Below are 144,179 nucleotides of genomic sequence, written 5' to 3' on the forward strand. Positions count from 1 at the left end.
AGCATACCCTTAACATTCAGCCACCCCTATGCTTGAAAATATGGACAGTGGTACTCAGTAATGTGTTGCATTGGATTTGCCCAAAACTTAACTTTGTATTCAGGAATTGCTTTGCCAATTTTTTGCAGTATTACTTTAGTGCCTTGTTGCAAACAGGATGCATGTTTTGGAATATTTTTCATTCTGTACAGGCTTCCATCTTCTCACTCTGTCAATTAGGTTAATATTTTGGAGTAACTACAACATAATAGATACATCCTCAGTTTTCCCCCAAACTAAACCTGTATAACCCTGTAACTATTTTAAAGTTTCCATTAGCCTGATAATGAAATCCCTGAACAGTTTCCTTAATCTCCGGCAACTGAGTTAGGAAGGACACTTGTATCTTTGTAGTGACGGGGTGTATTGCTTTTTTAAATATTTTTTTTTATATATATTAAGAACAAATTCTTCTTTACAATGACGGCCTAGGAACAGTGGTTAACTGCCTTGTTCAGGGGCAGAACGACTGATGTTTACCTTGTCAGCTCAGGGAATTGATCTAGCAACCTTTCTAATCACTAGGCTACACCATCCAAAGTGTAATTAATAACTTCACCATATTCAATGTCTGCTTTTAAAATATTTACCCATCTACTAATAGGTGCCCTTCTTTGCAAGGCATTGGTCTTTGTGGTTGAATCTGTGTTTGAAATTCACTGCTCGACTGAGGAACCTTACAGATAATTGTATGTGTGGGGTACTGAGATGAGGTAGTCATTAAAAAATCACGTTAAACACTATTATTGCAACTTATTATGTGACTTGTTAGCATTTTTTTCTCCTTAGCTTATTTAGACAAACCATAACAAAGGGGTTTAATATTTATTGACTCAAAACATTTCAGCAGATTTTTTAATGAATTAGTAAAAATATGGAAAAATGTGATTCCCCTTTGACATTATGGGGTATTGTGTGTAAGCCAGTGACAAAAATCTAAATTGAATCCATTTTAAATTCAGGCTGTAACACAACAAAATGTGGAAAATGTCAAGAGGTGTGAATCCTTTCTGAGGGCACAGAAGAAATTACTTTGTTGAGCTTCACAATCAATTTGAGATACTTTCGATTTGGACATAATGCACGAATAATGCTAATACCGGTATCATGACATAATTTTGTAATTTGGGTGAACAATCCCTTTAATTGCATTAGCTTCAGTTATCAATATACATTCAAAAGGTAAACGTGCAATAAATCCATGTATTGTTTTCACAGGATAACGCGTTGGATTTTATGGAGTATACAGCCGCTCTTCATCTGATATTGCGGGGGAATCTTGAGGATAGATTGAAGTGGTCCTTTAAAATCTACGACAAGGACGGGAATGGCAAGTTAGACCGAGAAGAGGTGAAAAACCTAATTCGGGTAAGAAATTACACATAATCTTCCTCTGCATTATGCTATTGACTGGCTGCTTCGTTTGGGCCTGCAGTTGGCTACTAGTAGCTGTAGATCAGTTAGGCTAGGCTATGCACCTTCTTTTCTAAGGGTAAGAACAGCTGGACACATTTTGGTAGTATAATCTGCAATACTCAGTTTGAAGTTTTCTCAATTGTATAACTTGTATAATACTTATATAAAACTAATGTTATTAGAGCAGTGCCTTAATATGCTGCAGGTCAGGGATTAGGATCAGGTGAGGGATTAGGATCAGGTCAGGAGAAGCGACTACGTGGGATGACTGGGGTTTTCACAAATCTAATTCCGTTCGTACATGTTATTGGATGAAAGGATGGGAGGAGCAAGTGGCTTTAATACCAATTATTCTTGGGAACACCTAGCCCTGATCCTATAGCTTATCTGGTTCTGAACTGAACCCATAGGTCAGCTGAGTTCACGGCTCTGGTATTTACTGTATATATAGGACCTCAATCTTTTTCCTTTGTCAATTAAAAAGGCCTAATGTCACAGTATTGTTTCAATGTAAAAAAATGTTTTTCCATTTCTAAAGATGTGTTACCCCACTGATGATATGATATAGGATATATATATATATATATTATAATTTTGTTGCCCATCTGCCTTAAATGTTACCTTATGTGAACTCAGTAAATTAAGCTCAGATAAACAACACTAGACAAAATATTATTTCTGTCATATAAAAGTTTATACAACTTTAGATTTTTCGTCAATGGGATAAACCCATCTTTTTATGTTGAAACCCTTTTAAATGTATACCATTTGAGATAGGACAACTGTGTAAAAACACTTCTGTCAAATACCACACTGTATGTAATGAAATGTATCTCATACAATTGCAGATCATTTACAAAATCAAAATTCATACAACTGCCATAAACATGACACCTAATGAAGTCTGTGACAGGATCTTTGAGCTGGTCGACCAGAATCATGACGGTAAGTGCCCGGTTAAGATATATTCATATATACGGCAGAACATGCATTCAAATCTGTACCAAATATACAGTACTTTCATCAAACCACCACAATGAACAATCTGTTCTCTAAAGGCTTACATGTAATGCCATCTTCCATCAGCGAGAGACAATGTGCCTTTGTCACTGATTTTACACACTGGTCAGTCTGATGTAATGACCAGGATTAGGTAATGCTAGTGCTAATTGGTGGTCCATTTGACGGGGACTTTGCTCTTGCATCCTCATGGTCAGGTGCTACCTGGCCCATTATACAGAGGAAAGATGGAGGTTTTGCCATTTCTTTGTTGTTTTATTTTTAATAGGCATGAATGGCTTCCTACTTTTAATAAGCATGAATGGCTTCCTACTTTTAATAAGCATGAATGGCTTCCTACTTTTAATAAGTCTGAATGGCTTCCTACTTTTAATAAGCATGAATGATTTCCTATTTTTAATAAGCATGAATGGCTTCCTACTTTTAATAAGCATGAATGGCTTCCTACTTTTAATAAGCATGAATGGCTTCCTACTTTTAATAAGCATGAATGGCTTCCTACTTTTAATAAGCATGAATGATTTCCTACTTTTAATAAGCATGAATGGCTTCCTACTTTTAATAAGTCTGAATGTCTTCCTACTTTCTTACTAAGTTGGCACTACATCCGAGTTATGTCAGTAACCTTAACCTGAGAAAGATCTTGAATCATTGCCCACCAAAATGTATATATTTTTCCTTCTATTACAGGCCAGATTTCCTTTACTGAGTTCATGGAGGGGGCCCAGAAGGACGAGTGGGTCATGAATATGCTCAAGCTGGACGTCAACGCTAGTGGCTGGGTCATGCAGAACTGTGTAAAAATGACCTGAGCCCTCCAAACAGGCTCTCCCATCTACACAGAGAGTGGTTGTGTCCCTCAAATGGCATCTGAGTTTTGCCTTTTTCTCACAAGAAACCTGATGCCTTGGGCCTAAAGATCTGGCTCTGCCTCCATGTTTGCTTGTGGTGGTTCAGGCATAGACATGGAGCCCTTTCCTCCGTATCACTTCTTGTAGTTGTTCTTTTAACATGCTGTCCATGCACGTTGATGTGTCGGAACAACAGGCGTTCTCTTTTTGAGTTGGGACCAGCTGACAGGATGGAGTCTCATTCAGCACATGACTGTCATAGATCACTGAAACTCTGGTAGATTTCAAACAGAGTTCAAAGGTCATATTGTGTGATATGATATTACACAGGGTCACTATCCGCAGTTTGAGTATTTACATTGCATTCAAATGTAAAAAAATATGTAATTCTATACTCAGTATCATATTAATAATATAATATGATCAAAATAATTATTTCACAACCTTATACTTTCAAGTACGAAGTAATATTTCAAAACATTATATCAATGCAAATATCATACCGTTAGTAACCTAAATGTGATATATCATGTTATGTTACCCATATTTATTTGACCTATTATGTTTAAGGAATTTATATCACATCAGAGAACTGTCGTGGAAATTTCCTCTATTTACCAAATCATGGGAGCAAACCACACACAAGTCAGAGTTAGTTATCACAAAGTCCATTTTTAATTATATGAGCTCAATCCTCATACCCTGTGACTTCTCAGATCAATTCAGTGTCTATCAATGAATTCTCTGAGAGCCCCTTACACATTGCAGCTGAGATCCTTTAATAGCAAAAAGCACACATAGTCAGACAGCATAGACATAATACATTGTTCAGCTTTGTCTCCTTACTCAAACCCAGAACCATAAACCAATCCTCCATATCAACAGGCATATATCAAATCCATCCTATCTTGACAAGATCACAGAGACACACTGACTGGCACACAGACATTGTGGAGCCAAGAGATACACGCTTGACCTCTCCCCTCTCTCCGGCCCAAACAACTTAGTCTTGACATAGAACAGATACTGCAACCCTGCCACAGTATTATACAAAAATAACATTCTGATGAGAAGTAACTTACAAACATATGATGAATATAAAACATCTTACCTATGTTACCAACCAATTCTGATTATTCCCCAACATTCCCCTCTCAAGGGACTCAGTCCCTTCTGAAGAATCAGAATAGTAACATGGCACCTTACTAACAGTAGTTGCAGAGACTATAATACAATTAAAAAATACCTAATCAAAATGTAAAGATAATAAAGAATCAAATCCCTTCAATGTAATTATTCACCCTTCAGAAACTGAGTTTACAATGTTTATACCATAATACAGACTTGCACCTGTTTAAACATATAGAATAATACATTTGTTGAGTAAAAAATAAAAATAACAAAACATATAAATGCTCCCAAAATTACAAGAGAACCCAGTGTCTAAACACAGGCCTCCTCTCAACATATAGGACAGACATCCCTCTAAGTCCTCATGCTCAGAAATATACATAGGAATAGAGAATAGGTCATTGAAATCATTCATATTCCAAATCATAAGTAACAACCCAACTATTTATCCAACCAATATTTAGAATAGCATTCCTCAGTGATTCAAATTTGTCTTATCACTCAAAGTAAAAACCTCAATTTAACACACATCAATATTAGCAGATTTACATACATTCAGTATAATTATCCCATAATTCTACTATTAAACTTTTTTAATCATCTGTCAGGCACTACGATCTTCTGGCGTCTCTTTCGTTCTTCTTCAGATAGCTTTACAGTTCAAAGTGGACGGCCCATGATAATGTCCCAATTTCAATGTCTCATCTTTACCACTCATGTCTTGTCCATTCGTCAACCAATACACCAGCACCATAAGAAAATGTTAGAACAGATCTTTCTCCATGATCACTCCAAGTGGACTCATGAAAGAAAAGCAGTTGATAGCTTAGATCTGAGACTGTACACCAATTTCTGGCTTGGTTCTTTTCTCTCGGTAGAAGTGGTTTGGAAAGCCTCCTTCAATGCCTTTGTCACTCTTCTTCAGCCAGTTAGAGGGGGTTTTTGAGGTACACGCACCCTTCGGTCCAATTATCTCTTCCATGCATTAAGATACCGTCTGATGTCACTTTTCATGATAACCTCGAAAGAACAGATCAGAACAACAGTTTAGTTCAGTTCATAAGTTGATAAATGATTACTTTTACCAATTATTCTTAATACACATATCTAAACATATTTCACAGAGAATATCAAAACATTCTATTGAAACTATTCTTTCAAATTGGTTTATACTCCCCATCTCACTGTCAACTTCATCGTAGAGCCCAGGATCAAGAAATTAGACCTATCTCTCGGGAATAGAACAAAACAAACACAACAAATACAATACACTCAACAATACAATACACTCCTTCACATATCACTTAAGTTGTATAACTTCAATTCAAACGCTCAAAAAACTGAATCCTCCCCCATGTTTTACACACATCTCTCCGTATGAGAGTAATGTAAAACAAAATTTCAGCCAATCTAATCAAATTAAAATCACTAAACAGAAAAAAAACTCCACAAAGAAAAATGATTTAACCCCTATCATAGGAAAATAGACTTAAAGCAGCATACCCTTAGTTAAAAGCAATGCCCTCTTCATACTGGTCCAAATTACAAATACGGCTAAGAAACATATTTACCAATTACACAAATTATTTTGAAAGCAGTATTACAAATGACCATATATTCATTATCCAAATGGCTTTCCAATGCGGGTGATCAAGCCACAACGGAAAGTCATCAGAAGGTCATAGGTCATACAAAACCCTTCAAAGCAGTGTTTTTCACTATATAAAACAATTTGCAAACAATAGTCAACTAGTTCCAACATTTTTGTATTTCCATGTTCCCAGAACATTCATTTATCAAAATAATTTGCGTGTGTAATGAAAAGTCAGAAAATAACAACTCATTAAAATCCCATGTGGTGAGTGCCCCTTGAAAATACCTTTGATACCCTTGCACTAAAACAAAACACTTCCAGGCCCCCTCCAATGTGGTAGTTTATGGCCTCAATTTCACTCACTCTCCCCCAGAGTATAGTCCCTGGAAACATTCCAGAGAGAGAATATCCATTTTCCCGGAGAAAACACAAAACACTTAGTATTCATTACACTACATCGATTCAGAAACTCAAACGTGAAACTATAAACCAAACCTAATGATAATTCCACTGTTCCTCAAATCATTAATCATAAGTTTTAATCAAATCAATGTATATGTATGATACAATGTTTAATTAAGTTAAATCTTAAATTAAGTTAAAACTTTCAATCAGCAACCTAATAATTTCAACCTGTTGATATAAATTTATAAAAAAAATTCCCCCACTGATATCCACAAAGCTTTCATTCCCCAAAGGTCAATACTGTTCAGCACATCCATTAATGATCTTCCTTTAGTCTGTACAGGGTCTGAAGTTCCAATGTATGCAGATGATACAGTGATAAATTCATGCAAATAACAAACTACACAAGAACTCACTACTATAATGATTCAGATGACAAAATTGCTCAGAGACTCATGTTTACATCTCAATAAAATAAAACACAGTCTGCATGTTCCTCAAAAAACACCTACTGATGGAAAAAGCTCCGGGTGGTATCTGATTTTAAGTGTCAAGGCATCATACTTGATTCCAACCTTTATTTTAAAAAGCAAATAATAAAGGAACTCAAATACCAAATTCAACCTAGCTAATTTCCCAAAACATATGAAATTGTTTTGACTATTGTGGTAACAACACTATAATTAAAATCTATGATACTCCCCCACTTAACATATTAGTTTACTAGTTTGGCCCAAGCTTGCTTTTCAACATTCATACCCATTCAGTCTTCTGCCAAGACTACTCAATCCAGCAATCACCTTTAATGACCTGACATTGTTCCACATAATGGAAACATACTATAATGTTAGACTACGTTAACTTTCCTGCTCAAATTAACTGGTATTACTTAAACAATCAAACCAAGAATCAATAACCATCGGAATCTATTCTTACGATGTTTTATGATTCAGACATCCAATCTCCCAATTCTCATAGCCTAATAGAGTCCAAATAAACGCCAAAAATCTATGATGCCCACCTAGCGAATCAGCTGCTAGAAATACAGACAAACATGTACCTGAACAACGGTCAAAACAATTAGAGTAAGGTTATTGTATATTCAAACTAATAACGCAAATGTACGTTATTCTACAACAATCTACCTGCCTCCAGCAACTTACCCTGACAATTAGTAGCCAACATAGCACCTAACTCTCTTCCATACTTTCAGCTCAACTTTCCTATTTATTTTTCCCCCAGTGGGCAAAAATATAACCCCTCTCATTTCAACGTTTTTCCTTACCTCTATCGTAAGATTAAAACCCCAACTTTATAACTTCCTCTTCTCTTTGCTCTTCACACTTGAAATGTATACTATTTCTTTAAAAATAACACGCAGCGCCAAAATTATAACATGCGTCAGTCAATCTATAAGAATGAAAAACATTTCGGTAATCACTTTCTATCGCCATTCTCTCCCCGCTATCATTCAGAATGTCTTTAATTTAGGTAACTGTCTTCTCTATTGATACAGTAATTTAAATACGACTCAATTCTCAATACATTATTCCAGTAGATAATTTAGTGACCAGACATCGTCTTGCATCAGAATTCGCTTCGTTATTATTTTAAGTTGAATTAGTCTATCAATTTAACCTAAACAATCTATTGAAAACGTTCAATTTATCCCTTCTATCAATTTGAAACAGACAAGCTATTAAAACGTTCAGTTTATATCTTATACAAACACTAGCGACCATAACTTTCCAGGCAAAACATACGAATTGATTATTTTACAATCAAAAACTCAGAATTCAGTCAGCGCAATGACTGGGAATGGAACCCAGGCGAGAATTCTACCACTGAACCACTAATGCCATTGCGAAAAACTAAGATTCTCCGCAAATAAACCCAATTTCTAAGTAAAATCAAAACACGTCACTATCGGTAATTCCCAGAAGAATAATAGCCCAATTTTAATAGTACAAACGTTACTCCAGCTATGATTCTCAAATTCCAAATGAATATATTAGCAATCAAAGAATAAAATCAACAGTTAATGACTAGGAAACAGATATTGCGCCTTTTAATAAAAGTAGATTATGTTTACTTATGCAACGTATTTCAATTACTTTACTACATCACATTAATCACGCAAGGATACTTAGTTTGATGGAAAACCTTAGGCTTTGTACGACAATACAAATTACATCGAGATTCCCCCTTAATTCTCTCTAACTGTATTCCATAAATCCCGCAACTTCTCTCATACTGGGAAGAAAAAATAGAACCTTAATAACCTTAAGGGCAGTTAAATTTCAAATGTCTCACCCAGACGGAGATAATCCAATATGTGTTTTATAGTTACATCGTTAGGGTAAAATAACCAAAAGTGGACACACTCTAATCAGTTTCTAGAGCTCAATTTCCCAGATTTTGTAGATTATTTTAATAGTGTTTAAAAACTTAATCTTTATCAAATTATCCATTTAAGATACCAACTCAAAACCTACGTACGTCTACGAATGGGTGGTTTAAATTGTATCTAATCATTCTCAGCATTATTTTATCAAATCTCTAGTAATTGATTATACACACATACAATTTATCATAATTTCAAATAATTCACAGAATCCATATAAAACTTAAGAAAGGCATATATCAAATCCATCCTATCTTGACAAGATCACAGAGACACACTGACTGGCACACAGACATTGTGGAGCCAAGAGATACACGCTTGACCTCTCCCCTCTCTCCGGCCCAAACAACTTAGTCTTGACATAGAACAGCAACCCTGCCACAGTATTATACAAAAATAACATTCTGATGAGAAGCATGATGAATATAAAACATCTTACCTATGTTACCAACCAATTCTGATTATTCCCCAACAGAACTTAGAATGGGGATATGTTATTTTATTCAATGTCAAGTACTTCAAATCTTTTCAAAAACAATGAGGCATCACAAAAAAAGCTTTAATAACCTTTAAATATCAGCAGAGTTTAAACTGTGAACCAAACTGTTGGCTACAGTCGTAACCAAAAGTTTTGAAAATGACACAAATATTAATTTTCACAAAGTTTGCTGCTTCAGTGTCTAGATATTTTTGTTAGATGTTACTATGGAATACTGAAGTATAATTACAAGCATTTTATAAGTGTCAAAGGCTTTTATTGACAATTACATGAAGTTGATGCAAAGAGTCAATATTTGCAGTGTTGACCCTTCTTTTTCAAGACCTCTGCAATCCACCCTGGCATGCTTTCAATTAACCTCTGGGCCACATCCTGACTGATGGCAGCCCATTCTTGCATAATCAATGCTTGGAGTTTGTCAGAATTTGTGGGTTTTTGTTTGTCCACCCACCTCTTGAGGATTGACCACAAGTTCTCAATGGGATAAAGGTCTGGGGAGTTTCTTGGCCATGGACTCAAAATATCTATGTTTTGTTCCCGAGCCACTTAGTTATCACTTTTGCCTTATGACAAGGTGCTCCTTCATGCTGGAAAAGGCATAGTTCGTCACCAAACTGTTCCTGGATGGTTGGGAGAAGTTGCTCTCGGAGGATGTGTTGGTACCATTCTTTATTCATGGCTGTGTTCTTAGGCAAAATTGTGAGTGAGCCCACTCCCTTGGCTGAGAAGCAAGTGCTGTGATATTTGATCCAAGTAATGACTAAAGATAACACAACAGATCATTCTAGATAGAACAATCCTCATACAAAAAATGTAGAATTTTGTATAGAATTATGTGCATTCAACACATTTACACCAAATATCTATATTTCCATTTTGTTTAATCAAATGCAAGCATGTCCCATTAAGTGGTCTCACCATAGCAACCATTCTTTGTTCATTTATTTGACAATCGATGCACCCATCACGATAAACCACAGGCTTATTGTTGTCGCATAGCTGAGAGGTGTACCTGTAAGTAAGCATTTAATTGTACTGTGTATGTACACCAAGTGTATCCTGTGCACACGACAAATAAACTGGATTTGATTTGCAAAGCCACCCAGCCATGTAGGCATACCTCAGGGAGAAAGAAGCTTTCCACTAGTATTTTCTTGGGTGGGGTGTCCCAATGGAAAAACCTCCTTGCATCCATGACAAGGGTTCCCAGCATTGGTCTTCATGTAGCCTACCACTCTAGGGTATTATGCAGGTTATATGTCCAAATCAATAGTCAGAGTGCAGCTAGAAGATTGGCTCAGCTGAAAACCCACATTCAAGAGGACCATTGTTTTGAACTCTTGCTTCACTCTGTTACATGACATTTCTATGCACAAGGCATCGTTGTCTCAGAACAGAGGTTTGTTCAAACAGTAAGGCACAAGAGTCCATGCTATATCATGAATATAGTCACAGGTAAATGCCATTGTTCATCTTGATGTACTTGTTACACCCTGATCTGTTTCACCTGTCCTTGTTATTGTCTCCAACCACTCCAGGTGTCACTTGTTTTCCCCAGTGTATTTATCCCTGTGTTTCCTGTCTCTCTGGGCCAGTGTATTTATCCCTGTGTTTCCTGTCTCTCTGTGCCAGTGTATTTATCCCTGTGTTTCCTGTCTCTCTGTGCCAGTGTATTTATCCCTGTGTTTCCTGTCTCTCTGGGCAGTGTATTTATCCCTGTGTTTCCTGTCTCTCTGGGCCAGTGTATTTATCCCTGTGTTTCCTGTCTCTCTGGGCCAGTGTATTTATCCATGTGTTTCCTGTCTCTCTGGGCCAGTGTATTTATCCCTGTGTTTCCTGTCTCTCTGTGCCAGTGTATTTATGTCATGTACTGTCATGTTGTCTTGTCTCTGTCCTTTCCCTTCACCCTGTCTCCCTCTGCTGGTCGTGTTAGGTTACCTTTTCTCCCCCGCTTTCCCCCAGCTGTCCCTTGTCTCCTCTAACTACCCATTCACCCCGTTCCCCACCTGTTCCCTTTTTTCCCTCTGATTAGGTCCCTATATCTCTCTCTGTTTCTGCTCCTGTCCTTGTCGGATTCTTGTTTGTTTGTGTCATTCATGCCTGAACCAGACTGTCGTCATGTTTGCTGTAACCTTGTCCTGTCCTGTCGGAATCTGCCGGTCCATCTGAGCCTACCTATGTTTGGTAATTAAAGAAGCTCTGTTTAAGTTGATTCGCTTTTGGGTCCTCATTCACGCACCGTAACAGAAGAATCCGACCAAGAATGGACCCAGCGACTTCGGATCCTCTCCACTCAGCCGTCGAGATCCAGGGAGCGATGCTAGGCAGACACAAGCAGGAATTGTCTGCTGCTCGACATGCCGTTGAGACCCTGGCCACCCAAGTCTCCAACCTCACAGAACAGGTTCACCATCTCCGCCTCGATCCACCGGCCACTTCCAGGGCTTTCGAATCTCCGGAGCCCAGAATCAATAACCCGCCGTGTTACTCTGGGGAGCCCACTGAATGCCGCTCGTTCCTCACCCAGTGTGATATTGTGTTTTCTCTCCAGCCCAACACTTACTCCAGGAGCACTGCTCGTGTCGCCTACGTCATATCTCTCCTTATTGGACGGGCTCGTGAGTGGGGCACGGCAATCTGGGAGGCAAGGGCTGAGTGTACTAACCAGTATCAAGACTTTAAGGAGGAGATGATACGGGTTTTTGATCGATCTGTTTTTGGGGAGGAGGCTTCCAGGGCCCTGTCTTCCCTATGTCAAGGCAATCGATCCATAACAGACTACTCTATTGAGTTTCGCACTCTTGCTGTCTCCAGTGGCTGGAACGAGCCGGCCTTGCTCGCTCGTCTTCTGGAGGGTTTCCGCGCAGAGGTAAAGGATGAGATTCTCTCCCGGGAGGTTCCTTCCAGCGTGGATTCCTTGATTGAACTCGCTATTCGCATTGAGCGACGGGTTGATCTTCGTCACCGAGCTCGTGGAAAGGAGCTCGCGCTCTCCGTCGCCTCCCTCTCCGCATCACTACCATCTTCCTCTGCCGGCTCGGGTGCTGAGCCCATGCAGCTGGGAGGTATCCGCATCTCGACTGAGGAGAGGGAACGGAGAATCACCAACCGCCTCTGTCTCTATTGCGGTTCCGCTGGTCATTTTGTCACTTCATGTCCAGTAAAAGGCCAGAGCTCGTCAGTAAGCGGAGGGCTACTGGTGAGCGCTACTACTCCTGTCTCTCCTTCAAGATCCTGCACTACCTTGTCGGTCCATCTACGCTGGACTGGTTCGTCAGCTTCCTGCAGTGCCTTAATAGACTCTGGGGCGGAGGGCTGTTTTATGGACGAGACCTGGGCTCGGGAACATGACATTCCTCTCAGACAGTTAAAGGAGCCCACGGCCTTGTTCGCCCTGGATGGTAGTCCTCTCCCCAGGATTCAGCGTGAGACGCTACCTTTAACCCTCACTGTTTCTGGTAATCATAGTGAAACCATTTCTTTTTTAATTTTTCGTTCACCTTTTACACCTGTTGTTTTGGGCCATCCCTGGCTAGTTTGTCATAATCCTTCCATTAATTGGTCTAGTAATTCTATCCTCTCCTGGAACGTCTCTTGTCATGTGAAATGTTTAATGTCTGCTATCCCTCCTGTTTCCTCTGTCTCTTCTTCACAGGAGGAGCCTGGTGATTTGACAGGGGTGCCGGAGGAATATCACGATCTGCGCACGGTGTTCAGTCGGTCCAGGGCCACCTCTCTTCCTCCACACCGGTCGTATGATTGTAGTATTGATCTCCTTCCGGGAACCACCCCCCCCCGGGGTAGACTATACTCTCTGTCGGCTCCCGAACGTAAGGCTCTCGAAGATTATTTGTCTGTAGCTCTTGACGCCGGTACCATAGTCCCCTCCTCCTCTCCCGCCGGAGCGGGGTTTTTTTTTGTCAAGAAGAAGGACGGGTCTCTGCGCCCCTGCATAGATTATCGAGGGCTGAATGACATAACAGTGAAGAATCGTTATCCGCTTCCTCTTATGTCTTCAGCCTTCGAGATCCTGCAGGGAGCCAGGTTTTTCACTAAGTTGGACCTTCGTAACGCTTACCATCTCGTGCGCATCAGGGAGGGGGACGAGTGGAAGACGGCGTTTAACACTCCGTTAGGGCACTTTGAATACCGGGTTCTTCCTTTCGGCCTCGCTAACGCTCCAGCTGTCTTTCAGGCATTAGTCAATGATGTCCTGAGAGACATGCTGAACATCTTTGTTTTCGTTTACCTTGACGATATCCTGATTTTTTCACCGTCACTCCAGATTCATGTTCAGCACGTTCGACGTGTCCTCCAGCGCCTTTTAGAGAATTGTCTTTTTGTGAAGGCTGAGAAGTGCACTTTTCATGCCTCCTCCGTCACATTTCTCGGTTCTGTTATTTCCGCTGAAGGCATTAAGATGGATCCCGCTAAGGTCCAAGCTGTCATTGATTGGCCCGTCCCTAAGTCACGCGTCGAGCTGCAGCGCTTTCTCGGCTTCGCGAACTTCTATCGTCGTTTCATCCGTAATTTCGGTCAGGTGGCAGCTCCTCTCACAGCCCTTACTTCTGTCAAGACGTGCTTTAAGTGGTCCGTTTCCGCCCAGGGAGCTTTTGATCTCCTCAAGAATCGTTTTACATCCGCTCCTATCCTTGTTACACCTGACGTCTCTAGACAGTTCGTTGTCGAGGTTGACGCGTCAGAGGTGGGAGTGGGAGCCATCCTTTCTCAGCGCTCCCTCTCTGACGACAAGGTCCACCCATGCGCGTATTTTTCTCATCGCCTGTCGCCGTCGGAACGTAACTATGATGTGGGTAACCGCGAACTGCTCGCCATCCGGTTAGCCCTAGGCGAATGGCGACAGTGGTTGGAGGGGGCGACCGTTCCTTTTGTCGTTTGGACTGACCATAGGAACCTTGAGTACATCCGTTCTGCCAAACGACTTAATGCGCGTCAGGCGCGTTGGGCGCTGTTTTTCGCTCGTTTCGAGTTCGTGATTTCTTATCGTCCGGGCTCTAAGAACACCAAGCCTGATGCTTTGTCTCGTCTCTTCAGTTCTTCAGTAGCCTCCACTGACCCCGAGGGGATTCTCCCTGAGGGGCGTGTTGTCGGGTTGACTGTCTGGGGAATTGAGAGGCAGGTAAAGCAAGCACTCACTCAAACTCCGTCGCCGCGCGCTTGTCCTAGGAACCTTCTTTTCGTTCCCGTTCCTACTCGTCTGGCCGTTCTTCAGTGGGCTCACTCTGCCAAGTTAGCCGGCCACCCTGGCGTTCGGGGTACGCTTGCTTCCATTCGCCAGCGTTTCTGGTGGCCCACCCGGGAGCATGACACGCGTCGTTTCGTGGCTGCTTGTTCGGTCTGCGCGCAGACTAAGTCCGGTAACTCTCCTCCTGCCGGCCGTCTCAGGCCGCTTCCTATTCCCTCTCGACCGTGGTCTCACATCGCCTTAGATTTTGTCACCGGACTGCCTTCGTCAGCGGGGAAGACTGTTATTCTTACGGTTGTCGATAGGTTCTCTAAGGCGGCTCATTTCATTCCCCTTGCTAAGCTTCCTTCTGCTAAAGAGACGGCACAAATCATCATCGAGAATGTTTTCAGAATTCATGGCCTTCCGTCAGACGTCGTTTCGGACAGAGGTCCGCAATTCACGTCTCAATTTTGGAGGGAGTTTTGCCGTTTGATTGGGGCTTCCGTCAGTCTCTCTTCCGGCTTTCACCCCCAGTCTAACGGTCAAGCAGAACGGGCCAATCAGACTATTGGTCGCATCTTACGCAGTCTTTCTTTTCGCAACCCTGCGTCTTGGTCAGAACAGCTCCCCTGGGCAGAATACGCCCACAACTCGCTTCCTTCGTCTGCGACCGGGCTATCTCCTTTTCAGAGTAGCCTCGGGTACCAGCCTCCGTTGTTCTCATCTCAGTTCGCCGAGTCCAGCGTCCCCTCCGCTCAGGCTTTTGTCCAACGTTGCGAGCGCACCTGGAAGAGGGTCAGGTCTGCACTTTGCCGTTATAGGGCGCAGACTGTGAGAGCTGCTAATAAGCGTAGAACTAAGAGCCCTAGATATTGTCGCGGTCAGAGAGTTTGGCTCTCCACTCAGAACCTTCCCCTTAAGACGGCTTCTCGCAAGTTGACCCCGCGGTTCATTGGTCCATTCCGTATCTCTCAGGTCATTAATCCTGTCGCAGTGCGACTTCTTCTTCCGCGATTTCTTCGTCGCGTCCACCCGGTCTTCCATGTCTCCTGTGTTAAGCCCGTTCTTCGCGCCCCCGCTCGTCTTCCCCCCCCCCCCCCCATCCTTGTCGAGGGCGCACCTATCTACAGGGTCCGTAAAATCTTGGACATGCGTCCTCGGGGCCGTGGTCATCAGTACCTAGTTGACTGGGAGGGGTACGGTCCTGAGGAGAGGAGTTGGGTTCCCTCTCGGGACGTGCTGGACCGTGCGCTGATTGATGATTTCCTCCGTTGCCGCCAGGTTTCCTCCTCGAGTGCGCCAGGAGGCGCTCGGTGAGTGGGGGGGTACTGTCATGTACTGTCATGTTGTCTTGTCTCTGTCCTTTCCCTTCACCCTGTCTCCCTCTGCTGGTCGTGTTAGGTTACCTTTTCTCCCCCGCTTTCCCCCAGCTGTCCCTTGTCTCCTCTAACTACCCATTCACCCCGTTCCCCACCTGTTCCCTTTTTTCCCTCTGATTAGGTCCCTATATCTCTCTCTGTTTCTGCTCCTGTCCTTGTCGGATTCTTGTTTGTTTGTGTCATTCATGCCTGAACCAGACTGTCGTCATGTTTGCTGTAACCTTGTCCTGTCCTGTCGGAATCTGCCGGTCCATCTGAGCCTACCTATGTTTGGTAATTAAAGAAGCTCTGTTTAAGTTGATTCGCTTTTGGGTCCTCATTCACGCACCGTAACAATTTATCCCTGTGTTTCCTGTCTCTCTGGGCCAGTGTATTTATCCCTGTGTTTCCTGTCTCTCTGGGCCAGTGTATTTATCCCTGTGTTTCCTGTCTCTCTGGGCCAGTGTATTTATCCCTGTGTTTCCTGTCTTTCTGGGTCAGTGTATTTATCCCTGTGTTTCCTGTCTCTCTGTGCAAGTGTTTTTATCCCTGTGTTTCCTGTCTCTCTGGGCCAGTGTATTTATCCCTGTGTTTCCTATCTCTCTGTGCGAGTGTATTTATCCCTGTGTTTCCTGTCTCTCTGGGCCAGTGTATTTATCCCTGTGTTTCCTGTTTCTCTGTGACAGTTCGTCTTGTATGTTTCCAAGTCAACCAGCGGTTTTTCCTGTTCTCCTGTCTTTGCTAGTCTCCTTTTTCTAGTCCTCCTGGTGTTGGCCCTTGGCTGTTTCTGGACTCTGTACCGACCTGCATGACTATTCTACCTGCCTTGACCTCGAGCCTGTCTGCCACTCTGTACCTCCTGGACTCTGAACTGGTTTTGACCTTTGACCTGTCCACGACCATTCTCTTGCCGACTCCTTTTGGATTATTAAACATCTTAAACGCCAACCATCTTCCTCCTGTGTCTGCATCTTGTTCTTGCCTTGTGTCATGATAGTGCTAGTAGAAGGCCTTTCAAACCATTTACCTGGGACTATATTCTTTATAGTGTAGTATCACGTGCCTTACTGCTTTTAAAAAAAGGGTCACAACATGCATACAAATACCGAGCAATCAGCATCGAGGATCCAATCAGCATCCAGGATCCAATCAGCATCCAGGATCCAATCAGCATCCAGGATCCAAACTACCCATTTTATAACAAGAAATCACACCCAGCTGTCTGATTCTCTGTGAGGATGGAAGAGTGAGAAAGAGGGGAAGTGAGAGAGTGTCCAGGGTTCATGAGCGGTCTTCTCTATGCTCTCCAATGTGTGTACAGTACATTCACTGTGAGGATGGAAGAGTGAGAAAGAGGGGAAGTGAGAGTGTCCAGGGTTCAAGAGCGGTCTTCTCTATGCTCTCCAATGTGTGTACAGTACATTCACTGTGAGGATGGAAGAGTGAGAAAGAGGGGAAGTGAGAGTGTCCAGGGTTCATGAGCGGTCTTCTCTATGCTCTCCAATGTGTGTACAGTACATTCACTGTGAGGATGGAAGAGTGAGAAAGAGGGGAAGTGAGAGAGTGTCCAGGGTTCATGAGCGGTCTTCTCTATGCTCTCCAATGTGTGTACAGTACATTCACTGTGAGGAAGGAAGAGTGAGAAAGAGGGGAAGTGAGAGAGTGTCCAGGGTTCATGAGCGGTCTTCTCTATGCTCTCCAATGTGTGTACAGTACATTCACTGTGAGGATGGAAGAGTGAGAAAGAGGGGAAGTGAGAGAGTGTCCAGGGTTCATGAGCGGTCTTCTCTATGCTCTCCAATGTGTGTACAGTACATTCACTGTGAACCTTTTAGACGCTCCAGATGCACTGTATTGTGGACCTGTGATGACTTACTGTATTACAATGTCGTTTTATACGGATTCTCTCCAGTATGTCTCTTTATCCATATGTTATACGGATTCTCTCCAGTATGTCTCTCTTTATCCATATGTTATACGGATTCTCTGCTGTATGTCTCTCTTTATCCATATGTTATACGGATTCTCTGTCGTGTCTCTCTTTATCCATATGTTATACTGATTCTCTGCCGTATGTCTCTTTATCCATATGTTATACGGATTCTCTCCAGTATGTCTCTCTTTATCCATATGTTATACGGATTCTCTGCTGTATGTCTCTTTATCCATATGTTATACGGATTCTCTGCTGTATGTCTCTCTTTATCCATATGTTATACGGATTCTCTGTCGTATGTCTCTTTATCCATATGTTATACGGATTCTCTCCAGTATGTCTCTCTTTATCCATATGTTATAAGGATTCTCTGTTGTGTCTCTCTTTATCCATATGTTATACGGATTCTCTGCTGTATGTCTCTTTATCCATATGTTATACGGATTCTCTCCAGTATGTCTCTCTTTATCCATATGTTATAAGGATTCTCTGTTGTGTCTCTCTTTATCCATATGTTATACGGATTCTCTGCTGTATGTCTCTTTATCCATATGTTATACGGATTCTCTCCAGTATGTCTCTCTTTATCCATATGTTATAAGGATTCTCTGTTGTGTCTCTCTTTATCCATATGTTATACAGATTCTCTGCTGTATGTCTCTTTATCCATATGTTATATGGATTCTCTCCAGTATGTCTCTCTTTATCCATATGTTATAAGGATTCTCTGTCGTGTCTCTCTTTATCCATATGTTATACAGATTCTCTGCTGTATGTCTCTTTATCCATATGTTATACGGATTCTCTCCAGTATGTCTCTCTTTATCCATATGTTATACGGATTCTCTCCAGTATGTCTCTCTTTATCCATATGTTATACGGATTCTCTCCAGTATGTCTCTTTATCCATATGTTATACGGATTCTCTGCTGTATGTCTCTCTTTATCCATATGTTATACGGATTCTCTGCTGTATGTCTCTTTATCCATATGTTATACGGATTCTCTGCTGTATGTCTCTCTTTATCCATATGTTATACTGATTCTCTGCTGTATGTCTCTTTATCCATATGTTATACGGATTCTCTGCTGTATGTCTCTTTATCCATATGTTATACGGATTCTCTGCTGTATGTTACTTTATCCATATGTTATACGGATTCTCTGCTGTATGTCTCTCTTTATCCATATGTTATACGGATTCTCTGCTGTATGTCTCTTTATCCATATGTTATAAGGATTCTCTGTCGTGTCTCTCTTTATCCATATGTTATACTGATTCTCTGCCGTATGTCTCTCTTTATCCATATGTTATACGGATTCTCTCCAGTATGTCTCTCTTTATCCATATGTTATACGGATTCTCTGCTGTATGTCTCTCTTTATCCATATGTTATACGGATTCTCTGTCGTATGTCTCTTTATCCATATGTTATACTGATTCTCTGTCGTATGTCTCTTTATCCATATGTTATACGGATTCTCTCCAGTATGTCTCTCTTTATCCATATGTTATACGGATTCTCTGCTGTATGTCTCTCTTTATCCATATGTTATACGGATTCTCTCCAGTATGTCTCTCTTTATCCATATGTTATACTGATTCTCTGCCGTATGTCTCTCTTTATCCATATGTTATACGGATTCTCTCCAGTATGTCTCTCTTTATCCATATGTTATACGGATTCTCTCCAGTATATCTCTCTTTATCCATATGTTATACGGATTCTCTGCCGTATGTCTCTCTTTATCCATATGTTATACGGATTCTCTGCTGTATGTTACTTTATCCATATGTTATACGGATTCTCTGCTGTATGTCTCTCTTTATCCATATGTTATACGGATTCTCTGCTGTATGTCTCTTTATCCATATGTTATAAGGATTCTCTGTCGTGTCTCTCTTTATCCATATGTTATACTGATTCTCTGCCGTATGTCTCTCTTTATCCATATGTTATACGGATTCTCTCCAGTATGTCTCTCTTTATCCATATGTTATACGGATTCTCTGCTGTATGTCTCTCTTTATCCATATGTTATACGGATTCTCTGTCGTATGTCTCTTTATCCATATGTTATACTGATTCTCTGTCGTATGTCTCTTTATCCATATGTTATACGGATTCTCTCCAGTATGTCTCTCTTTATCCATATGTTATACGGATTCTCTGCTGTATGTCTCTCTTTATCCATATGTTATACGGATTCTCTCCAGTATGTCTCTCTTTATCCATATGTTATACTGATTCTCTGCCGTATGTCTCTCTTTATCCATATGTTATACGGATTCTCTCCAGTATGTCTCTCTTTATCCATATGTTATACGGATTCTCTCCAGTATATCTCTCTTTATCCATATGTTATACGGATTCTCTGCCGTATGTCTCTCTTTATCCATATGTTATACGGATTCTCTCCAGTATGTCTCTCTTTATCCATATGTTATACGGATTCTCTGTCGTGTCTCTCTTTATCCATATGTTATACGGATTCTCTGCCGTATGTCTCTCTTTATCCATATGTTATACGGATTCTCTCCAGTATGTCTCTCTTTATCCATATGTTATACGGATTCTCTGCTGTATGTCTCTCTTTATCCATATGTTATACGGATTCTCTCCAGTATGTCTCTCTTTATCCATATGTTATACGGATTCTCTGTCGTGTCTCTCTATCCATATGTTATACGGATTCTCTGTCGTGTCTCTCTATCCATATGTTATACGGATTCTCTGTCGTGTCTCTTTATCCATATGTTATACGGATTCTCTGTCGTATGTCTCTTTATCCATATGTTATACTGATTCTCTGTCGTATGTCTCTTTATCCATATGTTATACGGATTCTCTCCAGTATGTCTCTCTTTATCCATATGTTATACGGATTCTCTGCTGTATGTCTCTCTTTATCCATATGTTATACGGATTCTCTCCAGTATGTCTCTCTTTATCCATATGTTATACGGATTCTCTGTCGTGTCTCTTTATCCATGTGTTATACTGATTCTCTGTCGTATGTCTCTTTATCCATATGTTATACTGATTCTCTGTCGTATGTCTCTTTATCCATATGTTATACGGATTCTCTGTCGTATCGCTCTCTTTATCCATATGTTTAGGGCTGTATGTCCATATACAGAATATAAAGTGGATTTAGATCACCTGTAGGTTTTTGATGACCACATTCCACTTTATTCATATAATTCATCCCCTGTGCAATTAATGAAGGGATGTATCCTCCTAACACACACACACAGACACGCATGCACACACACTTCCTTATGCAACATGTGTTGTGAGACACCTCTGTATGCCTTTTCCATCCGTCCGTCCGTTCACCCCCAGTCTGTTTTTTTAGGTGATTGATTCCCCTGAGGTTAACTGTCCTCTTGGGGTCAGACTACAGTAGGTTGATAAGACGGTGAAAGGTGAGTGTTCAGCTAATACTTTAACTGGATTTCACAGCTAAGGCTAATTATTACACAACACACACACACACACACACACACCATTTTTGTTCAGTGTCGCTGCTAAATGTGAATGTGGGATCTAATGACTACTTCACATTTGTTTTTCTGGAATGTAAAGTTGCAGGCTTTGTCTTGTTCATGTATCAGTGAGCACAGGTATGAGTTACACCGTGACCTGGGACACACACCTGAAGTTAATTCAATCCACTAAGTCAATTAATATATTAACTACAGGCAAACACTCTGAAACACATATACAAAGTGCTTGTTTAGGCTATTCAGTCATCTCAAATTGTTTAATGAATGAATACACTCAATTAATCCTAGCTATTTACCCACATACCAGGTCATTGGCATGTGGTATTCAGTGTTTAATGAATATATCCATATGCTTCAACATGAATCTACTCAGGTCGCTCTTGCAAAATAGATGTATTCCAATGAGACTGTCCTGGATTTAAACTAAGGTTGAATAAATACCAAGCAAATGAAACTTCATGTTAGCTTTGGTGACTTGTCTGATAAAGAGCAGAGGAAAATGTGGAGTGGGCAACATGAGGCTAATTAAATGACTTTGTGGTCTGAGTAGCTATACCCTCTTAGAAAAGGGTTATTCGGCTGTCCCGATAAGACAACCCTTTGAAGAACCCTTTTTGGTTCCAGATAGAATCATTTTGGTTCTAGGTATAACCCTTTTCAGTGTGGAGGGTCATCGGGTGACTTCACCAGTCATTAATATTGGTGAATTGTTAAATAATCCCCTCAAATATCCAAAGAATGGAATAGTACCTTATCTTGCCAGCAGCATACCACCCTGCATACCACTGATGGCTTGCTTCTGAAGCTAAGCAGTGTTGGTCCTGGTCAGTTCCTGGATGGGAGACCAGATGCTGCTGGAAGTGGTGTTGGAGGGCCAGTAGGAGGCACTCTTTCCTCTGGTCTAAAAAAAAATCCCAATCCCCCGGGGCAGTGATTGGGGCCACTGCCCTGTGTAGGGTGTTGTCTTTTGGATGGGACGTTAAATGGGTGTCCTGACTCTCTGAGGTCATTAAAGATCCCATGGCACTTATCGTAAGAGTAGGGGTGTTAACCCTGGAGTCCTGACTAAATTCCCAATCTGGCCCTCCAACCATCACGGTCACCTAATAATCCCCAGTTTACAATTGGCTCATTAATCCCCCTCCTCTCCCCTGTAACTATTCCCCAGGTCGTTGCTGCAAATGAGAACATGTTCTCAGTCAACTTACCTGGTAAAATAACGGATAAATAAACACGGGTTTTGACGCTTGATGCATCTTGATTTGTTCCCGCCTGTCTTGATTGGATTGCTTTATAACGGATCTAAAATATCGCCAAATGTTGCAATGTTGGGTTAATCCTCAAACTCTTTGACGTGGGCGCAAACCTGGTGTGTGGTCTCTGAGCGTGTTGAATTAATGGCTGTGGTAGATGACTTTACCATCGATTGAAATCAATTCAAGTTATTAATTGAAACTTCATAGACTACCTTTGAAGGACTTGGATCTGCTCAACCATGGGTCAGTCGCACAGTGAGCTAGACGACGAGGTGGCCCTCACGCATATCCAGGAACTTTACCGAAAGTTCGCCAGCGAGTGTCCCAGTGGCAACCTGCATTTACACAAATTCAAGAAAATCTGGAATTAACAGCGATTCGATAGAGGATTCCGCATACATGGACAATGTGTTTCGATCGTTTGATGCAAACCATGTACGTTTTTAGGTACCTTTGTACTGATTTATTAAGCTAAGTATCTTCAGAGGAAGGGATCATGGACATCAGTAGGCTAGTAGACTTTGTCAGAAGCTGAGACAGTTGTATATTATAAAACGAGTCATTAATTGTGATAATATCTTGGTTATATAGCCTAGAGAAACACAACATTAAAGATATTAATTAAAGGTAAGCAGGTAGCCTAGCTGTTAATAGCTTTGGACCAGTAACCGAAAGGTCGCTAGCCTGGTTCAATCCCCGAGCCGGTGATATATATGTTGATGTGCCCTTGAGCAAGGCACTTAACCCTAATAGCAACTGCAAGTTGCTCTGGATAAGTGGCTCAAATATAAATGACTAAAATGTAAACGTCTGCCCTGGCTTCTACGCAGATTCTGTTTTGGATATCCCCGCGCGCTGTCCTTGGTGCTGAAACGCTCAACTATGTAACAACGTCACACAGAGATCCTCACCTACATCACATTCATTGGTGTTTAGTTTATTTAATTCCTTGTTTTTCCCTCTAAAATGATTTATTTATTTTGTCCATAGGACAACACACTAGACTTTATGGGGTATGTGGCAGCAGTGCACCTCGTTCTTAGAGGAAAGCTCGAGGACCGACTGAGGTCTTCTTTCAAATTTTATGACAGAGATGGAAACGGACACCTTGACAAAAAGGAGCTAAAACAAGTTGTCAAAGTAAGTGTATAGGGGTTTCATGTTTAGATGTGGTTTCTTTCTTATTATTTTAAAGTACCCTGAAGCTAAACAGCGTGTATGCTGCCAGAGATCCTTTCTGAACGTGATGTATGTAAACAATATACTGTGTATAATCCTCTCATAAATTGAGATGCCTCAACATTTTCCCATGCTAATTGTACTCCTTTTTAATGAACTGTGCATACCAAAACCACATAACCAGCAAGCCTAATTATATGTAGGGATATGACACTATACATTTGATATGATATGACATACAGCATATTGAGCCATTAAAAACACCTTTGTGTGTAGTGTACCATCATCTGCTTCAATCTAGACAAAATGTGTGTATGTACCCTGCTTCCACTCACCATAGTAAATACATGTTCTCATGTCTTCCTCTCTCTGCAGATCATCTACAATATCAAGAGGCCTGGGAACCCATCTGAAACGGAGAACCTGACCCCTGATCAAATCACTGACCGGATCTTTGACCTGGTGGATAAGAATAAAGATGGTAAGGTGGGAGGTGTCTGTCTATCAATAGAAATGTAGTATCTGGGTAGTATCTGTATTTGTGCAATCCACTCATTACATTGTGGGTGTAGTAAGGAAATACTAAAACATTTCGGCTCTGCAAATGATGGTATATGCGCAGAGCCAGCAATGTTGAGATGACGAGAGCGCAAACATTTGTGCCCACCATTGGTGTGCGTGGTCTAAGAGCTCTATTTTCATGGCATCTGACCATAGCACCACCAGAAGTTTGCTGAACGGCATTGGTGCTTGGATCGGAACCGGTGCTAATAGTCATATGACACGAAAATAGAGGTATTTGACCTCGCTCACCAGCGGAGGGTTTTGCCTTCGAAAGTACAATGCATCTGCAGAAAATACCTCATCCCTACTGGTCCTGGGGAACGTTAAGGTCTCCGGACTTGAACCCCATTGACATCCTGTGGTTTGAATTGAAGAGGGCAGTCCATAAGCACAGACAGAAGGATGTCAAGGATCTGAAAGGATTCTGTGTGGAGGAATGGTCTAAGATCCTTCCCAATATGTTCTCCAACTCATAGTTTTTGTTATTGAAAAAGACAATAGCGTTATCCTCTCAAAGATGAGGTATTGAAAGGTTTTGAAAACAGGGGTGTGAATAAGTAAGACCCCTACCTTGTTGAGAAAATAATATTGCTTGTTAAACAAAATTGCTTTCTCTGAGCAATTGTATTAAAATAATACAATTTACAAAATGTTCTCTAGCATACAATCTAGCTCAGTATTTGAAATATTTATTTTATACAGTAATTTTTGCTCACTTTTATCGAGGGTGTCAATCATTAAGGTACCGACTGTATATATAAACTGAGTGTACAAAACATTAAGAACACTTGCTCTTTTCATAACATAGCTTTCACCTGGTCAGTCTATGATTCCTTTTGGATGTCACTTGTTAAATCAACTTCAATCAATGTAGATGAAGGGAAGGAGACTGGTTAAAGAAAGATGGTTACGCCTTGAGATAATTGAGACATGGATTGTGTCAAAATCTGCAACCCTGCTGGGTTTTTCAAGCTCAGCGGTTTCCCGTGTATGAAGAATGGTCCACCACCCAAAGGACATCCAGCCAACTTGACACAACTGTGGGAAGCATTGGAGTATTAGGTACACCCATCTAGTACTGGGTCGGATCCCCCTTTGCCTCCAGAACAGCCTGAATTCTTCAGGGCATGGAAACATTGCTCAATCGGTACTAAGGGACCTAACATGTGCCAGGAAAACATTCCCCACACCATTACACCACTGCCACCAGCCTGTACCATTGACACCAGCGCAGGATGGGGCCATGGACTCATGCTGCTTACGCCAAATCCTTACGCCAAATCCTGATCCCTGTTCCTGTAGCATCAGCATGATGGATTCATCGGACTAGGCAAAGTTTTTCCACTCCTCAATTGTCCAGTGATGGCGTGTCCACTGGAGCTTCTTCTTGTTATTAGCTGATAGCAGTAGAACCCGGTGTGGTCATCTGCTGCAGTAGCCCATCCGTGACAAGGACCGTTCTGCACACCACTGTTGTACTGTGCCGTTATTTGCCTGTTTGTGGCCTGCCTTTTAGCTTGCACGATTCATGCCATTCTCCTTCGACTTCTCATCAACGAGCTGTTTTCGCCCACATGATTGCCACTAACTGGTTGTTTTTCGCACAATTCTTGGTAAACCTTAGACACTGTTGTGCGTGAAAAGCCCAGGAGGCTGTCCGTTTCTGAGATACTGGAACCGGCGTGCCTGGCGCCGACGATCATACCACGCTCAAAGTCGCTTAGGTCACTTGTTTTGCCCATTCTAATGTTCAATCAAACAATAACCTGATGCCTGTCTGCCTGCTTTATATAGCAAGCCATGACCACGTGACTCAAAGTCTGTAGGAGCGTACCATTTTTGTGACCTGGGTGGTGTACCTAATAAACTGGTACTGATAAACTGATTGTGTATACGGTATATATGTACACTATATATCTATACACACATATATACAGGTATTCCTTTCATTCTCTATCTCTCCCGTTTTCAGGCCAGATTTCCCTGGAGGAGTTCCTGGATGGGGCTCAGAAGGACCAGTGGGTGCTGGACCAGCTTCAGCTGGACATAAGGCCCTGTGGGTGGTTCCTAGAATAGCAGAGGAATAATGTGGAGGAAGAACTGCAGAGGAAGAACAACAAGTGACCTTCAAGGTATTGGATTCCTACAATGATATTTGTAAGATATATAGACAATATATTGATATGGACAAAGGACAGAGCTATTAACAAAACACATGGTGCCATATCGTCTCTTCTGAGCCCTTACGGGAGTTGTAGCGATGAGACAAGATAGTAACTACTAACAATTGGATACCACGAAATTGGGGAGAAAAGAGGGTAAAAATTCAAAAATAAAACAAAAATAAACCTTCAAAGTTGGACCCTAGAAACCTAGATAAGCTCCCAAGTGGCGCAGCGATCTAAGGAACTGCATTTCACTGGTTCGAATCCAGGCTGTATCACAACCGGCCGTGATTGGGATCCAAAAGAGCGGTGCACAATTGGCTCAACGTCGTCCGTGTTTGGCCGGTGTAGGCCGTCATTGTAAATTAGAATTTGTTCTTAACTGACTTGTTTTTGAGGGGGAATTGATCCAAGGGCCTTCAAAAGGCCTAGTCGACAGTTGCCCATCCCCGGTGTTAATTTTTTTAAAATAAAGGTTAAATAAAAAAAATTAACACCGGGGATGGGCAACTGACCCCCTTTTGAAGGCCCTTAGATCAATTCCCCCCCCAAAACAGAATACAGCTTTGTAGTGAATTACAATTAATAAAATAAAACAGATAACAGAACAGTCTCAACAGCCAATTGTTGCATGATGAGCTCAGATTTTTTTGTGCCCCCCCATCATCAAAGTTGCCCATCCCTGGACTACACCAATGACTCACTGTATATATGAAGGGCTACACATACTGTACTTATAAAGATGATATACCTCGTCCTCCCTGATTACGTACCTTATTCGTGGGAACGCGGACCTTGGGCACGCGCACGCAGCATCGCAGTAGGAGCGTCGTTGCGTCCCTTCGCTGTTTTTATTCACCTGACGAACATGGCCGCTGATGATTGAAGGATACCTCGGATCTCTTGTGATTTCTTAACTTGAGCAATAAACATGCGCCATTTGACGATTTCATTGTATAACATGTGAATGAACATCTTTATGAAGCGATAAATTGGGTAAGCGTTTGGGTTTTGCTGTCTGACAAGTGCAAGCAGCTGCTAATGCTAGCTAACGTTAGCAAAATTGTCAGCTGCCGACTGGCTTAGATAAGGTTCATAGCTGACATTAATTATATTATACTACTCATTAAGTAGCCTTTAGTTACATAGTGGAGGCAACGTTATAGAACATGTTTTGCATGCTGATGCATTTGGCATGCCAAGTCGAGCTGGCTAACGTAGCTAGCTAAAATGTAAATGGTCATGTTACATCAACGTTAGCTCCTGTGTCACAGGCTGAGTCGCGCTGGATAAGAGGGTCTGCTAAATGACAAATGTAAATGTAGTTAGCAAGTGTAAGCCAAATGAACAAGTACCTCCATTTCAGCTAGTTTACAATGGTTTGCGGACATGTACAAACACGTGAACAGTCAACCGGCTATCTTTCAAAGCCATTACTAACTACCATGCTATTAAGGATTTCCAAACCAGCAGCCAAAAGATGACTGTATATAACGTTACAATGGCGCAGTCAGCACCGACGTTACTAATAATGTCGTTGCTATCCAGCGGTGCCTGCGGCTGATAATGTAATAAACCTCGTAGGGCCAACCCTGCATTTTTCTGCTTGAGATTATTAACGTTGTTCTGTTACGGGCCAGTGGAACCGAGGAATGAGACAGGGAGGTTTGGGCAGCTGGGCACAGAGGGAGTGGCAGGACTTGCTGAATGCATGAGTGAACTGGTTTGGCCTGATTTTCTCCTGGCTGTATGTCATGTGACATGTGCGTCAAACAGCTAAGTGCTTTTGGCTGCCAGCATCTCAGGAGGGCACTCAGTTAAATGACTGGCTTCCAGCCCTTGTTGTGCAATATAACAACTCGCCTTACCTGTCTAGATTGCAGAATCATAAACAACCCACTGCTCATTGTCATTAGTAGCAGCCAGAATTGAGTGATTCCTAACTCCTCTCCACTAACATGATCTCAAATCAAATTGCATTAGTCACATGTGCTGAATACAACAGGTGTAGTAGACCTTACAGTGAAATGTTTACTTATGAGCTCCCAACCAACAATGCAGTTTAAAAAAATATTAATAATAATAAGAAATAAAAGTAACAAGTAATTCAAGTGCAGCAATAAAATAACAATAGCCAGACTATATACAGGGGGGTACCGGTACAGAGTCAATGTGCGTGGGCACCGGTTACAGACCTGGGCCTGTATTGACAACGAGTCTCAGAGTGCTGATCTTGGATCAGTTTTAGGGGGGGTCCTTGATCAGCACTCCTACTCTGAAACGCTTTATCCCTGGCATGAAACAAGCTGTTCATGGAATAGGCTAGTCTGTGAGTGGGAACCAATGTAGCCTCACTGTGTTGCACTCGAAGGTGCAGAAGCCTAACACATGGGTGTATTCATTAGTCGGCGTCTCGCAACAGGGGGTGAATGTCTTATCTTAGTCTTGCGTTATGTCAGTTAGGCTATGGATCGACATCCTTTCACAAACGGGCTATTTGACACCCTAGTGTAGTTGTGAAAATTTAAAAGCAAACGGATTTGCTGTCACAAGAAGAAAACAAATAAAAAATTTTTTTTAGAGTTAGCTTTAAAACATGTAAAAAAATCTACTATATGTAAGCTTGCATGCTTGTTTTCACTCATACATTCCACACTACTCACAATACCTAGGCTAGTATTGGGTCCTAGAGCCTGAGGAACCTCTTGGGGGACATTCCAACATTTCTGGGATATGTTTGGTGTTCACAAATTAATTATGTGGCACAGGCCTTCAAAAAGCCCCAGGATCTGAAACTGACATTGCTATGATTTTGTTGTTGTTGAAAACAGCCCTCAAGATAGCTCAGTGACGTAACTTCTGATGCAAGACCTTCAGAGTTTCACTGAAGCTTGAATTTGATAGGCCACTTAAGTTTTAGCCTAGCCGCAGTAGTGCTTCCAGCTAAGATGAATTTTAGTCATCGTTATCCCGAATTCCATTGAATGTCCTGTGTTAGTTGTCATGGTTATTTGTAGGGTAGCCTATTTGTTTAAATGCTTTGGTTGTGGACTAAATGTCCCTGTTGTTTATTTGACCCCAGGAAGTAGCACTCTAAACCATGCTGAAGTGGTTTTCCAATGAAGATGGCACTCCTGGCCAGGGAGTAAGTATTAAACCAGCATGTCTGTTTGTGAAGGAATGCACCTGTGCTATGTACATGTAGTATGCCCATTTGTGTATGTGTGTATACACGTGTGTGCAATGTCGTGTGTGTTCTTCCAAAGCCATCAGCCCATAACCCCATAGATGGGGGGGGGGGGGGGGGATTAGGGAGAGTGCTGAGCACACAGCTTTTTACTGTGTGAGGATCAGAAATCGTACTTCCTGTAGTGAAGCCACAGCTACCCCCCCCCCCCCCCCCCCCACACACACACACATCCGCCCCAATTCACGACAATCGACCCCTAACAACAACCCCATAGACTTTTCCTTTCAGTCCCTAGCCTAGCCCATTCTCCTTGTTCTTATCCCTTAGCTGTTTGTATAATACGTTTATTGGATTGGGGCTATGTTATTAGCTGAAACCTATCCAGTCCTCACACATCTAGAATCCCTCCATACATTACCATAGTGAAGACATGGAGCTGTCCCCCTGTGTATACCCCATCTCTTTCTCATCCATACCATGCCCTCCTCTGTTCCAGCGAAGGCTAGCTTTCTGTTTTCACTAACAGATTGTCTCTCTCTCCTTGTCTGTCTCTCGTGTCTCTCTCCTCGTTGCTTTCTCTCCTCGTCTCGGTCTCTCCTTGTCTCGGTCTCTCCTTGTCTCTCCTCGTCGCTCTCCCCGTCTCGCTCTCCTCGTCTCGCTCTCCCCGTCTCGCTCTCCCCGTCTCACTCTCCCCGTCTCGCTCTCCCCGTCTCGCCCTCCCCGTCTCGCCCTCCCCGTCTCGCCCTCCCCGTCTCGCCCTCCTCGTCTCGCTCTCCTCGTCTCGCTCTCCTCGTCTCGCTCTCCTCGTCTCGCTCTCCTCGTCTCGCTCTCCTCGTCTCGCTCTCCTCATCTCTCTGTCCTCGTCTCGTTCTCCCCGTCTCGCTCTACCCGTCTCGCTCTACCCGTCTCGCTCTCCCCGTCTCGCTCTCCCCGTCTCGCTCTCCCCGTCTCGCTCTCCTTGTCTCTCTTCTTTGCTCTCTCTCTCCTCGTCTCTCTCTCTCTTCTCGTCTCTCTCGCTCTCTCTCCTCGCCTCTCTCTCACCTTGTCTCGCTATCTGTGTCTTTCTCTTGTCTCTCTCTCTCTCCTCGTCTCTCTCTCTCCTCGTCTCTCTTGTCGTCTGTCTGTCTCCCTCTCCTGGCTCTCTACCATATCTCCCTCTCCCCCATCCTACCCTCGGTCCCCGGTCTCTCTCCAGGCGCTCGGCTCTCCCCAGGGTGGTGGTGGTGCTGGAGGAGGAGAAGGAGGCCAGGCAGCCCTGGTGGAGGTGGCGGAGCGGCTGGCCCAGACAGAGCAGCTGGTGGCCCAGCTGAAGGAGCTGATCCGTGAGAAGGATGGCTCGCTGCGCACCAAGGACGAGCAGCTCAAGGTACGTCCTGTGTGCTCCAGTTTGATGATGCTCCTAGACACTCTCCCGAAGGCCTAACCCTAACCATTAAGAGGTGAACATTTTTAAACTGACCGTAGATCAGGTCTTACCAACTGCAACATTGTGGCAGTTCAAGGCCCTCCTAAAGCCACCGGGATTGGTGATGGACAAAGTAGAGGCATTTATCAGAAAGCGCAATGCAAACACGGCCATGGCAGAGTGAGGCCCATATGCTGTCAGTTTGTTTTTAATTCAAGACAATAGAATCACTCATCCTGTTTCAATGGCAGGGAGTGGTTTAGTTACTTTTGTCTATTCATTTACAAGTCAAAGTCCACTTGTGCTGCACAGAGTGCTGACACCATTTCTGCATCCCAAATGTCACCCTATTCCCTGTATAGTTCACTACTGGGCCCTGGTCAAAAGATGTGCAATATATAGGGATTTGATGGGCCCTGGTTAAAAGATGTGCAATATATAGGGATTTGATGGACCCTGGTTAAAAGTAGTGCACTATATGGGGATTAGATGGGCCCTGGTCAAAAGTAGTGCACTACATAGGGAATAGAGTGCAATTTGGGATGCACCCCATGTCTACAAGAGGGCTGCTGAGGAATTTACAACCAATTAATTTTGTCCAATTGAAACATTGTGGTCTCTGCTGATACTACAGCCATAGCTTAGTCTACCTGAGAGGCTCCATAGATAGACTATATAGTAAAACAGGATTGGAGTCCACAGGGAATAGTATAGACTACTATCGCTAACTCACAGTCCAACCAAGGTGCATGAATGAAGAAACAGACTGGCTAATATGTGAGAGGTGTTCAGGCAGTCTGAGATCACAGCACAGTGCATCACATAAAAAACAACTCACAAACTCAGTGTCCATATGGCCTTTTAAAGGCACAGTTAGCCCAAATGAGCTTTTACAGTTATGCTTATTGAGACTTGATGCTGAAGACACGATAACTCCAAAGAGTAGGCTACCCCTCCATATCGGAGCAAGACATACATTGAATGTGTGACACCCCTAGCTTTAACTAAAGATACCATGTCTCCCCCCCCCCCCCCCCCTTCTTTTCTACACAGGCAGAGAAGGAGGCGTGCGAGGCCAAGCTGTCCAAGATGCGTCTCCAGAACAAAGCCAAGGTCACCTCCCTCAGCGCCCAGCTGGAGGAGCTGAAGAAAGGAGGTGCTGCCGGGGGTGGAGCTGGGGGCCAGGGGACTCCCACCCACAGTAAGAAGGTAACACGCTCACACACACGCATGGACATATGTTTTCACGTACACACGCAGACAGACGGACAGACACATCCATCCACCCATCCAAGTTCAGTGAGCAATAGCAACAGGAAACCACAGTAACCCTTCTGACCTTTGACCCTGTTTTTCCCTGAATATGACGCCTGTAGGGAGGTGCAGAGGGAAGCGAGCAGGCCAGCCGCGGGAAGATCCTCCTCCTTAGGAAGAAGGTGGAGGAGCTGGAGCATCAGCTGTCACAGAGAGATGAGGAACTGGAAGTCAAGGTACTACCTACACCCTCACCAAAATCTAATCTATTCCCTTTTAGAATGCATTTTGAGGCAGAAAAATGTGAAGGCACTGTACATGCATTCCTATGAGCATTCATACTAGCTTTATAATGCCTTATGAAACGTGGTTTGGTTTAGGGAATGTACACATTTGCAGTTTAAAGCTTAGTTGCTATATACGGTGCATTTGGAAAGTATCCAGACCCCTAGACTTTTTCCACAATTTCTTACGTTACAGCCTTATTCTAAAATTGATTACAAATTATTTTTCGCTCATCAATCTACACACAATACCACATAATGACAAAGCAAAAACAGGTTTTTAGACATTTCTGCACATTTATACAACATAAAAACAAAAATATCGCATTTAGATAAGTATTCAGACCCTTTACTCAGTACTTTGTTGAAGCACCTTTGGCAGTGATTACAGCCTTGAGTCTTCTTGGGTATGAGGCTACAAGCTTGGCACACCTGTATTTGGGGAGTTTCTCCCATTCTTCTCTGCAGATCCTCTCAAGCTCTGTCAAGTTAGGTGGGAAGCGTCACTGCACAGCTATTTCCAGGTCTCTCCAAAGATGTTCGATTGGGTTCAAGTCCGGGCTCTGGCTGGCCCACTCAAGGACATTGAAATACTTGTCCTGAAGCCACTCCTGCATTGCCTGTGTGCTTAGGGTTATTGACATGCTGGAGGTGAACCTTCGCCCCAGTCTGAGGTCCTGAGCGCTCTGGAGCAGGTTTTCATCAAGGATCTCTCTGTACTTTTCTCCGTTCATCTTTCCCTCGATCCTGACTAGTCTCCCAGTCCCTGCCGCTGAAATGATGCTGTCACCACCATGCTTCACTGTAGGGATGGTGCCTTGTTTGTTCCAAACGTGACGCTTGGCATTCAGGCTAAATAGTTCAATCTAGGTTTCATCAGACCAGAGAATCTTTTTTCTCATGGTCAGAGTCCTTTAGATGCCTCCTAGCAGGCTATCATGTTCCTTTTACTGAAGTGGCTTCCGTCTGGCCACTCAACCATAAAGGCCTGATTGGTGGAGTGCTGCAGAGATGGTTGTCCTTCTGGAAGGTTCTCCCGTCTCCACAGAGGAACTCTGGTGCACTGTCAGCGTGACCATCGGGTTCTTGGTCACCTCCCTGACCAAGGCCCATCTCCCGATTGCTCAGTTTGGCCGGGCGGCCAGCTCTAGGAAGAGTCTTGGTGGTTCCAAACTTCTTCTATTTTTAAGAATGATGGAGTCCACTGTGTTCTTAGGGACATTCAATGTTGCAGAAATGTTTGACCTCATGGTTTGATTTTTGCTTTGACATACACTGTCAACTGTGGGACCTTATATAGACAGGTGTGTGCCTTTTCAAATCATGCTCAATCAATTGAATTTCCCACAGGTGGACTCCATTCAAGTTGTAGAAACATCTCAAGGATGAACAATGGACATTTTGATTCAACATTTTAATTTTGAGTCTCATAGCAAAGGGTCTGAATACTTATGTAAATAAGGTATTTCAGTTTTTTTAGAATAAGGCTGTAACGTATCAAAATGTTGAAAAAGGGAAGGGGCCTGAATACTTTCCCAATGCAGTGTACATACACAAACAGTACACAAATACATAAATACTGTGTTACTAAGCTAAGGCCATGACAATACTGTTAGTGTTCCAGTGGACTTTAGTGTGTCACAACTAAAACATTCCACAGTAAAAATGCTTTAATACTCTGTGTATGAGTTGTATAGAACATGGCTTTCGTCAATCCAGTGTGATTGTGAACTAACTTTTTTAAAACAACCCTTTATTTTTTTGCCTACATAACTGTAGTAACAAGAGAATGTCACCACTCCAAATAGAAACATCACCTTGTTCCTGAGCAGAAAGCCCAGGTCCATGTTTCCTTAGCCAGCGGACAGATAAGGGAAGCCAATGTCCTCCAGCAAGGATGTGAGGAATGAGTTGGCATAGTGTTATTATCTCCTGCAAGGTGCCCTCAGGCCACAGCTAACATGGGTCCTGTTCATTAGGCACCAAGTGCAAGAAAACGGACTGGAACAGAGAAGTACTGCCTGGACTTGTTTTCTGTTGCAAACCGTTTTGTTACGTCATGCCCTAATGAATGTGACTGAGGTGTTTTCCTCCATCCTCTTATCTACGAAGTGATTTTTCCTACTAGGAGTAGGAGTTTATCATTTAGTGTCACTCCACAATGATAAAAAATACAGATTTTTCAAACCACAATGTGGACCACTCAGTTTTGAGACACTAAAAACAATCCTAGTCAAACATGGTAGAGGCATCATCTATAATGCATTACATCATCTATACACATGTATGCATAAACAGAAAACGATGTACAGTAGACAGTTGGGCCCTTATAAAGACATGTCTCCTTCGGAGGATAAGGTGGCGTGCTTTATTCATATTATTACCTGATAACATGTAATACAATTTATCATTTTCATCTAGACCCAGGTCAATCCATTTTAGGTCAATCCATTTTTAGGTCAATCCATTTTAGGTCAATCCATTTTAGGTCAATCCATCCCAGGTCAATCCATTTTTAGGTCAATCCATTTTTAGGTCAATCCATTTTTAGGTCAATCCATCCCAGGTCAATCCATCCAAGGTCAATCCATTTTTAGGTCAATCCATCCCAGGTCAATCCATCCAAGGTCAATCCATTTTTAGGTCAATCCATCCCAGGTCAATCCATTTTTAGGTCAATCCATCCCAGGTCAATCCATTTTTAGGTCAATCCATCCCAGGTCAATCCATTTTTAGGTCAATCCATCCCAGGTCAATCCATCCAAGGTCAATCCATTTTTAGGTCAATCCATCCCAGGTCAATCCATTTTTAGGTCAATCCATTTTTAGGTCAATCCATCCCAGGTCAATCCATTTTTAGGTCAATCCATCCCAGGTCAATCCATTTTTAGGTCAATCCATCCGAGGTCAATCCATTTTTAGGTCAATCCATTTTTAGGTCAATCCATTTTTAGGTCAATCCATCCCAGGTCAATCCATCCAAGGTCAATCCATTTTTAGGTCAATCCATCCCAGGTCAATCCATTTTTAGGTCAATCCATCCCAGGTCAATCCATTTTTAGGTCAATCCATCCCAGGTCAATCCATTTTTAGGTCAATCCATCCCAGGTCAATCCATTTTTAGGTCAATTCATCCCAGGTCAATCCATCTTAGGTCAAACCATCCCAGGTCAATCCATTTTTAGGTCAATCCATTTTTAGGTCAATCCATTTTTAGGTCAATCCATTTTTAGGTCAATCCATCCCAGGTCGATCCATCCCAGGTCGATCCATCCCAGGTCGATCCATCCCAGGTCGATCTTGTAACCAAGGCCTACACTGTTAAATAGAGAATAGGTGTTTAGTTATGTTTGTGGTTCAGGTTGCTTTGTCCATCAAGTGTGTATGTATAGTGTGTCTGTCTTTTCATACTTAGTTGTACCTGATCCAGTATCTTCAAGGTGTTTGGTGGAAAATTCTCAAAATTGTGTGTGAATGAGTATATATTTTTTGTGTTTGAATGTTGTTGTGTCTACTGTGTGTGTGTGAATGAGTATATATTTTTAGTGCTTGAGTGTTGTTGTGTGTGTGAGTGAGTATATTTTTTGTGTTTGAATGTTGTTGTGTGTGTGAATGAGTATATATTTTTTGTGTTTGAGTGTTTACGGTGTGTGTGCACCGATGTGCATCTGACCCGTGCCCACGTCTTTCCCTCTACCAGTCACGAGAGCTGGAGGCCCAGAGGCAGCGTGGTGCGGACATGGACGCCATGCTGGTGGAGCGAAACAGGAAGCTGTCAGAGAAGGAGGCCTACATAGTCCACCTGCAGACTGGCATGGCCACCGGAGAGCAGACGGCCACGCCTCCAGCCCAACCCGACACGGAGCTCATGGTAAATACAAATTCCAGAAGCTTTATTGTCTTTGAAATATACATCACATGGACAAATTGGCACGACCCAACAATGATGCTTCTGCTATTGGGACACTACGGATTTCAGAGAGATGTTGGGGGTACCAGAAACAGTAGTCACCAGCCCTGGTCCTGGAGATACATGGGGTGTGACCAGCACAGTCATATTATTCTTGACCTCATGCACACAATCTAACACGAGGTATCCCACCACACAATCTAATACGAGGTATCTCACCACACAATCTAATACGAGGTATCTCACCACACAATCTAATACGAGGTATCCCACCACACAATCTAATACGAGGTATCTCACCACACAATCTAACACGAGGTATCTCACCACACAATCTAATACGAGGTATCTCACCACACAATCTAATACGAGGTATCCCACCACACAATCTAATACGAGGTATCTCACCACACAATCTAATACGAGGTATCTCACCACACAATCTAACACGAGGTTTCTCACCACACAATCTAATATAAGGTATCCCACCACACAATCTAACACGAGGTATCCCACCACACAATCTAATACGAGGTATCCCACCACACAATCTAATATGAGGTATCCCACCACACAATCTAACACGAGGTATCCCACCACACAATCTAATACGAGGTATCTCACCACACAATCTAACACGAGGTATCCCACCACACAATCTAATACAAGGTTTCTCACCACACAATCTAACACGAGGTATCTCACCACACACCACACAATCTAATACGAGGTATCACACTACACAATCTAATACGAGGTTTCTCACCACACAATCTAATATGAGGTATCTCACCACACAATCTAATACAAGGTATCCCACCACACAATCTAATACAAGGTTTTTGGGTGGTTTTCCAGGCATTGCCGGAGGAGAGCGGAGCGGGCTCCCTGGCGGAGCTGCAGCTGCTGGTCCTAAGTCTGACCAGGAAGGTGGGCGAGGGTGATGAACGTTACAGCCTGCTGCAGGAGCAGACTGAGAGCCTCAAGGAGCTCCTAGTCACAGAAAAGGCCGCCTTCGAGGACAAGGAGAACATGTACAAGCAAAACGTAGGTTATGGTGAAAAATCACAGATTTCGCAGATGTGATTTTTTTTAACGTGATTTATCAGCAAATCTGTTTGACTTTAGATTACAAGAGATGTACTATTTTTTTAATCATCACATTTATCGTCACATTTATTAATGACAGATAAACATTAAAACAAAAACAAAACATCCAGTTACAACTCAACTCCTCCCCCGTCCCTGTAAAATCAGCTTTTTCATGTTTTCTGTGTCTTGGCCAATCACATCACTGTTCACCTCATCAGCTGAAGAAATCGCAAACGCTCTATTTCCCTGTCAGACCAGCCGTGACCAGCCGTGTATTCAAGCTTCCCTGTCAGACCAGCCGTGACCAGCCGTGTATTCAAGCTTCCCTGTCAGACCAGCCGTATATTCAAGCTTCCCTGTCAGACTAGCCGTGACCAGCCGTGTATTCAAGCTTCCCTGTCAGACCAGCTGTGTATTCAAGCTTCCCTGTCAGACCAGCCGTGACCAGCCGTGTATTCAAGCTTCCCTGTCAGACCAGCTGTGTATTCAAGCTTCCCTGTCAGACCAGCCGTGTATTCAAGCTTCCCTGTCAGACCAGCCGTGTATTCAAGCTTCCCTGTCAGACCAGCCGTGTATTCAAGCTTCCCTGTCAGACCAGCCGTGACCAGCCGTGTATTCAAGCTTCCCTGTCAGACCAGCTGTGTATTCAAGCTTCCCTGTCAGACCAGCCGTGTATTCAAGCTTCCCTGTCAGACCAGCCGTGTATTCAAGCTTCCCTGTCAGACCAGCCGTGTATTCAAGCTTCCCTGTCAGACCAGCCGTGTATTCAAGCTTCCGTCAGACCAGCTGTGACCAGCCATGTATTCAAGCTTCACAAATGTCTTCTGAATGAACTATCGTTTCAGATCCAGACGTTTAAAGACATTATTCTGCAGAAAGACAACAAGCTAATGGAGGTCAACCAGATGCATGAGCAGGAGCTCTTCAAGTTGGCCGCCAAGTCTGACGCCAGTGCTGATCTGGAACAGGTAAACTAGACTAGAGGATTTACCACTGTTACTTTTGTTTTACCATTAAAATGACCAGTAAAATCTACTATGAACCCACTTTAAATTGTCCTTATTCCGTCAAGTTACTCTATTCATTCTGAACTCTGTAACCCGGCTGCATGCTAGCTGTAGATACACTATAGATTATTCTATCTTAGGTCATTGGAAGGAACATTCTGTTTCAAAACAGTTATACATCCAGCGAATTGTACCAAAAGTGAAACATTTCCAGTTACAACATGCAATGTCCTAGTGTGACCACAAGATCAAGTTGTGATATACAGTATCACTGCTGTGCACCGTGGGTAGTGTAGTTGCTGACATGGCTGTCTGTCCTCCCCAGCTCCTGAAGGCTCTGAAACAGAAACTACATGAGAAGGAGGAGGTGCTGCAGGGTAAAAACCAGGTGATTGATGTCCTCCAGGGGGAGGTGGACTCCAGAGACCAGCAGATCAAGGTGAGGGGTTATTTAAGTAGGTCAAACATTATTTAAGGTGAACTATCCCTTTAAGGGGTCCTCTTTGTGTCTCAGGTGGAGCATGGCGCTTGCACCGCCTGGATCAGGGGGTTTGTTTCCCGCTGGGGCCACCCATATGAAGAATGTATGCACACATGACTGTATGTCACTTTGGATAAAAACTTCTGCTAAATGGCATATATTATGATATATTATAAGGAACCACATGGGTGTTAACAGCTATACCCATTGGAAGGGTGGGCCGAAACAATATGGGCTACGTTCCAATTCTCTTCCTTTCTCCCAAAGTGTGTGTCCACTTCCAAACCTTCCTGCATACATTTAACAATGACGAGAACTCTCTCCAGACTACTCTTACATCAATCCAATGCTATTAGATCCCTTACAGGGAGTGTGCAAGTGCACACTACTAGGAAGAGGGTGGAGAATCAAGGATACAGTCTTGGTGATGGCTACTACTATAATGAATAGTAATTTGGTGGGTGCTTTATATTTGTCCTATTTCATACACATACAAGTGTGTATTAATACGCCTGTGTGAATTCTAAATGTGTTTTTTGCGTATCCCATCTCTCCGGACACCCTCGGAGAGTGGCGTGACGGCCAGGGTCTGCCACTATCAACAGTGACTCTGGACTAATTAACTTCAGATGAGGGAGACCAATCCCCTTATGATGGAATCTCTCTCGCGACAACCCTAGCTTAGAACAGTGATCACCAATTGTCCCTCCTTCCCTCATCCCTCTTTTTCTCTCCCAGGACCTTGTGGAGCGGGCGCGGCGGCTGCAGGTGGAGCGCGAGAGCCTCGGGTCCAAGATGGAGGCTGAGAAGCACGTGATGCGGGCTCAGCTGCGTGACCTCTTGGAGAAGCATCAGGGCGAGCTGCGCCGTGCCGCCGAGTGCCACGAGGCCCAGCTGGCCGAGCGGGAGCAGGCACTTCGCGGGCAGCTACAGGAGGAGCTGGGAAGGACCCCTGTCGCCGAGCTTCAGACCCAAACGCAAGCAGGGAGCGGCGGGGATTCTCCAACCACGGCCCAGAGGATGAACGAGCTGGAAGGTAGGTAGTCGGTACAGGTGTGGACAGATACACACATTCAGACCATATGATGCTTAGATTATGTTGATGGGCTTCCTGGGATGTTAAGCTCTTCTTCAGGTATTGTGAAGATCTCATGATCTGCTTTTCTCCTGTCACTCTCCTTTCTCTCTCTGTCTCCCCCCCTTCTTTCTCTCTCTGTCTCCCCCCCTTCTTTCTCTCTCTGTCTCCCCCCCTTCTTTCTCTCTCTGTCTCCCCCCCTTCTTTCTCTCTCTGTCTCCCCCCCTTCTTTCTCTCTCTGTCTCCCCCCCTTCTTTCTCTCGCTGTCTCCCCCCCTTCTTTCTCTCTCTGTCTCCCCCCCTTCTTTCTCTCTCTGTCTCCCCCCCTTCTTTCTCTCTCTGTCTCCCCCCCTTCTTTCTCTCTCTGTCTCCCCCCCTTCTTTCTCTCTCTGTCTCCCCCCCTTCTTTCTCTCTCTGTCTCCCCCCTTCTTTCTCTCTCTGTCTCCCCCCCTTCTTTCTCTCTCTGTCTCCCTTCTTTCTCTCTCCCCCCCTTCTTTCTCTCTCTGTCTCCCCCCCCCCTTCTTTCTCTCTGTCTCCCCACCTTCTTTCTCTCTCTCCCCCCCCTTCTTTCTCGTCTCTCGCAGCACAAGCCAAGCTGAAATCTGAGGAGGCCAGTAAATCGGAAGCCAAGTTCCTGAAGATAAAAGCCTGGTCAAAGTCTCGTATTCGACAGCTGGAGGACGAGCTGAGGAAAAGCCAGGTAAGAGATCCAGTTATATCTAGCAAACTAATTGTAACATTTTAAATAGGCAGGATGAGTACATTTATAATCAGCAGCGTGATGATCAATGTTATAACTTTTCTGTAACAATGGTCTGTGAGAAGAGGGCAATTATTTTAGCAGAGTTGAATTCCGAGCTCCCATCTATTTAGACTTCTATGATTAGTATGCTCAGAGGGCACGTGTCTTTGGGAGAGGGAAAATGTTGCCCTGAATGTATGTCATACACGTTTAGTCTCATTCAAGAACCAGACATGTTGCGCTGAGCTTTCCTTGACCTGTGAAATTTGACCCTTCTCCAGTCTGGCAGAGTGGGCCCTGACGTGACGTCCCTGCGTAGCCGCGTCACGGATCTGGAGGAGGAGCGGGAGGAGACACTGTGGAAGCTGGAGCAGTACGACGAGATCAAGGCCAAGAACGGTGAGGAGAGTCTTCAACTATCATCAATCACCTGACTACACTTATCTGGACCATGGTGTAATGAACTTAACACTTACAAAACTAGCTAGCACGTTATCTTATTGTGGACTTCTCCTTGGTGTTATCATTTATAACTCTTTAAAAAATGATGTGTTAATTGGGTATTTAGCAAACACCCCACCCCTCTTTTGTCTAGCGTTTTTGGAGAATTTAGCAACGCTAGAAAAAAAAGCATTTCTTTAAATTCAAAGTGAAAAGGGTTTTCTACTGCAGATGTTCTCTAGATGATCTCTGTACTGAAACTAATCTCTGTGTCGTCTGGTGAGGATTTACAAGAGGTTTGAAGACCATCTAAATGAGCAACGGCTCCCCATGTTTACAAGTGATCTGTTTCAGCCTTGTACATCTGTATGTTATTTTGGTCGCTTGTTCTGTTTGATCTTTGTCAATGTACCTTCAGCGTGTTATTCAGAATCTGTTTACATTGTGTTCTGTCTCTAACATGTCCTCTGTCCTCCTGTAGATGTACTGGAGGAGGTTAACATGTCCTCTGTCCTCCTGTAGATGTACTGGAGGAGGTTAACATGTCCTCTGTCCTCCTGTAGATGTACTGGAGGAGGTTAACATGTCCTCTGTCCTCCTGTAGATGTACTGGAGGAGGTTAACATGTCCTCTGTCCTCCTGTAGATGTACTGGAGGTGGTTAACCTTTCTGATCTCCCCATCCCGGATCCGGGATCGTGAATACAGACTCAAGCTCATTACCATAACGCAACGTTAACTATTCATGAAAATCGCAAATGAAATGAAATAAATATGCTAGCTCTCAAGCTTAGCCTTTTGTTAACAACACTGTCATCTCAGATTTTCAAAATATGCTTCTCAACCATTGCAAAACAAGCATTTGTGTAACAGTATTGATGGCTAACGTAGCATTTAGCATTAGCATTCAGCTGGCAACATTTACACAAAAAAACAGAAAAGCATTCAAATAAAATCATTTACCTTTGAAGAACTTCAGATGTTTTCAATGAGGAGACTCTCAGATAGCAAATGTTCAGTTTTTCCTGAAAGATTATTTGTTTAGGACAAATCGCTCCGTTTTCTGCGTCACGTTTAGCTATGAAAAAACCCCTGTATCCAGGATTGTGTAAATCTATCAGCAAGCTCATTAGCATAACACAACGTTAACTATTTATGAAAATCGCAAATGAAATGAAATAAATATGCCATCTCTCAAGCTTAGCCTTTTGTAAACAACACTGTCATCTCAGATTTTCAAAATATGCTTCTCAACCATAGGAAAACAATCATTTGTGTAAAAGTAGCTAGCTAGCGTTAGCATTTCGCGTTAGCATTTAGCGTTAGCATTAGCGTTAGCATCCAGCACGCAACATTAACAAAAACATAAAAGCCTTCAAATAAAATCATTTACCTTTGAAGAACTTCTGATGTTTTCAATGAGGATACTCTCAGTTAGATAGCAGATGCTCAGTTTTTCCAAAAAGATTCCTTGTGTATTAGAAATAGCTCCGTTTTATACATCACATTTGAATACCAAAAAAAATCCGAAAATTCAGTCCTCAAAACGCGAACTTTTTTCCAAATTAACTCCATAATATCGACTGAAAACATGGCAAACGTTGTTTAGAATCAATCATCAAGGTGTTTTTCACATATCTCTTCATTGATACATCGTTCTTGGACACATGCTTTCTCCCCTGAATCAAATGGTAAAGTAGAAGCAGCTGGCAATTGCGCACCGAATTCGACGCAGGACACCAGGCGGACACTTGGAAAATGTAGTCTCTTATGGTCAATCTTCCAATGATATGCCTACAAATACGTCACAATGCTGCTAAGACCTTGGGCGAACGACAGAAAGTGTAGGCTCATTCGTTGCGCAATCACAGCCATATAAGGAGAGAATGGAAAACAGAGCTTCAGAAATTCTGCTAATTCCTGGGTGATGCATCATCTTGGTTTCGCCTGTAGAATGAGTTCTGGGGCATTTATAGACAAAATCTTTGCAGATTCTGAAACTTCAGAGTGTTTTCTTTCCAAAACTGTCAAGAATATGCATAGTCGAGCATCTTTTCGTGACAAAATATCGCGCTTAAAACGGGAACGTTTTTTATCCAAAAATGAAATAGCGCCCCTAGAGCTCTAACAGGTTAACATGTCCTCTGTCCTCCTGTAGATGTACTGGAGGAGGTTAACATGTCCTCTGTCCTCATGTAGATGTGCTGGAGGTGGTTAACATGTCTTTTGTCCTCATGTAGATGTTAACATGTCCTCTGTCCTCCTGTAGATGTACTGGAGGCCAAGCTGGTGGTGTACGAGGAGCAGCAGAGGAAGATGGCCTCCGACCTGGAGCAGGTCACCAAGAGAGCCGCCTCTCAGGTCAGAGTTCAAACCCCACCAGACGGTACCCCCAACATGCACTGCAACGAGGAAGTACCACCTACATCCCGGCATGCAGTGCAGTAGTGGTGTCGAGTCATGATACTTGATACTCAATGTTGGGGAAACCAGTGAGGGGTAGATGGGTTCATCTATGGATGCATACCTTGACTGTCACTCAAGGTTTCCATTAACCAGTAATCGCCGGCTTTACCCCCCCATCTGGTAATTGAAGCGCGTTTTACATTCACCAATCAAGTGCATAGGTAGGCAGGCTTCAGCATGTCCCACACCACTTTGCAATGAGCTGGAAGCAGTATGCATTTTGAAAACGTATACTTAATTGTTTGTGAGGCATGTCTTACCTTGCATCAAAGTAGCCTAAAGTATTTTAGAAAGACTTCCTTATGCCATTGAAACCAGCAGCCGGTTTCTCTCATCTTCTATTGGTTTTCAAATCAACTTTGTTTCGTTGACCAGTTGCCAAACTTCAACCCTCGTCATATTAGCAGCCCGTGCTAGTTGTTGCATCATTAGATCTCCCTGCTAAATGTTTTATCTCTGTCTCATGAACTTGCTGTCTGATGCGGTCCGTTAATTGCATTAGGGAACAAACATTCGCCTGTAGCCTACTGCCTTGTGCGCGTTGCTGCACTTCTAATGTGAAGAAATAATAGTTTATCAACATTTCAAGCTAAATGTTCTGATCTGTTGCATCATCCTCATTGCTTTTTAACGTTTTTTTGATGTATCCTAGTCCTACTTGTTGTAGGATTTTGGGATCTATCGTCCCACAACTGTCCCAGAGTCTGTTTGGAAAAGGCTATTTCTTTCTCACAAAGAAAGATAAGCTGAACAATAGAACAGGTTAACTTTTCTACTGTGGGGGATAGTAGATTGTCATAGACTAGTGATGTTGCTGTTGGTTTCTTCTTGTCGACTGAGGAACAGTAAACGTGGACAGTTATTCTAACATCTACAAAGTAAGAAGGAGGATTCATGGCGTTGTATCCTCCAGTTGTATGTTCTGTTCAGATGTATTACCGTAATCTATTACCGTAATGGGATTTCTCAGCACCTTGGGTGGAGGACGTAATCAGGTTACGCACCCAATACATATGGGTCCGGTACTCCACAGCGTCTCCTCCCGCTCCTCCTCCAGATCCGGTACATTCAAAATGATCTGGTAAATGCAAATTCTGCAGATGAAATGTCTGGCGCCTCATTTTCCTCACAGAAACCCTGCTGGCACCGTACACCAAACACATCTGACACGTCTATCCTATTGACCACTTCACTTCTCTGATGGAAAGACACTTGTTCTCAGATGAAATCAAACACCACATTCTCCCATGTTGAGTAATCCCTGGATGAGAATAAATACCTTATCTCTGGACCCAATACTTCCTCCACCCCCAAACCAATATCCTGCTTCTCATGTCTTTCTGATCCTACACACACTAGGCCAGCGAGTCAGGTAGCGCCGACGACGCCCAGAGCCAGGTGCTGGACTGGCAGGAGATGGTGTCGGAGGCGGTGACGGCCAGGGACCGTGCCCGTGAGGAAAAGGCCACCATGGCCCTGCGCATGAGCCACATGGAGGAGGAGAGAGAGGGTAAGGGCCCTGTCACCACTGGTGGGTGATCCACACACACACAGGGCGCACTGGCACTACCACACACCACAGACACTAAACCTCACCTCAGACCGAAATGCAACAGTCGTATCACCCAGAAGCCGCTAACCCGCCTCCCTCGATGACACAGAACACAGCTACCACTCCGTCCAAACCTTTTGTTATATACTGTCAAACAGCATACATCTTTTACCCAAGGAAACAGGGAGGAAGGAAGGTGGGAGGGAATTCTAGAGAAGTTATCTGTTAAAGTTCAATGTCTTCTGTTGTTGTTTGAGAGCCCCTCACTGTCCAACTGAGCATGTTTATTTTTTGTTTCATTTTTTTCCCTCCAACCATCCGTCCCCGGCGAGCTTTTCGTTCTGGCTCTGCGCCCCCCCCAACCCCTACCCCATGTCCTCCCCCCCTCCTCCTCCGCTCCCTGCTCCTGGGATGGGGGCAGCCAACAAGAACCTGTTTCCCATCAGTTTTGTGCATGCAGGCCCATCCCCCTCAGCAAAAGCCTGTGCCCACTGTACTGTCCTCAGTTTCCCAGGATCCTTTTCACCTCCTCCGGGGTAAACTGGAGGCAGTACAGTGGAGGCCTGTGCTTTTTATTTGTCCCTCTTCCTCCATGTAGTGTTTCTTTCAGTATCTTCCTCTCTTTTTAAGTTTCCTTCCCTCCCACTTTCCCCTCCCTCTCTCCTTCCTTCCCTCTCTCCTTCCTTCCCTCTCTCCTTCCTTCCGTCTCTCCCTCCCCCAACTTTCCCTGCCACTTTCGGACTCCGTTGACTTCATAATGACACTGTCCTTGAACTGATCTGCAAAACATATTAACACAACAAAATGACAAGGCTTCAATGGTGGTGGGAAGGCTAACGCTAACACTGGAATTAGGACTAACTGAGGGCGGAGCTTGTATGGAAAAAAGAAATAAACCAATGATCTTCTTTATAAAAAAGAAAGAAACCAATGATCTTGTTTATAAAGAATTAATAAACCAATCAAAAGAGCCCTAGAAGACTCTCCTCTAATAGAATTGTGAAATATCCTTATTGTTTAATTCATAGAAAAATGAGGCTATATCTAAACCACTAAACACTAAAGTGAAAATTCTAGGCCACAGTTGTGATGTCATTGTGAGCATAGTTACTTGACAGATGATGTGGAATTATATAATATACTGACATAATAGCTTGAGGGAGTTTTGTGTCTTCTAACACACACACGCGCACACTGCAAGTGGTGCTGTTTTTCAACACTTTTGTCCTCTCCAATCATCTACCCATCTTTACTAACGCTTGCTAACCTCATTGTTGTCATTTGCCTGTGTAATACCGCCACCCTTGCTGCTTTTAGTTGCTGAAGTAGCTAACTGTTGCAATATCTGATTGGTGCATTCCTACTCAAACTTGGTTTCTGGAGCTCATCTTAACATCTAAACAACAACTGGCTGTCAATGAAATATTGTCATGTCCATTCAATGATTGCTCATCACTTAATAAATGATATGGAGTCAATTCCATAAGTTCATTCTGTTAAAGGAGATTCCTTGGAATTCAAGAATCTAAAGAGTCCCTCATTGAAAATAAATGACAATTGTTTTTATTCGCTTGGCTACATTGACCACTTTGCACTACCACATCTGCAATCCTCACCCAATGAAACCCTTCTCTCTGTCACCCAATGAAACCCCTTTCTCTGTCACTCTTTGCTTTTAGCTACTCCTCCCCCACCCCTCCCACATCTACCTGATATCACAAAACAGATGGGAATGAGTTTTGTGCAAATTGTTGGCCCTGATTGATCAATTTGACATAAATGTGATTGCTACCCCCCCTTCCCCTTGATGGTCCAATCACTGACTAGTGACCACTGATAATTAAAAATGTAGTGACCACTGATCACAGTCCAATCACAATGTGGGCAGCTTTCAGTCGGAATGGCTGTGACCTCCCTGCTTTCCAGTATGCCAAATCACCATTGAAAATGTTGTTGCAGTACAGTCTCCTTGAGCCGTAAAGACATTGCAACCACTGCCCCAGCCCGCCCCCCTTCCATCCTCCTCGTGTTTGGTTGCTGCCTGTCTCCCTCCCTATTAGTTGTGCATGGCTTTGACCAGAAACTCTGCTTTTAGGAAAGTCTACACAGCCACGCAATCCACACACACACACACACACACACACACACACACACACACACACACACACACACACACACACACACACACACACACACACACACACACACACACACACACACGTATGTAAAGAACACACACTCATAGGAGTCTGGAGTGCTCTCTTTCTCTCCTCTCTGGAGTGAGTATGCACGTTTCCTTGTGTGCAATGCTGCTGTTGTGTGTTCATCCATTGGGTGAGCGTACCTTTTTGCAGTCTTTCCCTCTTGACTTTCACCCTCTGTCACTCTTCTCTCCTTATCCATTATCTCTGTCTCACTCCCTCCTTTCCCTGTATCATCTGTCTTTCTTAAACCATCCTCTATCTCTCCATCTGTCTCTCCATCTGTCTCTCCATCTGTCTCTCCATCTGTCTCTCCATCTGTCTCTCCATCTGTCTCTACATCTGTCTCTACATCTGTCTCTACATCTGTCTCTCCATCTGTCTCTCCATCTGTCTCTCCATCTGTCTCTCCATCTGTCTCTCCATCTCTGTCTCTCCATCTCTGTCTCTCCATCTCTGTCTCTACATCTCTCTCTACATCTCTGTCTCTCCATCTCTGTCTCTCCATCTGTCTCTCCATCTGTCTCTCCATCTCGGTCTCTCCATCTGTCTCTCCATCTCGGTCTCTCCATCTGTCTCTCCATCTGTCTCTCCATCTGTCTCTCCATCTCTGTCTCTCCATCTCTGTCTCTACATCTCTGTCTCTACATCTCTGTCTCTACATCTGTCTCTACATCTCTGTCTCTCCATCTCTGTCTCTCCATCTGTCTCTCCATCTCTGTCTCTCCATCTCTCTACCCCCCTCCTGTAATGCATCTCTGGGGTTCAACTCTGTAACCCAAAAACACCCCCCTCATCGCTCCCTCCCCTTCCCTGTGGCACAAAACTGATTGAGGATGACTGGTTCTTTCCCGGCTGCTCCGATCCAGTGCTGGCCAGCCGGCAGCAGGAGTTGGAGGAGGAGCTGGTGCAGGCCCGGGGTCTCACAGGGCTACATAGGGGCGGCAAGAAAATGGGAGGCACCGCCCACCAACACAGCCTGCAGGTACGGAGTAAAAAGGAGAGGGAGAATGAATGATGGAGGGGAGGTGGCAAGATGGGTGAGTGATTTGGCAGAAGGAGGGTGTGGGGAGTTCAGAGCTGGGAATGAATAAGACAGCAATAATAATAACTCGGAGAGTGTGGTCACATGGTCACGGCCAGCAAGGATACCTGTAGATGATCAGTATAACAAGGGAGATTAAATGTTACTGTAGTTCTGTCTGACATTAGATTTGTACGCTGTCCTCTGTAACATCCCAGACAAAATGTACTTCAGTCACTAGACTAAAATGAGTATTGTCACCCCACCCCCACGCAGGAGGACTTTGAGTTTGATGGCAAGCAAGCGTTCCACCAGGACCCACACAGTGGCGGATCTGAGAGCACCACCCCGATGGAGGAGGGGGAGAACATGGGAGGTTGGTGGCCTGAGTACACTTCCCCCAACACAGGTGTGAGACCCACTAGTCAGTCTACGCTGGCATGCACGTTGTCACTTTTTGTGCATTTGTCACCCAGCCACCACCATTTTGGGAGCTTGAGATGTTGTAGTCATTTGGGTTGTTTTTTTGTCATTCTAACACTCCTCTGCCGTTTTGGGGGTTTTACATGTGGGTGTTTGTTCTCCCTCCAGTCTAACACATTCAACCCCAGAGTGGATACATTCCCTAAGGTTGACTCATCTGTGGGCTTTTGTGTTATCTCATCACAAGTTGAGGTGGTTATTATTTGAACATGTGCATGCTGGTTGAACTGGCTAGTATTTGGCTCGCTACGATGTTGGTCCATGTGGAATGCATTGAACTCTTGTCAGTTCATATGAATTTAGGTGGAGAGTTTCCCCCCGTCCGTGGTGAGTGTTTGGCATGCCCTGTCTGTTCTTCTTTTTCCTCTTATCTCTCCTTGTGTTTGACACATTCACTGTGTTGAAAGGTTCATGGTTTTTAATGGGACAAAAAATATAAATAAATGTCCAAAAACCGGTGACCTTGCATGGGGCAAGTAGCAGGCCAACTATCATAAACATTGTAATCCATCACAACAATATGTTTGCATGGAAATGTTTCAGTTGTGACTGTATAAAGGGCTGTTTCTATGATTACAATTTGCATCCATTTTCGCTAACTATTGTTGATCATGATAGATAATTACCAGATTTCTCAACCATTGAGATGATTTTTCTCTTTCTTGTCTATGCGACTGCCCTTGCAGGTGGCCTGCGGTCGGTAGTGGAGGAGTTGGAGCTGGAGAGGAACCAGCTGCAGGAACAGATCCTAGGACTGGAGGACCGCTGTCAGGACCTTGAGGACCGGCTGCAGCTGCAGGCTCGCATCGAGTCCCTACAGGTAAACTCTCATGTCTCACAGACCTGGTTGGACACTGATATATCACGCCTTGTAGACGTTTCAGAACCACATGCACCTTGCAGAATGCCACACTGTACCAAGATAGCCTCCATAAAGACACTTAAAGCAGGGGTTCCTAAACTTTTTTACACAGGTCCCCGTTCCAGCATTGGGGGAACATCCCACGTCTGTTTCTATTGGCACAAGTACTGTTCATGACACAAACGGTTCATACATTTTGCAGGTTTAAAGCTTATTTCCTGAAATTCTACACATTTTGTCATGGGTTGTAGAGAAAATGTTGCGGTTTTAAAGCGAATTTGCTTGCTGTGGGCCAAAATACCAGCAACAGTGTGTGAAAACCTTGTGAAGACTTACAGAAAACGTTTGACCTCTGTCATTGCCAACAAAGGGTATATAACAAAGTATTGAGATAAACTTATGTTATTGACCAAATACTTATTTTCCATCATAATTTGCAAATAAATTCATAAAAAATCCTACAATGTGATTTTCTGGATTTCTTTTCTAATTTTGTCTGTCATAGTTGAAGTGTACCTATGATGAAAATTACAGGCCTCTCTCATCTTTTTAAGTGGGAGAACTGCACAATTGGTGGCTGACTAAATACTTTTTTGCCCCACTGCCATGTCTAATGTCATTTCATGTAATATTTGAGTGACTCGAACATTACTACAAAATCTGTGCTAAAACACCTAGCAAAAAAACATTAGCTGAGATTTGCTAGTTGATCTGGACATTTCTGACAGGTTATAAATAGATCTCTAAGGTATACAATGACCGACATGACAAGAGGAATACTGATCATTTACTACCCAATTCGAAATGTCCCCTTGTCCATTCTATAATTACAACTTTCAAGAGTAAGTTGATAGCCGGACTGAGTTCCCTAAAAATAATATATAAAAAAAAAATGTTGGGGGGGAACCCCACAGTTTACGAACCCCACTGTTTAGGAACCACTGACTTAAGGGATGTTTCTTTCTCCCCTCTCACACTTCCATACCACTCACCATATATTACCCTCTTATACCCTCCTATACCTCCTGGTCTGTTAATAAAAAGAGCACATAACTGACTGGGGTTTACTTACCTGTAAACTGGGGTTTACTTACCTGTGCCAGTTCCTGAGGTAGTGGAAATCTAACCCCTTTATATTGTAACTTTGTCAGCTGCTCCCATTATCAACATTTTGCATCTGATAAGTTCTCCTTTGTGTTTGGGAGTTTGTTTTGCTTTTGGATGGACTTTTTACTGAATTCATTTGTACTATTCAGTTCATTGCATGTTTCCTCCCGAGGACTAGGATTTTGTAACAGACCCCTCTAACACAGGTGACGTTTGATGTAGATGAAGAAAGGAGTCCATTTTGGGTTTCCCAGGTGTGTTAGTGTTTGTGTGCGCTAGAGAGAGCACCTCCGGCGGTGAAGGCTAATCCTTTGGCTTGTTTGTTCTGTGTTCACGGCTTGCGATCAGTCTTCTAATAAGTGAGTGCTATGTTGAGCATATTTTGGCCACAAATTCACTCGGTGTGGAGAACAAACTCACTTGGTTGGTTAATTGTTCAACCATCATACAAGGAGCATACAAAAGTATATAACAATTCCTATCAGGCCAAGTTCAAAGCATTTTTTTACCCTAAGAAAGGCAAAATAGATAATAGAAATGATACTAAGCCAAAATGTCCTGAAAGCTGAAATGTTCCTTTTATGCTGTGTTTGGACTAACCCTAACACTGCACATAGAAGAAAGAGAGTAGTATTTTGGGTCAATATGTGTGCAGTGAGATGGAGTGAGCTTCCTACCGGCTTTACTCTGATCTTTTCTCCAAACCATGTTAAACCTTCCCTCTCCTCCCCACAGAACGAGTCCGAGAGACTACAGGGTCAGCTGGCCAGCCTTCGGAGCCAGCAGAGCAGGGATGCAGAGAAACACCATCTCCTGGTCACCAGCCTCAACGAGCAGCTCAAAGGGTAACCCCACACAATTCAAAAAAGGTCACGGGTCACACACACAACTGGTAAACTGGTTCATTTCCCAAATTTGTATCCAGTGCCAGTTACTCATTTAAGGGTAAAAAGGAATGTAAGGTTTTTGTACTGAAAGGTTTGGCTCCATGCATCTAACTGCAGTCATATGCAAGTTACTAACAAACAAATACCATCAAGTATGGGTAAAGTTGTGCACTGATGATGATCATGTGTTTGTGCTATTTTGCATTGGAGAATGTAAGATTATCATCATGTCCTCATTTGTAACCTTTAAAACATCTCCTTTCTCTTTGATGCCTTTTAGACTGAGTGACACCCAAGAGTGTCTCGAAACCTCTCTTATAGAGAAGGAGAACACATTAGTCAAGACCTCTGAGAAACTGGAGCTCATCGACAGCCTCCGAGATTCTTTCATGGAAAAGGAGGCGCAGCACAAAGAGGTCGTCGACAAGCTGCTTCAATCTGAGAACAATGTAACTACAGTAGCCTGTTTTGGCGATCAATTAATAGTCAAATCTGTTTTATAGTAAGTCATGACATCTTCTTTTCTTCTTTCAGCTCACTGAAGTCTCCACAAAATGCAGTACCTTTGAAAAACAGTGTTCAGAACTGAAGACATCGGTTGCAGATCTCACACATAAGCTGAGTGTGCTTAAAGAGAAGGTAAGGTTTTCGGGATATGACTACCATGGCTTAATTACTGTGATGAAATATAAATATTAATTGGAATTCAGGTTAAGAGTTTTTGCATATAAGAAACCTGAAGACATGTTTATCTCAGATTTAATAGTTTATGCAAACTATTACCTTCACACTCATTAAATGGCAGTGATATTGACAGTACTTTAGGAGATTTCTTCCTCCAGTAACATATTTGTATTTTTTCCAAACCCATAGACACAGAAACAAGAGGCCACAATAAACACTCTTCAAAATGACCTGGATCAGACAAACGATGAACTGGACAAGTTGAACACCACCCATCTGGAAGAAAGGTCTCAGCTGATCCACAACCTTCAAAGCTGTGAACGGGAGATTGATAACCTCAGAGATGTCCTCTCAGACAAGGACAAGGAGATCTTAGCCCTCTCGGGCAACATGGCGGAGTACGCAGAGCAGATCATGGTGCTGAAGCAGGAGATTAAGCACAAGGAGGAGGACCTGGTTCGCATCGAGACCGCCCTCACTAAATCGGAGCGGGAGGCAGAGATCATCAAAGACTCTCAGAACTCGGACCAGCAGGCTCTGTACACCAGGACGGCAGAGCTGGTGGAACAGCTGAAGGATGCAGAGACTGAGCTGAGCAAGGCCAAAGAGGAGAAGGAGTCGAGGACAGTAGAGGTGGAGGAGCTGAGGAAGCAAGTGGAAGAGGACAAGCGGACCATCCTGGAACTTCGAGGGGAGATCCAGCAGCACAACGTGGGCCATCGTAATCATCTCTTAGAGTGCGAAACTCAGATCTCTTCACTGAAGGAGCATGTGACTGTTGCTTCCCAGAAACTACAGGAGTCCGAGGGTCTCATCTCTCAGTTGAGGGAAGCAAGTACATCCAGCAAGACACTGAAAGACCAGCTCCAGGACAAGGAGCAGACGTATGAGAAAGAACTAAAATCGGTCAAGGAGGAACGGAACAAGCTTAACGCAGAGGTGTCCAAACACATTGATGACCTTAAGACCCTGTCCAACCAGCTAGAGAAGCAGACAGAGTGTCAGGTACAGTTGAAAAAAGATATGCAAGAAAAACTGGAGACAATATCCTCTCTTGAGGAAAAACTCAGGGCCATCCAGGAAGAGGCCGAAGTAGAGCAACAGAAATTTAACACAGAACTGCAAGTCAGAGATTCTGAAAAGGAGAAGTTGGCGAAAGACCTGCAGGTTAAATTGGAAAATATCTCAAATATGAAGAAGCTCTTGAAAAACATGAAGACAGAAAAACAACAACTGCAAGCTGACCTGAAGGAGAAGGCAGATGAACTTAAGTCTCAAAAGCAGCTTGTAGATGAGCTTAATAAAACATCTACGGCAGCTCTTGAACTTAACAGCAGTTTGAACTCTCAAAAAAATGGCCTCAGAGAGGAGAATCAGAGGTTGCAACAGGATGTAGCTGGAAAGCAGAAATCAATTTCAGAGATGACAGATGAAAGGGATTCTCTGAGAAACAAAGTCTCTGACTTCGAAACACAGCATTCAGAAAACAGAAAAGTCATTGAAGGGCTTCTGAAAGACAAGGAGGAGCTGAGTGTTAGAGCCAATGAACTGAACAGGGTCCTGGAGCAAAATAAACAGTCAATTTCCGAGAGTCTATTTGAGAAAACAAATGAATGTATTCTTCTAACTAAAACACTCAGGGAAAGGGAGGAGACAGTTGCCCGTTTACAGGTGCAAATTGACAGTTTGAACACTCAAGTGGAGCAGTTCCATCACAAAATTGCTGAAAAAGAGAAGTTTGTCACTGATCAAAACTCACAAGTAGAGACACAGCAGAGCCAGCTTTCGCAACTCCAGGAAACAATGTATTTACTGCAGGAGCAGGAGACTGCCCTGAAAACTGGGCTCACGGAGAAAGACACCGTATTGCAGCAGAAATCAGATGAGTGTAGCTCTTTACAGAATAAACTTGGGCAGCAGAAAAAGCTTCTATCCAAGCTACAGGGTGAGACTAAATCACTTAAAGGACAATGCTCACAACTGACCCAGTGTCTGGAAGAAAAAGAAGAGACCTTCAGACAAATGACACAGGACTGTGAAAACCACAAAGCCGAGCTTAACAAGAGGAATGAGTCATTGAAGTCACTAAGCAGTCAGCTTGGTGTCATGAACGAGAGCAGTGCGAAGTTGGAGTCTGAAAATACAGAGCTGAAAACCACTCTGGAGAACCACGGAGCAGAAAACAACAAGCTGAGGCATGAGATGGAACAGAGGCAAGCTGAGGTGGTTGGCCTCCACAGTCACATCCAGGCACTGAGTGAGCAAAACCAACAACTCCGAGCTGCTTATGAGATCAGAGATCAGGAACTTGCCCAGCAAATGCACGTTGCATCTGAGCTTGATAGAAGGGTAAATGTGACTCTTGAGCAGAACACAAACCTGTGCTCACAACTGAACAGTCTGACAGAGGAGAAGCAGATACTGCAACAGGAATTAGCTTTACAGTCGGAGTCCATTTCTGAATTAAGCAAGGAGAAGAACTTACTGAAAGATAAACTTTCCAATTTTGAAATGCAACATTCAGAAAACTGCAAAATGATTGAAGGGCTACTGAGAGACAAAAAGGAGCTCAGTGTAGCAGTAGAGGAACTCAACAATGTCCTAGAGCAAAACAAACAGACTGTTTCAGAGAGTTTGCTGGACAAAACAAATAAATGTACTAATCTCACCAAATTGCTTAGAGGGAGTGAAGAGGCACTTGCACATTCACAAGACCAAGTTGACAGCTTGAACACCCAACTTGATCAACTGAACAACAACATAACCGAAAAAGAGAAGACTATCAGAAATCAAAACTCACAATTAGAGGCCCAGCAGAGAGAGTTGTCGCAACTCCAGGAGACATTGGCTTTATTACAGGAGCAGGGGACCGCACTGAAATCTGGGCTATCAGAGAAAGACACCATGTTGCAGCAGAAAGCAGAGGAGTGGAGCTCTTTACAGAATAAACTTAATCAACTGCAGGGCGAGACTAAATCACTTGAAGGGCAATGCTCACAACTGACTCAGCATCTGGAAGAAAAAGAAGAGACCTTCAGACAAATGACACAGGACTGTGAAAACCACAAAGATGAGCTGAACCAGAGGAACGAGTCATTGAAGTCACTAAGCAGTCAGCTTGGTGTCATAAACGAGAGCAGTGCGAAGTTGGAGTCTGAAAATACAGAGCTGAAGACCACTCTGGAGAACCACGCAGCAGAAAACAAGAAGCTAAGGGAAGAGATGGAACAGAGGCAAACTGAGATATTAGATCTTAGGGACAACATCCAAGCATTGAATGAACAGAATGTCAGACTAAAAACCGAACTCAAAAACTCTGTCACAGAGGCATCCAAGAAACTTGAAGAGATTTCAGTTCTCAAGGCAGAGATTTCTAACAGGGACAGTTATGTGTCTAATTTAACAAAGCAACTGACAGCAGCCTGCTCGGACAGGGATAGCTTAGGTTTGAATTTGCAGCAGAGAGGTGAGTCCCTAAAACAGCAGGAGATGTTTATTAAGCAGTTGCAAACTAAGTCAGTAGAGGGGGAGGGTCAGATGAGCCAGGCCATCACTGAGCTGCAGACACAAGCTCAGAGTCTTCAGAAAAGCCTTCAAGACAAAGATGTTTCGCTGCATGAGGCGGAGAAACAGCTGAGTCTGCTCAGAGAGAAGTTCACCTTAGAATCTGAGGATTTCAAAACCCAGCTGAATTCAAGTGCGGAAACAATGAAACAGCTTCAGGGTGATCTGCGTAATGCGGTGGAACAGAGTAATCAGCTCAGTGGGAGGCTTGAAGAACAAGAGGCACAGCTTAAGCAGAAAGTTGATGATTATGTGAGTTTAAGGACATATGTTTCAGAGCTGGAGGATTCCACCACACAGCTCAGAGGTCAAGTTGACAGCCTGACCTCTGAGTCATCTCTGTTAAAAGAGACCCTGAAAGAGAAAGTCAAGTTCATCCTTGAGGCACAAAGCACCTCCTCAGCTGTTAGTGAAAGCCTAAATTCAAAACTCAAAACCAAAGATACAGAATGTGAGAGCTTAAAAGAGCAGCTTTCACATCTCCAAGAGTCTGTTTCAAAGCTCAATACCAAAGATGCAGAATGTGAGTGCTTAAAAGAGCAGCTTTCACATCTCCAAGAGTCTGTTTCAAAGCTCAATAGTAGCCTCAGTGCCCAATCCTCTGAAGTGGCACGACTTCAACAAGCCTTAGAGGAAAGAGGGACTGCCGTTATGGACCAGTCAAAGGCCCTTCAGGAGCTGCAGAGAAGGGCAGATGAAGCAGCCCTCTTCAAAACCCAGTTCATGGAGAGCACAGAGTTGGTGTCACAACTGCAGGATCAGATACAGGAACTCTCCACTAAGTCTGCAAGCCTCAGCCAGTCGGCAGAGGAGAACCAAAGTGCCTTTGTAAATCTTCAGGAGAAGTATGCTACTCATTTAGAGGAGCTCCAGGAAGCTCGGACGATGCTTTCTCAAAGGGCCGAGGAGATGTCCAGTCTTAACAAGTCCCTCAGTGAAAGCAACAGCACAGTTCAGGCAGCAGAAAGCACCATAGAGGTGCTGAGGAATGAGTCTTCCTTGCTACGTCAAGACCTTCGGCAAATCCAAACACTGAATGTCGACCTTTCAAAACAAAAGGAAGACGCCCTTGCTACCCATCAAAGGAGCACCTCAACATTCACTGTCGAAATTGATAGACTAAAATCTCAGTATTTGCATGTGGCTGCTCAGGTAAATGCACTGACAGAAAATCTTGAGCAGAGAGAGATGTCTCTTCATGCCATTAACAGTCAGTACACAGCCCAGGTGAAACAGGCAGAGCACGTAGTGTCAGAAATGCAGAAACTAGAAGAGCAAAATAAGAAGCTAAGAGAGGAGATAGCTCTGTCAAAGCAAGAAAATCAACAGCGGCTGGATGCAGCAATCAGTGAAAAAGAACGTCTGCAGCAAGAAGTTCAGAAACTCATAATTGAGAGAGATGAACACGGCAAGAGCTACAGCAGCCAGATACAAACAATGCAGGAGCAGTTGCATCTCCAAAAGCAGCAGCAATCCAGCAGCATGAATGAAGTCATGGAGAAAATGGTGGCTGAGAAGGAAAGACTACAGGTTGAGGTTAGTGTCAAAGGTGAAGAAATCACCGGATTGAAATCAGACATTCAAAAGATAGGGCAAACTCTTCAGGACTCTGAGAAGGAGTGGCTATCGGTCCTGGATAGAGAGACGCAGGATAAATATCTCATTGCGGAGCAGTTGAAAAGTGTTGAAAATGAAATGAAGTCAAAAGATTTTAAAGTTCAAGCATTGAAACAAGACCTAGATAGTTTGCATGAAAAGTTGGCAGAGGCAGCAACAGCAATTAGACAGGGTTCAGATCTGCTTAAAGCGAAAGAGGTAGAGGCATCCACATCCAGGGTTCAGACTGAAAACATCTTAGTATCTGTTAAGGAAAAAGACAAGCATAATATTGAATTGAGGCAGGCTCTTCAAGATATGGAAAGTGAGTTAAGACAATTAGAGGTCAGCAAAGAGTGTTCTGACAAAGATTTGTCTGTATTGTCACTAACCATGTCTGATAGATTAGTTGCTTTAGAGGAGGAAAATGTCTCCCTACAGACTATGCTCAAACAGTTGAGAGAAAGACATCAGTGTGAGGTAGATTCTTTGAGGGGTGAATTAAATGAAGTTTCGGAATTGTTGAAACGGACAGAGTGTACCCTTAACGATAAAGAAATGGGCTATCAAGGTAAGAATCAACAGAATGTTTTATTCCAAGAAAATATACAGCACCTTCATGCACAGCTCCAAACTGAGACTGAAAATCTGAGAGAGGCAGGTATTAAACAGACAGCTCTACTTAGTGACATCCAAACGAAAGATGAGCAGGTCAGCTGCATGACCATCCAAATAAGTCACCAGAAGGAATTGCTAGCAGGTCTCAGTCAACAGTTGAGGGAGAAAGATGCTTCAGTAGCACAGGTAATTGAATCCGCCTCAAACGAAAGAATGAAATACGCAGAGGAAAATAGTAATTTCCTCTCGCAGCTGGAAAGCTTGGAAAATGCACAAAGTAGCTCTATGAAACAGCTTGAACATATGTTCTCGCAACTAGAAGAGAGCAAAGCTCATCTGTCACGCTCTCAAAGTGAACTTGAGACCAAGGATTTGGAGAATGGAGATTTGGTTAAAGAAAAGGATCATCTCAACACTCAGCTCACTAAGTTAACCAAAGAAAAAGAGGTCTTGAAAAAGAAGCTCCAAGCTGCTCTGGTTGTAAGGAAAGAACTATTGAAGAAAATAGAGGAGCATGAACATCAAATAGAGCAGAATGTGAATAAAGGAATTGAGATTTCAGGCTTACAGGATAGGTTGCAAGAACTCACTTTACAAGCTCAAGCTACTACAAAAGAGCATGAAGACATTGTTGCAGATATTAAATGGCAAGTTAATCAGAAAGAGGGTGAACTCCTAGAACTGGCCAAGGTCTTAACAGTGCGAGACAGTCTTTTAGAACATTTTGAAATAAATATGCAAACTTTGCAAGCGAAACTAGATGAACAAGAAGCAAGTTTGACAACAGCTCTGCATAATCTCAATGAAAAGAGCATCATCATTGATCAACTTAATTCCATCATCTCTGAGAAAGACGAGGCTTTTGAACAGGAGAAAAGTGGTATGATGCTGAGGTTAGAGAAGCTTCAGGAGGATATGAGAAAGAGCGAGGAGAGTTTGAAGGAGGACATGTCAAGCTCCAGTGCGACAGCTGTTGACATTGAAAACGAGTTAACGAAGGTGAAGCAAGAAAAGGCAATGATGCAGAAAAAGGCTCAAGCTGCTTTACTGGCACGAAAAGAGACTATAAAGAAGTCTCAAGAAAGTGAGAAAAAGTTCACCCAAGAGCTTTCAGAATTAAAAGATGATAATAAAGCACTCCTGGAACAACACTGTCAGCAGACCAATGACCTTAATGCTGTCCAGTTAAGTTACGACCAGAAGGTCAGGAAATTTGAAGAAATCAGTCAGGCCTCAGTCTCTCAGCTAGGTGAATTGGAGACCCTAAGACTGCTTGTACAGGAACGGGATAAAACTCTTCAAGACCTCAACATATCCCTATCAGAGAGGGAGAGTCAAGTCCATGCCTCATCATATCAAGCAGAGCTAGAAACCCTTCACTTCAAACTGGAAAGCATGTCCTCTGAGTTGGCAAATAAGGACAAGGTTCTCATAGCACTGGAACAGAAGTCCAAAGCATTATCTGAGCGAATGAGCTGCACAGAAAGTCAACTTGAAAAAGCCCATGCAGAGATAAAGGAGAAGATGGAAGAGCTCGCAAGACAGCAACAAGCAGTGGAGATGGCCGAGCAGCTGCACCAGCAGGAAAAACAAACTATGGTAGATGACCACCTGGTGCTGCATAACCAGTTGGGCCCATTACAAACCACAGTGGAGGAGCTAAAACACACCTTAGAAGCACTTGTTGGTGAGAAAGAATCCCAGTCGCACAAATTTATAAGTGAAAGCAAAGAACTAATAGAGGACAGGGATCAAATGAAAGGAGAGCTGGAGAATGCACTCACTACCATCGCCCAGCAATCGTCTGAACTTCAAATCCTCCAAAACACTTGGGCTGAAACTCAACAGCAACTCTGTGAAGAAAAGGAACAGCTAAAAGTGGAGCTTGAAAAAGCACAGTCCCATTCTGCAGAGTCCCAGGCTGAAATGGAAAGTCTTAAGCTGCACATGGAATCACTACAGCAGGAAAAAGAAAGCGCCTTCATGGTCATAGAACAATTAAACTGTGAAGTTGCCATGCTGGATGCTCAGCTAAAGGAAGCTGGAAAAGTACATGAGGAGCTTCTTCAAAAGATATCTGGTTTGCAGGATAAATCCTCTGAACAGATTGGGGTAATTGGGAAGGAGGTCCAGTATCTTAAGATATCCCCTGAAGAACATGAGATGAGTCTCAAGGAAAGAGATGATGCCCTGGTGATTTCTCAGTCTCTGGCCACGGAAAAGGAAGAGCTTATTGCTGCCTTGGAACAGCAACTGCAGCGGCAGATTCACCTTCACGAAGTTGCCATGGAAAAGATGAGGACTGAAGTTGATGAGCTTCAGCAGAGGTCTCAAGAAGATGCCATCAAAACAAAGGATCAGGGCAACCAAAGCAAAACAGCACTTCTCACCAGGAAGCTTCAAGCAGCCTTAGTTTCCAGGAAAGAAATCTTGAAAGATAATAGCTCTCTGAAGGAACAAATGCGTATACTCTCAGCTAAAAATGAAGAAATTGGGGCATCATCCACTGTACTGGAAATGTCTGTTGCCAAGTTGAAACAACAAAAAGAGGACCTGGAGAGTTCTGTATCATCCCTGAGCAGGGAGAAAGAGAAGCTCATTGCCGAGGTTGATCGCATCCTCAATGATAATCACAATTTATCTGCAGCCTGTGAAAGCCTCAAACTCACCATAGAAAATATCACCCAACAGAAACAGGCATTTTCGTGTCAGCTTGAGTCCCTGAAAGACTCGCAGACGGATGAGTTGTCAGATTGGAAATCTAAGCATACAGAGCTGAAACAGGAGTATGAGTCACTTTTACAAGCGTACGAGAATGTCAGTAGCGAAATGGACAAGATGAGACAACTATTGGAGGGGGCAAGAAGAGAGAGACAAGAAGCGCTCGTTAAAGCACACAAATCTGAAGCTGAGAGGGAGAATCTGGAGAAACAAGTTGGGGAGATGGAGGATGAAAATGAGAAAATTAAAGAGAAGATGAGAAAGTTTACTAAGGCGAAGCAGCTGAAAATGGAAGAGCTGGAGGAGGAGAATAAACAAATCAGAATAGACTTGCTAGAGTTTGATGATAAGCAGAAAGCCACAGTTGAAGAGTTGACTATTAAAAACAACCACTTGGAAGCAGAGATCCACAGCCTTGTAGAGTCCTCAGAAGCACTCAGAAGGAAGCTAACAGAGATTCAGCTCAACAATGGCAGTCTCGCAGAGGCACTCAAAGAAGCAACCTGTTCATTAGAAAAGTGGCCCACCGAATCAAAAGCATGTGAGCAAAACATGCAGCTTAAACTAGATGATGCACTCATTTTGAATAATTCACTGACTGCCCAGATTGAGTCACAGAAGACAGAACTTGCTTCCCAACAGGAAATCAATAAATTAACGCAAAAGGGGAAAGAAACTCTCTCTGAAAGAATTAAACAAATGCAGAATAAGCATGAAAAGGAATTGGGAGAAAAAGACGATGCAATCTCAGAGCTCCAAGAAATTATCAACAGACACAGCCAAGAGACCACCAGCCTAAATGAGAAGGTCAGGATCTTGGAGGACGACAAGTCTATATTACAAGAGGAGCTTGAAAATGTCCAAGAGATCTCGGACAAAGTAAAAAATGAGAATGAATATTTGGAGATAGTGATCCTCAAAAACGCTGAAAGAATTGATGAACTGACAGAGACAGTCAATGTTCTCCAAGCCCAGAACACACAGTTCTCCTCTCAATTGACTGAGAGCAAAGAGAAGGCTACTCAGGTTTGCCAGGAGAAGGAGGAACAGCAGCTGAAGTTGGTTAAGGAGTTTGAGGAGAAACTCAAAATGTTCCAGAGAGGCAATGAGGGCTCCAGAAATATAAAGAAGGAGCTACAGGAACTGCTGAAAGAAAAGCATCATGAAATCAATCATTTGCAACATGACTCCATCAAATACCAGGAGCTGATTTTAGACCTAGAAAGGTCTCTGAAGGCTTCAGAGTCAGCGCATGAACAGGTGGAGAAGGAGCTGAGGGAAATGACAGAGAGGATATCTTGTCTAGAAGAAGGGAGGAGGCATCTTGAAGCTGAGCTTACCACACACAAGAACCTTCTCAATGAGGCAAAGAAAGATTTGACAAACATTAGCTCTGAAAAAGACCAATTGGTTGAGGTAGTATCAGAAAAGAACAATCAATCAGAATGTCAGGTCATGGAGAGAACTAAAGCACTACAGCATGTAGCTGAGCAGCAAAATAGTATTTTTATGGAGAGGGAGGTAATTTTACAGCAACATATAGAGGAACTTCTGGGTTCCAAGGAGAAGGAGAGTCAGGTAGTTTTAGAATTGAAGAGGAAAATAGATTCTCAAGATTTACAGATGAATACTCTGAAGAGAGAGGCTGACACTAATTTGGCTAAGTTAGCAGCCCTGTCCTCTAGTCCTCAGGGTACCGATGCTGTGAAACAGTGGAATGATATGTTCCTAAATACCTTGCATGAGAAGGACAGCCAGCTTCTAGAACAGGGCTTTGTCATAACGAGATTCCTTGAAGACATTCGAGTGAAGGAGAAGGAGATAACTGAACTGCAGGTAACCAAGTCGAGGCTCGAAAGGACACTTGGTGATTACACAGTAGCTGCCACAGCTCAGCAGAGGCAGTTGTTTATAATGGGTGCCAGCAATAGAGAGCTTAACGAAACCGTGGAGCTCCTGAATCAACAGTTGCAGGAACTGAGTGACCAGGTTGAGAGATTAGAACAGGATAGGAGTGCACTCAACAGACATCTCACTGGCAGTGTAGATTCCACATCTAAAATGGAGTTTGATCTCCAGCAGCTGGAAAATACACTCTTAGACACAGAGTCTCAGCTACTCCTCTCGCAGTCTCACAGTGACATGCTTCAAGTTGATTTTGAGAAACAGGAGGCCATTTCACTGCACCTGAAGTCACTCCTGCGGAACAAAGATGCAGAAATCTCCTCTCTGCTGTCCTCCAGAGATGGACAGATGTCTGGGTATCTAGAACAGCTGCAAGCTAATCACCGTGCCCAGGTTGAAGGCTACGAGGACAGACTATCTGCCTTGTACTATGAAAGGGAGAAAGCTGACAAGGAGTTCAGAAGGCTGGAGAACAAAGTAAAATCTCTTCAAATGAAAGTTGACAAGTCCATTCAGGAAAAGGAAAAAATGGCTGCTCAGATGGAAACATTCAGGAACTCCATGGTCTCCTTGCAGACAGAGAGAGAGCGTTTGATGTCAGAATATAGGATGTCTGAGGCAAGGAATCAGACTGTAATGCAAGGCAAGGAGGGGTCGGCTGAAGGAGACCTCAGTGCAACCAAGGGCCTTAAACACGAGATTAGGACTCTCCTTCACCAGATGGATGATCTGAACTCTGAGAATGCCATGCTCAGGGCACAGCTGATCAGATATAGAGAAGACTTGAATCAGGTCCTGTCCTTGAAGGACAGCCAGTTGAAAGAGTTGCTCAGGAAGCAGCAAGATGCCATCAAAAACCTGGAAAACCAAAAAGCCACAGCTGAAAAGCAGAACCGGAAGACCCTTCTGGAACTCGAGAGGGAAGGAGAGGCAAGCGATGCCTTAAAAGCTGCGAATTCCAAACTTCAAACACAGGTCACTGATCTGGAAGCTAACATATTTGCCCTGAATAAGGGAATGCAAGAAACGAATAAAGGAAAAGTGATTGCCGACTTGCAGCATGCCGTGGCAGCCAAATCTGCGGAATGTAACGACCTCCAGCAAAAACTGTTTGCTCAGAAAGTGGCAGCGGATGACTGGAAAGGCAGCCTGCAGCTCCTGGAGTGTGAGACTGAGAAGAAACTGGGAGAGGCAGAGGACAAGTACAACAGCGAGCTCGATGCCTTTGAACAAGAAGTCGAACTGATGAGAAACGAGAAGGAGACCGCTGACCAGAGGGTTGCTGAGCTGGCCAGGGACCTGATGCAAACTGAGAAGCTGCTGTCCGATGCTAGAGTCCAAAGCACGGACCTGAAGTCTCAGAACGAGTCTCTGGGTAAAGCCATGGCCGCCTTGCAGAACGACCGCGACCAGCTCATCGAGGACTTCAAGATCCTCCGGAACCGATACGACGAGGAGCTCCGAGAGACCCAGGGGGCCATGACCAAGGTGGAGAGACATCTAGGCGACACGACCTCGGAGCTGGCCACCTTGGCCAAAGAGAGACACATACTGGTACAGAAACTCTCTGCTCTAGAGAGCAAAGATGCTCCCTCCCAGCTCACTTCACTGGTAGACGAGCTGTCTGTGGCCTTGTCAGAGAAGGAAGGGCAGCTCCAACGGGTCTCCCTGGAAAACGACACGTATAGCAGTAAGGTGTCGGCTTTCTCTAGGTCCATGGCCAGCCTCCAAGATGACCGAGACCGGCTGATGGAGGAGCTGGCTGGGGCAAAGAGGGCATTCGAGTCCAGGCAAGGATTAGGTCCAGAGGTAGTAGACATCGCCAACACAGGGGAGTCAAATAGCCATAGAAGCAGTGGTATTCAGGCCCTTCAGACTGGGAGAGATGGGCTGGTAAGTCACCAGTTGTGACTCAAAGCTTGTTGTTTGGTTGTCATTTGGTTGTGTTTTGGTTTAGGCTGTGAGTGTGAACTTGCTGACAGCATGCAGGGGACCAGTCAAAAGCTAATCTACCTGTCATGGCTTTGGTGTGTAAACTTGCTGACAGCATGCAGGGGGACCAGTCAAAAAGCTAATCTACCTGTAATGGCTTTGGTGTGTGAACTTCCTGACAGCATGCAGGGGGACCAGTCAAAAAGCTAATCTACCTGTCATGGCTTTGGTGTGTGAACTTCCTGACAGCATGCAGGGGGACCAGTCAAAAAGCTAATCTACCTGTCATGGCTTTGGTGTGTGAACTTCCTGACAGCATGCAGGGGGACCAGTCAAAAAGCTAATCTACCTGTCATGGCTTTGGTGTGTGCAAGCATGACAATTTGGTTGTGTTGCAGGAATGCAGTTTTTTTGTGAAGTGTTCAAATGAGTCTCCTCAATGTGCGTTGTTGTTGTGTCTCTAGTGGTATGTTTTGTCTATTGAAGGAGACGAGACAGAGGGTGGATGAGCTGCAGAGCGCCTTGCAGCAGGCACAGGCCTTCAAACTGCAGACTGAAGCAGAAGTCAGCGGGTACCAGGCAGAGCTGGCTGAACTGAGGTAAGATCCTAACTGCACCTACAAAGATTTGAGTTGGCCATTTAAATTGTTTTACTTCTGCCAATTGGGTTACTTTTGCACATTGGTCAGGTCAATGCTGTAAATCGAAAGCACTCAATGTGTTCTGAAAGATGAGACGTCGAGGATTATAATAAATATGTCTTTGATGTAATACAAGCAAACCACACACACACACACACTCCAAATGTGCACTTCACATTTCAAAATTCACAGTATGGAAATGTATGATCCCTGTTTGATGTAGAATTACAAGGATGACGTGCCATCATACCCTGGGTTGTTCTAAACAGAATGTTTGCTTTATTGTGAAGAAAATGTGCAGTGGAACACGCACCTGAATGCCCTCAAGACTCCATTCTTTGCTCATCAAAATGTGTTTCTCTGAAGTGCCTTGTGAAATCCTAACTCCGTATAATAGTTTTTTAGAACTTGGCTAGTCTTGTTGGCAATAGAATGAGCATGTCCACCTGACCTAGACTGAGACAGTACTTGTGTAATGGTGGGGATGTAGGGCTGTGTAATGGTGGGGATGCAGGGCTGTGTAATGGTGGGGATGCAGGGCTGTGTAATGGTGAGGATGCAGGGCTGTGTAAAGGTGGGGATGCAGGGCTGTGTAATGGTGAGGATGCAGGGCTGTGTAATGGTGGGGATGCAGGGCTGTGTAATGGTGGGGATGCAGGGCTGTGTAATGGTGAGGATGCAGGGCTGTGTAATGGTGGGGATGCAGGGCTGTGTAATGGTGGGGATGCAGGGCTGTGTAATGGTGGGGATGCAGGGCTGTGTAATGGTGGGGATGCAGGGCTGTGTAATGGTGGGGATGCAGGGCTGTGTAATGGTGGGGATGCAGGGCTGTGTAATGGTGGGGATGCAGGGCTGTGTAATGGTGGGGATGCAGAGCTGTGTAATGGTGGGGATGCAGGGCTGTGTAATGGTGGGGATGCAGGGCTGTGTAATGGTGAGGATGCAGGGCTGTGTAATGGTGAGGATGCAGGGCTGTGTAATGGTGGGGATGCAGGGCTGTGTAATGGTGGGGATGCAGGGCTGTGTAATGGTGGGGATGCAGGGCTGTGTAATGGTGGGGATGCAGGGCTGTGTAATGGTGGGGATGCAGAGCTGTGTAATGGTGGGGATGCAGGGCTGTGTAATGGTGGGGATGCAGGGCTGTGTAATGGTGAGGATGCAGGGCTGTGTAATGGTGAGGATGCAGGGCTGTGTAATGGTGGGGATGCAGGGCTGTGTAATGGTGGGGATGCAGGGCTGTGTAATGGTGGGGATGCAGGGCTGTGTAATGGTGGGGATGCAGGGCTGTGTAATGGTGGGGATGCAGGGCTGTGTAATGGTGGGGATGCAGGGCTGTGTAATGGTGGGGATGCAGGGCTGTGTAATGGTGGGGATGCAGGGCTGTGTAATGGTGGGGATGCAGGGCTGTGTAATGGTGGGGATGCAGGGCTGTGTAATGGTGGGGATGCAGGGCTGTGTAATGGTGGGGATGCAGGGCTGTGTAATGGTGGGGATGCAGGGCTGTGTAATGGTGGGGATGCAGGGCTGTGTAATGGTGGGGATGCAGGGCTGTGTAATGGTGGGGATGCAGGGCTGTGTAATGGTGGGGATGCAGGGCTGTGTAATGGTGGGGATGCAGGGCTGTGTAATGGTGGGGATGCAGGGCTGTGTAATGGTGGGGATGCAGGGCTGTGTAATGGTGGGGATGTAGGGCTGTGTAATGGTGGGGATGCAGGGCTGTGTAATGGTGGGGATGCAGGGCTGTGTAATGGTGAGGATGCAGGGCTGTGTAATGGTGAGGATGCAGGGCTGTGTAATGGTGGGGATGCAGGGCTGTGTAATGGTGGGGATGCAGGGCTGTGTAATGGTGGGGATGCAGGGCTGTGTAATGGTGGGGATGCAGGGCTGTGTAATGGTGGGGATGCAGGGCTGTGTTCCAAACTAAAAACTTCCACTGCGCTTGCTTCACTTTTATTTTATTTTAAATATATATTTTTTTATTTATTTAACCTTTATTTTATTATTATTATGTAACTTCCTCAATTGCACAGCTTGAAGGCTCTTTCTTTGATTGATACATGTATTGAAATGACTTAGGAACTGTGCACAGTTTGGAGAGGTGTGAGGCCTCATGTAGACACCAGTTAGACCTCTCACTCAAACCCACAGTTTGGAGAGGTGTGTGGCCTCATGGAGACACCAGTTAGACCTCTCACTCAAACCCACAGTTTGGAGAGGTGTGAGGCCTCATGTAGACACCAGTTAGACCTCTCACTCAAACCCACAGTTTGGAGAGGTGCGTGGCCTCATGTAGACACCAGTTAGACCTCTCACTCAAACCCACAGTTTGGAGAGGTGTGAGGCCTCATGGAGACACCAGTTAGACCTCTCACTCAAACCCACAGTTTGGAGAGGTGTGAGGCCTTATGTAGACACCAGTTAGACCTCTCACTCAAACCCACAGTTTGGAGAGGTGTGTGGCCTCATGTAGACACCAGTTAGACCTCTCACTCAAACCCACAGTTTGGAGAGGTGTGTGGCCTCATGTAGACACCAGTTAGACCTCTCACTCAAACCCACAGTTTGGAGAGGTGTGAGGCCTCATGGAGACACCAGTTAGACCTCTCACTCAAACCCACAGTTTGGAGAGGTGTGTGGCCTCATGTAGACACCAGTTAGACCTCTCACTCAAACCCACAGTTTGGAGAGGTGTGTGGCCTCATGGAGACACCAGTTAGACCTCTCACTCAAACCCACAGTTTGGAGAGGTGTGAGGCCTCATGTAGACACCAGTTAGACCTCTCACTCAAACCCACAGTTTGGAGAGGTGTGTGGCCTCATGGAGACACCAGTTAGACCTCTCACTCAAACCCACAGTTTGGAGAGGTGTGTGGCCTCATGTAGACACCAGTTAGACCTCTCACTCAAACCCACAGTTTGGAGAGGTGTGTGGCCTCATGTAGACACCAGTTAGACCTCTCACTCAAACCCACAGTTTGGAGAGGTGTGTGGCCTCATGTAGACACCAGTCAGACCTCTCACTCAAACCCACAGTTTGGAGAGGTGTGAGGCCTCATGGAGACACCAGTTAGACCTCTCACTCAAACCCACAGTTTGGAGAGGTGCGTGGCCTCATGGAGACACCAGTCAGACCTCTCACTCAAACCCACAGTTTGGAGAGGTGTGAGGCCTCATGGAGACATCAGTCAGACCTCTCACTCAAACCCACAGTTTGGAGAGATGCGTGGCCTCATGGAGACACCAGTCAGACCTCTCACTCAAACCCACAGTTTGGAGAGGTGTGTGGCCTCATGTAGACACCAGTCAGACCTCTCACTCAAACCCACAGTTTGGAGAGGTGTGAGGCCTCATGGAGACACCAGTTAGACCTCTCACTCAAACCCACAGTTTGGAGAGGTGCGTGGCCTCATGGAGACACCAGTCAGACCTCTCACTCAAACCCACAGTTTGGAGAGGTGTGAGGCCTCATGGAGACATCAGTCAGACCTCTCACTCAAACCCACAGTTTGGAGAGATGCGTGGCCTCATGGAGACACCAGTCAGACCTCTCACTTGTCATTTTATTGTCTTATGTTGCAATTACCCCAAATGTTGTGTGAATATTGTTATCATGTTACCAAATGTATACAGATGCTGCGAAAAGTAGAGTAAATGTAAAAATCACATAAAATGAACAAGTTTATTTTTGGATTCGGTCTTGTCAGATGAAATGTTGTCTCCTCACCTTTGTTCTGATCATTTCCCAATAATCTCCAAGGTGTTCCCTTTCAACTGCTACCATGATTGTACATAGCCCTATGCTTCTCATATTATTTTCTGTTAGAAAAATTACAATTTGGCCATGTTCATATATGCCAATTCCCCTGAGTGTAAATGGTGAACAAAGGCCCCGCTTCACATTTCACAAAAAAAATGCTAATTGTTTAATTGTTATGCAACAGATGGCATCTAGTTACCAGAGTGGAAACTGTGTTGATGCACCAGACAAAGTCTTTAGCTCACCAGCAGGTGACAGCCCATCTATCTGTCCTCATGGTGTCCCTTCAGGTTGTCTCCCCACCCACACAGAGTTCTCCCAACCCCCACTCGCTCACATGCCCTGGCAGGTCCCTATGGTCAAGCACTATATGAGTTGTCACGTGGTGACAATCCCCTTCAGCTGCTAGATCTCCTGCCAATCCCATCTCCAAGACAAACCAGGTCTCAATTCCATTAGTTAGAGAATTGAAAAAAAAAGGCACATCTATTTTCAATACACCTCTTATATTGACTGTGTTTGAAGTGGATTTGGAATCTCCCCTGACCCACGCCTCCATGTGTGTTCCTTGGTTTGCCCAGTAGTGGTTCACTGCTTACTACAGCCATACAAATAGATTGATTGTCCGCTACTAAACAGAGGCTACTGAAGAAACCACACTACTGACTGGGTCCACCAGTGGGTCACTCAAGTGTTGCTGCAATGACCTCTGACCTCTGTTCTTCCCCAGGTCTGAGAGTAGCAGGCTACAGGCTGAGTGCCAGCGTCTGGCTGGGGAGAGGAAGGAGACCATGGCCCTGGTGGGGAAGGATGTGTCTGATGACCCGTCACTGACCCAGCTCCAGGCAGAGAGAACTCAGCTGCAGAGTCACCTGCAGCGCTGCCTCTATGAGATCCAGCAGAGAGATCTGCACTGCCAGCAGCTCAACGCCAAGGTACTGAACACGCACGCACTCACAAAACAACCCAAATCAGCTCTGCAACCAAAGTGCTGAACACAGAAACCAACGCACAGGTATTGAATCAGTTTCCACTAAGTTCACCATACTCAACACATCTTCTCTCCTCCCAACCGCTCCTCTGTCCTCTCCTCATCTCCCTATCTCAGCTGCAGCAGGTGGTGGAGGAGAAAGGGGGTGTGTCGGCCCAGCTGAGGGCAGTGTCTCAGACGCTGAGAGACACCCAGAACCGCTGCTATTGGCTGGAGAACCAGGCCCTGCCTAACCAGCACCACCAGGGCCTTGCAAAGGTAGAAAGTCGTGTGTGTGTGTGTGTCTCAGGCTTGTCTGGTGTCTGAATGACTATAGTGTGTTTGTTTGTCTGGTATCTGTGTCTGACTGTGTGTGTATCCTTGTCCGTGTGTGTTTTAATGAATAGTAGCCTGGATGTACTCTGTGTCAGTAGGTTACTATATTTATGTTTGCATATAACGTTGGACACATGCTCATCCTACTGAAGTGAATCAGCTCAAATGTCTTGCTGTTTGCTCTCCCGTCCAGCAGGGGGCGGTGTCTGTAGAAGTGCCTCCGGGAGCTCCCCAGGAGAGGAGCAGTGCTGTGGTAGACATGGAAGCACTGGAGGCCGGCGAGCTCAGGACCAGGTGACTCTCTGTCCCTTCGTCTGTCTCTCTCTCAAACTCTCTCTCGCTCTCTCACTTTCTTGATATGCTTTGCTCTTTCTCTCTCTATTATGTTCTCTCTTTCTTTCTCTCCCTTGTTCTCTCGCTCTCTGTGTCCATGCATGGTTAGCCTGTTTCCAGATCTGTTTGTGCTCTTGCCAACCATTGCTGTCAGTGTCAAGCCAAACAGTCTGCCAGTCTTCATATATATCGACAACCAATCAGTGACCTCTCATAGATACGGTTTCATAGTGAACATTGAGAATACCGTGATGCCAGACTGTTTGGCATGAAGGAGTGTCAGAATGACTACATTGTGTGTGTGTGTTGCAGGCTGGTGGAGGTGGAGCAGAGCGTGGTTCAGCTAAGTGAGAGTCTGGCTGAAGAGAGGACCAGGAGGGAAGCAGCCGAGGAAGCTCTGGGACTGGCTGAGGACAGAGCCAAGAGGTGACACACACACACTAATGCAGGGTTGAGACATGCCTAGGGGAGGGTTCTGGTCTGAGGAGGAGGATACCATGTATTCTGTAGTACTGGGATAGGTAAAGATTTTGCCACAACTGGACACACACACACACAGCTATTCTCACACTATGTGTGGGTGCCTGTCTGTTTGAGTTACCATGCCAACTCATTGTCATGCCAAACAGCAGCCTGGCCTCACAGCATTCTCAACGTTCACTACAGCCTTCAATGTCAACACCATCACTGACATTAGGGGAGACGGCAGGAAATGTAGCTAATAAACTTTAATTTGACCATTGATAACATACACACTCTGTCTCTGTCTCTCACACTCTATCATGCTACCCAAACCGAACGCATGTGCGAGCGTTGCAAAATAATAATGTTATTCAATCATTGCACCCACACTGCTCGCGCGCGCCAAAGAGCGTCTGCGTTGCCAGGCACTAAAATAGAAGTTGCTTCTATTTGTGACACTGAACGCAATGCAAGTCCTGCCTCTCCCATCTCCTCATTGGCTTTTAGAAGCATATACCCACATGGGTGATTGAAATATGAACAGAGGTCGGTCGGTTGGTTGTGGTAATACATCTTATTATGAAAGTTAGTTGCCAATCGCCATATAAAGTCCAAAGAAGAAAAAGCCTGGAATGAGGATAGATGACTAGAAATGATTCGGTTGACCGTTTTATGTGTGGATTAATTGTCGGAGTAGAGGACCTTGTGCATTTCAGGTAAAATAACAACTCAATGTTTATATCCCAGGACAAATTAGCTAGCAACAGAAAGCTAGCTAAATAAGACAAATTATTTAGTAACTGCTAGCTAGATAAATTGCCATAAATGTTTAATGCTTTTCGACCTGTCCCCAAATTAATATAATTGGTTCAGAGTTTGTTTTGATATTTCAACCTGTGTATCGTGATCGTGTGGTGGGACAAAATCGATGGCGCATGTGCCCGGTTTGGGCATGGTGTCATACACACGCACAAATTCACTTAGAGGCTATTCTCATTGACAAATATTTAAGGAGAGGCAGCATGACAAGATTTCTATTTACATAATATGTACATCAACTTTTCAATTTACGTTACAAGCTTGCCTTACCTCTCGTTGAGACTGGCAACGTGACATTCTTGCTCTGCAGCTCCAAATTTACTGTAAATATCAGTATGGCAGTAGCCACTGACTAGCCAGTAAGCTTTGAAACTATTCAACAATGCGAGCAACTTTTCCTCTAAAATATATTAACTACGCTCTTGAATAATGCAACCAAACTGTATCACACTCTTGAATAATGCAACCAAACCGTATCACACTCTTGAATAATGCAACCAAACTGTATCACACTCTTGAATAATGCAACCAAACTGTATCACACTCTTGAATAATGCAACCAAACCGTATCACACTCTTGAATAATGCCACCAAACTGTATCACACTCTTGAATAATGCAACCAAACTATATCACACTCTTGAATAATGCAACCAAACCGTATCACACTCTTGAATAATGCAACCAAACTGTATTACACTCTTGAATAATGCCACCAAACTGTATCACACTCTTGAATAATGCAACCAAACTGTATTACGCTCTTGAATAATGCCACCAAACTGTATCACACTCTTGAATAATGCAACCAAACTGTATTACACTCTTGAATAATGCCACCAAACTGTATCACACTCTTGAATAATGCAACCAAACCGTATCACACTCTTGAATAATGCAACCAAACCGTATCACACTCTTGAATAATGCCACCAAACTGTATCACACTCTTGAATAATGCAACCAAACTGTATTACACTCTTGAATAATGCAACCAAACTGTATCACACTCTTGAATAATGCAACCAAACCTTATTACACTCTTGAATAATGCAACCAAACCTTATTACACTCTTGAATAATGCAACCAAACCGTATCACACTCTTGAATAATGCAACCAAACCGTATCACACTCTTGAATAATGCAACCAAACTGTATCACACTCTTGAATAATGCAACCAAACTGTATCACACTCTTGAATAATGCAACCAAACCGTATCACACTCTTGAATAATGCAACCAAACTGTATCACACTCTTGAATAATGCAACCAAACTGTATCACACTCTTGAATAATGCAACCAAACCGTATCACACTCTTGAATAATGCAACCAAACTGTATTACACTCTTGAATAATGCAACCAAACTGTATCACACTCTTGAATAATGCAACCAAACTGTATCACACTCTTGAATAATGCAACCAAACTGTATCACACTCTTGAATAATGCAACCAAACTGTATTACACTCTTGAATAATGCAACCAAACTGTATCACACTCTTGAATAATGCAACCAAACTGTATCACACTCTTGAATAATGCAACCAAACTGTATTACACTCTTGAATAATGCCACCAAACTGTATCACACTCTTGAATAATGCCACCAAACTGTATCACACTCTTGAATAATGCCACCAAACTGTATCACACTCTTGAATAATGCAACCAAACTGTATTACACTCTTGAATAATGCAACCAAACCGTATCACACTCTTGAATAATGCCACCAAACTGTATCACACTCTTGAATAATGCAACCAAACCGTATCACACTCTTGAATAATGCAACCAAACCTTATCACACTCTTGAATAATGCAACCAAACTGTATCACACTCTTGAATAATGCAACCAAACTGTATCACACTCTTGAATAATGCAACCAAACTGTATCACACTCTTGAATAATGCCACCAAACTGTATCACACTCTTGAATAATGCAACCAAACTGTATCATACTCTTGAATAATGCAACCAAACTGTATCACACTCTTGAATAATGCAACCAAACCGTATCACACTCTTGAATAATGCAACCAAACTGTATCACACTCTTGAATAATGCAACCAAACCGTATCACACTCTTGAATAATGCAACCAAACCGTATCACACTCTTGAATAATGCAACCAAACCGTATCACACTCTTGAATAATGCAACCAAACTGTATCACACTCTTGAATAATGCAACCAAACTGTATCACACTCTTGAATAATGCAACCAAACTGTATCACACTCTTGAATAATGCAACCAAACTGTATCACACTCTTGAATAATGCAACCAAACCGTATCACACTCTTGAATAATGCAACCAAACTGTATCACACTCTTGAATAATGCAACCAAACTGTATTACACTCTTGAATAATGCAACCAAACTGTATTACACTCTTGAATAATGCAACCAAACCGTATCACACTCTTGAATAATGCAACAATTCACAAGCATGTGCAGACAATTAAAGCTTTTTTTTCTCGTTCTTACGCGTATTAGCTAAACTTAGCTTGCAAGATGTAGCTTGCAATGGGCAGCAGGTAGCCCAGCGTTTAAGGGCGTTGTGCAGGTAACCAAGCGTTTGCTGGTTCGAATCCCAGAGCCGACTAGGTGAAAGAAATCTGCTAGTGTGCCCTTAACCCTAATTGCTCATGTAAGTCGTTCTGGATAAAAAAAAGTTGTCTAAAGTGTAAGACAATAATACAGCTAGTCAGCTATGCTAGCTAGTAACGTTAGCATATCAAACGTTAACGTTTACCCCTCTCATACGAAAAGTATAGTTTCAGCATATTAAAGTCACCTTTGAACAAACCAGGCTTCATTTTATCAATATCGTGGAAGTTATTATATGTGGTAAATGCAACATTTCGACTGAGTACTTTGATAAATCTCCTAGTGAGTTGATCAGCTCCTTGCCTGGATGTTGGCTCAGAGCAGCCAAGGGAGGAAAAACACTTTTGAGCATCACTTTCTTAAATATACAGCGATCATTTCAGAATGTAGCAGGCTGTTACTGCAGTTTCAGGTGAAAACTCAATAAACTATACATTGAAAATGCTGTTTACACTGTCCTGCTTAGAGGGGTGCAGCTGTGGGGTGAGTGCTGTGCGTGAACTCCGGAGGTATCGTTTGAGACGTGAGAAATACTTAACTTTACATTACAGTAATGTCTCTCGAGAATCAATACCTCTCGAGAATCAATACCTCTCGAGAATCTCTAGAAATTCTCCTTAATTCTGGTGAATAAGAATAGACCCTTAGCTCCTACTCTCGAGAATCTTTCAAAATGATTCTTAATTCTCATCAATGAGAATAGACCCTTTCTCTTTCACACATGTTCCTACTTTCTGACACAGGTGCTTTTTAAATAGACCGGTCAGTAGTTGTTATGCTGGTAACGGTTCATGATGATTTGATGATGATGTGAATGGTTGTCGCTGTGGTAGTTTTTCTTGTTGTTGCAGAAGCACATGAATAAAGTAATTTGATGCTGTATGTGGATACTATGAAAGTCAACTGTGTGATCGGGTGTTTTCATTCCGCCGATGAATTGAATTCACACACACACATAGTAGTAAAGGCGTCTCTTTCCTCTCCAGCGTTGACTCCAGTCCATCCAGGACGACCCAGAGAGACTTCAGCATCCAGCTGGATACAGAGGAGGAGTGGGAGGCCCTCATCCTCAACCCCAACGAACCCCTGGTCACACGCAAGGTCAGTGTTACTCACAAAACTTAAATTAGTCGATGTCCGCAATCCTGTGGAAAGTTATTGGGCATAATTTTAAAGTCCCCATTAAAATTGGTCTGATTAAGCCAGGGATGTCTGTTTCTTTGCATGGGCTGCATCTCAATCCAATTCATTTTTATTTTTTTTGCCACCGTGGCCCGTCGGTGTAACTGCTAAACTGCTTGCTGTACACTGTTTTGTGTGATTATACACATGGATTGGATTGTGGGTTTACTAACATGTTAGTTCTAGGTTGACGTTAACCTTAATATGGTGACAATAATGAAGGCTGAGTAGCGGTTTGGCTTGGAGACGTTTTTTTGTTGTTACACCTGGTCACAGACCACTGTTATGCACTGAAGTCCACAAGCGAAGGGAAAAGGTGAGAGGAGGAGAGCCTGTAGATGCCAGAAGGAAAGTGTTTGATGCTGTATGTGGATACTATGAAAGTGAACTGTGTGATCGGGTGTATTCATTCCGCCGATTCTGTTTCAAAACGTTTCTTAATAAATGGAAGCAAATATGGGCCTCCTGAGTGGTGCAGTGGTCTAAGGCTCTGCATCGCAGTGCTAGCTGTGCCACTAGAGATTCTGGGTTTGAGTCCAGGCTCTGTCTCAGTGGTCTAAGGTACTGCATCGCAGTGCTAGCTGTGCCACTAGAGATTCTGGGTTTGAGTCCAGGCTCTGTCTCAGTGGTCTAAGGTACTGCATCGCAGGGCTAGCTGTGCCACTAGAGATTCTGGGTTTGAGTCCAGGCTCTGTCTCAGTGGTCTAAGGTACTGCATCGCAGGGCTAGCTGTGCCACTAGAGATTCTGGGTTTGAGTCCAGGCTCTGTCTCAGTGGTCTAAGGTACTGCATCGCAGGGCTAGCTGTGCCACTAGAGATTCTTGGTTCGAGTCCAGGCTCTGTCACAGCCGACCGCGACCGGGAATCCCATGGGGCGGCACACAATTGGCCCAGCGTCGTCCGGGTTAGGGGAGGGTTTGGCCGGCAGGGATCGACCTTCGCCTCTCCCGAGTCCGTACGGGAGTTGCAGCGATGAGACAGGACTGTAACTACCAATTGGAAACCACGAAATTGGGGAGAAAACGGTAAAAAAAAAGAAAAGGAAAAAAAATGGAAGCAAATGAAATGGGGAGAGACTTTGTCCAAAGAAAATGTAGTTTTCCATTTTGCAACTGTTTGGACTAATGATTACAGCCCAGATCGGCTAAACGCAGGCAGGTGTGTTCAAGGCTGCATTGCTTGCTGTACACTGTTTTGTGTGATTATATGCAGCCTGTCTGTCACTTTGATTACCAAAATGTGTCTCTCGACCTGTGCAACTGCGTTATAAACTTTCATTTGTAGGCTAGGAGGGTGTAGCAACATCATGATACGTATACGGCAAAGTTGAGTATCTTGTAGGAGCCTAAACCTATGGATGTTACATTGAACTGGGTGAATAGAATATGAATGACATCATCCATTATGATGTAATAGAAATAAGGCCATGCACCAAAAAACAACATCCTCCCTAATCTTAAACGGCACCGGCCGCCACCGATGCAGAACTACCTGGTCCCAGATCTGTTTGTGCACCCCTGGAGAAAGGCAGAAATCATGTTGGGGCTGGTTTAGATATTGAATTCAACAAATGTAAAAAGAATCAAGCTGAAACGTGTGTTTTTTCACATGTGCATCCTCATTCTACTATGTGCTCTGGCCAACTCCATTACTGTCATTGCAAGGCAAATGTGTTTGGCATGACAAGGAGTTGACATGATGGCACAAGCAGACTCACTCTTCTTGACTCACCAATCATCAATCACATGATGATGATGACCAATGGTAACCAATATGATTACCAATGCCTGTTTGACGAATGACTCTCCTCCCCTCCCCACATCCAAACCCTCTCCTAACCAGGTGAAAGGCGGGATGCTGGCCTGCAGGCGCTGGCTTCGGGGGCGGAGCCTGTACTGCTCCAAGCTGCTGACATCACGGGCCCGCTCGCGCTACCTCTTCCTTGGCTACCTGCTGATTCTGCACGTGGCTGTCCTCATGTGCCTCACCGGCGCCCTCTAGTGCTGTGGGGTGAAAACAATCACAAATTGCAGATAGAAATATAATTTATAGAGCAGACTGAGGCACGTTTCCTCCATGACAAAGACGGTTTGTTCTGCGCAGTGTTTTTCTATGTAGTTCACTTGACGCTGGGGGTGTTAACATTGCAGATACAAATGTCATGTGTAGACAAGACACCATGGCCCGTTTCCTCCACGACAAAGAGGAATGTCTGTTCTACTCCATTTCGAGGTAGTTAACCATGTCTTTTTCCCCTGGAATGTTATTCCACCTTTCAGAATAAGCTGCAGGTTTTTGTCTAGTATCCAGAGTTTTCATAAGAGTGAGGGCTTTTGGGGTGTGTCTCAAGTCTTGTAGCTTCTTCGCCTCGCCTCCTTCCCTTGGTTCTCACTGGTCTGAAAAGAACATGGACAGCTGAAAGTGGGTCCTTTGGTTAGATCCTACCTTCTTGTTTTCACCCATTTTTTTGTCAGATCAGTGCAGACGGAGGCGAAAGGAAGAAGACTATTATTGACTATTAAGACTCAGCCTTTGGAGTGTCTCAGGAGAAAGTGCCGTTTCGATCCTGTCTGTTATGTGTTAAAGCCTGAGACGGAACAGAAAGCCATATCCATTCTACATGAACGCTAGCCTAAGACGTGCGTACGTACGTGTGTGTGTTTGAAAAACATGTGTGCGCAGGTGTGTGTGTTCATTTGTACGTGTGTACAATAAATAAACACTAGTCCACTGTAACCTCATTTAGATTCACCTTGGAGAACAAAGACTGGTGTAAGTCTAAGATGATTCATCAACAACATGATGGAACTGCCCCACTCAGACTGATGCTGATGTCTGGCAAGACACAGATACGGTATTTCAGGAGAGAAGGGTGGGAAAAGCCAATAGTACTATTTCTGTAAAGATACCTATGTTATTGCACTGCTGCTCAACCCTTCTCCCCAATACCAAACCCACTGTGTGCTCAACCTGGCACAACCAGGCCATGGCACAATGTTCCCTTTGGCACCCCCTGGTGTCTCCTGGGTAATAACTGTCTCGTGGTGGCCTTGGCACAATTCTAAGGTCTATTCTATAGCTGCTGCATTCAAAGCTATGCACTAAAACTCTCATCAGGGGGTATTTTTTTCCCTTCTCTCCTTCAGCAAAGATATTCAACATAATGTAGGGCCAGGAGTTTTATCTGACCACGTGTCCTGATAAGGAAATACTGATCTGGATCCTAGTAATAGGATCTAACTGGTCCCTAGTAATAGGATCTAACTGGACCCTAGTAATAGGATCTATCTGGAACCTAAAGGTTTTACCTTGTCAGATCACATGGTCTGAAGAATATCCTCCTACCCCGTTTGTGAGCATGTACCCTGGTAAGTGTGTAAGTAAGATGTTGTATTTAAGGGTGGAGTGTAAAAGGGTGTGAGTGTGCACCCTTGAAAGTCTACTGTGTGTATTTATGTATCTGTATTTGTTGCTCTGTGCCCCCCAATGCTCTGTTGTTCACTGTACATTTCTACTTCATCTGTCGATTGATTACATGCTGATTTAATCACTTGATTGACAGTGCAGGGTGGCAATTCACAAAGCAAGAGACAATATGTCAGCCATCTTGCTTTGAGACAATTTGGGATATCATTCGTATTTCTCTGGTTCGTATCTCATCTGTTTCAAGTTTAGCATGGGAAGTACTGAGAGAATGTCATACTTATAACAAGTGTGTTTTACCTCTTTGCGCTAGGAAATATGAAGCCTGAGTGACAAGCTGTTTGTTTGTGCCATCATGCCAACTCTTTCTCACTCATTGTTATACCAAACACGTTTGGCTTGACAATGAGCAATGGAGTTGGCCAGAACACAAACAGATTTGGGACCAGGATAGGAAATCTGGTGTTTCAGAATATTTACGGTAGTTAGCCAGCTGAGCTAAAAACATTGCTCCTGCTTTGTGGGATACCACCATAGAGAATGATAGAGGCCTCTAGTGGCCAAAAGGCTGTATTAGCATGGGCAATGCAATTGATGGCTTCCACTATTCTAATGCAGTCAACTGGGTTGGACTTCCAACTTCATTGGCTGATCCCTCCTGGTAACCCTGTTGGAGTCATGTCCAACCGAGTCATTAGGAGTGATCAGCCAATCGTGAAGAATAAAATTTACTACTTCAATGACAATGCCCATGCTGTCACAGACATCCTCTATCTCCCTGTTCTAACGTTGGTGTACCATGGTCCTGATGCTCTGTATGTATATGGTGTGATTGAAAGGATGACAAAATACATCTATTTATAAGAGGAAATGCTACTGAGTGAAACCGAAATGTCATATTTTCTAAATAGGGTCTATTTTTTAGAAGTCAAATTGTTTGGGACAACAATATTACACGTGTGCAATACCTTGCGAGAGAGGTTGACTTTTACGAAGAAAGGAATTTTAATAAAGCTGTTTGAAAAAGACGAGATGCAAGTTACTTGTTTTTGATGTGTGTGTGGACTTATTTAACTATACTTGTGGGGACCAGAAGTCCCGACAAAAATAGTTAACAAACAACATTTGACCAACTGGGGACATTTGGTTATTCCCCCAAAAATCAAATGCTATTTCTAAGGGGTTAAGGTTATTCGTCTTGGGATTAGTAAAATAGGATTTTGAATGGGACTGAATTCGGTGTCCCCACAAGGTTGGTTATACAAGACTGCTGCATTCAAAGCTATGCACTAAAACTCCCAATTGTATGCATCTCACATCAGGGGGTGGAGGTTTCCCTTCTCTCCTTCAGCAAAGATATTCAGACTAATGAAAGTCCAGGAGTTTTATCTGACCATATGTCCTGATAAGGAAATACAAATATAACTGGACCCTAGTAATAGGATCTATCTGGGCCATAGAGTTTATCCTGGTCAGGTCACATGGTCAGAAAAAACAACCACATACGTTTGAGTATTTACCCTTGAAAGAGGGAATGTAAGATGTTGATGTTGAACTGTTCATTTCTACTTCATCTATTGATTGTTTACATGCTGATTAAAACAATTGATAAGCAGGAGGCATCTTACTTAAGAGAACCCTTTGAGGTATAACTCATTCTCTGGTTTTATCTCACCTGTTTCAATTTTCAACACAGTCTCACATTCAGGTGCATATATGTACATAATGCATTTCAGCAAATTTCGTGCGTTTTTGTGTGGGTTAATTCGTGAGAAAAGACACATTCAACGTTATGAATACACAGAAATGTTGTCTTTGTTTAATCATGTTATAAAATGTTTCGTTGCCTATGTAACAGTTTAACTTTAGTCCGTCCCCTCGCCCCTACCTGGCCTGAACCAGGGAATCTGCACACAGACAACAGTCACCCACGAAGCATCGTTACCCATCGCTCCACAAAAGCCGCGGCCTTTGCAGAGCAAGGGGAACAACTACTTCAAGGTCTCAGAGCGAGTGACGTCGCCGATTGAAACGCTATTAGCGCCTACCACCGCTAACTAGCTAGTCATTTCACATCGGTTTCACCTATATGTACTGTTTTAGACTTGCTGAACAGAATTTGAGAAAAGACGCGCTCTTTGAAAGGAGGGAGTAGTGTAACGACCCTGGGTTTATAAGCGTAGATATCGAATCTGCCGCATGAGCATGCTTTTGCAGCACAGTCGATAGCGCGCTGGTGGACTTCGGGCTATATCTAGACCTGCTCCCTACTGTTTCATTCCAATACATTTCTTTCAATTTTCCACTCTTCCTATACATTTATTTGCTGAAGACAAGAGGATATTCAACAGGTAGGCATTTTGAACCCGTTCAAAGATTACTCCAAGTAATGGCAGTCTTTGGGTTCTTTGCCAGAGAACATTTAAATACGTTATCAATGGCAAATACTGTTTTCTATGCTTGATTTCAATTAATATTTGTGGGTGTTGTTGCGCTCATTGCAGTCAGAAAACATATGTTGGCCGATCAAAACCATTGGGTAGAGAAAGCAACATCCCCCGCAAGTCGTACGAGAAAATAAAGGAAAACTGACCCAAGATCAGTACTGTACATAGGCAACTTCAACCCAATGTAATGCAGAGCGCGTCTCAGTCGTCAACACAGTCGGCTGCAGAGGTTACTTTCTACGCTGTTCGGTTTATATAAGAATATCAAATTAAATGAATCTAGTAAACTCTTTTCCAGGCAGTTTGAATGTATATTCTTATTCTGTGCAGAATATATGTATGTTGACCTACAACACAAATGAGCATCATGACTTCAACAAAGAAGGCAAATTAGAACGTACCCGATCCTCCCATGCGAATCAGCGATCATCCTCTTTCCCGGTAAGTGAAGTATGCAATAAAACAACGTGGTTGTAATCGCTACTATGTCATCTCATGGAAATTGATTAATAGCTTTTTATAACATTTCTCAAACCACTATGCATTTTCACTGATCTGTGAAATTTTTGTACATCACCTGTAGTTTTTGTGATGTAATCCACTTACAAATTAAGCACATCTTAATGCTCAGTTAAAAATGTTTATCAAAATAAGTATCCTACATATACAGCTGTGAAATACAATTCTAAACTTGTTGTGTTCTGTTTACTTTACTTTACTCCAAATAAAGACCTTTCACACCCACCACCCATCTATTCAGACCTCTCTCTCGATACAGATCTCTTGATCCATCCCCTGGCTGCATTTTAAGTAAGTTAATTCAGCTTTCTTCCCATTTCTTGTGTTTTCAAAAACCAAACCAGGTTGTAGTTTAAAAATGCAAACCAACTGGAGGAGATTATTCAAAATTTGTATATTAAAATAAGTACCCAAATCTTACTGGCCCAGGTGGTGTTTCATCTGTCAACTAACGACACTCATTGCACTATGCTCCTGAGGCTATGGCAGGTTGCCTATTTCTAGGTTACAATAGTAGTCAACAGTTAGTATGACACATTACGCTACAGTGTGGCATGTGGGGTAATGTTAAAGCCTTAGGCTTAGTTTTAGTACCAGGCGAGGTCCATTATCAGATCTGACCCATATGATTGAGTCATTGAAACCCATGTCCCCTTCAAACACACACATAGCACTTCTTTAATGGGTTTGAGAAGGGTCAGGGCTTGATGTTTAATGTGAACTCAACGTCAGCTCCTTAGTTGGCCAAACTCTCTTTATTAATTTCTATTGTTTGTGAGATAAAAACTATACTATCTCTAGTTCTCCTTGTCAATTCAAGCCCCATGCCAGAGTGGACCTCCCTGGTGTATTCCATCAGTCAAAGTTATGTGTAGAGGGCTATTTTTGGGCCCTTTCGTATCCACCTTTCATGCAGAATGGCTCCTGGCTCCAGCCGTAAGCTGTGTCCTAGTTGTAAAACATCAATATGAGGAGCATCAAATAAGTGCAAGTTCTGTGGTGCAAAAATACAGCTAAAGGTCAAGTTAGAGGCCCAGAAAATACAGTTAAAGGTCAAGTTAGAGGCCCAGAAAATACAGCTAAAGGTCAAGTCAGAGGCCCAGAAAATACAGCTAAAGGTCAAGTTAGAGGCCCAGAAAATGAAGGCAACAGATGAATGGGCAAATAAGACAATGAAACATGGAAGATATGTAACCTTGCTTAATGCAGAAAACAAGCTGGTAAGCTTTTTAATGTTTTCCTCTGAAAAGATTTCTGCATTTCTAGCTTAGGGAAATGATAGGCCCTATGCACTTATTTGTTGTTGTCTCGTTGTTGTCTCATTTAATACTAAATCTAAATGTCATTATTTGACTGATATTTGTTGTGTTTCTGGAAGTTATTTTGTCATTAATGATTCCATGTACATAGGTTCCACAAGGTAGGGGTGTACCCCCTCAGCAAGAGGAAGAAGGATAACATTTTGTCGTCAACTGCACTGTCCTCAGTAGTATGATGAATCAGACCTCAATTGCAGCAATCCAAAGGTTGTATGAGGAAATTGTGAAAGGTATTTGGACAGAAATATGTATGTTTGGCTACCTTTAAGACCCTATCCCTCAACCACCACATCCGCCAGAATGTAAAAAACGAATTATTCCAATTATGCAAATTCACCAAAGTCAGCCCCTCCCTCTCCTGTCCTGTCGGTTGAAACTCTCATCCATGCTTTCATCTTCTCCAGAATAGACTATTGCAACTTACTACTCCCCGGCACTAACACAAACTCCCTCGATAAGCTCCAAATGGTTCAAAACTCAGCAGCCTGTCTTCTAACCCACTAAATCATCCTGGCAGCATATCACCCCCATCCTCTGTGAACTCCACTGGCTCCCTGTCTCCCACATTAATTACAAGATCCTCCTGACCTAAAAAGCTCTCCCCCACCTTGCTAGCCATTACCTCTCTGATCTTCTTCTCTCCTACCAGCCCTCATGCTCTCTCCCCTCAACCACATTTGGCCACCTTGTCATCCCCAGGTCCAAGCTCCAGAGTTTCAGTGACAGGGCCTCCTCCAGGGTTGCTCCTAGGCTCTGGAACTCCCTCCCTCAAGCCATCCGTGGCTCTTGAGTTCATCATCATCATTCAGTCCCGCCTAAAAACCCACCTCTTCACCATGGCCTACCCTTACCTCCCCCTCCACCATTCTCTCACACACCTCTTCTGTTTCACACACTCGCACACACACAACACCTGCTCGCTCAATTACCATCTGTCTCACTCACATACTTGTTTACCTGCTGCTGTGTGTTTTGTTGCTCACCTTACTTTGCTACCTGACAACTTTACGTTTTTTACTTTTTAATTACCTTTTATATTTTTTGTTTTTCCCTCGCTCTACTTTTTTTCATTCAACTTTTTCACTCCGTACACTTTATCTGGACGTGGTTCGTCAGGACCTCCACCAGCCGAAACTAAGTAGTGACATTAACATGATGCCTTCTAATTACAGTTGCTGTACTCATAATATACAAGAGAACGATCGCCTTACGGCGAGGATAGCTGTGCTACAAGCCCAGCTTCAGACGCAATCGTTAGGCAAGGTTCATTTCAGTGTAGGAAAGGATGAAACAGTGTCTGTGCCACCAGTAAGTACAGATAGTAGTATAAATCCCCTCGCACGGTCCCTGCAGCCGGACAACTTTCTCATGACTTCTGGGGGGAAATGCTGTAGGAATGCTCAACCAGTGTCGCGCATTCAGCCGACAGAAACTTTCAACCGGTTCTCCCCATTTAGCAACTGGTTAGAGTTAGAGGCCTGGTCTCTGGTCTCTACTCCTCCCGTTACGGGGTCTGAGACGCCGAAGCCTCCCACCATTATCTCGGACAAATTGAAAATCCTAGTCATTGGCGACTCCATTACCCGCAGTATTAGACTTAAAACGAATCATCCAGCGATCATACACTGCTTACCACAGGGGGCAGGGCTACCAACGTTAAGGCTAATCTGAAGATGGTGCTGGCTTAAACTAAAACTGACGGGTGTAGAGAGTGTAGGGATATTGTTATCCACGTTGGCACCAACGATGTTAGGATGAAACAGTCAGTGAGTGCAGCCTAATCTATGCAGCCAACTCAATCACTTTGTATAGCTACTGTTTACATGCCTTATGGGTCATATACAGCGTTCCTCATTGAGTTCCCTGAATTCCAATCGGACCTTGTAGTCATGACAGATAATTTTTGGTGAATTTAATATTCACATGGAAAAGTCCACAGACCCACTCCAAAAGGCTTTCGGAGCCATCATCGACTCAGTGAGTTTTGTCCAACATGTCTCCGGACCTACTCACTGCCACCGTCATACTCTGGACCTAGTTTTGTCCCATGGAATAAATGTTGTGGATCTTAATGTTTTTCCTCATAATCCTGGACTATTGGACCACCATTTTATTATGTTTGCAATCACAACAAATAATCTGCTCAGACCCCAACCAAGGACCATCAAAAGTCGTGCTATAAATACTCAAGACAACCCAAAGATTCCTAGATGCTCTTCCAGACTCCCTCCGCCTACCCAAGGACTTCAGAGTACAAAAATCAGTTAACCACCTAACTGAGGAACTCAATTTAACCTTGCACAATACTCTAGATGCAGTCGCACCTCTAAAAACAAAAATGGCACCACACCGAACTGGAAGTCTTCCGACTAGCTTGGAAAGATCGTACCGTGCAGTTTCGAAGAGCCCTCACTGCTGCTCGATCAACCTATTTTTCCAACTTATTTGAGGAAAATAAGAACAATCCAAAATGTATTTTTGATACTGTGGCAAAGCTAACTAAAAAGTAGCATTCCACAAGAGAGGATGGCTTTCACTTCAGCAGTGATAAATTCATGAACTTATTTGAGGAAAAGATCATGATCATGATCATTAGAAAGCAAATGACGAAACAACTCTTTAAATCTGTGTATTCCTCCAACGCTCAGTTGTCCTGAGTCTGCACAACTCTACCAGGATCAAGGGAGACACTCAAGTGTTTTAGTACTATATATCTTGACACAATGATGAAAATAATCATGGCCTCTAAACCTTCAAGCTGCATTCTGGACCCTATTCCAACTAAACTACTGAAAGATCTGCTTCCTGTGCTTGGCCCTCCTATGTTGAACATAAAAAAATGGTACACATCCGGTGGATAGAGACCCTACTCACTAAAAGTGGCAGTAATAAAGCCTCTCTTGAAAAAGCCAAACATTGACCCAGAAAATATAAAAAACTATCGGCCTATATCGAATCTCCCATTCCTCTCAAAAATGTTAGTTAAAGCTGTTGCACAGCAACTCACTGCCTTCCTGAAGACAAACAATGTATATGAAACTTACTTATGGTTATGGTAAATTACCTTTTAATGGTGTTGCTGCATTTGATACTATCGATCACCACATTCTTTTGGAGAGATTGGAAACCCAAATTGGTCTACACGAACAAGTTCTGGCCTGGTTTAGATCTTATCTGTCGGAAAGATATCAGTTTGTCTCTGTGGATGGTTTGTCCTCTGACAAATCAACTGTAAATTTCGGTGTTCCTCAAGGTTCCGTTTTAGGACCACTACTGTTTTCAGTATATATTTTACCCCTTGGGTGATGTCATTTGGAAACATAATGTTAACTTTCACTGCTATGCGGATGACACACAGCTGTACATTTCGATGAAACATGGTGAAGCCCCAAAATTGTCCTTCCTGGAAGCCTGTGTTTCAGACATAAGGAAGTGGATGGCTGCAAATGTTCTACTTTTAAACTCGGACAAAACAGAGATGCTTGATCTAGGTCCCAAGAAACAGAGATCTGTTAAATCTGACAATCTTGATTGTTGTACAGTTGTCTCAAATAAAACTGTGAAGGACCTCTGCGTTACTCTGGACCCTGATCTCTCTTTTGACAACCATATCAAGACTATTTCAAGGACAACTTTTTTTCCATCTACGTAACATTGCCAAAATCAGAAACTTTCTGTTCAAAAGTGATGCAGAAAAATTTATCCATGCTTTTGTCACTTCTAGTTTAGACTCCTGCAATGCTCTACTTTCCGGCTACCCGGATAAAGCACAAAATAAACTTCAGTCAGTGCTAAACACGGCTGCTGGAATCTTGACTAGAACCAAACAATTTGATCATATTACTCCAGTGCTAGCCTCTCTACACTGGCTTCCTGTTAAGGCAAGGGCTTATTTCAAGGTTTTACTGCTAACCTACAAAGCATTACATGGGCTTGCTCCTACCCATCTTTCTGATTTGGTCCTGCCGTGCATACCTACACGTACGTTACTGTCACAAGACGCAGGCCTCCTTACTGTCCCTAGAATTTCTAAACAAACAGCTGGAGGCAGGGCTTTCTCCTATAGAGCTCAATTTTTATGGAATGGTCTGCCTACCCATGTGAGAGACGCAGACTCGGTCTCAACCTTTAAGTCTTTATTGAAGACTCATCTCTTCAGTAGGTCCTATGATTGAGTGTAGTCTGGCCCAGGAGTGTGAATGTGAACGGAAAGGCACTGGAGCAACGAACCGCCCTTGCTGTCGCTGCCTGGCCGGTTCCCCTCTCTCCACTGGGATTCTCTTCCACTAACCCTATTACAGGGGCTGAGTCACTGGCTTACTGGTGCTCTTCCATGCCGTCCCTAGGAGGGGTGCGTCACTTGAGTGGGTTGAGTCACTGACGTGATCTTCCTGTCCGGGTTGGCGCGCCCCCTTGGGTTGTGCCGTGGCGGAGATCTTTGTGGGCCATACTCGGCCTTCTCTCAGGATGGTAAGTTGGTGGTTGAAGATAACCCTCTAGTGGTGTGGGGGCTATGCTGTGGCAAAGTGGGTGGGGTTATATCCTGCCTGTTTGGCCCTGTCCGGGGGTATCATCGGATGGGGCCACAGTGTCTCCCGACCCCTCCTGTCTCAGCCTCCAGTATTTATGCTGCAGTAGTTTTTGTCGGAGGGCTAAGGTCAGTCTGTTATATCTGGAGATTTTCTCCTGTCTTATCCGGTGTCCTATGTGAATTTAAGTATGCTCTCTCTAATTCTCTCTCTCTCTCTCTCTAATTCTCTCTCGCTCTCGGAGGACCTGAGCCCTAGGACCATGCCTCAGGACTACCTGGCCTGATGACTCCTTGCTGTCCCCAGTCCACCTGGCCGTGCTGCTGCTCCAGTTTATTATTATTTTACCATGCTGTTCATCTATGAACATTTGAAAATCTTGGCCATGTTCTGTTATAATCTCCACCCGGCACAGCCAGAAGAGGACTGGCTATCCCTCATAGCCTGGTTCCTCTCTGGTTTCTTCCTAGGTTCTGGCCTTTCTACAGAGTTTTTCCTAGCCACCTTGCTTCTACACCTGCATTGCTTGCTGTTTGGGGTTTTAGGCTGGGTTTCTGTACAGCACTTTGAGATATCAGCTGATGTAAGAAGGGCTTTAAGTAAATTTGATTTAATACTCACACATCACACCCTTTCCTTGAGCCCTTCTTACCTCTATTTAGCCCTGTTTATACCTGGTTCTAACATGAATTACATGTCCTGATCTTGTCCACAGTCTGATTGTACCCACATTTTCACACAGGTGTAGACGATTAAAAGAAGCATTGTGATCAGATCATCCTAACCACGTCTGGAGGTGACAGTGAAACCATTTTAATCATCCTGCCTTCTAAAATCATTGACAGGTGTCACCATTGACTTATGGAATATATACACTGGGGAGAACAAGTATTTGATACACTGCCGATTTAGCAGGTTTTCCTACTTACAAAGCATGTAGAGGTCTGTCATTTTTATCATACGTACACTTCAACTGTGAGAGACGGAATCTAAAATCCAGAAAATCACATTGTATGATTTTTAAATAATTAATTTGCATTTTATTGCATGACATAAGTATTTGATCACCTACCAACCAGTAAGAATTCTGGCTCTCACAGACCTGTTAGTTTTTCTTTAAGAAGCCCACCTGTTCTCCACTCATTACCTGTATTAACTGCACCTGTTTGAACTCGTTACCTGTATAAAAGACACCTGTCCACACACTCAATCAAACAGACTCCAACCTCTCCACAATGGCCAAGACCAGAGAGCTGTGTAAGGACATCAGGGGTAAAATTGTAGAGCTGCGGGATATCGGGGGTTCAACTTGGTTGATGATGGGGGTGTAGCTGGTCTCCTTGGGGTGTAGCTGGTCTCTTGAACCCCTGATATCCCCCACGGCCCAGGAGACCAGCTACACCCCCATCCTCAACCAAGTTGAACCCCCAATATCCCCCACGGCCCAGGAGACCAGCTACACCCAAACCGAACCAAAGAAGATGGGGGGAAAGTCCTGTCACCCTCAAAAAAAACCCTCCAACCTGCTGAGCATGACACAGTCAATCCCATCCAACCCCATCCTACCCCGACCAAGGAAGAGGAAATATAACTACATGCAAAAAGGTAAATTAGTATCTAACTTATATTGTTTATTCATGTATGTTAATGATGTCAATAACTTCAATAAAGTTTTTAATAAATGTATAAAACAATTCCAGTGATTGATGGTCCCCTACTTTTTAGGAGGCAGGCATACTGTACACTCTTAGAAAAAAGGGTTCCAAAAGGGTTCTTCAGCTGTCGCCAAAGGAGAACCATTTTTGGTTCTAGGTTGAAGCCTTTTTTGTTCCAGTTAGAACTCTATTGGGTTCCATGTAGAACCCTTTGTCTTAAGGAACCCAACAAAAATTATCCTATGGTGACAGCCAAATAACCATTTCTAAGAGTGTAGTCTAAGGCTAGGCAGAGATGTAAAATTAATAATGCAAATGACTGTCCTGCTAACTTTATTCATGTTCTGGTGCATTTATTGTTTCAGTGTCCAGTGCATCCGGGATAAACGATTTTCCCTATTCTCAAAATTCTTTCCAATAGATCTTCAGAGGAGGTAAATCTGCAGAACATTGACATTCCTGTGACTGTATTTACAGGCTAATCCTAGTGCTACACCCAATTGTAGTTAACTTGCAGTGCATAGACCTTGTAGTTAAAGTGGCAATATGGAACATTTTGGGTGGCACGACCAAATTCACATAGAAATGTTAGTTACAGATCATAATTTGATTTGAAAGCAAGTCTAAGAAGCTGTAGATCTGTTCTACAGTGTGCGTTATTTCTATGCTTCCCGTTTCTAAGTTTTGTTATTGAGTCTTTTACTTTGGTTTTGTACAACAGCTTCAAACAGTTGATATTAGCTACCATGACATTGCGGGGCGATTTCTGCATCGTGCAGCATTAAAATAAAACAGACATTTGTATTGGTTGCATAATAAAGGGTCAGGATCTCCTAGAATTAATTGAGGATATACTGTACACTCAACACCATATGTATTTGGACAGTGTAGATAAAATGTTGAATTTGTCTCTGTACTCCAGCATTTTGAATTGCATTGTCGAGAAGCAACCTGCAAGTAAGCATTTCGTTGGATGGTGTTACCATCCGTATCCTGTACATACGACTAATACAACTTGCAACTAGCCCTACCATTTGACAATGTCATAAGTATTTAGACACATTTCATGTATGTATTAAAGTTGTCAAATGTTTATTATTTGGGCCCATATTCCTAGAACACAATGACTACATTAAGCTTGTGAATCTACAAACGTGTACAGTTTGTTTTGGTTATTTGAGATTATATTGTGCCCAATAATAACTTAATGGTGAATAATGTGTCATGTTGTAGTCACTTCTATTGTAAGTAAGAATAGAACATCTTGATGTAGTCATTGTGTGCAAGGAATATGGGATCAAATATTACACTTTTGACAACTTTAACCCACTAAGTGATGTGTGTCCAAATACTTGGCATCTTTAAATGGGGGGGGGGGGGGGGGACTAGACATATAAAGGGCTTTCATTTCTAAATGGTAAATCAGGAAAGTCTGAAAATACCCTGAAATAAAAGGTACCATTCTGTACTGTAACCTCATATCAAACATTTGATCTGAAATTCTGGAGACTTGAGCCACATTTAAAAATGTTGCATCGCTGTCAAAATAAAGATGTAATGCAGTACTTTTTTTAAATATTTTTATTTATTTAACCAGGAACAAGTTCTCATTTGAAACTGCGACCTGGCTAAGATAAAGCATAGCAGTGTGAACAGACAACAACACAGAGTTACACATGGAGTAAACAATAAACAAGTCAATAACATCGTAGAAAAAAATAATCTATATACATTGTGTGCAAAAGGCATGAGGAGGTAGGCAATAAATAGGCCATAGGAGTGAATAATTACAATTTAGCAGATTAACACTGGAGTGATAAATGATTAGATGAACATGTGCAAGTAGAGATACTGGTGTGCAAAAGAGCAGAAAAGTAAATAAAATAAAAACAGTATGGGGATGAGGTAGGTTAATTGGGTGGGCTATATACCGATGGACTATGTACAGCTGCAGCGATCGGTTAGCTGCTCAGATAGCAGATGTTGGTGAGGGAGATAAAAGTCTCCAACTTCAGAGATTTTTGCAATTCGTTCCAGTCGCAGGCAGCAGAGAACTGGAAAGAAAGGCGGCCAAATTAGGTTTTGGCTTTAGGGATGATCAGTGAGATACACCTGCTGGAGCGCGTGCTACAGGTGGGTGTTGCCATCGTGACCAGTGAACTGAGATAAGGCGGAGCCTTACCTAGCATAGACTTGTAGATGACCTGGAGCCAGTGGGTCTGGCGACAAACATGTAGCGAGGGCCAGCCGACTAGAGCATACAGGTCGCAGTGGTGGGTTGCATAAGGTGCTTTAGTAACAAAACGGATGGCACTGTGATAAACTGCATCCAGTTTGCTGAGTAGAGTTTTGGAAGCTATTTTGTAGATGACATCGCCGAAGTCGAGGATCAGTAGGATAGTCAGTTTTACTAGGGTAAGTTTTGCGGCATGAGTGAAGGAGGAGTCTGGGAGGAGAGTTTGCAGTCTAGCCAGACACCGAGGTACTTATAGATGTCCACATATTCTAGGTCGGAACCATCCAGGGTGGTGATGGGCGTGCGGGTGCAGGCAGCGAACGGTTGAAAAGCATGCATTTGGTTTTACTAGCGTTTAAGAGCAGTTGGAGGCCACGGAAGGAGTATTGTATGGTATTGAAGCTCGTTTGGAGGTTAGATAGCACAGTGTCCAAGTAAGGGCCAGAGGTATACAGAATGGTGTCATCTGCGTAGAGGTGGATCAGGGAATCGCCCGCAGCAAGAGCAACATCATTGATTTATACACAGAAAAGAGTCGGCCCGAGAATTGAACCCTGTGGTACCGCCATAGACTGCCAGAGGACCGGACAACATGCCTTCCGATTTGACACACTGAACTCTGTCTGCAAAGTAGCTGGTGAACCAGGCAAGGCAGTCATTAGAAAAACCGAGGCTACTGAGTCTGCCGATAAGAATATGGTGATTGACAGAGTCGAAAGCCTTGGCCAGGTCGATGAAGACGGCTGCACAGTACTGTCTTTTATCGATTATTTTAATTTATTTGACCTTTATTTAACTAGGCAAGTCAGTTAAGAACAAATTCTTATTTTCAATGACAGCCTAGGAGCAGTGCGTTAACTGCCTGTTCAGGGGCAGAACGACAGATTTGTACCTTGTCAGCTTGGGGATTTGAAGGTTTTGCCGCTCTTTCAGAACATCTGCTGTCTGGATTTGGGTAAAGGAGAACCTGGGGAGGCGTGGGCGAGTATCTGCGGGGGGGGGGGGGGGGGGGGGGGGGTGGAGCTGTTGGCCGAGGTTGGAGTAGCCAGGAGGAAGGCATGGCCAGCCGTTGAGAAATGCTTCTTGAAGTTTTCGATTATCACGGATTTATCGGTGGTGACCGTGTTACCTAGCCTCAGTGCAGTGGGCAGCTGGGAGGAGGTGCTCTTGTTCTCCATGGACTTTACAGTTTCCCAGAACATTTTGGAGTTAGAGCTACAGGATGCAAATTTCTGCTTGAAAAAGCTGGCCTTTGCTTTCCTGACTGACTGCGTGTATTGGTTCCTGACTTCCCTGAACAGTTGCATATCGTGGGGACTATTCGATGCTATTGCAGTTCGCCACAGGATGTTTTTGTGCTGGTCGAGGGCAGTCAGGTCTGGAGTGAACCAAGGGCTATATCTGTTCTTAATTCTGCATTTTTTGAAAGGAGCATGCTTGTCTAAGATGGTGAGGAAGTTACTTTTAAAGAATGACCAGGCATCCTCAACTGATGGTATGAGGTCAATATCCTTCCAGGATACCCGGGCCAGGTCGATTAGAAAGGCCTGCTCGCAGAAGTGTTTTAGGGAGCGTTTGACAGTGATGAGGGGTGGTCATTTGACCGCGGACCTGTAGCGTATACAGGCAATGAGGCAGTGATCGCTGAGATCCTGATTGAAGACAGCAGAGGTGTATTTGGAGGGCAAGTTGGTCAGGATAATGTCAATTAGGGTGCCCATGTTTACGGATTTAGGGTTGTACCTGGTGGGTTCCTTGATGATTTGTGAGATTGAGGGCATCTAGCTTAGATTGTAGGACTGCCGGGGTGTTAAGCATATCCCAGTTTTGGTCACCTAACAGAACGAACTCTGAAGCTAGATGGGGGGCGATCAATTCACAGATGGTGTCCAGGGCATAGCTGGGAGCTGAGGGGGGTCAGTAGCAGGCGGCAACAGTGAGAGACTTATTTCTGGAGAGATCCATTTTTAAAATTAGAAGTTTGAACTGTTTGGGCATAGACCTGGAAAGTATGACAGAACTTTGCAGGCTATCTCTGCAGTAGATTGCAACTCCTCCCCCTTTGGCAGTTCTATCTTGACGGAAAGTGTTATAGTTGGGTATGGAAATCTCAGAATTTTTGGTGGCCTTCCTAAGCCAGGATTCAGACACGGCAAGGACATCAGGTTTGGCAGAGTGTGCTAAAGCAGTGAGTAAAACAAACTTGGGGAGGAGGCTTCTGATGTTGACATGCATGAAACCAAGGCTTTTTCGATCACAGAAATCAACAAATGAGAGTGCCTGGGGACATGCGGGGCCTGGATTTACCTTCACATCACCCGAGGAACAGAGGAGGAGTAGGTTGAGGGTGCGGCTGAAGGCTATCTAAACTGGTCGCCTAGAACATTGGGGACAAGGAATAAAAGGAGCAGATTTATGGGCGTGGTAGAATATATTCAGGGCATAATGTGCAGACGGGTATGGTGGGGTGCGGGTACAGCGGAGGTAAGTACAATTCAGTAACACCAAGATGATGACAATTTTGATAGTAGAACTATTTAAACATACCTATTTCTTCATCAATGTTTAAAACTGGAGTGGATTCCAATCCACTGGTCCTTGTCTCTAAAATAAGATATGAAAAAAAGGATTAGACTTAAAGGGGCATTCTTCAGTTGATAAAGCCATTTTTGGACTTATATTAACGATATGTACCCATTGATTCTTGAAGATTATAACTTATTAATGCCTCATGAGTTTAATTCAACCCCATCAGAATCCAAACTATAAGCTTTTTTTAGTAAATGTTTGCAAACAATGTAAATGTTTAAAAAAACACTAGCCTTAAAACATGGTTATAACTATTATTTCAATAACATTGATGCTAAGTTATTGAATCCATAGCTCTGTATATAAATTGAAAGTGGTTACATTTCCACAACCCCATCACTCAGCTTTTAACCAAAACGGGAGGGGAGTGTGTTTTGTTATTGTTTCAACTACCAATTACAGCTTTAATAAAAATACAATAAATGAATTACAAGGCCACTGAATAACAAGGAATTATATAGGTTAATGTATAGGTTAATATAGTCAATCGCTCATCAATACCTAATTCTTCCTCAGTGACTGGCCCAAAATGTTGCACTAGTCTGGCTCTTGATGTACTGGCCCTTGGAGCTAAAAAAAAAGTAATTAAAAGGTTTTTAATTCAGAAGATATGCTGGAGTTTTGACTCTCCTTTCATTAAATATGTATTTTCATCAGGGACAGACAACAGTTAGAGACAGGGAAAGGTGGGATCAGACCTGTATGTAATGTATTATGTGCTGTGGGTAGATGGTACTAGACCGGCCTATGGAATGACAACAAACGTTTGATATGCTATGATACAGTATGTTTGAAAGGAAAAGGTCAGATCAGGGACCAATAAAATGAAACACCTAGACAGGATGAAACTTACCAACAGAAGTGGATGCAGTTGCCTTCCTGGTTTGAGGAACAATCTGTCCTCTCTCATCCCTTTGTCTCCATCTGAACCTAATCCCTGGAGGCTTTGTCTTTTTCTTTTCCTAAAAAAGTACATTTCAATTATCTTGGCTGGTCCACTAATAAAAGTCTCCCACAAGCAAGACTTTTATTTTCACATAAGGTGAAGTGATTTGTCAGCTGAGGAAAGGCACCTGCAGTAGACCCACGTTCTGGTTCACTCACACAGCTAACATGTGTAGAAGTTCACAAGAATGCTAACAATTGCACCCTTGTGCCTCGTGCTCAATGGGCAATATCATTGATGCCAGTGTTCAGGTCATATCATTATTTCTATCTCTACTTTGCACATTCTTCCACTGCAAATCTACCATTCCAGTGTTGTACTTGCTATATTGTATTTACTTCGCCACCATGGCCTTTTTTTTTGCCTTTACTTCCCTTATCTCACCTCATTTGCTCACAGTGTATATAGACTTATTTTTCTACGGTATTATTGACTGTGTTTGTTTTACTCCATGTGTATCTCTGTTGCTGTGTGTCGAACTGCTTTGCTTTACCTTGGCCAGGTCGCAATTGTAAATGAGAACTTGTTCTCAACTTGCCTACCTGGTTAAATAAAGGTGTTCTCAACTTGCCTACCTGGTTAAATAAAGGTGAAATAAAATAAATAAATATCATGGAGACTACGTTTAAATTCACATTTGTGCCATGTGGGGTCTACTTTGACAAACAAAAAGCAATGACATATCATAACGCTGGGGTTGTGTTGGGAATATTTGTGCACGTATGGGAGCTATATGGGTTACATTATTAGTAATGTAAGACTTGTTACATTATTAGTAATGTAAGACTTGTTACATTACCCATTCTGGGTTGAGCTCCTCAGCCAGCCTTTTTGCCTCGTTAATGACCTTATCCAGTTGGGCTTGTGGGTCCTTCTCATGGTTGAGCTCCTCAGCCAGCCTTTTGACTCGTTAATGACCTTATCCAGTTGGGCTTGTGGGTCCTTCTCATGGTTGAGCTCCTCAGCCAGCCTTTTGACTCGTTAATGACCTTATCCAGTTGGGCTTGTGGGTCCTTCTCATGGTTGAGCTCCTCAGCCAGCCTTTTGACTCGTTAATGACCTTATCCAGTCGGGCTTGTGGGTCCTTCTCATGGTTGAGCTCCTCAGCCAGCCTTTTGACTCGTTAATGACCTTATCCAGTTGGGCTTGTGGGTCCTTCTCATGGTTGAGCTCCTCAGCCAGCCTTTTGACTCGTTAATGACCTTATCCAGTTGGGCTTGTGGGTCCTTCTCATGGTTGAGCTCCTCAGCCAGCCTTTTGCCTCGTTAATGACCTTATCCAGTTGGGCTTGTGGGTCCTTCTCATGGTTGAGCTCCTCAGCCAGCCTTTTTGCCTCGTTAATGACCTTATCCAGTTGGGCTTGTGGGTCCTTCTCATGGTTGAGCTCCTCAGCCAGCCTTTTTGCCTCGTTAATGACCTTATCCAGTTGGGCTTGTGGGTCCTTCTCATGGTTGAGCTCCTCAGCCAGCCTTTTTGCCTCGTTAATGACCTTATCCAGTTGGGCTTGTGGGTCCTTCTCATGGTTGAGCTCCTCAGCCAGCCTTTTTGCCTCGTTAATGACCTTATCCAGTTGGGCTTGTGGGTCCTTCTCATGGTTGAGCTCCTTAGCCAGCCTTTTTGCCTCGTTAATGACCTTATCCAGTTGGGCTTGTGGGTCCTTCTCATGGTTGAGCTCCTTAGCAAGGCGTTCTGCCTTTTTAAATCCAGTTGGTCTTGGGGGTCCTCAGAGGCCATACCATCTCAAAAGAAACATAAAGAGACAACTTCCAATCCATCCCTTCACACAGATGCAAAAAGGGGAACATATTGCCTATTGTATAGGTGGCTAAAATAATAAGTGAGAATGATATCCAAATATATGCAAGTAATGCAACAAAAATATCCACACATTCTCTGTTGTGTATGCAACTTGGTTTATGCACCTTAGTTACGTAACCTTCCTTACTGGTTTAACACGGTTTTTAAACTAAACACTTTAACAAACACAAAACAATTTGTATACATGCTGTATTTCTGACAACAAGTGAAGAACTGGCGACCTTCCTGTTATCTGCCCAGGATCTAGACATCTGATGTGGGGGCGAAAAATATATTAACAACAAAGGGCACATGACCGGATGAGGTAACCATTCTTGTTGTTCTTGTAACTTTCCGGTAGGCTAGAAGCTTTCCGGTGTTTTGCTGCTCGTCACAGGTCGACGCGGGTATTGCACTTGATTTATCGCTCACAACCTTAGGAGCAGCCAAGTGGAAATACAAAAGCTTTCTAGCTATTTCGCACTGACGGTAATTTTAACACAAGAACGTTTATAGTGAAAATGAGCTTACACTCAGAGCCATGTATTTACACGCAGCAAGCTCATAGTACATTTCCACCCTAGCCTTATTACGGGTTAACGTGTTGGTAGTTTTGGTTAGCCAACCAACTTTAAGACTACAATGACAACATACGTTTCCCAAAAGGTTATACGAAAAATAAAAAATGGTTTGGTATTGATGGACAATGGCAAGGCTGCTATTGTATTTTCAGTTACATTCTGGTCAATAACACGTTTGTTTTTTGTAAGAAATACATGGAACTTAAAATACTATTAGCCATCAGAACAATCAAAAACAGTACATATAGGCATACAACTACAATGTTTTAATAGGGATTAAATAAATACATATCTATATATTCATAACGTAAAAAATAAATAAAATACAGGCTATCGCGTCTATGGTTGTTGCAAAGGCTTGTGTGTCGGCTACTGGTTAAATTCGTGTCTTTTCGCACGAATTGAACCACACAAAAACGCACGAAATCTGCGTTTTAGTGTACATACAGTGCCTTGCGAAAGTATTCGGCCCCCTTGAACTTTGCGACCTTTTGCCACATTTCAGGCTTCAAACATAAAGATATAAAACTGTATTTTTTTGTGAAGAATCAACAACAAGTGGGACACAATCATGAAGTGGAACGACATTTATTGGATATTTTAAACTTTTTTTAACAAATCAAAAACTGAAAAATTGGGCGTGCAAAATTATTCAGCCCCTTTACTTTCAGTTCAGCAAACTCTCTCCAGAAGTTCAGTGAGGATCTCTGAATGATCCAATGTTGACCTAAATGACTAATGATGATAAATACAATCCACCTGTGTGTAATCAAGTCTCCGTATAAATGCACCTGCACTGTGATAGTCTCAGAGGTCCGTTAAAAGCGCAGAGAGCATCATGAAGAACAAGGAACACACCAGGCAGGTCCGAGATACTGTTGTGAAGAAGTTTAAAGCCGGATTTGGATACAAAAAGATTTCCCAAGCTTTAAACATCCCAAGGAGCACTGTGCAAGCGATAATATTGAAATGGAAGGAGTATCAGACCACTGCAAATCTACCAAGACCTGGCCGTCCCTCTAAACTTTCAGCTCATACAAGGAGAAGACTGATCAGAGATGCAGCCAAGAGGCCCATGATCACTCTGGATGAACTGCAGAGATCTACAGCTGAGGTGGGAGACTCTGTCCATAGGACAACAATCAGTCGTATATTGCACAAATCTGGCCTTTATGGAAGAGTGGCAAGAAGAAAGCCATTTCTTAAAGATATCCATAAAAAGTGTTGTTTAAAGTTTGCCACAAGCCACCTGGGAGACACACCAAACATGTGGAAGAAGGTGCTCTGGTCAGATGAAACCAAAATTGAACTTTTTGGCAACAATGCAAAACGTTATGTTTGGCGTAAAAGCAACACAGCTCATCACCCTGAACACACCATCCCCACTGTCAAACATGGTGGTGGCAGCATCATGGTTTGGGCCTGCTTTTCTTCAGCAGGGACAGGGAAGATGGTTAAAATTGATGGGAAGATGGATGGAGCCAAATACAGGACCATTCTGGAAGAAAACCTGATGGAGTCTGCAAAAGACCTGAGACTGGGACGGAGATTTGTCTTCCAACAAGACAATGATCCAAAACATAAAGCAAAATCTACAATGGAATGGTTCAAAAATAAACATATCCAGGTGTTAGAATGGCCAAGTCAAAGTCCAGACCTGAATCCAATCGAGAATCTGTGGAAAGAACTGAAAACTGCTGTTCACAAATGCTCTCTATCCAACCTCACTGAGCTCGAGCTGTTTTGCAAGGAGGAATGGGAAAAAATGTCAGTCTCTCGATGTGCAAACTGATAGAGACATACCCCAAGCGACTTACAGCTGTAATCGCAGCAAAAGGTGGCGCTACAAAGTATTAACTTAAGGGGGCTGAATACTTTCGCAAGGCACTGTATATGCGCGAATTTAATGTGAGTTTGGGCTGGTATGTGTGTGTGTGCATGCCTTCGTCACCAGTTGAGATATCGAACCGTCCATTCTTTAGTGTGTTTCCTGGAAGCGTCTGTTTGCTGACGAAATGCCCATCTCTTGTACTACAAATTCTTAACCCAGCCCTCAGAGTTTTCAATAGTTAAGAGACATTGATCCACACCACACTGAGGGCAGCGATTGCTAAATCATTGGTGAGATCTTTAATTAATCTTTGTATTCTAACCTATTCTAACATCTTTGATCTTGCAGCTTAAATCAATTATTGTCTTTCGATTATTTCTTCAGTAAAATTTGGACTCCGAAACGGTAAACTCCACTCATCAATCATGTCATCTGATACTGGTAAGACCTCACAGATTGTTAATCATATTGCACAAATAGTCCCCTTTGTCTGCAACTCTTGAATTTATATTTACCAGACCATTATGATAGAAAATGAGTATGATATAATCTGGAGATCTATGATATTCGTGACATTTGTCTACAAGATCGTGTAGTAGTGTGGGGTATGTCTGGCTGTCAAGGGTAGATTAATGTGTAATTAATTAAATGTGTTATATTTTTTTGAGTTTTCTAATTATTTGCTTAATATATCTCAATGTGTGACTGATGTCGCCCCTCGTGTGCGCAAGATCAAGTGCGCATGTAGCCTAATTTCAAATCATCAATAGCCTATACGCTGTATGAAGTGCTTTCTTGGTGAAACAGGGCAAAGTTAAATGTCTTAGAAAATGAACTTCCTAAATATGATATCATTTTTGCATAGACCTCAAATAAATATTAATAGGCTACATTAGAGCTAATAAATTGAAATAAATGTGCAAACAATTATTGAATGAATCCTTTCTGTAGGCGACAGAAATACATTAATCATTCAAATTAGACTACTATACCAGACAGCATTCTTTAGCTACATGGGATCAATAGATTGTTTTAAAGAATATTGAGCGAACAGGGTTGTTTATAAAGTATTTTGAGCGATATGCTATCGGCACAAGCGCATCTTCTATCACCGATCTTTTAGTCTGTAGTTATTTTTTTATTCGACTCTCTTATCCAGAGAGACTTACAGTAGTGAGTCCATACATTTTCGTACGAGTCGGTGCCACTAGAAATCTTTTTTTAGGACAATAACTAATTATTCATCATTTATAATCTGTCTCCACTATTTTCGCTGGCACAGGACTGCATTTAAATATGTTGTTTTTATTGATCCCAGTTTATAAGAGTGCCCTGTCATTTCGGTCATTGTACGGTAAGTATTACGGTATTAAAATATTCTGCTTGTCACGCCCTAACCATAGAGAGCCTTTGTTTTTCTATGGTATAGTAGGTCAGGGCGTGACAAGGGGGTTTTCGAGTTATTATTTTCTATATCGGTGTTTGGTATGATTCCCAATTAGAGGCAGCTGGCTATGATTGTCTCTAATTGGGGATCATATTTCAGTATAATTTCTACCACCTGTGTTTTATGGGATATTGTTTTGAGTTACTACACGTAGCACTTCTGTAGTCACGGTTCGTTGTTTGTTTCGTTCTTTCTTTGTTGTTTTGTGCGTTTTCAAATAAATATTATGTGGAAACCATATCGCGCTGCAGTTTGGTCCGATAATTATTCTAGTGAACGTGACACTGCTAATGTCTCCAGTCACGTAAAATTACGTATAGATTTGCATGTACTGCGTTGTTAAAATACAAAACATCGGGATTAAAACTGAATGTTTCTAAATGTGAAATCTTATGTTTATTTCACTCTGATGATAAAGAAATCGAAAATATTCCTGTTAAGGACTGTGTTAAATATTTAGGAATACATCTGTCAAAAAAAAAACTTATTCAGACAACATATGAATTTCTCTCCTAAAATTAAGAAAACCAAAAAGATATTTAATAATTGGCTACAAAGAGATTTTTCTATACATGAGAGAGTACTTCTGTCCAAGGCAGAGGGACTGTCTCGTTTTGTGTACCGCTCATTATCTTTATTTGTAAATCCTGCTACTTGTAAAGCTATCAACAAGACCTTTCTTGACTTCATCTGGAAAAATGAGTCTCAAACTAAAAAGTCAGTCCTTTCTAATAAAAGAGCTGAAGGCGGTCTGGAAGTGTTGGACTGTGTTGACAAACACTTTCAAGATCAACTGGTGGAAAAGATGTTTGATCAATATGGTATTTCATTCCAAATAATGTGTTTAATAAGTTGGGAGGTCTTCAATTTTTACTGAAATGTAATTATATTCCTGAAAGATTACCCGCTAAATTGGCTAAATTTCGCCAACAAGCTTTAATGGCCTGGAAAATGTTTTTACATATGAACAATTTATAACATTGAAAGAGTTTCCAATACCTTTCAGAGTTTATTTCTGTGGTCAAAGACGTTCCCAGTGGTCTAACTACACGAATGAAAACTCATCTTAGTTTTGGTAATGATCACAAAGTGTATCCAGAACTCAGATTGGAAGGCGTGGGTTTACTTGAGAAATCTTGTTGTAATAAATATATAAGACAAATTCTTCATTCACAAAACCAACTTACATTGTTCTGGAACATGCTTGTTTCTAACATTATCTGAAAAATGCATCGTTAAGGCCTTGTAAATATTGTATACCAAGCAAAGTTAAGGAAGTGAACTTTAAAGTTTTACGTAAGATATATCCATGTAATTCTATGATATCCAAATTTGTGGCTTTTGATGACATCTGCGTTTTCTGTGAAAAAGGTGAGAATCCGTCTTACTTGTTCTTTGAATGTAAATTTGTGTCAGAATTTTGGGGAAACCTTGCAAAGTACTTATTTACCATTATGAACACTACCTGTGTGTTTGACATGAAATATATAATATGTTACTATTGTAATGATAACAAGACCATTGAAATGATTGTGATTTTTTTTATTCTTGTTGTCAAATACTTTATATACAAACAAAAATTCCATACTAAAATTACGCATTTTTGGTTGAATTTAATTATCTTATTAAAACATTAACCCTAGTGAATAACAACAAAAATAAAATTTTCCTGAATCATTATAAGAAGATTTTTTTCAGAGTGATTACAACTGCACCAGAATTGTTTAATTTTTTTATTACTTCATTGATATTTTTTGTATGTTTTAGTATTTTCTCGTTAATACCTGCATGTTCTGTTTTGTATGATGTAACAATGTAAATTGTTGATCTGTATTTTGAATTGGTAGAAACAGTGTTACAATTTGAATAAGAAAAAAAGACTATGCTAAAAGCTAGCTGGCTATTGGCTACAAGCAGATTTGTGAGTAGCTAACATTACATTCTACAAATAAATCGCCGTGGAAAATGCACTGAAACCTCCGGGGAAAAATAGACTTTGATGATTGTGTTTAGCACTGGAAAGAGGAATTCAGTTTGTACATGGCTCTTACATTGAGTGAAACACCGGAGGATTACAAAGTGAAGCTACTGTATTGGGGGAAAAGGCAGAGAAATTTGTGAGACCCTATGTGTGGGCAGTACAAAAAAACATCTCTGTTGAGGAAGTAAATGCAGCACTGGATGCATTTTGTGATCCCATGAAAAATGAAAATTGTGAGATATAATTTGTTCATGCGAAGTCAGGGCCAAGACTATCTTATCAGCGAGCTAATTTAACAGGAGTACTCTGATGTATTCCAGGGAGATGGATGCTTACCTGGCAAACTGAAGCTGGAAGTGGATGGCCAGCTGCCAAAGAGAAGAGTGCCAGTAGCACTATATAAACCACTCAAAGAGGAGCTCAGTGGTCTAGAGAAAAGAAGGATAATAAAAGCAGTTGAAAAAAGCACAGATTGGATTAGCAGCCTGATTGTAGTGAAGAAACCGCCTGGAAAACTAAGAGTGTGTATTGATCCAAAACCTCTCAACAAGGTGCTCAAGAGGAACCAGATATAATTTTTTCATGCGAAGTCAGGGCCAAGATGAACATTTAGACAAATATCTCACTGAATTGCAACCTGCAACTTTGGCTTAATCACAGACTATCTTATCAGGGACAGGATTGTCTGTGGCACGTGTGACCCACACTTAAGAGAGCGCTTACTCAGAGAGACTGATCTCAGTTTAGAGAAATGCATACAGATTGGAAGAGAACTGTCTAGACAGAGAGCTAAAATCATAAATGTGCAGGGCCCTCTAGCAGTGCATGCAGAAACACAGAAAGAGAGACTGAGAGGGACAGGAGACCCTACAGAGGGGAGAGCGGTGAGGATGTTCTCTGCATCACACTAGGGCCAAAGTTGGAGAGCATCAACGTGGTGCAGGAGAACCACAGACCCCAATGCAGCTGTCTTTGCAACCATGCTGGTCAACAAAAAGTCAGTCAGATTTCAGCTAGATTGTGGTGCTAGTTGTAATGTTATTCCTTCAAACCTCCTAAAAGCCAGTCACCTAGAGCCCTGCAGTCAGGTATTGGTGATGTATAACAAGAGCACTCTGACACCACTGGGGAAGTGCACACTTAAAGTGATCAATCCACGCAATAAGGAAACCTACCGAGTTGAGTTCATCTTAGTCAACAAGAATGTGCACAGGCCCATTCTAGGCAGTAAGGCTATCCAGGCAATGGAGTTGATTACTGTGCAGAATCACAACATCCTGGCCATTGAGAAAAGAACAGGATCCTGGACTAAAGAGCAAATTTAACAGGAGTACTCTGATGTATTCCAGGGAGATGGATGCTTACCTGGCAAACTGAAGCTGGAAGTGGATGAGCGAGTGGAGCCTGTTCAGCTGCCAAAGAGAAGAGTGCCAGTAGCACTATATAAACCACTCAAAGAGGAGCTCAGTGGTCTAGAGAAAAGAAGGATAATAAAAGCAGTTGAAAAAAGCACAGATTGGATTAGCAGCCTGATTGTAGTGAAGAAACCGTCTGGAAAACTAATAGTGTGTATTGATCCAAAACCTCTCAACAAGGTGCTCAAGAGGAACCATTACCCACTTCCCACTGTTGAAGACATGCTGCCAGATCTGAACAGAGCACGCGTGATCTCTGTGATGTAAAATATGGATTTTGGCATGTGGAACTGGAGGAGGATACCAGCTATCCCACCACGTTCTCTACTCCCATGGGACGCTACAGGTCTCTGCGCATGCCAATGGGTGACAACATGCCTCGTAAAGTTTGCTTAACTATATATCTTTGTCTGTTGTGACTACAACACAAAGCATATTGAAACACAAACAACCCATTTTTTCCCACGTGTGCAAATCCTAAAAACACCTCTGCTTTTCACTTTGACACTATAGCCTACGCAAATGCAATGATAAAGCAGATGTGTTAGCAAACTAATAACCTTTCTTGTAGGACTATTTTATTTCAGTCCAACCATAGGCCTACTGTATAACCTGCTGTGTGCGCTATTGACTGTTGGCCGCATGAGAAGAAAAAGGTGTAGCCTAGCATATTATAGGCCAAATATAAGCCCTACTATTATATTCGGTTCTGTAATGTAAAATACTAATGAATCATTATGTGAACATGCAAGACAATGATTCAGCTTTGATCTAACTTCACTAAAAGAGCACCATTGTGAGAAATAATCATTTTATGTTTGTAATATTAATAATACGTGATTAGTAGGACTATTAGGCACAGGAAACAGATCTTGATCAGGATTATTTTAAGCGACCTTCGAATCATGGTGGTTAAAGGACAGCACCATAACCAAGTGGTCACATATCATTATGGATTCTATCGCGCAAGAGGGCTCCGTGGAATTTTATAAACATCAAGGCAGACATGCGGTTCATTTGGATCCTAGATCTCATTGGTGGGAGGCTGCCTGCTGCAGCCTGGTATCAAAGCATTTCACATTCTTCTGTATGTAAATCCAAGACACGCCATTTAATATGATATGTTACATTTTGTATGGTATGCATACATTTTTGGGGTGTCCAACTGTCATTTCATATGATATGTTATGAATTGCAATTCATATTATGTTACAAATTTGCCAAAGTTACTACATGTTATGAATTAGTAAAACATGATATGTTACGAATTCTTGCTAAGTGGTTCATGTTGGCTAGCTGGCTAATGTTAACTAGGCTAGGGGTTAGGGTTAAGTTAACTGCCCCTGAACAAGACAGTTAACCCACTATTCCTAGGCCGTCATTGAAAATAATAATTTGTTCATACTGACTTGCCTAGTTAAATAAAGGTCAAATAAAATAAAAAAGTTTACGAGTTAGGTTAAAGGGTTAAGGGAAGGGTTAGCTAACATGCTAAGTAGTTGCAAAGTAGCAAGTAGTTGAAAAGTTGCTAATTAGCTAAAGTTGTCCATGATGAGATTTGAACTTGCAAGCTTTGAGCTGCAAGACATTAGTCTAGCAGGCCCATCCATCCATCCATCCACCCACCTACCCACCCTGACCAACCACCCTATGTTCGTTCAAACATAACATGTCATGCTAATTTGAGTGTCACGGATTTACTTTTACTATGTTACATGTAGTCTATGACACCAGGTGGATCATTGTGTCTGCATACACAATAGAAGTGGTAACCTATGTTTCTGTAAGCTATAAGCCACGTGTCAAACATAAGGCACAAGCGTGACACATTTCTATCCAGCCTGCGCAATGATTTGCAATTGCTGTTAGACTTTTCTGTCTTTGCTCTTGTTATGTCTAATTTAAGATCAGCGCTGAAAAAGATCTGTTGTGATGGGGCAAAAGATCAATTAGTGGATAAAATATCAGAATTGGGCTGCCTTTGTAAACGTAGTAGCCATGATGGCACCAATAGCTCCACGGTCATTGAGAATCCATTGTAGGTGAAAAACAGGAGAGGGAGGGTCACTTGTTTCTTTTTCATGTGTTTAGGGAGGTCATGTCAAAATATACAGTATTTTGGTAAGTGAGGGTCAATTTAATTTCAGAGGTCAGATTATTTTACATTATAAATAACTTACAGTCCCTAACCACTCACCACAACTCACAACTTAATCCTCTGTGTATTGTATTCAATGTTGATGTTTTCTTCACTTTCACCTTAGCTGTAGTTCCATACAACCATCAAATGGACAGCCCAGATTTCATTAGAGACCTGCTCCCTGCTGCAGAGAAGACAGCCCTGCTGTACAACATCTCCTACCTGTGCCTGGCCAAATTCCCCTCTCTGGAGAGAATCATCAGAGCCAATGCTGTTGAGGCCCAAATGCTGTTCTCCTCCTCTGAGGCTCTGCTGCTGCTGGTATTTCAATCTTACTGTTTCTTACCTTGTAAACTGTGTTAATTTATCATTAGATAACCTATTTTAGACAATACTGGGGTGTGTCTAGCCTCGTAAACTGTGTTAATTTGTCATTAGATGGCCTAGCTTACACTATACTGGTAGACTAAGATACTATTTTACAGCAGTTTAGTTATGCTAATGGAGGAAGGTAGGACATCATTGACTTTGTACTATGTGACATGTTCTTATCAACAGTGTGTTAGCACCAGTGACAACATGGTCAAGACATTATTCCCTATGCTGAAGGCTGCTGTGGAGAAAGATAAGCCAGTAGTTGCCATCAAATTCCTGATGAAGGCCAATCAGTGGATCCATGATATCATCAAAGAAGTTGAAAAAATAGTAGAAGCGTAAGCCAATATATATGTTAGAGAGTGCATTCTGTTCAGCCCCGAGTTGGGATTAAACTAGCAGCATCAACACACGTAATTGAAAGCCAACCTTCTTAGCAAGCAGAGCAAGAGAGTTTTACATTCCCTACATAGACCTTAAACATTACACATAAACATTCAGATCATACCACATAGCAGGTAGTTATAGGAAAAATATTTAAATGTGTTGACAATGAAATATGTCAAAGATTTGATCATGTTCTCTCACTACTTTATTTAGCTACAAGAATCTCAACAATGGGGTGGCGACCATCACCAGCGATGTTATTTCCACCAAAGCCAAAACAGAGGACAAGAATAAACAGCTGACCAAGGAAGAGAAGATCCTGCAGAATGCTGTTGACGACTACAATAGGAAGCTAAGTGTCATCCAGTCAGATCTGACGGAGGTCAATAGAAAAATCAACGATGCTGATACGGAGCTGCGTGAGTTGGTTTACAGCATTACCAGTAGAAACACGAAGTTTGGCATAGTGGCTGCCGTGGTTCCCTTCATAGGATTAATCATCAATGCTATCCAGAAGAGAATCAATGACCCTACTGATAGTGCAGCCATTGAGTTGGCCAAGAACAAGATGAATCAGCTTTTGCAGGACAAGACCTGTTTGAGTAAGAACGAGTGGGAGGCCCAATCAAAGGTGATGAAATACCAGATGGAGCTGACCAGAGCCACATTTGACCTGGGTAAGGAAAGACATTAAGGACTCCACTGCTTTCTACATGGTGGTCATTCATTTCTTTCATGACATTGCCTCTGCTATTGGGGAACTGAATAAGACAAGAGGTAAATAAGAGGTATGTCAATGCTGTTGTTTGTATTTGTTTTTCCAGGTTCTGTTCCTGATCCTGTCCATCTGGCTGAGGTTCAAATCTGCCTGACCCGGATCCAGAAGATTCTGCTGCAACTCAAAAGCTTCTGGGAGAAGATCGGAGTGATTGTGACCAACCTGCAGCAGAAGACCTTTGCTGGGGAAGACCTGGTTGATGTTCTCTCAGAATTTAAGGAGGACTTGTTGGATTCCTTGCAAGTAGCTGAAGAGGTGAATTAATGCATTTTCTCTGCTGGCACTCTGCCAGAGTAGTGTATCATTGTTTGTACTTCATATCATTACTTATGTGAATTATCCTGCTAAAGGGTAATGTAACTCAAAAAGGGCTAAAATTTAAGGTAACAGCTTTAAAACCTAATAACGTCTAATCTAATCATCAAAATCACAAGGATATAGGGTAAATTAGGTCAGCATTTCTCAATGCATTGATGGAAGGCTTACATGGTGGGCAAGAACAAAAATGTGTCTCTCTGGAACGGATTGAGAAACTGAAGGGAATACAACCTTGCTTTGAGACCACAGCTAATTTCTCTCTCTTGGTTTACCCCATAGGCTTGGAAGACGTTTAGTGGGAGTTGCCAGAACGTCATGGGCATGTTTAGTGTCCAGTCGAAGGATGCCTACAAGTTCCTGGAGACCAGCCCATCATCTCTCACCCAGGAAGAGTGGCAGAAAATGTTTGATGCTGTGACAGCCAAACTGGATTCCTTCTACCCTGCCCTCGAGGCCAAGCAGGCCTTTGAGGATCAGCAGGCCATTGAGGACCAGCAGCCTGCAGAAAGTAACTAATGTTTGCATCCACTGTCACCAGGTTAAAATTAAAGGAGTTTTTTTTTTGGTCTTATATTGACATTGGTGACAAGCAGGATTTGTGGGCATAATTAGTAGTTCACATGCTGTTATGAGTAACTTTCCATTATTTGTTGATCATTGTTGATTATTGTGTTGTGCTTTTATTAGAGCTCATCATCTACTATGCTAACAGTATAATACCAAACTGGCTATTGTTCACCTTTCTTCTTGGAGTATACTAATGTTGTGGGTAGCAGGCAGGTTTTAAGGTTTCTGGTCTGTTCAAAGACTTCAATAGTTTAACTTTGTGCAGAGCTTTCGGGAATATGAACTGATCTATATACATATGTATACACTACAGTATTCATAAGTAATCATGTATAATCACAATGTGTGTTTTTGGTATATCAGTATGTCCGTTTCAGTATACTATCATGTATAATTAGTTTAGAGCCATAGAGGAGGAGTTTAGAGCCATAGAGGAGGAGTTTAGAGCCATAGAGGAGGATATTAGAGCCATAGAGGAGGGTCTTAATGGCTATATGTACTTGTATTTTCTTCTGTTCTCTGCTGCTTATCTCCTGAAATCTCTTATGAAACCTAAACTAAATATAATCACAATCAAATTAGACTACATTGTTCTTTAATGCATGTTTATTATGAAATAAATCTGAGTAAGAGCAACCATGGTGTCTTAATATGTTCTCAAAGATGACCTAGGACTGACCTTGGCCCATTGTGTAGACCAGGGATCAACTAAATCAGAGAAACTTCTAGAGAGAAATGTAGCTTGTGCTAAGGCTGACTGATTCTGCGTCTGACTGGCAGTCCTTCAGATGCTTGAGAAATAGATGTCTATCCCTGGCTAGAAAAGCAAAATCAACGTACTTCATGAACTGTGTGTTTGAGAATAGTGGGAATCCAGCTGCCTTCTGGAAGGTAGTAATATCTCTGAAACAAAACTCCACTCTCTCATTACCCCAGCAGGTTATGACAACTTCTGGTCCCATAACTGATAAGATGGACATTTGTGGTGTTTATAATAACCACTTTGCCTAAGAGGGCTACCGATTTGATAAAAATAGCTTCTAAAAACTTCTGATTCCCGTAGAGCAGGTATTCCCAGACTGGGGTACTGGGGGTATGCGCAATGCGTTGGGGGTACGCCAAATAAAAATGTGATTCACATAAAAATTACAAATAAAAATTTTCAAACAGTGCATTTATATTTTCCAACAGGGCCTTACATTTGGGCGAGGTTTTTTCTCATCTGAGTAGCCTCGTTTCACTGCCAAAAATAACATTAAACCATCTAGTGTTCAGCAAAATAACAACACAATGTCAAATTCAGGTAGCCTAGTCAAATAATTAACATCCAATCACATTAACTGTTACTCTCTTGCGGGAATTCCACTAACAGTCCGTATGTAACCAAATGTAGCTGCTGCTCATTCCATTTGCTCGAAAATTGATAAATGGTTAAAAATGTAAGGCACATACCAGCTCTACTAAACCTGCACCTGTCGACAACATAAATCATTCTGCTTTCATGAGCAATCGAATGCTAGCATCAGTAATTCTACATTTGTTGTTAGCCCAGCTAGCATGGACACTGACAGTTGTGAATCTGATGCAGCCGAAGAGCTACTGCCCTTTTACCCGGGAAAACACTGAACAACAGACAGGGACTTTGCACCTAAGTCCTCCACAATAGTATGGGGCTTGCCTATCCTAGCCACTCAGTAGCTCACCATATAAGATGCTTCTAGCCCCTTCTTATTAATGGTATCTGTTGCTTTTATACATGTCTTACTACTCGAAAGTCGTCTTAATTCTCTCTCCAAAAACTCCTGTGTCTTATTTTTCAGATTGGCATGTTTTGTTTCAACAATTACTGCTTCGCATACAAGTTAGTGAATTCTATGCCTTTCAGCTGGATGAGTCAACAGACGTGGCGGGCCTGGTACAGACGTGGCGGGCCTGGTATATGTCTGTTACGTTTATGGGGGGTCAGTTAAGGAAGACATCCTCTTCTGCAAACCACTGGAAACCAGGATATTTTTAAAGTACTGGACAGCTACACTATGTGACATCAAATGGACTTTGGTGGCCAAGATGTGTTGGTATCTGTACTGATGGTGCAAAAGCCATGACAGGGAGACATAGTGGAGTGGTAACGCGCGTGCAAGAAGTTGCTCCCGACGCCACTTGTGTCAGAGTCCTTTAACCTTTTGCGTGTATGGGGCAGTATTTTCATTTTTGGCTAAAAAAGTATCCATTTGAAACTGCCTATATCTCAGCCCCAGAAACTAGAATATGAATATAATTGTCAGATTAGGATAGAAAACACTCTAAAGTTTCCAAAACTGTAAAAATATTGTCTGTGAGTATAACAGAACTGATATTGCAGGCGAAAGCCTGAGGAAAATCTATTCAGGAAGTGCCTCTTATTTTGAAACCTCTCTGTTCCTATGTATGCCTATCTTCCATTTAAATGGATATCAACCAGATTCCTTTTTCTATGGCTTCCCTAAGGTGTCAACAGTCTTTAGACATAGTTTCAGGCTTTTATTTTGAAAAATGAGCGTGAAGGATCACATTGCGTAAGTGGATAGGTGGGGGCTCTCAGAGTGAGTTTTGCGCAACTGAGTAAAGCAGCCATTGTTTCTCCCGCTGTTATTGAAAAACCTACACACTCGGTTGATATATTATCGAATATCTATTTTAAAAACAACCTGAGGATTGATTCTAAAAAACGTTTGACATGTTTCTGTGGACATTATGGATATTATTTGGAATTTACATCTGCATTGTCGTGACTGCTCTTTCCTGTGGATTTCTAAACATAATGCGACAAAGAAACTGAGGTATTTTGGGTAAAAAACTTATCTTTATGGAACAAAAGGAACATTTGTTGTGTAACTGGGAGTCTCGTGAGTGAAAACATCCGAAGATCAATTAATTTGATTGTTCTGATTTTCGTGACCTAGCTACCTAATGCTTAGTGTACATAATGTTATGCTATGCTATCGATAAACTTACACAAACGCTTGGATTGCTTTCGCTGTAAAGCATAATTTCAAAATCTGAGACGACAGATGGATTAACAAAAGGCTAAGCTGTGTTTTCCTATATTGCACTTGTGATTCAATGAATATGAATATTTTTTAGTAATATTATTTGACTGTGGCGCTATGCTATTCAGCGTTGTTGATGACAATTCTCCCGCTACCAGGATGGGTAGCGTCAAGAAGTTCAGAACAGTGGGTTGGAGTCAGGCGCAGAGAGCAGAGGGTTCGAATAAATGTATAATTTATTATATTACCGGAGAAAACGGTCACAAACACAAGGCGCATCAACTGACCAGCCCATGCACAGGACCCAAAATGTCTGGAAATTGAACATCCACAAACTAACAGAATAACAATCCCGCACAAACCTAGGCAGGCCTAACAGGCTTAAATAGACAAAAATCAAGAAACACAATAAGGAGCAGGTGCAACTAATAAGACCAAACAAACAGAAAAGGAAAAAGGGATCGGTAGCGGCTGGTAGACCGTAGACCGAGCACCGCCCGAGCACCGCCCAAACAAGCAGGCAGGGGAGCCACCTTCAGCGCCGCCAACGGTCTCGAGGACGACCCGGGGGGGCGAGGCGCTGGGTGATCCGGGTGTAGGCGATGGAAGTCCCTCAGTAGTGAAGGGTCCAAAATGTCCCCCACCGGTACCCAGCACCTCTCCGCCGGACCGTACCCCTCCCAGTCCACGAGGTACTGTAGGCCCCTCACCCGGCGTCTCGAGTCCAGAATAGCACGTACTGTGTACGCCGGGGACCCCTCGATGTCCAAAGGGGGCGGAGGGAACTCCGGCACCTCACCTTCCTGCAGGGGACCAGACACCACCGGCCTGAGGAGAAACACATGAAAAGAGGGGTTAATACGATAGTAAGTAGGAAGATGTAACCTATAACACATCTTGTTTATCCTCCTCAGGAATTTAAATGTCCCCACACACTGCGGCCCCAGCTTCCGGCAGGCAAGGCGGAGGGGCAGGTTTCTGGTCGAGAGCCAGACCCGGTCCCCCAGTGTGAATACGGGGGCCTCACTGCGGTGCTGGTCAGCGCTCCTCTTCTGCCATCTACTTGCCTGTTTTAATGATTCCTGGATGGCTCACCAGGTGTCCTTCGAGTGCTGCACCCATTCCTCCACCGCAGGAGCCTCGGTCTGGCTCTGATGCCATGGAGCCAGGATCGGCTGGTAGCCCAACACGCACTGAAATGGAGACATGTTAGTAGAGGAGTGGCGGAGGGAGTTCTGGGCTAGCTCCACCCGTGGGACATACCTCGCCCACTCACCAGCCCGGTACCGGAAATACGACTGCAGAAACCTACCCAATTCCTGGTTTACTCTCTCCACCTGCCCATTACTCTCGGGATGGAAACCCGAGGTCAGGCTGACCGAGACCCCCAGCCGTTTCATGAACGCCCTCCAAACTCTGGACGTGAACTGGGGCCCCCGATCAGAAACAATGTACTCAGGCACCCCGTAGTGCCGGAAGACATGGGTAAATAGAGCCTCCGCAGTCTGTAGGGCCGTAGGGAGACCGGGCAATGGGATGAGAGGGCAGGACTTAGAAAACCGATCCACAACGACCAAGATCGTGGTGTTCCCCTGAGACGGGGGAAGGTCGGTGAGAAAGTCCACCGACAAGTGCGACCACGGCCGTTGTGGAACGGGGAGGGGCTGTAACTTCGCTCTGAGGGCACACCGAGCAGGAGGAGACATAAAACCTCACGTCCTTTACCAACGTGGGCCACCAGTACCTCCCCCTAAGACGCTGCACTGTCCTCTCGATCCCAGGATGACCCGAAGAGGGTAGTGTATGGGCCCATTGAATCAACTTATCACGGACACCAAGCGGCACGTACTGACACCTACTGGTCAACTACTGCACACTGAGCGGGGGCAGGTTCCAACCGTAACGCACGTTCAATCTCCGCGTCCACCTCCCATACCACCGGTGCCATCAGACATGAAGCTGGGAGGATGGTAGTCGGCTCGATGGGCCGCACCTCAGTGTCATAGAGGCGGGACAGCGCGTCGGCATTCGTATTTTGGGAGCCTGGCCGATATGAAATCATAAAACGAAAACGGGTAAAGAACATGGCCATCCTGGCCTGACGCTGATTCAATCTCCTTGCTGCCCGGATATACTCGAGATTACGATGGTCAGTTCAGATGAGGAAAGGGTGCTTGGCCCCCTCAAGCCAATGTCTCCACACCTTCAGAGCCTTGACTACAGCTAACAACTCCCGGTCCCCCACGTCATAGTTCCGCTCCGACGGACCGAGCTTCTTCGGAAAATAAGCTCCTATAAGAGCTCTTTGCCACTTCCCATGAGCCAGAATCATTCTTATGTTTAATAAATGTATCGTATGTGTGTGTGGCACAGCCAGAAGAGGATTCTCTCTTTCTTTCTCTCTCTCGGAGGACCTGAGCCTTAGGACCACGCCCCAGGAATACCTGACATGATGACTCCTTGCTGTCCCCAGTCCACCTGACTGTGCTGCTGCTCCAGTTTCAACTATTCTGCCTTATTATTATTCGACCATGCTGGTCATTTATGAACATTTGAACATCTTGACCATGTTTTGTTATAATCTCCACCCGGCACAGCCAGAAGAGGACTGGCCACCCCACATAGCCTGGTTCCTCTCTAGGTTTCTTCCTAGGTTTTGGCCTTTCTAGGGAGTTTTTCCTAGCCACCGTGCTTCTACACCTGCATTGCTTGCTGTTTGGGTTTTAGGCTGGGTTTCTGTACAGCACTTTGAGATATCAGCTGATGTACGAAGGGCTATATAAATACATTTGATTTGATTTGATTTGTGGCAGGATTACAATGATGGCAAAAAACAACATTTGAGAGTTGCCTGACCCTGGTGCTAGAGGGGGTACCTAGCTGGAGGTTGAATGTTTGAAGGGGTACGGGACTATAAAAAGTTTGGGAGCACCTGTTCTCCTCGTCCCGGGTTATATGGCACCAGCCGTACGCGTGGTGTCCCCGGTTTGCCAGCACAGCCCAGTGCGGTCTGTTCCACCCCGCCGCACTTACCGGGCTACGGGGAGTATCCAGCCAGGACAGGTTGTGCAGGCTCAGTGCTCGAGACCTCCAGTGCGCCTCCACGGTCCGGTCCATCCGGTGCCTCCTCCACGCACCAGGCCTCTGGTGGCAGCCCCACGCACCAGGCCTCCGGAGGCAGCCCCACGCACCAGGCTGTCTCTCCGTCTCCTCCCTCCAGGTGCTCCCGCCTGTCCAGCGCTTGCAGAGTCTCCCTCCGGTCCAGCGCTTCCAGGGTCTCCCTCCTGTCCAGCGCTTCCAGAGTCTCCCTCCTGTCCAGCGCTTCCAGGGTCTCCCTCCTGTCCAGCGCTTCCAGAGTCTCCCTCCTCTTCAGCGCTTCCAGAGTCTCCCTCCTGTCCGGAGCTACCAGAGCCGCCCGTCAGTCAGGAGCTGCCAGAGCCGCTCGTCAGTCAGGAGCTGCCAGAGCCGCCCGTCAGTCAGGAGCTGCCAGACCCGCCTGTCAGTCAGGAGCTGCCAGAGCCGCCCGTCAGTCAGGAGCTGCCAGAGTTGCCCTTCACTCCGGCGCTGCCAGAGTCGCCCTTCACGCCGGTGCTGCCAGAGTCGCCCTTCATGCCAGCGCTGCCGGAGTCGCCCCTCATGCCGGCGCTGCCGGAGTCTCCCGCGTGTCCGGTGCTGCCGGAATCTCCCGTCCATTGCAGGGTCCCCAGTCCGAGGTCGCTCCAAAGGCGCCACTTAAGTGGGCCAAGACTATGGTGGAGTGGGGTCGCACCAGAGCCGCCACCACGGACAAACGCCCACCCAGACTCTCCCCTATAGGTTCAGGTTTTGCGGTCGGAGTCCGCACCTTTGGGAGGGGGGGGGGGGGGGGGTACTGTCACGTTCTGACCTTAGTTCCTTTTTTGTGTCTGTGTTAGTTTGGTCAGGGCGTAAGTTGGGGTGGGTAGTCTATGTTCTTTTTTCTATGTTGTATTTCTGTGTTTGGCCTGGTGTGGTTCTCAATCAGAGGCAGCTGTCGATCGTTGTCTCTAATTGAGAATCATACATCGGTAGCCTGTTTTCCCCATTTTGGTTGTGGGTGATTGTTTTCTGTGTCTGTGTTTTCCATACAGAACTGTTTCGTTTTCATTTTGTGTAGTGTTCAGTTTTAATAAAAAATATGACGAACACTTAAAATGCTGCGTTTTGGTCCACTTCTCCTTCTCCAGACGAAAATCGTTACACACCTGCTGTAGAGGGAATCATTTACTCACCTTGAGCCAGGTTGCAGAGAACGATACATTCCCAAATACACATTCTTCATTTTCATGAAACCATTTGATGTCTATGATGTACGATGTGCCTTACGGGAAGATTGATGTAAAAAAAACTCCACTGGGGCTGATTCACTAGATCCCTTTTTGATGCAGCTTTCTGTCCCACTTATTTCAGAATCATGAACCTATATTTTTTACTTCACAATTTTGTCTGGGGTTATCCCTAAGATTTGTAAAATGGCAGAGATCTTTCTAACTCTGAAAAATATTTGTATTTTCTTATTTAATCTTTATTTAACCAGGTAGGCCAGTTGAGAACAAGTTCTCATTTACAAGTGCAACCTGGCCAAGATAAAGCAAAGCAGTGTGACAAAAAAAACAACAACACAGAGTTACACATGGGATAAACAAAAGTAAAGTCAAAAACACAATAAAAAAATCTGGAGAAAGGAGGTAAGGCAATAAATAGGCCATAGTAGCGGAGTAAGTACAATTTAGCAATTTAACACTGGAGTAATAGATGTGCAGATGTTGACGTGCAAGTAGAAGTACTGGTGTGCAAAAGAACAGAAAAGTAAATAAAAACAAAACAAAACGGGGATGAGGTAGGTAGTTGGGTGGGCTATTTATAGATGGGCTGTGACCAGCTGCAGTGATCTGTAAAATGCTCAGATAGCTGATGCTTAAAGTTAGTGAGGGAGATATAAGTCTCCAACTTCAGCGATTTTTTTTCAATTCATTCCAGTCATTGGCAGCAGAGAACTGGAAGGAAAGGCGGCCAAATGGGGTGTTGGCTTTGGGAATGACCAGTGAGATATACCTGCTGGAGCACGTGCTACGGGTGCGTGCTGTTATGGTGACCAGTGAGCTGAGATAAGGTGGGGCTTTACCTAGCCGAGGCTTGTAGATGACCTGGAGCCAGTGGGTTTGGCGACGAGTATGAAGTGAGGGCCAGCCAACGAGAGCATACAGGTCGCAGTGGTGGGTAGTATATGGGGCTTTGTTGACAAAACCGATGGCACTGTGATAGACTGCATCCAATTTGTTGAGTAGAGTGTTGGAGGCTATTTTACAAATGACATCGCCGAAGTCGAGGATCGGTAGGATGGTCAGTTTTACGAGGGTATGTTTGGCAACATGAGTGAAGGATGCTTTCTTGCAAAATAGGAAGCTGATTCTAGATTTAATTTTGGATTGGAGATGTTTAATGTGAGTCTGGAAGGAGAGCTTACAGTCTAACCAGACACCTAGGTATGTGTAGTTGTCCACGTATTCTAAGTCAGAACCGTCCAGAGTAGTGATGTTAGATGGGCGGGCAGGTGCGGGCAGCGATCGGTTGACGAGCATGCATTAGGTTTTACTTGCATTTAAGAGCAGTTGGAGGCCACGGAAGGAGAGTTGTATGGCATTAAAGCTCATCTGGAGGTTAGTTAACACAGAGTCCAACGAAGGGCCAGAAGTATACAGAATGGTGTCGTCTGCATAGAGGTGGATCAAAGAATCACCAGCAGCAAGAGCGACATCATTGATGTATACAGAGAAGAGAGTCGGCCCGGGAATTGAACCCTGTGCATCCCCATAGAGACTGCCAGAGGTTCGGACAACAGGCCCTCCCATTTGACATACTGAACTCTATCAGAGAAGTAGTTGCTGAACCAGGTGAGGCAATCATTTGAGAAACCAATTCAGTTGAGTCTGCCAATAAGAATGTGGTGATTGACAGAGTCGAAAGCCTTGGCCAGGTCAATGAATACATTTGCATAGCGGATTGCATAGCGGATTCGAAATGGTCGGTAATCTATTTGTTAGCTTGGCTTTCGAAGACCTTAGAAAGACAGGGTAGAATAGATATAGGTCTGTAGTAGTTGGGTCTAGAGTGTCTCCCCCTTTGAAGAGGGGGATGACCGCGGCAGCTTTCCAATCTATGGGAATCTCAGACGATACGGTAGAGAGGTTGAACAGGCTAGTAATACGGGTTGCAACAATTTCGGCAGATAATTTTGGAAAGAGAGGGTCCAGATTGTCTAGCCCGGCTGATTTGTAGGGATCCAGACTTTGCAGCTCTTTCAGAACATCAGCTATCTGGATTTGGGTGAAGGAGAAGTGGGGGTTTGAGCAAGTTGCTGTGGGGAGCGCAGGGCTGTTGACCGGGGTAGGGGTAGCCAGGTGGAAAGCATGGCCAGCCGTAGAAAAATGCTTATTGAAATTCTCAATTACATTGGATTTATCGGTTGTAACAGTGTTTCCTAGCCTCAATGCAGTGGGCAGCTGGGGGAGGTGCTCTTATTCTCCATGGACTTTACAGTGTCCCAGAACTTTTTTGAGTTCGTGCTAAAGGATGCAAATTTCTGCTTGAAAAAGCTAGCCTTAGCTTTCCTAACTGCCTGTGTATATTTGTTCCTAACTTCCCTGAAAAGTTGCATATCACAGGGGCTGTTTGATGCTAATGCAGAACGCCACAGGATGTTTTTGTGCTGGTCAAGAGGTCTGGAGAGAACCAAGGGCTATATCTGTTCCTGATTCTACATTTCTTGAATGGGGCATGCTCATTTAAGATGGTGAGGAAGGCACTTTAAAAGAAAACAGCCATCCTCTACTGATGGGATGAGGTCAATATCCTTCCAGGATACCCGGGCCAGGTCGATTAGAAAGGCCTGCTCGCTGAAGTGTTTTAGGGAGCATTTGACAGTGATGAGGGGGGTTGTTTGACCACAGACCCGGATGCAGGCAATGAGGCAGTGATCGCTGAGATCTTGATTGAAAACAGCAGAGGTGTATTTGGAGGACAAGTTGGTTGGGATGATATCTATGAGAGTGCCCGTGTTTACGGATTTGAGGTTGTACCTGGTGGGTTCATTGATCATTTGTGTGAGATTGAGGGCATCAAGCTTAGATTGTAGGATGGCCGGGGTGTTAAGCATGTCACAGTTTAGGTCACCTAGCAGCACGAGCTCTGAAGATAGATGGGGGACAATCAATTCACATATAGTGTCCAGGGCACAGCTGGGGGCAGAGGGTGGTCTATAGCAAGCGGCAACAGTGAGAGACTTGGATTTTTAAAAGTCAAATTTTTGGGGTACAGACCTGGATAATAAGACAGAACTCTGCAGGCTATCTCTGCAGTAGATTGCATCACCGCCCCCTTTGGCAGTTCTATCTTGTCAGAAAATGTTATAGTTAGGGATGGAAATCTCAGAGTTTTTGATGGACTAAGCCAGGATTCAGACACGGCTAGGACATCCGGGTTGGCAGAGTGTGCTAAAGCAGTGAATAAAACAAGCTTAGAGAGGAGGCTTCTAATGTTAACATGCATGAAACCAAAGCTTTTACGTTTACAGAAGTCAACAAATGAGAGCACCTGGGGAGTAGGATTTGAGCTAGGCACTGCAGGGCCTGCATTAACCTCTACATCACCAGAGGAACAGAGGAGGAGTAGGATGAGGGTACGGCTAAAGGCTATCAGGACTGGTCGTTTAGTGGGTTCAGAGCAGAGAGTAAAAGGAGCAGGTTTCTGGGCGTGAGAGAATAGATTCAAGGCATAATGTACAGACAGAGGTATGGTCGGATGTGAATACATTGGAGGTAAACCTAGGCATTGAGTAATGATGAGAGAGATATTGTCTCTAGAGACGTTTAAACCAGGTGATGTCACCGCATATTTGGGAGGTGGAACTAAATGGTATGTTAAACTTCTTATGGCTGGGAACAGTATAAAGTAGCTTGGATTAATAAGGTGCCTAGAGGTGCCCAGAGTAAACGGCCTGCTCCTCAGTCCCAGTTGCTAATATATGCTTATTATTAGTACATTTGGATAGAAAACACTCTGACGTTTCTAAAACTGTTTGAATGACGTCTGTGAGAATAACAGAACTCATATGGCAGGCCTGAGAAAAAATCCAAACAGGATTGGGAAATCTGAGGTTGGTCGATTTTCAACTCAGCCCCTACCAAAAACACAGTGGGATATGGGTCAAGTTCCACTTCCTAGGCTTCCACTAGATGTCAACCGTCTTTAGAAACTTGTTTCAGGCTTCTACTGTGAAGTGGGGCCGGATGAGAGCTCTTTGATTCAGTGGTCTGGCAGAGAGTCACACGCTGGTCATGTGCATTTCACATTTAAAAAATGTAAAAAAAATAAAAAATTGTACCTTTATTTAACCAGGCAAGTCAGTTAAGAACACATTCTTATTTTCAATGACGGCCTAGGGTTAACTGTCTGTTCGGGGGCAGAACGACAGATTTGTACCATGTCAGCGCGGGGGTTTGAACTTGCAACCTTCCGGTTACTAGTCCAATGCTCTAACCACTAGGCTACCCTGCCGCCATGCGACCTGCGCTCCATTGCTTTTCTACAGACATAGGAATTCTCCGGTTGGAACGTTATTGACGATTTATGATAAAAACATCCTAAAGATTGATTCTATACTTAGTTTGAAATGTTTCTACGACCTGTAATATAACTTTTTGAACTTTTCATCTGGACCTGAACACACGTTTGGATTTGTGTACTAAACGCCCTAACAAAAGTTGCTATTTGGACATAAATGATGGACATTATCAAACAAATCAAACATTTATTGTGGAACTAGGATTCCTGGGAGTGCATTCTGATGAAGATAATCAAAGGTAAGTGAATATTTATAATGTTATTTCTGATTTGTGTTGACTCCAACATGGCGGATATATTTATTTGTTTTCTGAGATTATTGCATGGTTTGCTTTTTCTGTAAAGCTTTTTTGAAATCTGAACAGCGGTTGCATTAAGGAGAAGTATATCTATAGTTCCATGTGTAACACTTGTATTTTCATCAACATTTATAATGAGTATTTCTGTAAATTGATGTGGCTATGCAAAATCACTGGATGTTTTTTGGAACTACTGAACGTAACGCGCCAATGTAAACTCAGATTGTTTTATATAAATATGAACTTTATCAAACAAAACATGTATTGTGTAACATGAAGTCCTATGAATGTTATCTGATGAAGATCATCAAAGGTTAGTGATTAATTTCATCTCTATTTGTGCTTTTTGTGACGTCTATCTTTGGCTGGAAAAATGGCTGTGTTTTTCTGTGGCTTGCTGGTGACTTAACATAATCGTTTGTGGTGCTTTCGCTGTAAAGCCAATTTGAAATTGGACACTGTGCTGGGATTAACAACAAGATTACCTTTAAAACGGTATAAGATACATGTATGTTTGAGGAATTTCTGTTGTTTTGAATTTGGCACCCTGCACTTTCACTGGCTGATGTCATATCGATCCCGTTAACGGGATTTCATTCTTAAGAAATAAGGCATATTGAGCAGGGCTAGAGGCTCTACAGTGAAATAAGACAATCACTAACCAGGACAGTAATGGACAAGGCATATTGATATCTGGGAGAGGCATGTGTAGCCGGGTGACCAATAGTGGGCCAGTGAGTGGTTGGGCTGGCTGGAGACACGCCGATTCAAACAGCTAGCAGGCCGGGGCTAGCAAACTTGCAGACCGGGGAAAGCAAGCTAGCAGAAGGGCCTTAGAGGGACGTCTCGACAGAGGAAAGTTTTGGCCTCCGCATGCGGTGACGTCGATAGACCAGTCGTGATGGATTAGTAGGGTTCCGAGTAGCAGAGGGCTCCAAGTCCAATTGGCAAAATAGGTATAGTGGCCCAAGAAATTGTTCGATGGATCTGTACAGCTAACAGTCCAATATGCTCTAGAAAGCTAGCAGCTAACGGGCCGTGGCTATCGGATGGGCATTCAGGGGTGGTCGCGATGTAGAGGCCAGTTGAGTACCCCCTCGAGCAGATTACGTCGTTGTCCAGTCGTGAAGGATCGTCAGTGTTCCGTGTAGAAGGTGTTTGGGTATTGTAGCCCAGGAATGGCTGAAGGGCCTCTTTTAGCTAGCCGGGGGAAAGGGCCTAGCATGGGCTAGCTCCAGGCTAATTGGTGCTTGCTCTGGGACCGACGTTAGCCAGTACTCGGATAGCAGCTAGCTAGCTGCGAAGATCCAGGTGAAAATGTCCAGAGCTTGCGGTAGGAATCTGGGGATATGAAGAGAAAGTAGGTCCTGTATGCTCTGGTTTGAGTCGCGTTGTACAAACTGGCGAGAGATTAGCTGATGACCGCTAGCAGTGGTTAGCTGACTACTAGCTAGTAGCTAGTGAGCTGGCTAGCGTCTGTTGGGTGATTCCCAATTCGAGGTGAATAATACTTTAGAAAAAAACTGTTCCGCACCACATTGGGTGAGGCGGGTTGCAAGAGAATGTTTTGAAGTTGAGTTTTAGAAAAAAATGTAAAAGATATGCGAAGAAAAGATGTAAAAAAATATTCATAAAATGTGATTTTCTGGATTTTTTTTCCTCATTTTGTCTGTCATAGTTGAAGTGTACCTATGATGAAAATTACAGGCCTCTCTCATCTTTTTAAGTGGGAGAACTTGCACAATTGGTGGCTGACTAAATACTTTTTTGCCCCACTGTATATTAATATGGGTGGAAACAAGTGAGAATGTGCATAAGCACCCTGGGACCAAACTCACACTATAACAGAAAGAAAGAAGTCAAAAATGAAACTGTGACTTTTAAAAATTGACTTTTGATTCAAACTGAGAATTTTAAATCCACTTATGGTTTAGTTTAGAATGTGGACATGAGATGTGTCTGACTCTACACACACAACTAATCATTGAAATACCCAAAAGAAAAAAGAAAAGAGGTGTTCATTTAGGAAATGTGCTCAACTACCCTGGTATTTTGTTGTGTCCACTCAACGCCAGCCATACATTCAGTTCAGCAAATGGTTTCTAAATGACACTGGTTCTGCAAAAAACATTGTGTGAAGGCATCTGGTTGAAACAGGCAGACAAACAGGGATACAAAGAACATTCCATACAGAAGAGGAAAGGCCAGTGAGGAGAGGGGAGGTCACATGGTCAATAACAGATCTGACAGAGGAGGAAAGGCCAGTGAGGAGAGGGGAGGTCACATGATCAATAACAGATCTGACAGAGGGGGAAAGGCCAGTGAGGAGAGGGGAGGTCACATGGTCAATAACAGATCTGACAGAGGGGGAAAGGCCAGTGAGGAGAGGGGAGGTCACATGATCAATAACAGATCTGACAGAGGGGGAAAGGCCAGTGAGGAGAGGGGAGGTCACATGATCAATAACAGATCTGACAGAGGGGGAAAGGCCAGTGAGGAGATGGGAGGTCACATGGTCAATAACAGATCTGACAGAGGGGGAAAGGCCAGTGAGGAGAGGGGAGGTCACATGATCAATAACAGATCTGACAGAGGGGGAAAGGCCAGTGAGGAGAGGGGAGGTCACATGATCAATAACAGATCTGACAGAGGGGGAAAGGCCAGTGAGGAGAGGGGAGGTCACATGATCAATAACAGATCTGACAGAGGGGGAAAGGCCAGTGAGGAGAGGGGAGGTCACATGGTCAATAACAGATCTGACAGAGGGGGAAAGGCCAGTGAGGAGAGGGGAGGTCACATGATCAATAACAGATCTGACAGAGGGGGAAAGGCCAGTGAGGAGAGGGGAGGTCACATGGTCAATAACAGATCTGACAGAGGGGGAAAGGCCAGTGAGGAGAGGGGAGGTCACATGGTCAATAATAGATCTGACAGAGGGGGAAAGGCCAGTGAGGAGAGGGGAGAACACATGGTCAATAACAGATCTGACAGAGGGGGAAAGGCCAGTGAGGAGAGGGGAGGTCACATGGTCAATAACAGATCTGACAGAGGGGGAAAGGCCAGTGAGGAGAGGGGAGGTCACATGGTCAATAACAGATCTGACAGAGGGGGAAAGGCCAGTGAGGAGAGGGGAGGTCACATGGTCAATAACAGATCTGACAGAGGGGGAAATGGAACCTGTTTCATGTTAACAGACAGAGAGAGACAGAAAAAGTATTATATAATAAAAGGTATAAAACCTAATCCTTATCAAGGGTAGATGAGGAAAGAGCAATAAGAGTTTATTTTTCAGATTACTGTCATTCACTGATATGGCTTGAAAATGAAAATGTCTTCATATTCACTGATGAGTCATACTTTTTTGTGTGAAAGTTCACGTAAACACATTGAGCTCTTTAAATCAACCATTCCAATAGTTTACATAATAACTCTAAGCCCTGGATAGGATTGGACTTTCCTTGGATTGTGGTGTGGTTGTGACTCAAAGTAGAACCTACCCTTAATCACAAACCTATGATCAGATTTTCCATGCCTACCTCTCCTATCCCACTCCTATCCTTCTCTACTCCTCCCTCTCCTATCTCTCCCTCTCCTATCCCTCTGCACCCCTCCCTCTCCACAATCCCTCTCCATCCCTCCCTATCCTATCCCTCTCTACCATCCCTCTCCACCCCTCCTTTTCCTATCCCTCTCCACCCCTCCTTTTCCTATCCCTCTCCACCCCTCCTTCTCCTATCCCTCTCCACCCCTACTTTTCCTATCCCTCTCCACCCCTCCTTTTCCTATCCCTCTCCACCCCTCCTTCTCCACCCCTCCTTTTCCTATCCCTCTCCACCCCTCCTTCTCCACCCCTCCTTTTCCTATCCCTCTCCACCCCTCCTTCTCCTATCCCTCTCAGACCCTCCTTTTCCTATCCCTCTCAGACCCTCCTTTTCCTATCCCTCTCCACCCCTCCTTTTCCTATCCCTCTCCACCCCTCCTTCTCCTATCCCTCTCCATCCCTCCTTTTCCTATCCCTATCCACCCCTCCTTCTCCTATCCCTCTCCACCCCTCCTTCTCCTATCCCTATCCACCCCCCCTTTTCCTATCCCTCTCCACCCCTCCTTCTCCTATCCCTCTCCACCCCTCATTTTCCTATCCCTCTCCACCCCTCCTTCTCCTATCCCTCTCCACCCCTCCTTCTCCTATCCCTCTCCACCCCTCGTTCTCCTATCCCTCTCCACCCCTCCTTCTCCTATCCCTCTCCACCCCTCCTTCTCCTATCCCTCTCCACCCCTCCTTCTCCTATCCCTCTCCACCCCTCATTTTCCTATCCCTCTCCACCCCTCCTTCTCTTATCCCTCTCCACCCCTCCTTCTCCTATCCCTCTCCACCCCTCATTTTCCTATCCCTCTCCACCCCTCCTTCTCCTATCCCTCTCCACCCCTCCTTCTCCTATCCCTCTCCACCCCTCCTTCTCCTATCCCTCTCCACCCCTCCTTCTCCTATCCCTCTCCACCCCTCCTTCTCCTATCCCTCTCCACCCCTCATTTTCCTATCCCTCTCCACCCCTCCTTCTCTTATCCCTCTCCACCCCTCCTTCTCCTATCCCTCTCCACCCCTCATTTTCCTATCCCTCTCCACTCCTCCTTCTCCTATCCCTCTCCACCCCTCCTTCTCCTAGCCCTCTCCACCCCTCCATTTCCATTCAACATGAACACCAGCCTAAGACGTGTGTGTGTGTGTGTGTGTGTGTGTGTGTGTGTGTGTGTGTGTGTGTGTGTGTGTGTGTGTGTGTGTTTGAAACACATTTGTGTGCGCAGGTGTGTGTGTTCATTTGCACGTGTACAATAAATAAACACTAGTCCACTGTAACCTCATTTAGATTCACCTTGGAGAACAAAGACTGGTGTAAGTCTAAGATGATTCATCAACAACATTATGGAACTGCCCCACTCAGACTGATGCTGATGTCTGGCAAGACACAGATACGGTATTTCAGGAGAGAAGGGTGGAAAAAGCCAATAGTACTATTTCTGCAAAGATGCCTATGTAATTGCACTGCTGCTCAACCCTTCTCCCCAATACCAAACCCACTGTGTGCTCAACCTGGCACGACCAGGCCATGGCACAACGTTCACTTTGGCACCCCCTGGTGTCTCCTGGGTAATAACTGGGTGACGGTGGCCTTCGCACAATAATAAGGTCTATTCTATAGCTGCTGCATTAAAAGCTATGCACTAAAACTCTCATCAGGGGGTGTTTTTTTCCCTTCTCTCCTTCAGCAAAGATATTCAACATAATGTGGGGCCAGGAGTTTTATCTGACCACGTGTCCTGATATGGAAATACAAATCAGTTTTTTTTTGTCTTATTTCTTGTTTGTTTCACAATAAAATATATTTTGTATCTTCAAAGTGGTAGGCATGTTGTGTAAATCAAATGATACAACCTCCCAAAAATCCATTTTAATTCCAGGTTGTAACGCAACAAAATAGGAAAAATGCCAAGGGGGGTGAATACTTTCGCAAGCCACTGTAAAAGGGTGCGAGTGTGCACCCTTGAAAGTCTACTGTGTGTATTTATGTATCTGTATTTGTTGCTCTGTGCCCCCCAATGCTCTGTTGTTCACTGTACATTTCTACTTCATCTGTTGATTGATTACATGCTGATTTAATCACTTGATTGATAGTGCAGGGTGGCAATTCACAAAGCAGGAGACAATATGTCAGCCATCTTACTTTGAGACAATTTGGGATATATTTCGTATTTCTCTGGTTCGTATCTCATCTGTTTCAAGTTTAGCATGGGAAGTACTGAGAGAATGTCATACTTATAACAAGTGTGTTTTACCTCTCTGCACTAGGAAATGTGACGCCTGAGTGACAGGCTGCTTGTGCCATCATTCCAACTCCTTGTCACTCGTACTCACTGAGCAATAGAGTTGGCAAGAGCACAAACAGATTTGAGACCAGGCTAGGAAATATGATGTTTCAGAAAATGTACAGTAGTTAGACAGCTGAGCTAAAAACATTGCTCCTGCTTTGTGGGATACCACCATAGAGAATGATAGAGGCCTCTAGTGGCCACATTAGCATGGGCAGCACAATTGATGGCTTCCACCATTTTAATGTAGTCAACTGGGTGGGTCTTCAAACTTCATTGGCTGATCCCTCCTGGTGACCCTGTTGGAGTCATGTCCAACCGGGTCATTGGGAGGGATCAGCCAATCGTGAAGAAGAAAATAAACTACTTCAATGACACTGCCCATGCTGGGGACATTGTCTGAATTGCCGTGTCCCCAACCAGCCCAACCACTCACTGGACCCATATGTTCACTTGGCTACGCATGCCTCTCTCTAATATCAATATGCCTCGTCCATTACTGTCCTGGTTAGTGATTACTGTCTTATTTCACTGTAGAGCCTCTAGCCCTGCTCAATATGCCTTAACAAACCATGTTGTTCCACCTCCTACATATGCGATGACATCACCTGGTTTAAACATCTCTAGACGCAATATCTCTCTCATTATTACTAAATGCCTAGGTTTACCTCCAATGTACTCACATCTTACCTTACATGTGTCTGTACACTATGCCTTGAATCTATGCTATCTTGCCCAGAAACCTGCTCCTTTTACTCTCTGTTCCGAACATGCTAGACAGCCAGTTCGTATAGCCTTCAGCTGTACCCTTATCCTACTTCTCTTCTGTTCCTCTGGTGATGTAGAGGTTAATCTAGGTCCTGCAGTGCCTAGCTCCACTCCCACTCCCCAGGTGCTCTTGACTTCTGTAACCGTAAAAGCCTTGGTTAGCATGTTAACATTAGAAGCCAACTAAGTTTGTTTTACTCACTGCTTTTGCACACTCTGCCAACCCGGATGTCCTAGCCGTGTCTGAATCCTGGCTCAGGAAAACCACCAAAAACCCTGAAATCTCCATCCTTAACTATAACATTTTCCGCCAAGACAGAACTGCCAAAGAGGTTGGTGTTGCAATCTACTGTAAAGATAGCCTGCAGAGTTCTGTATTACTATCCAAATCTGTACCCAAACAATTCGATCTTCTACTTTCCAGAAACAAGTCTCTCACTGTTACCACCCTCTGCCCCCAGCTGTGCCCTCGACATCATATGTGAATTGATTGCCCTCCATCAATCTAAGCTTGATGCCCTCAATCTCACACAAATTATCAATTAACCTACCAGGTATAACCCCAAATCCGAAAAACACAGGCACGCTCATAGATATCATCCTAACTAACTCGCCCTCCAAATACATCTCTGCTGTTTTCAATCAAGATCTCAGAGATCACTGCCTCATTGCCTGCATCCGTAATGGGTCCGTGACCAAACGACCACCCCTCATCACTGTCAAATGCTCCCCAAAACACTTCTGCGAGCAGGCCCTTTTAAATCGACCTGGCCGGGGTATCCTGGAATGACATTGACCTCATCCCGTCAGTAGAGAATTCCTGGTTATTCTTTAAAAGTGCCTTCCTCACCATCTTAAATAAGCATGCCCCATTCAATAAATAAAAAAACTAGGAATAGATATAGTCCTTGGTTCACTCCAGACCTGTCTGCCCTTGACCAGCACAAAAACATCCTGTGGCGTTCTGCATTAGCATCGAACAGCTCCCGTGATATGCAACTTTTCTGGCTCTCAAAGGACCAAATTGCCACGAGAATTATGTTCTCAATGTTCATAACCCAATTCAATTAAACTACTCGGTCTGCAACCCAGAATTTGTAAGATACTGGTTGAGTGAAACAGACGGAGGCCCAGCTAAATAGTCCAAATGTTTATTCACGAGAGCGCTGTTTCGTTGCACAAAACCATTCATTTTATACTGGCTCCTTACGCACATACTTTCACACACAAACAGAAGGTATCCTACGCACATACTGTCTCCCTACCCAGCCTACATAGATTATGGAGACCGTGAGAAGCACTCCCTGTCCTCCACCAAGATTAGGGATGCCATGAGAAATACACCCCGCCCAAATCTCTCAGTGGCCCCTAGCCAAGGTCAGCACCGAATTTTGCTTAGACAGTCTGTGTTCTGTTTTTAAGATACCATAGAGACATATTGTACAGTTATATTGTTTTACCCTAATTCTGACTAAAACTACACACATCATTTATTATAATTTTACTGACTAACACTACACACATCATTAATAATAATTGTATGATTCTAATAAATTTCATATATCATTAATAATAATTTATAATCAATTTCATACAATTATATGGTTTCAGGATGGAATATTCTAATAATTCATTTAAACATATAAATTCCATCAACAATCATGTAGTACTAACTCAAAAAAGGTCTGGGACACTGTAAAGTCCATGGAGAATAAGAGCACCTCCTCCCAGCTGCCAACTGCTCTGAGGTTAGGAAACACTGTTACCACCGATAAATCCACTATAATTGAGAATTTCAATAAGCATTTCTCCACGACTGGCCATGCTTTCCACCTGGCTACCCCTACCCCGGCCAACTGTCCGGCACCCTCCACAGCAACCCGCCCAAGCCCCCACCATTTCTCCTTTACCCAAATCCAGATAGCTGATGTTCTGAAAGAGCTGCAAAATCTGGACCCCCTACAAATCAGCCGGGCTAGACAATCTGGACCCTCTCTTTCTAAAATGATCTGCCGAAATTGTTGCAACCCCTATTACTAGCCTGTAGCTATTTCTTATGACTACAAAACTGCATGAAAGAATGAAACTGAAGAAAGGACATGTAAAATAGAGAGAACTTTCATACATATGGAACTCTGCTCTCTAAACCCCCTCGTGTAGATGATTGACCCCCCTGAGAATAAGTGCTCAGTCTTGGTCGGTGGATCCATCTTTTCCTCCCTGTCCACCTTCCAGCGAATGTGGATCAGTAAGGATGAATACAAGGAGGCTAGAGAAGTTCAAGTGCAAAACTGACCCAAGATCAGTGTCTAGGGGCACACCCTACCCCTTAATACATCGTCCCATGACCTTCCACTCTAGTGAACTCTGACACCCACCGTCTTCAAAACCCTCTCTTTGGCCACAAATACGAGTATAAGACGAATCAACAACATTATTTGGACATGAGTTAATAGAAAATTTACTTTTAAAAGTGAGATTTTGACTGGGCAGTTATTTAAAAAGGTCCAACATTCAGATTTGTAAAGCTTTCTTTATTGATGAACAGACTGGGATTCTCAGTGTTACACACAAATCATTCATCATTTGATTTTATTTCTATTACTGTACTAAAGTTGTTCTAAATCACATTTGACACAATGAGATATAATACCTTATAAGCCCTTGAAATAGTCAGAAAAAAGATACATCTCCTGCTAAAATGTACTACTTGTCACACCCTGACCTTAGAGAGCTTTTTATGTCTCTATTTTGGTTTGGTCAGGGTGTGATTTGGGTGGGCATTCTATGTTCTATTTTCTATGTTTTGGTATTTCTTTGTTTTGGCCTGGTATGGTTCTCAATCAGGGACAGCTGTCTATCGGGAACCATACTTAGGTAGCCCTTTTCCACCTTAGGTAGCCCTTTTCAAACTTTGTTTGTGGCACATAGCACTTAAGCGTGTTTGTGTTTGTGTTTGTGTTGTGTTGGTGGTGTGTTTGTGTTGTGTTGGTGGTGTGTTTGTGTTTGTGGTGTGTTTGTGTTTGTGTTGTGTTGGTGGTGTGTTTGTGTTGTGTTGTGTTGGTGGTGTGTTTGTGTTTGTGTTGTGTTGGTGGTGTGTTTGTGTTGTGTTGTGTTGGTGGTGTGTTTGTGTTGTGTTGTGTTGGTGGTGTGTTTGTGTTGTGTTGTGTTGGTGGTGTGTTTGTGTTTGTGGTGTGTTTGTGTTTGTGTTTGTGGTGTGTTGGTGGTGTGTTTGTGTTTGTGGTGTGTTTGTGGTGTGTTTGTGGTGTGTTTGTGTTTGTGGTGTGTTTGTGTTTGTGTTGTGTTGGTGGTGTGTTTGTGTTTGTGTTGTGTTGGTGGTGTGTTTGTGTTGTGTTGTGTTGGTGGTGTGTTTGTGTTTGTGGTGTGTTTGTGTTTGTGTTTGTGTTGTGTTGGTGGTGTGTTTGTGTTTGTGTTTGTGGTGTGTTTGTGGTGTGTTTGTGTTTGTGTTTGTGTTGTGTTGGTGGTGTGTTTGTGTTTGTGTTTGTGGTGTGTTTGTGGTGTGTTTGTGTTTGTGTTTGTGGTGTGTTTGTGTTTGTGTTTGTGGTGTGTTTGTGGTGTGTTTGTGGTGTGTTTGTGGTGTGTTTGTGTTTGTGGTGTGTTTGTGGTGTGTTTGTGTTTGTGTTTGTGGTGTGTTTGTGGTGTGTTTGTGGTGTGTTTGTGTTTGTGTTTGTGGTGTGTTTGTGGTGTGTTTGTGGTGTGTTTGTGGTGTGTTTGTGTTTGTGTTTGTGGTGTGTTTGTGGTGTGTTTGTGGTGTGTTTGTGTTTGTGTTTGTGGTGTGTTTGTGGTGTGTTTGTGTTTGTGTTTGTGGTGTGCTTGTGTTTGTGTTTGTGGTGTGTTGGTGGTGTGTTTGTGTTTGTGTTTGTGGTGTGTTGGTGGTGTGTTTGTGTTTGTGTTTGTGGTGTGTTTGTGTTTGTGGTGTGTTTGTGGTGTGTTTGTGTTTGTGGTGTGTTGGTGGTGTGTTTGTGTTTGTGTTGTGTTGGTGGTGTGTTTGTGTTTGTGTTTGTGGTGTGTTTGTGGTGTGTTTGTGTTTGTGTTGGTGGTGTGTTTGTGTTTGTGGTGTGTTTGTGGTGTGTTTGTGGTGTGTTTGTGTTTGTGTTGTGTTGGTGGTGTGTTTGTGTTTGTGGTGTGTTTGTGGTGTGTTTGTGTTTGTGTTTGTGGTGTGTTTGTGTTTGTGGTGTGTTTGTGTTTGTGTTTGTGGTGTGTTTGTGGTGTGTTTGTGGTGTGTTTGTGTTTGTGGTGTGTTTGTGTTTGTGGTGTGTTTGTGTTTGTGGTGTGTTTGTGTTTGTGTTTGTGGTGTGTTGGTGGTGTGTTTGTGGTGTGTTTGTGTTTGTGTTTGTGGTGTGTTTGTGGTGTGTTTGTGTTTGTGGTGTGTTTGTGGTGTGTTTGTGTTTGTGTTTGTGTTTGTGTTTGTGTTGTGTTGGTGGTGTGTTTGTGGTGTGTTTGTGGTGTGTTTGTGTTTGTGTTGTGTTGGTTGTGTGTTTGTGTTGTTTATTGTTTTTGTTGGCGTCACCTGAATAAAGGAATATGTACGCTCATATCCACTTCCTTTGACGGCTGTGACAATACTAAAATGTAATACCATAATTCAACTGTGAATTAATTGGGAAGAACATTAAAGTCAACTTTAAAACATTTCTAAATGATCTATGACAGTGACTTGATGACATAAAAGCTAACATTCAGTTTAATGTAATTACACATTTTTTTTCAGAACGATAATACAAAATTAAACAGAAAATAGACAGAGAAATTGCCATGCAAAAGCTAGCATCTGGCACATTTTTATCCTGACTGCCTCTCCACCTCAGGTTTTTACTTGCCATACCAGAGGAAGAGGGGCACACCGTTGTTGCCAGAATTCAGACTTCTTTCAATGAAGACCAAGCCGGCCTCCTCATAAGGACCGTCTGCCTTGTGGTTGGATGTAACGGTCAAGGCCTTGATAGGGAGAGATCCATCTTTCTTGAGCCAGACAAACACTGGCTGATCAGATGTTCCCTCGTTGAGGTTAACATTCACCACGGAGAAACCACGCTGCTGTAGGCTGAAATCCTGCTCATGGTTGATGGATGCATTCACCCTGGTGACCCCGCAGCCCTGATCAGTGGATTGACGGTACCAGAGGAAGATCCAGTTTCCTCCAGCACCTCTATTGAGATCTTCATCAATCCGGATGTAGCCCTTGTTGAAAAGGTTGGTGTTCTTGGTATGAGATGGTGGCAGCAACGTCACAGATGTAGGTCTCACTCTCTCTCTTCACCCAGAGGTAGATGTAATCTCCTAAGCTACCGCGGTTCAGATCACATGGTAGCCTTTCCCAGCCGTATTTGAATTGAGCGGCCTCTGCATTCACATTAGTGGTGAGTAGCAGATCAACAATGGGAATGTCATACTTAGGGCTTGCACCACTAAAGTACCACAGATGGATGACATCTCCCTCTGCTCCAGAGTTGATGTTTTCTGGGAGCTCAGTGTACCCTGCACTCCTCAGGCCATCTGTCATTCCATCAGTGAATGAGAACTGGACTCTGGTGATGGGTTCTTCATTGTCCTTTTTGTACCACATGTAAACTCTGGTGGTGGATGAATTGCCTTGGTTGAGGTTTACATCCATCATGTGAAAGCCTTGGCCACGAAGCTGTTGTTCCCTTTCAGAGCTAGTGGAGATTGCAATTTCTGTGATGTATTTAGAAGCCATTTTGGGTAGTTGGAGACAAGTGTCTGTAAAGTAAGAATCAATAGTGAAATTGGTCAACACCTCATATGATGCAAGAAACAACACTAAATACACCAAAGACCAGAACATTTGATAAGGATAAAATATGAAATGATTGACAGCTAACTTGTTAAAGCATTTTCTCCAGCTGTTCTAAAGGGGAAACATTAAAATGATGACTTCAAGGATGCATGAAAAACGCCCTGAACAGATACTAAAACAGAAACATGGGCTCGGCTGAGTCAAATGAATAATTATACAAATATATTAATTTATAAGTTTACTGAAAAAGAACCACTACAACACATAATGACATAGACCAGGTGTGGTAACAACGCCCCCTAGAGGACAGCATTCACCACATATTTGTTTTGCTCCTCAGCTTTACATCAATTATGATCTAAATTGAAGACTATGGTGCTTTGATCATCTGAATCAGGTGTTATGGTGATAGTGGAGCAAGTGTGCAACCAATGCATCCCACCACCACCCTGCCCTTTAAAGTAACACACCGACATACTCATATTCACATCAGGACCCTTAATTGGAAGTCATTTCTTTACCAGTGATGTTGTGTTCTTCTGTTCTGGAGTGTCAGACGTTGTTGGAGCGAACCATTAAGGAGAGAGCTGAGCATTAAATAGGTCTAGTTGCCAGGCTGAAATAGCAAGGACATGCACATTAAGAGAAGGTGACACCCAGGCCTTCTCTTTCCATGGAGTGGCTCGATCCTGTTATGTTTGTGATAGGGTCCTTCCATGGAGGGGCTCGGCCCTGTTATGTTTGTGATAGGGTCCTTCCATGGAAGGGCTCAGTTTTTCTACTTTGTATTAAAGTCTAAATTGAATTCACAAGGTCTCTTGCCTCCTCTCTAGTGGGTTAAAATGGCAGAACTTGGCACAGAGTAACAGAACTCCAACCGTTACTGTCATTTTGAGCTATGGCTAGGTTAAGCAAAGCTACTATTTAATTGAGTTTTTCATGGTCAGCATAATTCCATTTATTCTCAACAACACAACTGTGTTATATTTCTCTAGTAGAAAGTGTACAAATCAGAGAGCTGAGTATCTCTTTTATACAGTTTGTTTACACCAGTTAAGGTGTAAAATTATTATTTATTTTTTTTTACCCCTTTTTCTCCCCAATTTCGTGGTATCCAATTGTTACTACTATCTTGTCTCATCGCTACAACTCCCTTACGGGCTCGGGAGAGACGAAGGTTGAATGTCATGCGTCCTCCGATACACAACCCAACCAGCCGCACTGCTTCTTAACACAGCGCGCATCCAACCCGGAAGCCAGCCGCACCCGGCAACCCTGGCTAGCGCGCACTGCGCCCGGCCCGCCACAGGAGTCACTGGTGCGCGATGAGACAAGGACATCCCTACCGACCAAGCCCTCCCTAACCCGGACGACGCTAGGCCAATTGTACGTCGCCCCACGGACCTCCCGGTCGCGGCCGGTTACGACAGAGCCTGGGCGTGAACCCAGGGACTCTGATGGCACAGTACAGCGCCATCCAGGAGGCCTAGGTGTAAGATTATTAACCTATTAACAACAATTCTACAGAATACATATTACTAGGAACTGTACTTTTCCTCCTCCACAGACCACACCCCTCCTCTAGTAATGTCTCAACCTGTCCATCCAGTACCAAGTTCATGTCTCCTTCTGACCCTGACCTGAACGTTGGAATCCATAGAGGTGGAACTGCCACCTCAGTTTGCGATTTACAACAAAGACGTTAATTCAAACAACAAAGACAAAATCATCGGACATCATTAAACATTATTACCCACACAATAGAACAGCAGATGTTTTTATTTCGATACACATCTTGATTTAGAGAGTAGATCATATTTAATATTGCAGAGAGATCAATGTAATTATCTGCACCATTTCCAATCCCCCATACTTTATTATTTTCCCCTAAGGTGAATTAGGGTGGGTGAATTAATGTATTGATTAAATGTTTCCTTTTAGCATTAGGCTTAGCCTACTGGTTTAGCCTACTGGTTTAGCCTACTGGTTTAACCTACTGGTTTAGCCTACTGGTTTAGCCTACTGGTTTAGCCTACTGCACAATTTAAAATGCAACAAAAGGTTTAGAACATGAAGAACTTGAGGTAATGGTTCCAGAACCACCAGGTGCATTCATCTTTCAAATCCAAACAAACCTGAATTCATGACCTACTGAAAAGTGAAAACAAGATGAATGCCAACAAATCCAGATTCTTCCCCTCTCTCTATGACCAGTCCAACGCATGCGGGGATATTTGGACCTCCATTTTGCAGGACCATAATCATTGCAATGCGCAGCAGAAGCAGCAGCAGCCTGTTAGAGACACGGAGCGGTGGCCTGACACGGGCATCCTACTGGTGAACAACTACCAACCTCTGGAGGTGTTTAGTCCTCCGACCGGTATCCATGTAGCCAGGAGGAGCGAAATGGACGAAGTCAACGAGCTGGCTATCCTGATGATGGAGTTGGAGTTGGGAGAGCAGATGGGAGAGCCTTTAGATCACGGGAGATGTAAAATACAGCGCTATTTTTTTCATATGACAATCTGACTTCCAACGCGCTGTTTCGTGTTGTAGACCTAGTAGGTCTATGTGACAGACAGTTTGGGGCGTCTGATGCTGTTGTCTATTACAATGTTAGACCTCTTTGGAAAATTAGTGCCAACACTTTTATAAATTGATTGATTCTCTTTCCCTCCCATTATAGATTACTTCCTAAACAACCTTCATACATCTGTCATCCAACAACTGAGAAGAGAAGGATTCAAATCAGGGAAAAAACTATAATGATTGTATCAGAATTACCTTGACTAACAACTATTTATGTTCATAAATAAATCATATATTAAAGTCACAAACCACATTCTTCATCAAACAGCCAATCTGTCATCCCTTTTATTGAGTTCATCTGCAAAGATTCAGATCACATAATCTGCCATCTTGTTTCTCTCTTCAGACTGATGCATCAGCATTCACATGTGAAAAGTGTTCATTTCATCACAAAACTGGTCAGCATCTACAGAACAGACAGAAAGGGTTTCATTTTACAATACTGCAGCTACATGGTAACATAACCGTCCATCCTCAACCATGAGTGTTGTCAGTCCATCAGCAAAAGAGATGCTGGAAACAGAAAAGCAACAGAGTTCTGGTTTGGAGTTACAGTAAGAGAGAGTATTCCTCTCCTATTTACACTCAGACACACAGGACGGGCTGGAAAACCCAATCTCCCAGGGTGCATCTGAAAACAGAAACTCTACTGTACAGGGGGTCAGTAAAAAAGGAAATCAGGGTGAAAAACTATGACCTACATCTGAAATAATGCAATAATGTGTCGTCATGATAAACACAGAAGGAGAAAATATGTTACATTTTTGGGACAATTCTTCATTTTAACAGTTTATTTTTGTGTTGCAATACCACCTATGATGTGTGAGGTGATATGCTCTTCCACCCATCCTTTGGTATACTGTGACCAAAACGATTACACTCTTCCCCCTCTCACTTGTTCCTCTTATCAAAGATAATCAAACCAGGCTCATCTCAGCCTTGGTTTCCATGTGTAAACTCATGCATGCCATGTCCACCCATTAGAATACCAAGAGCCACTGTATGAATACTGTACTGAAAAGGACCTTCAGACAAGGTGTGTTCCCTCACTGGGAACGAGAGAATAAAAGCCAGAATCCATGGAGAGGACCAAACTTAGGACTGGGAGCTGCCCTAACCTTTTCACCTTCCTGTCCAGCAACAGTTAACATAACAGACATATACCTATAGGATAAAGTGCATTTGAGCTGGTTCTCGTTTAAAATAAAGAGTTACAGTACAATCATCAAGGAGGAGATCAAAGTCATTGGGATCGACATTCACAATATGATGTAAAGAATGCACTGCTGACAGAGGACCTTGGTCTTCAAAGGTCAAACTAATATCTATGTAGTTAACAGTGTCCCAGTCCACCACTGTCCATATTAACTGTATAGTATCATTATCCCTACTAGAGGGCCTTGTGCCAATCAATCCTGGGGATTTTGTGCATTAAACCAGAGATGCACATCTCCAGTCCTAAAATGTCAAAGAGTCAGTCTGCTTTTTGTCTTATCTGATCATTACTAGAAAAAAAACATTACAGAATGTAGAAATGTATTGTGTAGAACACAGATATGACACTCTGTTATATAGAATCATTACAGTGCAATACATACTTTCTCTAACATTTGCTGAGTGGATTCTGTGGCCAATTTATGATTTCTAAAGATTTCTAAAGAAAAGAGAAATCTAACTGAGCACTGTGTCAGCATTTAAAGTGTCCTCTCTCCTTTCTGTTAAGAAACACATTACATTTACAGTTGTGTTAAACCCAGTCCAACCCAGTGCCCAAGAAAAGGGCTACAGTACTGGATTTCTGATCATGTTCACGTTGTGAAAGGCAGTTTGGAGGCATCGCCAAGAAACAAGTGAAATTGTTGTTGGCATCCTTCAGATTCAAGTGTTTGTCGACACAATAATCACAGTTTATGAGGCACATGTGTTCTGACAGGTGTGTCTTCCAAACATGGTGTCAGATCTCAACTCACCATTCATATCCATTCATATACAATACCAGCACCTCCTTTTCATAGGAGAAAATCAACACCCTTCTTTAAATCTACTGACTTCAATTGTGCCTAATTTGTGGTCCAATGTAATTTGTGGTCATGTTGTTTTCAAACTACTTGAAATTATACTTAGAAGACATGGCTGAGCACAGACAAAGGGAATCTGACTCAGACCTCAATTGTCATTGAAGAACATAACAAGCTAAATCCCCTCTCAGTCAGAGGATGGAATACCCAGGGCCATTGGAGATGACAACAAAACAGAAGTCTCTCTTTTAGTTGAAATGAACTTGTTCTATAAAAAGAGCTAAGATACATGGCATCCCTTTACATGCTTATATATACACATTATACAACGGGTGGGTCTAATCCTGAATGCTGATTGGTTAAAACCGCATTCCAGCCAGTGTCTATTCCACAAGTTACCACCGGCTAAATCTATGATGTTAAAATGTCTATTTACTCTGTTCCATATGACAGCGCAATCCACTGTCTCATCATCCCAGCCAAGCAATTTATAAACTTAATCTCCACTATAAAAAGCATCTAGACATGATCTCCCATTTCCTTTAGACTAACATTTAGTTTTCAACAGCAGAGTGTTGTATTAACCTTGCTGTCTGTCTCTGACATTTGCAACATTGTTTCAATATTCAAATTCAACCTCCAGCTGTCCCATAGTAATGAATATGTCGGGAGTCGGGACAGGACAGACAGGCAGCGTTTCTCAACAAGTCAAAATTATGAATCAGCTGGTATCGTTTTTATGGATATATACAAAGAAATGTAAATTGAAAAAAGGTCAAATGAAACGAAGTGCAGCTAGTTTGCAGTCTTTCCAGCTTCAGTTTGAAGTGATTGTGTTAGCTGTGTTGTTGGTTAGCCTCTCTGAACAACAGTGTCCTGACAAGTGAGCACATTTTGTATGCCAGGACAAATCGAGCCTCAATAGCTCATTGTTATGGATTAATCCTAATAAATATCTCTAGAAAACAGCTAAAACAAATGCAACTACTTTGCTGTTATTCTAGCTGTAAGTTAGTCTTAGTTGGCTAACGAGAAAGAAAAGGATAAGAACGTTGCCAGCCGGCATGGAAACAGAACATTTAGAACAAATGACTGGGTCACATCCATAAATACAGAAAAAAAAGACTGAACGACTCTGTGCTTCTCTACTGTAGCAAGCGAACTGATAGAATGAACGACAAGCCGGCTAGATTTGTGTCGGGACTATATCTTGTAGAAGGATGTAATAGTATGACTAAATTAATTTAAAAAAATTATAATAATGAACATATGTCAATCATTATTTGAATATGTTGGTAACACTTCGTATAAAAGTGATGCCCTCGAAACCGGTGTTTGGAGAATATAGTGCCACGGTCTGCCTGCCCTCGAAACCAGTGTTTGGAGAATATAGTGCCACGGTCTGCCTGCCCTCGAAACCGGTGTTTGGAGGATTTAGTGCCACGGTCTGCCTGCCCTCGACTTCGTCTCAGGCCTAACAACAACCGTGCCAATATATCCTCCTAAAACCCTTGGCTCGTTATCACTTCATTCTGATGTTCTGAAGTGGTTGGACCTTTGTGCATGAACATGTGACGACTCTCTCTGCCTCATCAATTGTTCTATTGATGTCATGACATACTCCTCTGTGGGTTGCTAAGGTTACTGTCCTGGTTAGAGAAACACTCATCTTTCATTATTACAGGTCTTTAGATGTGGGGATGACATATGTACAATGTAAAGGAACAGGTAATGTAACTATAGAGACATCGTTAAGAAGAGATGACTGACAGTTTGAGATAGAACACTTTCACTCTTCAGTAACTCCAAAATAACAGCATGATGATGAAACACATCAGAGAAACGTGGGATTTTCCCACTTTGAGAGAGGTGGGGGAGAGCGAGAAATAGAAAGAAAGAGGCTTTTATCAGTCTTAATATACAAATGTCAAAAAAGTTGAGTTTGAGAGTTTGTTTTGTCTCTAGTGTTACAGCATGTTCAGAAAAGAGAGTGCTGCAATTCCACCTCCCGGCCACTAGAGGGAGGGATTACACCTGGAACTCAAACATGTCTGTCTGCTTCTTGGCCAGCTTTGCCACCTCCTGGCGGATGGCCTGGACCAGGGCGGATGTGGAGAGACTGCTGAGGGGGACTCTGTCTCTGGGCTCCCCCGCATCGGGCAGGCTCTGCTGGGACGCGGCGGTGGTCGGGGTGGGGGGTGGCTCCATGGCCTGGCCGTAGTGTAGGGGGAGTCTGGGGGAGCTGCCTTGAGGGTAGCGGGGATGAGGGAAGGCCTCCACGTACCCTGGGAGAGCCACCTGGAAGAGAGGGTAGGCCAGGTGTCACCAAAACTACCACACAGGGTTTGATACCCACCAACACGACAGGAAATTCAGCTGGTGCTTTGTTTTTATTTTCCAAATTCAAAAACATATTATCCTTATTGGATCAGTGTGCTGGGTGAACATAGTCTCTCTTCCACATGTATTACACATATTCAAATGGCTGAAAACAAGGGAAAATATACACAAGCACACTTGGATGAAACTCACACGATAAAATAAATTAAGAAGTAAAAATTAAAACGGCGATTAAAATATCTGTGACTTTTAAAAATGGACTTTCGATTCAAACCAAGCATTTGAACTCCACTTATGGTTTAGTTTAGAATGTGGACATGAGATGTGTCTGACTCTACACACAACTAATCAAAGAAAGACCCAAAAGAAAAAAGAAACGAGGTGTTCATTTAGGAAATGTGCTCAACTACCCCGGTATTTTGCTGTGTCCACTCAACGTCAGCCATACATTCAGTTCAGCAAATGGTTTCTAAATGACACTGGTTCTGCAAAAAGACACTGCGTGAAGGCATCTGGTTGAAACAGGCAGACAAACAGGGATACAAAGAACATTCCATACAGAGGAGGAAAGGCCAGTGAGGAGAGGGGAGGTCACATGGTCAATAACAGATCTGACAGAGGAGGAAAGGCCAGTGAGGAGAGGGGAGGTCACATGGTCAATAACAGATCTGACAGAGGGGGAAAGGCCAGTGAGGAGAGGGGAGGTCACATGGTCAATAACAGATCTGACAGAGGGGGAAAGGCCAGTGAGGAGAGGGGAGGTCACATGATCAATAACAGATCTGACAGAGGGGGAAAGGCCAGTGAGGAGAGGGGAGGTCACATGATCAATAACAGATCTGACAGAGGAGGAAAGGCCAGTGAGGAGAGGAGAGGTCACATAATCAATAACAGATCTGACAGAGGGGGAAAGGCCAGTGAGGAGAGGAGAGGTCACATGGTCAATAACAGATCTGACAGAGGGGGAAAGGCCAGTGAGGAGAGGGGAGGTCACATGGTCAATAACAGATCTGACAGAGGGGGCAAGGCCAGTGAGGAGAGGGGAGGTCACATGGTCAATAACAGATAGACAGAGGGGGAAAGGCCAGTGAGGAGAGGGGAGGTCACATGGTCAATAACAGATAGACAGAGGGGGAAAGGCCAGTGAGGAGAGGGGAGGTCACATGGTCAATAACAGATCTGACAGTGGGGGCAAGGCCAGTGAGGAGAGGGGAGGTCACATGGTCAATAACAGATAGACAGAGGGGGAAAGGCCAGTGAGGAGAGGGGAGGTCACATGGTCAATAACAGATAGACAGAGGGGGAAAGGCCAGTGAGGAGAGGGGAGGTCACATGGTCAATAACAGATCTGACAGAGGGGGAAAGGCCAGTGAGGAGAGGGGAGGTCACATGATCAATAACAGATCTGACAGAGGGGGAAAGGCCAGTGAGGAGAGGGGAGGTCACATGGTCAATAACAGATCTGACAGAGGGGGAAAGGCCAGTGAGGAGAGGGGAGGTCACATGGTCAATAACAGATCTGACAGAGGAGGAAAGGCCAGTGAGGAGAGGGGAGGTCACATGATCAATAACAGATCTGACAGAGGGGGAAAGGCCAGTGAGGAGAGGGGAGGTCACATGGTCAATAACAGATCTGACAGAGGGGGAAAGGCCAGTGAGGAGAGGGGAGGTCACATGGTCAATAACAGATCTGACAGAGGGGGAAAGGCCAGTGAGGAGAGGGGAGGTCACATGGTCAATAACAGATCTGACAGAGGGGGAAAGGCCAGTGAGGAGAGGGGAGGTCACATGGTCAATAACAGATCTGACAGAGGGGGAAAGGCCAGTGAGGAGAGGGGAGGTCACATGGTCAATAACAGATCTGACAGAGGGGGCAAGGCCAGTGAGGAGAGGGGAGGTCACATGGTCAATAACAGATAGACAGAGGGGGAAAGGCCAGTGAGGAGAGGGGAGGTCACATGGTCAATAACAGATAGACAGAGGGGGAAAGGCCAGTGAGGAGAGGGGAGGTCACATGGTCAATAACAGATCTGACAGTGGGGGCAAGGCCAGTGAGGAGAGGGGAGGTCACATGGTCAATAACAGATAGACAGAGGGGGAAAGGCCAGTGAGGAGAGGGGAGGTCACATGGTCAATAACAGATAGACAGAGGGGGAAAGGCCAGTGAGGAGAGGGGAGGTCACATGGTCAATAACAGATCTGACAGAGGGGGAAAGGCCAATGAGGAGAGGGGAGGTCACATGATCAATAACAGATCTGACAGAGGGGGAAAGGCCAGTGAGGAGAGGGGAGGTCACATGGTCAATAACAGATCTGACAGAGGGGGAAAGGCCAGTGAGGAGAGGGGAGGTCACATGGTCAATAACAGATCTGACAGAGGGGGAAAGGCCAGTGAGGAGAGGGGAGGTCACATGGTCAATAACAGATCTGACAGAGGGGGAAAGGCCAGTGAGGAGAGGGGAGGTCACATGGTCAATAACAGATCTGACAGAGGGGGAAAGGCCAGTGAGGAGAGGGGAGGTCACATGGTCAATAACAGATCTGACAGAGGGGGAAAGGCCAGTGAGGAGAGGGGAGGTCACATGGTCAATAACAGATCTGACAGAGGGGGAAAGGCCAGTGAGGAGAGGGGAGGTCACATGGTCAATAACAGATCTGACAGAGGGGGAAAGGCCAGTGAGGAGAGGGGAGGTCACATGATCAATAACAGATAGACAGAGGAGGAAAGGCCAGTGAGGAGAGGGGAGGTCACATGGTCAATAACAGATCTGACAGAGGGGGAAAGGCCAGTGAGGAGAGGGGAGGTCACATGATCAATAACAGATCTGACAGAGGGGGAAAGGCCAGTGAGGAGAGGGGAGGTCACATGGTCAATAACAGATCTGACAGAGGAGGAAAGGCCAGTGAGGAGAGGGGAGGTCACATGGTCAATAACAGATCTGACAGAGGGGGAAAGGCCAGTGAGGAGAGGGGAGGTCACATGGTCAATAACAGATCTGACAGTGGGGGCAAGGCCAGTGAGGAGAGGGGAGGTCACATGGTCAATAACAGATCTGACAGAGGGGGAAAGGCCAGTGAGGAGAGGGGAGGTCACATGGTCAATAACAGATCTGACAGAGGAGGAAAGGCCAGTGAGGAGAGGGGAGGTCACATGGTCAATAACAGATCTGACAGAGGGGGAAAGGCCAGTGAGGAGAGGGGAGGTCACATGGTCAATAACAGATCTGACAGAGGGGGAAAGGCCAGTGAGGAGAGGGGAGGTCACATGATCAATAACAGATCTGACAGAGGAGGAAAGGCCAGTGAGGAGAGGGGAGGTCACATGATCAATAACAGATCTGACAGAGGGGGCAAGGCCAGTGAGGAGAGGGGAGGTCACATGGGCAATAACAGATAGACAGAGGGGGAAATGGAACCTGTTTCATGTTAACAGACAGAGAGAGACAGAGAGT

General features: G+C 43.6%; 4 protein-coding genes, 1 long non-coding RNA gene and 2 pseudogenes across 15 annotated transcripts in view; 4 read left to right on the top strand and 3 right to left on the bottom strand.

The window, feature by feature from the left end:
• Positions 1-3,363, top strand: part of LOC110506925 (guanylyl cyclase-activating protein 2-like) — a 4,483-nt gene extending 1,120 nt beyond the window's left edge. The window contains exons 2-4 of the mRNA XM_090239219.1: positions 1,258-1,407; positions 2,304-2,400; positions 3,166-3,363. Of these exons, the coding sequence (XP_090095345.1) occupies positions 1,258-1,407; positions 2,304-2,400; positions 3,166-3,287 (369 nt within the window). The 3' untranslated portion in view covers positions 3,288-3,363. The remainder of the gene's footprint in view (positions 1-1,257; positions 1,408-2,303; positions 2,401-3,165) is intronic.
• A 19,484-nt stretch (positions 3,364-22,847) lies between these two features.
• LOC118965050 (guanylyl cyclase-activating protein 2-like) lies at positions 22,848-26,475 on the top strand (annotated as a pseudogene).
• An 836-nt stretch (positions 26,476-27,311) lies between these two features.
• On the top strand, positions 27,312-80,569 carry LOC110506188 (uncharacterized). Of its 8 annotated transcripts, XM_090239193.1 has the most exons (29): positions 27,312-27,512; positions 29,599-29,661; positions 30,902-31,072; positions 32,165-32,320; positions 32,488-32,601; positions 36,350-36,520; positions 37,418-37,606; positions 38,497-38,619; positions 38,984-39,097; positions 39,878-40,175; positions 40,798-40,913; positions 41,237-41,354; positions 43,665-43,756; positions 45,221-45,371; positions 48,484-48,599; positions 48,915-49,047; positions 49,808-49,941; positions 51,297-51,344; positions 51,826-51,935; positions 52,258-52,426; positions 52,512-52,616; positions 52,851-64,958; positions 65,484-65,596; positions 70,126-70,330; positions 70,504-70,644; positions 70,898-70,995; positions 71,347-71,460; positions 75,925-76,039; positions 77,963-80,569. In XM_090239193.1, the coding sequence occupies exons 2-29, from the start codon at positions 29,617-29,619 to the stop codon at positions 78,119-78,121; spliced, it is 15,726 nt and encodes a 5,241-aa protein (XP_090095319.1). In that variant the 5' UTR covers positions 27,312-27,512; positions 29,599-29,616; the 3' UTR covers positions 78,122-80,569. The 8 variants fall into 8 exon arrangements, with proteins under 8 accessions (XP_090095319.1, XP_090095312.1, XP_090095313.1 ...); XM_090239186.1 differs by lacking the exon at positions 51,297-51,344 and having other exon boundaries at positions 70,895-70,995; XM_090239187.1 differs by lacking the exon at positions 51,297-51,344.
• Positions 80,570-93,278: 12,709 nt separating this feature from the next.
• On the bottom strand, positions 93,279-97,028 carry LOC149983143 (uncharacterized). Its single transcript, XR_016496910.1, has 5 exons — positions 96,583-97,028; positions 95,691-95,799; positions 95,339-95,407; positions 94,796-94,852; positions 93,279-94,625 (listed from the first exon to the last, which is right to left on the bottom strand). It is a non-coding gene; the product is annotated as an uncharacterized LOC149983143 (long non-coding RNA).
• Positions 97,029-100,141: 3,113 nt separating this feature from the next.
• On the top strand, positions 100,142-110,036 carry LOC110506914 (uncharacterized). Of its 2 annotated transcripts, XM_021586784.3 has the most exons (7): positions 100,142-100,282; positions 100,377-100,433; positions 107,100-107,296; positions 107,534-107,688; positions 107,951-108,414; positions 108,562-108,770; positions 109,113-110,036. In XM_021586784.3, exons 2-7 carry the CDS (start codon positions 100,418-100,420, stop codon positions 109,347-109,349), a joined length of 1,278 nt encoding a protein of 425 aa, XP_021442459.2. In that variant the 5' UTR covers positions 100,142-100,282; positions 100,377-100,417; the 3' UTR covers positions 109,350-110,036. The 2 variants fall into 2 exon arrangements, with proteins under 2 accessions (XP_021442459.2, XP_090095320.1); XM_090239194.1 differs by having other exon boundaries at positions 100,231-100,433.
• A 22,798-nt stretch (positions 110,037-132,834) lies between these two features.
• LOC149983144 (uncharacterized) lies at positions 132,835-134,340 on the bottom strand (annotated as a pseudogene). The gene is made up of 2 exons (XR_016496928.1): positions 134,302-134,340; positions 132,835-133,743 (listed from the first exon to the last, which is right to left on the bottom strand). The product of XR_016496928.1 is annotated as an uncharacterized LOC149983144 (transcript).
• Positions 134,341-136,622: 2,282 nt separating this feature from the next.
• The window catches only part of LOC110513177 (UPF0606 protein KIAA1549L), a 211,158-nt gene continuing 203,601 nt past the window's right edge, over positions 136,623-144,179 (bottom strand). For both annotated transcript variants that reach the window (XM_090239196.1, XM_090239195.1), the window contains one exon: positions 136,623-140,685. In XM_090239196.1, the coding sequence (XP_090095322.1) occupies positions 140,416-140,685 (270 nt within the window). In that variant the 3' untranslated portion in view covers positions 136,623-140,415. The remainder of the gene's footprint in view (positions 140,686-144,179) is intronic.

The sequence above is a fragment of the Oncorhynchus mykiss genome, chromosome 6, assembly GCF_057628025.1.
Source record: "Oncorhynchus mykiss isolate SJ-2025 chromosome 6, ASM5762802v1, whole genome shotgun sequence".
Lineage (NCBI taxonomy): Eukaryota > Metazoa > Chordata > Actinopteri > Salmoniformes > Salmonidae > Oncorhynchus > Oncorhynchus mykiss.

Excerpts from the sequence above, each read along its gene's own strand:
- LOC110506188 (XM_090239193.1), top strand. The coding sequence starts at position 29,617 with ATGCTGAAGTGGTTTTCCAATGAAGATGGCACTCCTGGCCAGGGA. Across the intron at positions 38,620-38,983 it reads CCAGTGCTGATCTGGAACAG|CTCCTGAAGGCTCTGAAACA; the intron begins GTAAACTAGACT and ends TGTCCTCCCCAG. Across the intron at positions 52,617-52,850 it reads TGAGTGTGCTTAAAGAGAAG|ACACAGAAACAAGAGGCCAC; the intron begins GTAAGGTTTTCG and ends CCAAACCCATAG.
- LOC110506914 (XM_021586784.3), top strand. Across the intron at positions 107,689-107,950 it reads GTTGAAAAAATAGTAGAAGC|CTACAAGAATCTCAACAATG; the intron begins GTAAGCCAATAT and ends TACTTTATTTAG. Across the intron at positions 108,771-109,112 it reads CCTTGCAAGTAGCTGAAGAG|GCTTGGAAGACGTTTAGTGG; the intron begins GTGAATTAATGC and ends TTTACCCCATAG.